Source organism: Tiliqua scincoides, chromosome 2 (assembly GCF_035046505.1).
Source record: "Tiliqua scincoides isolate rTilSci1 chromosome 2, rTilSci1.hap2, whole genome shotgun sequence".
Lineage (NCBI taxonomy): Eukaryota > Metazoa > Chordata > Lepidosauria > Squamata > Scincidae > Tiliqua > Tiliqua scincoides.
The window spans coordinates 63,661,533-63,805,711 of record NC_089822.1 but is presented as its reverse complement, the minus strand read 5'-3'; the positions used below and the strand labels follow the sequence as shown (position 1 = coordinate 63,805,711).

Here is a 144,179-nt window from a genome sequence, read left to right as displayed (position 1 = left end):
TTTCTGGAGGAAGACAAAAGGCATCTTTGGGAAAGAAACTTGGAATTGTTCTTCCCAGAGTTAACACTGCCCTGTTTCCATGCCAACAGAGTTTAAGTCTAAAAACCTAGCACTTTCACTGAATGGGTTTGTTTGCAAAGCTGCAATTATTTCAAGGTAATATTCATTTAAATAAGGTGAGCAGTTACCAACAAGACACTATGAAGCTGGTAAATCTTCCAACTGTTCACATTTGAAGAGTCGCACTGTACTGCATGGGATCACTTTAGAGTAAACCCTTTGAAGACTGCAACCAAAAACAGAGTGTTCCACTCTGTTCCTATTTCATCATCTCTGAGATTTTTTTCCTAGTAGTGTAATATCCAGAAAACGTCATCCATATTCATTCTTTAAAAATCTCTCTTTACTAATTTACACATAAAAATACACAAGCAATAGATACTTAAAACATAGGATCTTTTCACACATTCTATAAAAATACAATGTTTAAGGCAGTTCAAAGAGGCATTTATACAATTCTACAAAGTCCATAAAGTCTTTCAAAACAATAAGGAAGTTAAAAGTTCGATCTATAAAATACACTGTACATATGATCTAGCATTTTGTTTTTCCATGGGAATTACTGTTGCTTGTATCCTTTACATACCAAATGAGATCTGTACCTTTGCAACAAAAGAATAGCAGATGCATTTATCTTGCAGTTGGGGTGCATTTAAATCTTTAATTTCTTAAAAAATAAATTATTCCCAAAGTATACAATTTATAAAATTCTATATACAAGTGAGAGCGACTGGTAATAAATCCCAGTTTTAAATACACTTTATATAAGATTTACCAGAGGTCAGCTCCCCTGATAGGATTAGAGGCAATATAACTTTTCAGGATATTTTTACATACAAGTTTCTGAGTTTAAAAAGTGTCTTGAAGATGGCAGTGCAGAGCTCTTTTAAGACAAAGGTTGCATTGTTCAAAATAGCCAACAGATCTGTGTTTCCCCTAAGTTGAGGCAGAAGAGATATTTGCTGGTGAGTTTTTGTACTGCAATGAGGCTGCAATCCTCTTCACACTTTCCTGGGAGTAAGCTCCATTGACTATAATGGGATTTACTTCTGAGAAGACAGGCATAGGATTGGGCTCTGAGTGTGCAAGGGTCGCTTCAAAGATGACATTAAAAAAACTCATCCTTGTAGGAAAAAGCATGAAAACTGTTGTGTGTATCTACATCAGAGGTAATGATCACACACACATCTATCTCGCTGCTTGTACGCATAGTGGGAAACCATGCCCAACCATGGCTTCCGAGCATATGTGCACCATGCAATTCAATGGAAGCACGTGCAATCACCACACGTGACAAACTCCATGCGGTTTGCATGCTTTATTCTACACAGAAGTATCTCCTGGTAGAAAATACCTCATGACTTGAGAAAAGGTGTTTTAAAACTCCCAAGCCTCTCTTCCACTGCTGCCGCCACTCCACACAGCCAACTGAAACAAATAAAAACTAAGCCCTCTATCAAGCATCAATGTTGACAGAGGAGAAAAGGACCCCATTTGAGTTGCTGACTAGTGTAATAAGGCAGTAGATTCTGGAGGCATTCTAGGGAGGCCCAACTCTTTCTTACCTTTGTGTCAATGGCTTAAAAAAAAAAAAAAACCATCAGCACATTTCCTATTTACATGTTGGTTTGACTATGTGGCAATTAAACCTACAGCAGCATTTTCAAAGGTCTCTTTTAAACTCACGCTTGTTGCTAACAAGCCAAGGGGCAAGCAATTGCATAGTGCACAGCAAGGTCTGCTTTCACACACATTTTCCCTGCATTGGCATACAAAGGCATACCATCAAACCTAGGCACACACCTGACTGCATATACACATGCTACATCTGGCAGTGCTATGCACACACAGGAAAAGCAAACACTGCACTCATAACAAGAGTGTGCAGAAAATTTCTTACACCCATGGAGAGAAAACGTCACATGTGAAGCAGGCCTTAAGGCTGTGATCCAAAGCACATTTATTTGGATATCTATGAGATTTAATTCCAAGTAAATGTGTCTGAAACAGAAGTGTCCCAACAACAGATTCCACAATCCTGGAATTCAATTTAGAAGAGCGGCTAGTACAGTATATAGTAACTAAAAAAAAACAGGTATCCAATACAATGGTACCATCCCTTTAAAATATAATGTTGCGAAGGGAGGAAAAAAACAATGCCCATACAGATATAGTGAAGGGACATAAATATTTGCACAGAAGGAAGGAATGGGTATCCACAGAGCAAAGCAATGTTCCAATGAGGATTCACAAAAAGGGGATATGCACAGCAAACCTCCACTTAAGTAGTCAGGCAAGGCAGAACTGTCCAATGGTCAGAGCAAGGCAGCTCATAAGGCAAAAGAAGTTAGCTGTACGAAAGTGGCAGATCTGGATTAAGGCACAGCTGCTTTCAAATAGGGCTTCATGGTGGGGGGCGAGTACGGTACTTGACTTCATGTGAACCAAGTGGACTGAGGTTGCAATCCTATGCACACTTTCCTGGGAGTAAGATCCATTGACTCTAATGGGGCTTACTTCTGAGTAGACAGGCTTAGGATTGGGCTGTGAGGCTGCAATCCTATTCATACTTTCCTGGGTACAATGAGTACAATGAGCTCCATGGAGTACAATGGGACTTACTTCTGAGTAGACAGGCACAGGCTTGGGCTCTGAGGCTGCAATCCTGCACATACTTTCCTAGAAGTAAGATCCACTGAGTGCACTTACTTCTGAGACAGGCAGAGGATTAGGCCCTGAGGCTGCAATCTTACCCACACTTTCCTGGAAGTAAGGTCCACTGAGTACAACGGGACTTACTTCTGAGTAGACAGGCACAGGATTGGGCTCTAAGGTTGCACTCCTGCACCTACTTTCCTGGGAGTAAGCCCCACTGAGCACAGTGGGTCCTACTTCTGAGTAGCAGGGGACAGTCCCGTGTCATCCAGCACAGGCCGCCAACACCTGCCTGTGCGAGGGGGTCCTCTCGCAGCCCCAGCCCGGGCAGGGAGGCGAGGCCTTCCCCAGCCACGCGGGCACCGGCCCGGCCGGCCGAAGGGAGAGGAGCGGAATGGCTGCTAGGACGACAGCAGCAGCCACAAGATGGAGGCGGCGGCGGCGGCGAGACGAGGCCAGGGCGCGGCGCGGGCAGGGCAGCGGCCGCGGGGAGCGCCGTCGACGGCCTTCACCACGGCCACGGCCGCCTCGTCGAAGTCGGCGCGCTGGCCGGGCTCGTCCTCGTACTCCTCGTCGTAGTAGTCGTCGAGGGCGCCGTCGGAGGCGCCGCTGCTGCCCGCGCCGCCGTGGCCGCCGCCGAAGCAGAGCCGGGCCATGTTCTCCTTGACCGACTCGCAGATGGGCCGCTCGAGGCCGTCGCAGACGCACTCGTTGAGCAGCAGCGCCTTGGGCACGGCCAGCATGTCCTGGATGACGCGGCGGCACTCGTCGGTGCAGCGCAGCCCGTTGAAGAGCTTCCCGCAGTGCGCCATGTACAGGCTCAGCGCGTGGTTGCAGCGGCTGTCCCAGTCGCAGCGCCGCCGCGCCTCCGTGCAGCCGATCACCGCGCCCGCCCCGCCGCCGCCCGCCCCGCCCCCGGGCCCGCTGGTGCGCGGCAGGCAGGGCTCGATGGCGCGCTTGGTGGCGCGGCAGTCCTCGTCCTGGCCGCAGTCGCAGTCCTCCAGCGCCGGGCCGCGCCGCGTGTGGTTGAGCTGGATCAGCGCCGAGATGCAGTGGCTGGGGCACCGCCGCCTGCCGGGCTCCTGCGCCGCCTTCAGCACCGGCGCGCACGCCTCGTAGTACTGGCTGAAGGCGTAGCCGCACTCGGGCTCCTCCTGGCACTGCAGCATCGCCTGCCAGCAGATCAGGCGCCGGCCCTGCGCGCCCGGCCAGGCGGCGCCCAGCAGCAGCAGCAGCAGCCTCAGCAGCGCGCTCCGCCGGCACCCGCCGCCGCCTCCTCGCCCCATGGCGGGCGGCTGCGGGACGATCGCGGGCGGGGGGCGGCGATGGTGGACACGGAGCCGGCGGGCGAGCGGGCCAGAGTCCTGCCAAGCGTGTGCATGGGGAGGCTCTCCCGCATCAATGCATCCCTCCTCGGCACGGCGGCGGCGGCTGGGAGGCGCGGCAGCCTCCTCCTCCCCCTGCTCCCGGGCTGGCTGGCTGGCTGGCTGGAGGGGCCGCGAGACGCTCAGTGGAGCCGGGGGCTGGGGGGCGCCGGGCTCCCCGCTGCGCTCATGGAGCTGCGGCCGCCTCGCTGCTCTGCTCAAGCCCAGCTTCTTCCCTGCGCGGGCAGCATCGCTGCTGCTGCTGCACAAGAGCCCCGCCGCGCCGCCTTCTCCCGGGCTGGGCTGCAGGGATGGCGCGCGAGAGCCTCCTTGGAAGGCAGCCGGCTGCAGGAGCTCCCTTTCTCCTCTGCTTGTCCCCAGCAAGCCTCTCTCTCCGCAGGCTGTGGCTTCTTCTGGGGAGCGGCACCTTCCTCCAGGCTTTAAATGCAGAAGCGCCCAGCGAGCAGCAGCAGCGGCGTGCTCTGATCAGGCCTCATTATGCATGCATGGAAAAGCAAACAAACAAAAAACATTAGCGCCGGCGCCCCCTCCCCTCCCGCGGCTGCAGCTCCGGCTCTCCGGCGGGCTCGCTCTTTCTCCTTTTGCTCCGCTTCTCCTTTCCTCCCTCCCTCCCTCTGCTCGGCCCCTTTCCCCGGCTCTGCCACTTGCCATTGGTCCGGGCTGTGGTTGCAACTCTCTCCCCCCTCCCCTCTTTACGATCTGCTGGAGAAGAAGGGGGGAGGGGGCGGACGGGCAGCTCGCATTGAAAGCTTGAAAGGAAAGGCTTTAGGAGATTGACAGCAGCCCCCTCCCGAGGAGCCCCTCCTCCTATTAAGGAGGCTCCACCGCACAGCGCTTGCTCGCAGCGCCCGGGAGAGCTTTGCAAGCAGCCTTTCCTGGGGGGCTGGTGGGAGGCTGCAGAACTTGGTCCGAGGAAGGAGTGCGCCTCCCAGTCGAACCTGTGGATCGGTCTGAAAAAGGCGCACCCTCAGACTCAATGGGGAGATGGCTCGCAGGAAGGTGGGGTGCTGGCCCATCAAAAAGGAGTGACAATGCAATACTAGGCATGTCTACTCAGAAGTAAGTCCTACTGGGCTCAGTGGTACTTACTCCCAGATAAGTGCATATAGGATTGCAGCCTGAGAGCCCCAGCCTATGCATGTCTACTCAGAAGTAAGTCCCATTAGAGTTAGTGGAGCTTACTCCCAGGAAAGTGTGGAGCCTAACAGCCCAATCCTATCCACTCTTCCCTGGGAGTAATACCCATTGACTCTAATGGGACTTACTTTTGAGTAGATGTGCACAGAATTGGGCTGTCAGGCTGCAATCCAATCCTAGCCTATTATGGTTAATGGACCTTACTCCCAGGAAAGTGTGGAGTGTGCAGCCTAACAGCCTAATATTGTGCATGTCTACTCAGAAGTAAGTCCCATTAGAGTCAATGGGTCTTACTCCCAGGAAAGTGTGGATAGGATTAGGCTGTGAGGCTGCAAACCATCCACACTTTCCTGAGAGTAAGCTTCATTGACTATAATGGAACTTACTTCTGAGTAGACAGGCATAGGCTTAGGCTCTAAGTCTCCTTATGGAGAAGCTTGTAAAAAGCAGAAGGTGAACCCTTAAAGGGTCAGGGGTTCTCCCCTTAATCCTCCTGATAGGGCACTTAGGGCCCAATCCTATCCAACTTTCTACCTCCAGTGTAGCCACAGTGCAGCCCCATGGTAAGGGAACACATGTTCCCATACCTTAAGAAGGCCCCAGTGACTGCCCCTCCACCACAGGATGCAGTGCACACCCCACTGGCACAACTGCACCAGCACTGGAAAATTGGATAGGTTTGGGTCCTTAAACGTTTAAATTCAGGCAAGATCAGGGAATTCCAAGACACAACATCTGTGGGATCATTGGCTTCACACATTCCAAATACTAATTTACATGACGTTTTTGCATCCAACCTGGAATTTGTAGGTCTGGAGGTGGGGGAGAAGAATAAGGAACTGCATCTAGATCAGTGATTGTCAACCTCTTTCATCCCACAGCACACTGACAAGGTACTAAAATTGTCAAGGCACACCATTGGTTTTTGGACCATTATCAAGGCACACCATGCTGTTGGTGGGGGGCTCACATCCCCCAGTGGCCCTACTAATAAATGACCCTTCTCCAAATTCCTGGGGAACAACTGCTGACCATTTGTGGCTTACCAGTGTGCCACAGCACAGTGGTAGAAAATGGCTGATCTAGATTAATTTGAAAGGAGCTGCATTAATAATAACCAGGAAAATGGATCAGTCTTTTTTTTTTTTTTTAAGGAATGAAAAATAATTAATTAATGGTTTCCAGAAATCAATGACATGACTGAGGAAGATTTGGAAAGGAACCCCCTCTCCCAATTTCTTATACTACATTTATCCTATAATAAAAAGACACAAATTAATACAAAAACACACAAAATAATTGAACAGGTGGGTGCTATTGCAAGAAGGCAGTGTATTGTAGAATAGCAGATGGTGCAACAAACTTTTCAGAATTCTAGTGCTACCTTAAGTTTAGTGTTGCTCTGTCTTTTGACCACAAGGGGCATCAGTGTCTGCTGCCTGGCACTTTTACCAGGAGACTTATCAAATCTATCTGTCATAAAAATCAGAATGAAAGCTACTTTCCAGAACCAAAAGAGAGCCTGGGTTTGTGGGATAAACTTCCTAAAATCTCATGTTAGTACAAAAATGTCCTACAAATAGAAGTCAAGTGGACTGATTCAGAGCATTCCAAATAAGCAGACACTTCATTGTGGATCTGTTTTTATGCTCAGGAGGTTATTTGCAGAGAGGCAAGTTTTCCTCATTCATACTATAGGGGAAGGTCTTACACATTGTCAAGTGTTTTGAGACTTGGACCTGGGAGGTTTAATGCTGCTCTGTGCATTATCCTTTTTCTATATAGGAAGTTCTTCTATGTGGGAAATGAAGTAAAATCTACTTTTAGGACACATATTTATATACCATAGCATATAAATAAATAAGTACTGGGCATGCAATCCTTGCGCATGATGATATATGTGCAGTGTTCACTAATTGCATATCTCTTTCAAACTTCTTTCAAGGAGCTCAGGGTGCTACACCTGGGCAATTGCTTCCCCATTTTTGTATCAAGTTGCTGAGAGATAGTGACTGGTCCAAGGTCATGAAATGATCTTCATACCTGATTTAAACCTAGATCTCTCCAGTCCTAGTCTAGCACATCACCCTCAAGCAGGCTTTATTGAAATCTGCTAAACAGCGGGTGGAGGATGAAGACATTCTTGTACACACTCGTGTAGCTGGAACTAAGAAGTGAGGGTGAGCCCCACTTTTTCTTGGCAGATAACTGCAATGGAGAGCTCTGCAGCAGCTGAAACAGACTCCCCATACCAGAGTATGACATTGAATAACACTTTTAGAATTATAGAAGTTCAACAGTGAAATGTGTAAATTTAGGAACATCAGTTGTGATCAGTGATGGGGAAAGGAGCTGGTACACAATCCTCTGTAATACAGCCACTGTGTGTGTGTGTGTGTGTGTGTGTGTGTGTGTGTGTGTGTACCTTTTTATATGCCAAAATGTATGTTCATTATTTCCTAGGTTCATTCTGAACCAAAAGCAGAAAGCACACATAGTGTATTTTAAAGTATGTGTTTTTAACGTAAGGTCATATATATACTCTGGACTAAATGAGTAGCCCAATCCAACTGATGCAGCCAAGCTACCGGAGCACACACTGCAGTCCTGAAGGTCTCCTCTAGCTAAGGAAATATTTGTTCCCTTACCCAGTGGTAACCTCCAACACCAGAACAAGTCTACTCAGATCTCCAGCTTATGCAAGTCCAAGGAAATCTGGAAAGGTTGACTGAGGCCTTGAAAGGGGATAAGATATTGGTGCTGCTGGCTCGGCAGTTACTGCCCCATTCCAGGCCATGATCCACTCCTTTTCTACCCCAGTCTCCTCCCTGTTCCTCCCCCTCCCTGCCCCATTGTGCCCCCTATCCTCCTCCCTAACCCCTGGCTGACTTACTACTGCTGGAGGACGTCCAGGGCCACTGGTTCACCATTTATGGTAGTGGTCTGGCTGCTCCAAACAGTGTGTCACTTTTCACAACAGCAGTTAAGGACCCTATGTTGCCAGAACGCTAGTTCCAGCAGGGTAATGCCTGCTTAGGATTGGGCCCAAAATCTTGCTAGCAGTCAAGCACAAGTCTTGTTCCTTCTGATTTCAACCTACTCCTCCACAAATCCTGGATGACCCTATTGGCAAAAGTACAATATAATCATGCAGCAAGACTCTGTTGTTTTTACTTGCTTTTTAACAATCCCTTTTACAGCATGGAAACTAGGAACTGATTCACATATACAGTGCATGTTCATCACTTAGACCGGGGTGCCCAAACCCTGGCCCTGGGGCCACTGGCAGCCCTTGAGGCCTCTCAATGCGGCCCTCAGGGAGCCCCCAGTCTCCAATGAGCCTCTGGCCCTCCGGAGATTTGTTGGAGCCCGCACTGGCCCAATGCAACTAATCTCAGCGTGAGGGCAACTGTTTGACCTCTCATGTAAGCTGTGGGATGAGGGCTTCCTCCACTGCTTGCTGTTTCTTGTCTGTGATGCAGTAGCGGCAGCAAAGGAAAGGCCAGCCTTGCTTTGTGCAAGGCCTTTTATAGGCCTTGAGCTATTTCACGACCTTCATTCATTCATATAAGTTCATCTTTAATATATTCATTTATGAAAACTTATGTAAATTTATTCAAATTTTAAATGTAAATTAATTCTTTTTTTCTCTGACCCCCGACACAGTGTCAGAGAGAAGATGTGGCCCTCCTGCCGAACACTTTGGACACCCCTGACTTAGACACTTGCAACATCAACGAATGACTTCCATGTGTGAAACCGTCATAACACAGGATAAAGTTGGATATCTTCCATGTACAGCTCTCTTCACTAGAGCAAGTCCAGTCCTTAAATATACAGGTGTGCGCTGCTTAACAACCATTTGCTTAACAACAGATCACATATATGACGGTGGTCAAAGCACAATAAAAATGCTCTTAATGAAGTGATTGCATCTCCCATAGCCTGCAGCAGAGTGTCTGTTTATACAACAGAGAGGCTTTTAATGCAAAAAATCTCCAGTAGCCTGTGCAGCCAGCTAGTGTCTAGCAGGGAGTGTCTGTTGACGCAATGAAGGCAATAGATTGGACTGGATGTTAACTTAATGACCTAATCACATAACAATGGAAATTGGAGAACATAACCCTGACGTTAAGTGTGACACACCTGTACTGAACATGGTACAGTACCTCAAGTGATATACATGCATGTGTGAATCAAACCAGGCCTTGGGCTGTTCACCCACAACTTTTTTTCTATTCCAGTGTCAATAGTAATTTTGGGAGGAAACATACAAATCAGAAGTATCTGTTTTGGAGCAATGCTCACTTCAGAACTGGAAAGGATATTCATGTCCCTATTCATGTACTGTATAGTAGCAATATGACCACCAAATGGTGGAAATGTGGAAGGAATCGCGTGGCTACAGCTGAATGGACAAATGCCAGCCCCCAAATTTCTTCTGTATTCATAGTTGTTATGATGCTACTGTTCTTTCTTTTGGTACTTTTCCTAAATGCAAAGTGCATGCTTTGTGAACTTTTAGTTGAAAAGCAGTATATAAATACTGTTGTTGTTGTTGTTGTTGTTGTTGTTGTTGTTGTTGTTGTTGTTGTTGTTGTTGTTGTTGTTGTTAATAATAATAATAATAATAATAATAATAATAATAATAATAATAATAATGTTACAATTAATATAGGAATGCTACAAAACCAACCAACGAATGCTATCCTCCCCCTTTGGTGCTAGCTACACATGTTCTGTTTTCCTCAAATCCATAGCTATACTTGTTTTCTTAAATGAATGCTCCTGATTCCAAGTCTGCCTTTCTTGGACATTTCAGTTTCAGTTATGGAAGAACATAGTTCCTTGTTGTAGCAGTAGCTCAATGGTAGAACACATGGTTTGCATGCAGAAGGTCCTACTTTGGTCCTATGCATCTCTAGGCGATGTTGGGAAAGGCCCCTGTCTGAATCCCTGGGGAGTTGCTGCCAGTGAGCTAGGTAGACGATTAGTAAGATTTAGCATACATCAAGGTCATAGGAGCCCAGCAGACAAAATAGGTATTTAGGTTTGCCATGGCTCAAATACATATCTGTGCATCATCCTTCCTTTTGGCTTCTTTGACATCATGAAAGTTTCCCCAGTAGACATGGTGGAATGTATCAACAGGTAGGCAAATACTTGAGAAAAGAGCCCTGCTGGACCAGACCAGAGGTACAACCAAGCATCCATATAGCCCAGCATTCTGTTTCCCACAGTGGCTCACTGGGTGAAACCAAGAAGCCCACAAACCTGAATTATGATACCAAGGTTCTAGAAAATCAACATTTAGTTTACCGTGCATGGCAAAGAGTTGTAAACTCAACACGTGACTTTGTTATTAGCAGCTTTGTTAATTCACAGCTCATGAACAGATGGTAAATCAGTACTTTAGAATTTCACAAAATAGGAGACGATTTGACAAAAAAAAATGCCTGGAACATTTCTAAAGGGGGACTTGGACATCTGCTAAAGCTGAGTGAATACGATGCATTTGAACTGTGAACTCGTATATTGTGCTTTTTTTGCATTTCAGCAGGTTTGCTCAGGACCTGGACCCTGAAGTGGCGCACCAAGTACTGCCACCCCATCCAGTGATGCACCCAACACCACTTCTCCTCCTCTTGCTTCCTGGATAAGAAAAGAAAGGGGAACAGAGCAGAAGAGGAAATGTGAAGGAGGGTACTGAAGTTGAGCCTCAGAGATGCTCCAGCTCATCACTGCACCGCACCTCCTCATCTGCTTTGTCCCCTCTTCCCTTCCACATCCAGGAGAAAGACTGGCAAGTGGGCAGGGAGCTGAAGCTGGGTGTTCATATCAGTCCTGATATCAGGAACTACATGATTGATGTACAGAAGAACAAGAGATTCATGGCCCAATCCAATCAGGGCCTTATGCTGGCAGATCTTGTGCTCCATCAGTGTAAAGCTGGGACCATTGGCGCAGCAGCTGCTCTGTCAATCTGTGGCTCATTAACAATAGTGCAGGAGCTGGTAAGCTCTGCATTGGCGGTAGCCTGCTGCAGGACCTCTGCCATAGCTGGTAGGTTGGCAGCAGGGGCAGTCTGGGGTAGGGATCAGGCCAGGTGCAAGACAGAGATAATCCCGGTGGCAGCCACACATATCGGATCTTATCCCTTGTTTCCTGGCCTGGACCCCCCCCCCCCACAGAGGCTCTTCAAACTTGCACCAGCCAAAAAGCTAATGTTGAAAAAATGTAGTGACTTACCTCTCCTCCACTGTCTGGTCCCTGGCTTGCAGTGGAGGCTGCATCAGCAATGCTGCCCACTCTGGGCTTAGGATAGTATTGGGCCCACAAACTATGAAACAATTGGCTAAAGTAGATGCAGTGATCCATCTGGAGAACAGCACTTCGGATTCACTGTAGATGTGATGTATCCGCTACATATTATTCATGTTGGGCGAGTACCTTCAGAAGGCATTAAAGGCAGCTGTCTCACTTCACCTGATTGGCTGCCCTTCCTGCAGAAGTGCAAGAAAGCCTCTTTTCTCCACACTGCCAACCAGGCAGATCTTCTCTGTAAACCTCCACATCCTTAAAAAATAAAAGAAGAAACAACCTTTTCCCACCAGAGAGGAGGATTTATTCTTTCCTTACATTTCTTCATACAGCCTCACGAATACAGAGAACCAAGCGTAACACAAACGGTTCTTCAGGCCCTTCTCAGTCTATAGCTCTTTTGTTGTTCTAATATATCATATTTGCTTGCTTAGCCTCTTTCTAAAAATGAGTTTGTTATTTTTATGAAACATCAGTATTATTCCGGTTATTTACCCCATGTGTATAGTCTAGTAAACACTGTGCTATTGCTCAATTCTTTACTGGACCGCTGCTTTATAAAAAAAAAAAACCTCTCCCAAAGTAAACTGCAAACTAGACCACACATGTTGCTAAAACAAAGCTACAAACAAAATAGAAGTCAGGCGCTGCCCCCTCATTTAAGTGTAACTGTTAAAGGCATAAATATATGATCACCTGCAAAGCTTATCTATAGGGCAGTTTTGCATAACCTAAAATGAGTGTAAGCCACACACATTGTTTAGATATACAAGACAGTTTAAGAATCTTTGTATGAGGGGAGTTACGTCTTCATGTCCAGATATCTCTGCCAATAGCAGTTGGCTAGTTTTTATGCTGTCCTGAATGTCTTGCCAACCTATGGTGTTTTGCAGTGTGAAGGGGCATGCCAAAAGGCTTCTTTTTCCTCCCCTCTCTCTTTTTCTCTGTTAAAACCACACCCCCAGTTCCTTTGTCATTCCAAGTCTCTCCTCTTAGTGAATGAGGAAAAGTTGCGTGGTGCCATTTTGCCTTCCTTTCCCTGCTGACCAGTGACAGAGAACATGTTGGGTAGGCTGCCATGCTTTCTCTGAGAACTGGCCCACACGCTCCTGGCCCAAAGCCTCTTCACCCTGTTACATGGTAAGGCCAGCTCTGTCTGATTTCTAGGTCTTGTTCCCCATTTCCCTAGTTCTCTTTCTTCCTGTTTTTCACATGAGGGGAGCTATTCAGTTTCTAGCTTCAGATAAAAATGCTATACAGTACTTCCACTTGGAAATAACGAAACATGTGGTCCAAAGACCAGAATCATCCACGTTCTATTTCTTGCTGTCTGTTGCCCTGTCTAATGGTCTCAGTTGGCCTCACAACAATCCTTAAAAGTTGAATAGGAAAAGAGATGTTTTTTGCCCCAGGCCACCCAATGACATTCACAAGATTCTCATCTTGAGTCGCTCATGTTCCAACTCAGCATTCCACTTGCTCTATCACACCATACCTTGTTTCTTGGATGCTCAGAACTGCTATTAGACTTCTCAATCTGAATCAGATTTAATGCTAAACCACAACTAGGAGACTCCTAAAGAGGGAGGGAGGGTTCCTATTGTAGTTTTGGCAGTAAACCAGTCCTGGTGTAAATGCCCCTTAAGGTAGCCACAGTAATTAGTCAGCTGCCTGGGATGTTTTCTTTCCAACATCCCAGTGGTGGTAACATTCCATTGATGTAAGTCTTGTTTTCCTCAAAGGGCTTTTACATCAGTGCAGTGATAGAATGCTAACCTGCATTGCACCTTCTTTTTTGCTTCTGGATTTCTGACTCAGATTTTTTTTTCCTTGGGAGAATGAAAGATAGTGAATAGTATCACTAGGGAAAACCATCTGGATTCTGTTTGACTTCCAAAAGAACAACGTCCAGAACCTTCACTTATAAGCAGCAAATATCCAAGTGTAAAAAACGGGGCAATACAAAGGTGCCCTTGGGCCAACGCAAGTCCCTTGCGCTGGCCCAGGAGGGTCACAAATGTGCCATAAGGTACGTTTGCGCCTCCTCGAGAGGAAGCTGGGCCGGTGCTCCGAGAAGCTGACATAAGCCTCCGTGCCAGCTTCCTCTCAGAAACTTGCATCATCCCAGCTGGGCTGATGTAAGGACAAAAGGTAGGCGGGGAGGAGGCAGGAGGGAGGCGTTCCTGGGCAGGGGGAGTGCGGGCGGCCCTGGGGGCAGGTGGGCGGGGAGCGGGAGGTGGGGCTGGGATCCAGTAGTTATGCCGGAATCAACCCGTTCCCAGGGAGAACAGAGCAGCTTTAAGCCGCTCTGATCTCCTTGGACTTGTGCTGCCTCAAGAGGTGGCGCAAGTCCAAGGAGACCCATAGGGGCCAATAGCCCTTACTCAGAGGTAGGGGGAAATGTTTCCCCTTGCCTCTGGCTGAGCTGCTTATGGCTACTATCCTGCGCTGGATACAGCTCAAGCCTCCTGGCTTGCCTGTTCCGGCGCAGGATAGGATTGCACCCACAATGTCATAAATTTATTGCAAATTCCCTTGCAAATTCCCTTGCAAAGTCCCTTGCAAATTCCTGCCTAGATTCATCTAAGTCTGCTTATCAGTGGGTTATGTAAATGATAATCATTTTAATGTGGATTTATTAGACACATTTCTTTAGTCTTTTCCTAGAGTTGTGATAGGGTGCTTAGTCACCTGGGTATAAAGAGTTTAGGAACACAAGCCTATGCACATCTACTCCGAAGTAAGTTTCACTGTGTTCAGTGGGACTTACTCCCATGAAAGTGTATATAGGATTGCAGCCTAGAGCTCTTCTCTGGCTCAGCTGAGGTTTGGTAATTACTTGCTCTAAAAGAGCCAAAATGTCTGCAAAGACAGCATGGTGGAGGAAAGCCTTGGGGGGTTTGGCACTCCCTGTAAGATGGTGAGTATATGAGTTTGGCACATAAAGGGCCCTCTGGCTGCGTAGTGCTTGCAGAAGTTGGAACTCTTGGCGGACAGGTAAGGGTTTGGCTCTGAGAGGAATTCCCTGAAGGGTGTTCTATGCTTATTTTGGAGTGTTGAAAGAAGCAATGTATTTATGAATGAATCTGCACCATTGCAGAAATATATGCACACAAAGCTAATAATAGGAATGTGTTACCCCTGGGAGAGTATGTGAATTCTTCCCACATCTTCCATATTGAAGCCATCTCCCTTAACCCCCCATTATTGCATCAAGATCCTCTGCGGGAATCATCTAGCAGTTACTAAAACTCTTTGCCAGTAAGCTTTACATAAAAATCTTCCCAATTTTATCGGTACCACTTTAGGAATGGACTGTCCTTCACAGATAATGAGTTATTGTTGTCATTACCGAGAGATCTCATATTCCTTAAAATCATTTAGGCATCCGAGGTGAACAGCCCAATGCTTCCCTACTCTCCACGTGCTGATGCAGCTGTGCAAATGAGGCCTGTGCTGCTTCCCACAGGGGAGTTTCAAGCCATGAAGGCTTCCTCCAGGTAAGAGAATATTTGCCCTGGGGTAAGCCCTCACTGCCCCACCAGGTTCCCTTGGATCTGCGTCAGCTGTATAGCTGGCACAAGTCAGAGTGGACTTGGGAAGGTGGACTGAGTCCAGGAAGAGGGATAGGATATCAGTAGTTTTGCTGCCGCCAATGCTGCCCCCTTCCTGGCCTGAATCTGCCCTCCTCCCTGCCCTGATCTCCCTGTTCCTCCTCCTCCCTGCCTCATTATGTCCCCTCCACCTACCATCCACCCCATCGCTGTCTTACCTGCACCAGGACTGCTGGCAGGCCAATCTGGCTTCTGTAAGGCACAATGCATTTTGTGACAGCCATAAAGGACCTTATGCTGACAGAATGCTTGTTCTGGTCACGCAAGGCCCTGTTAGAATCGGGCTGAGCCTGAGGGTATTGTACTCCAATAGTAAGAGACTACCATCTTTGCAGCTATTAAGAGATTAACAGCCACTCCTAAATCTCCCATATTGTTCTGTAAAAATCCAAGCAGTGGCTTGTAGGAACTGATACATTCTATCATCTGTGCAGTGTTATCTAAGTCTCCTCCCTCCCCACCCAGTTTTGCCCCCTTCCAGCCACTTACATATCATATCATCCACTTACACAATATTTTGTGAGAGCCAGGAAGAAGAATGGTCTCAAATGTAGCTGGTATGTAGCTGAGTGCAGTGTATGTTTTGTCCATACGCCTGCGGACTGTTTAAATATACTTGTAAAAATGCTTCGGCTCCAGAGCCAAGTCCCTTTGAAAAGGATATACAATATATTAAACTCCAAGGTGAAATACTTTGAATGGCTGTTTGCTTCATAAAATTGTGCCTAAAGCACTGCTATCTTTAGCCTGTTATATATTTCATCTCATGAGTTGACTTTCAAATTGAAATGTCTGCCATCGTTTTTTGTACCAAAAAACGTCTTGCAGAAATCAAGTTACAAATAATGACTTCTTTAAATGTCAAAGAAACTGAAGAAAGAGTGAGAGGATGGGGGGGGGGGAAGGCTGGAAAAGAAAAGAATGTTGTTTTAAAAAAAAAAATTCAGGAAACCCTGAATATTTATTTACTGATATCATCTTCAGACCCCAAGGGTAATTTAGAGCACAGGCTTCTACAGTTTTTAATAAAAAAAGTTTTCCAAACTTAGTTTCATTTCTTGCATTTCATAAAAAACAGACCACTACCTGCATTGCCCAATTTGTGCCCTTTTATGTGAGTTGTGCATGTCATGGCTTGCCTTCCTTCAAGAAACCTTCTGCTTAGGCCCTGTATTTTAAGAGTAGAACCATTACAAGCTTCATTAGAGGTTCATACATATAACTAAGGGCCAAACCCCTCTCATGATATTAAACCCATTTCTAGGGCTGATGTGCTTGTTTATAACTGTGTAACAGTTGCATTATACCCCATGGTCCCAATCAAGATAAGGCTACCCTCTCTGGCTGCTATCAAACAAAGTGGGGGAAAAAACTCCCATTGGTGCTGATGAAAGTATTTTTCTTTGTTAAGAAAACAAATGTGAAGTCTGATCTGGATTTGGACCACAGTAGAAAGGGCTAAAGCCCTCTCCCTCCCTTGCTGTAGTTCGGATCTGACTGCTAGTCTAGCCCTAAGAGTGGATTTGTGGCCCAGTCCTATCTTGAGCTGGTTCATAGTGTGCAACAGTGATGGCACTGGTTATGCTGCATGCTGTGAGCTAGCCAGGGACAATGGCATGGCAGAGTAAGTAAAATAAATTTTAACCTACCTACGCCACCATGCTGTGATCCTCAGTGGGCCTACTTGGATCAGCACCAGTACTTTGGCACAGTCAAAGTGGCCCAAGTTGAGGCTGGACAAAGGATATCAGCAGAGCTGTTGCACCAATATACACCTCCAACCTGCCCTTGGAACACCCGCAGCCAGCCCAGATCCCTGTCCTGACCGTCTCCCTGAATGCTCCTAAAACAGGCATGCTCCAAGACAGTTTCTGTCAGTGGAAGGCCATGGTAGGGGTGTTTAGATTGACATTAGACTGCAATCCTATGCACATGTAGCTGAAAGCAAGATTCCCAAACTCTCCAGGAGAGAGAGAGGAAGGGACAGTGATGGTGCTCCTACAATTGCGCCCTGAAAAGGGTTTTTAAAAAAAAACTTACTGCAGGTTGCACTGACCCTCCAGTGGGTGCAGATAGCCCATGGACCCTTTTCCAGGTCTCCTCGCAGCTCAGAATTGCTGCTGATAATTATTGTGAACCACTTCCTGTTTTTGGCACAGAATGTGGGGAGAGTAGCAGGAGGGTATGGGAGAGGTGTTCAGGGATGGAGAGAGGGTAGAATGGAGGGAAGGACTGGCCTGGGAGGAGGTGTGACTGGCAGAGGGCTCCCCCACCGAACCCTGTGTAAGGTTCAGAAGCCCAACCTGGGGCTTCTTGAGTCTGCTCCAGCTGGTGCAGACTCAAGAAGCCCCATTGAGCAGACTGGGCATTATCTGGGGTAAGGGGGCAAATGTCCCCTTCTCATGAGAGCTCCAGTCTGCTCCAATCAAGTGGTAGCCTTTAGCACTGCTGCTCCTGTGTTGGATAGGATTGGGTCCTGAATCAGGTTATGGCTTCAGAGAGAGTGTTCCATTCTTTTACAGGCACTCTGGAAGTTTAGAGAGAAGAAACTTTCCCATATTAAGGTCATACATCTACCACAGGGGTGTCCAAAGTTTTTGGCAGGAGGGCCACATCATCTCTTTGACACTGTGTCAGGGGCTGGGGGAAAAAAAGAATTAATTTACTTTTAAAATTTGAATACGTTTACATAAATGAATATATTGGAGATGGAACTTATATGAATGAATGAAGGTCTTGCAATAGCTCAAGGCCTATAAAAGGCCTTGCACAAAGCATCACAGAGGTGAAACAGCAAGCAGTGGAGGAAGCCCTCATCCCACAGCTCATGCGAGAGGTCAAACAGTCGCCCTCATGCTGAGAACAGTTGTGTCGGACCAGTGCAGACTCCAACAAATCTCTGGAGGGCCAGAGGCTCATTGGAGACTGGGGGCTCCCTGAGGGCCGCATTGAGAGGCCTTGAGGGCTGCATGCAGCCCCAGGGCTGGAGTTTGGGCACCCCTGATCTACCATATTGTGAAAGGAACTACTTTAATAATCAGAAAAAAAGATTATGGCCCTGACCTTATTTCAGTTCATTTTACTTCCTTTGGGAGATTGATGTTAATCAAGAACAGTCTTAGAGCCCAATCCTATGCATGTCTTCTCAGGAGTAAGTTTCACTATAGTCAATGGGGCTTACTCCTAGGTAAGTGTGAATAGGATTGCAGCCTTAGGAAGTAGTGCCTCCAGTTTCTGACTGGTCTGTACTTGTGTAGTTTTGTTTCACCTTGCTTATTGTATTTGCACTGAATAGTTTTTTTCTTTGATGTGTTCTCAGTGCCATATCTATAGAATTCTCCTTGTTCATTGATGGTGTTCACAAGCATGTGATTATCCCACTAGGCTGTCCTTCTGGTTGTTGGCTTAAGTTTATTTGTCTGAGGGCGCAATCCTAACCAACTTTCCAGCACCAAGAGCAATGCAGCTCTGAGGTAAGGGAACAAACATTCCCTTACTTTAAGGAGGCCTCTGTGACTGCCACCCAACTGTAGGATGCAGCACATGCCCCATTGTTACAGCTATGTCAGTGCTGGAGGATTTGGGCCTGAGTCATCTTCTACTGAAGTTCACAAGATCATCTTACAAAAGGTGTTTTGTAATGAAGTTATCACAAAATGAATAGGAAAGAACAGCTTAAAAATTCCACAAGCCATGCTAACCAGACCACAGGAACCTGGTGACTTCAGATGCAATAATTATGGTGGTACACTTTTGCAAAATCTTACCTTCACATATTTTGTTTAGCTGTTAACAGTGGTGTACCTAACAGCCCTGGCATCCAGGCAGCAACATCACGTGATGTTTTGATGTCAGATGTTGTGATGTCAGATGACACAGGCAGCAGCCACTTTGTGATCTTGCAGCCCTCCCTCCCCCTCCCCGTTCCTTCACATGTGGAAGTTCCCACTTGAAGGTGGCACCACACAGTATAAGGAACAGGAGGTAGCCAGATCCCAAAGCCACTGAAACACAAGGTGGCATCTTTGTGATCTGGCTGCCTCCATTCCTTCTGTTCAGTGGTGCCCCCCATTCAACGCATGCCCAGAGCAGGCATCCACAGCCATTAACTCTAGCTGTTAATTACAGTAGAGTATCAATTTACTATTTCCCTATTTTCAAAGTTTCTAATCTGCTTTTCTTTAAAAAATACCAAGATGGGAAAAAAAATTAAACTCCAAAATTATTAATTTTAATAAAACTAAAAATTACAATAAAAATAAAAACCAGTATGTAAATAGAGGAACAGTCAGCATACCATTTTTAAAGATAGCATCTAAAAATGTCCATGGACAACAGCACAATACTACCCAATTCCCTCCCCTCTAATGAAGTTGTGTCAACGGAGCATGTGCTATATCCTCGGGAGGGGAGATTGGAAAGGTCTCCTTGGAGTAAGTGAACATTTGCTCACTTACCCAAGGGAAATCCTCTACCACTGCCATGTGACTCCTCTAATCTATGCCTGCTGTTTACAACACAGCAGGTATAAATCTGAGTTGTGTAATAGCAGCAGTAAGGAAAACAGATGGGTTTAGGATATCAGCACATGAGAGCGCTGCAGATACCTTCCCTGGTATTCCTCTCTGTCTACCCCTGTTCCTCCCTCTCCGCCCCGTTCCGCCCCTCTCCCAGTCTCCTTCTGCCCCTGCCACTATTGCACCTAGCTTTGTGGGTTCAGTGGCTGGCCTCCAGTGCTGCCACCCAGTACGGGCCTAGATGCCTTTAAAAGGGGATTGGACAAATTTCTGGAGGAAAAATCCATCACAGGTTACAAGCCATGATGTATATGTGTAACCTCCTGATTTTAGAAATGGGCTATGTCAGATGCAAGGGAGGGCACCAGGATGAGGTCTCTTGTTATGTGGTGTGCTCTCTGGGGCATTTGGTGGGCCGCTGTGAGATACAGGAAGCTGGACTAGATGGGCTTATGGCCTGATCCAGCGGGGCTGTTCTTATGGCAGTGCACCCAAAATGACTGCCACCAGAAGCCATTTTATAGCGGTGGAACTGTGTTCAGCTGTTATAAAGCCCTCCATACGCAGGCCCAATCTATGATAGGATTTTACCCACAGATAAATAAATGCAGATTTTGCCTCTAGCAGAATAATTTTACACATGATTTTCTAAGGACTGACACTGATGTAAGCCCATATATACAATTTCTAAAGGCCAAACTATATGCCTGTTGTGTGATTGGGGTCTGCATGCTTGATTTTTTCTAAAGCACATAGGGAAGAGGGGCAGCCACCTCAGTTAGGACTGAAGGACTGACTTTTTGCTACCTTTCCTTCCAAAAACACACCATGTTTTCAGTCAGTGGTCCTATTAGAACACATACTTGGGCGTTGCTGATTTCTGGTGTTCTAAAGTAGGGCTTGACCACAACATTCCAATTCCATTTGCAGACTTGGCAGATAAAATAGCAGCATAATTTGTGATTCTTGAAAACAAATTCATGAATGCCATAAAATTTCATAATCCATTGTTGAACAGTTGAGACAGAAGCACAGATGGGCTAGGATAAAATGTTCTTATACTTGTCCAGGGCTTATGCTGTCTGTTGCCGTTTCCTGATTTATCCCGTCCTCCTCATCCAAAGACCCCAACTTTAGACAAATCACACATGTGATCCTTTCAGAGCTTTGTAGCCTGTTTTCCTCTGTTGGTGTGCAGAATTTGGGCAGAATTTTCCTGAAGCAGTGTCAGGGCTAAGCTTAAAAAATAATTAGAAATTCAGATACGAATTTCTGAACAAAAGTGGAAAGGCAGTTTATTTTAAAATTCCCTAAAAAAGGAGTAACTGAAAGGGGGAAGGGTTAAGCAGACCCAGAGCCAGTATGACCTGGTGTCCAGCCCTATTCCTCTCTTTGTGGTTCCCAGACACCCCACTGGAGCATGAAGGTTGTTAGTGGGGGTAGTTTGGGCAAGGATCAGGAGTGGTTTAGGGTGGGTACCAGACCAGGAAGGGGATGGGATCTTGGCCGTAGCAACACATACCAAGATCCTAGCCCCCTTTTCCTACCCCAAACAACCTTCTAAGATTCATCAGATCTACACCAGCAAAATAGGACCTCCATAGACTGCAGCACATGATCTATCGCGGTGGTGTGTGCTATGGGATGGCAGAGGATAGGATTGGGCCTATAGTCACATCAGTAGTAGATAAGTGTTTCCTTGGTTATTATTAACTGATTCTCTAACCCAGTTTTTCTTCTTTTTCTATAATCAGGGTGGTAATTCATATTAGCTGAAGTGAGGGGAGATTCCTGGGTAACAATGAACAAGCTTAAAAATGCAGGTATGATTTCACCCTTATCCTCCCAATTTCTGTCTGCTGCTTTTCTACCATTAATATAACACTCCCTACCCCACCATTCCCTTTTTCCCTCATGCAAACCCCTATCCAAAATTCCCTTGGGCCTTGTATTCCCTCAGCATATCATAGCTACTTGCTTACCTCTCGTGTTGTGCTTGTTACCCACAAACGCAGTGGTTCTCACACATTTAGCACTTTTTAGAATGAAAATCTGTCAGGATCCACAAGAAGTGATGTCATGACTGCAAGTGACATCATCAAGCAGGAAAATTTTTAATGCTCCTAGGCTGTAATCCTACCCACACTTACCCAGAAGTAAGTCCCATTTACTATCATTGTTAAAAGAATATACATAGCCTGTTAAAAGTACAGGTCTGTAACACTTCCCCAAATGCAGCCACATACCATGGGAGCATCAAGTCTAATACATTAAAAACAAACAAATAAATAATAAATAAATAAATAAAATATTGAAGTGAATGAGGTCCCACTTGAAATTGGCTCGTGACCCACCTAGTGGGTACCGACTCACAGTTTGAAAAACACTGCACTAATGCTTTCTCCCAAGCTGTGCCCTGTTGCCCTGAAGGCCTGTTGAAACATAGCGTTGGAAGGAGCTATAAACTCATGTCTGTTTCAGGATGACAGATATGCAGAAACAGCTCTAAAGTTGGCTCATCTTCTCTCTGAAACAGATAAGAGCACTGTAGTTTTATCTATAAGTTTTAGCCTTATAGAATCGTTGAATTTATTAAAGTGTTTAGGTGCTACTTGTCCACTTAAATATATGATTGCATACCTTGCATAAATAATCTGTGGCTCTTTGTATCTAATCACACTGTTAATATGTTTTCTTCCTTTTTCTGTCTTCTGTTGCTAAAAATCTTGCCAAGATTTTCTGGAAGATCAGTTATTACACACAAATTAGAGTTGACCAGGAGTTCTTTTTATGGATTTGGGATGCCAGGGATCCCCCACACCAATGGCCCAATCCTATCAAGGGCTAGTGGCAGAGGAACTTGCAATCCACCACCGCAGACATCATTGCAGCAGAAAAGCTGCACCACCATCATGTGTGACAAACCACTGGTGGAAATGGCGTGCCAGACTTGCCTGGATGTTCCGCTGGTCCAGGTAAGGTGACAATGGATGGGCAGTTTGAGGTGAGGAGAGGAGGGCAGGGGGCAGAGAATGGGCTGGACAGGTGGATCTTAGCAGCAAAGGTACAAGCCAGATCCTATCCCTGCTTTTCCAACCTGTTCCACCCCTTTCTCTCCTCAGACTTATACCAGCAAAATAGCTGTCATGGGTCCAAGGACACTCATAGGCAATCAAGTGACCGACCGACACTTCTCATTGTCTGTTTACCACCACCACAGTATACAACACACACTGTGTTGTGACTGCATGCTATACTGTGGCAAAAGATAGGATTGGGCTGCAAGTTAATAAAATCTATACATGTTGGCATCTTTTAAAAAATATTTATGAAAACATAATTTTAATTTCTTGCACATGGAATGTAGGTTTCTGAAAGACTCTTGTGGGGGGGGGTCATAATAATGGGTTGCACTGATGCATGGTGGATCCCTTAGGATTCTATTCTGGGCTAGTATTGAATCCACTTTGGTACAAAAGGTCCATTTCATATTGCAATCCACAAATATGACTTACTTAAATTTAAGCTTTGGATTCTAGTATTATGCCACTTAAGAGCTATGCAAACCAACTCAATAAATTTTTGTACTGAAGACTGCCATTTCTGTTCTGTATGCCATATGTATTACATAAAAATATTCTGTCAAGAATGTTTTAATGAGGCTTAAAAAAAACAACACCTTTTTAACAGGTACAGTTTTTTGTATCTTTTGGCCAGCACAGCCAGGTGCTTTTATGACCACAAGGGAAAACTAATGCTTATACATGTAGAACATGTCTAAAAATAGCCATTAAAACAACATTTTGAGGCATATAAATGTGCTACAGCTTGACATGCAGAGCCTTCCTCTGCCCTATGGAGCAGCTCCCTATGGGGACAGAAACTCCACCTTGCACATGGAGCTCTCTTACCACAGAAGCTTCTCAATACACTTCAGTGGAGTTTACAGATGCTCGTATAAGAGCTTCATGTTTGTATTGGAGCAGCCATTTTCAACCTTTTCATCTCACAGCACAATAACCAGGCGCTAAAATGGTCAAGGCAAACTGTCGGGGTTTTTTTTAGCAATTGACAAGGCAGGCTGTGCTGCTGGTAGGCATACTAATAGATGACCTTCCCCAAACTCCTGTGGCACACTTGTGGACCATCTGCAGCACACTGGTTGAAAATGGTTGTTTTGCAGCATACTTGAGAAGGTTGGGGTCCTGGTCTATGAGCATGAATTTGCTTCTCAGAGCCCCTTCCTGCATTATAATTTTTGTTCACAGCTTTGCACCTGAATGTATGTACACTTCTACTCATATGTCCAACACTGGTATGGTGAGATGCTCCCAGAATATCAGTTATAACTGATGCTTCTAGAGATACACTGCCATGTTAGAAACAGCTGCTTCACCTTGTGTACATGCAGCAGTGGACCACTATTGGCCATGGCTGCCCTGCATGTGCACAACACATGTACATTGTGGCAAAACAGACACATGTAGCCATTTTTTCCTGATTGTTTTTATTTATTACATATACATCAGGTATTCCTTCTAAGGTAGGTGTAATATATAGGTATTCTTAGGCAGTCACTGAGCAGCCCCAGACCTGCTTAGCTTCAGCAAGATGGCAGGATCATGCATGTTCAGACCATGTTCTCCTTTTCTTGAAGTTCAGATTGCAGGGATGAGTCTTCAAGAGCACCTTTCTGACTCATCCCTGTAATCTGAAATTGAAGGGGGCATGGTCACTCTCCCTAAATGACAACTCTATTCTACAAAAGCATTTGCATTGCAACTGGAATAAATTAGGAACTGAATATAAATTCATTCAATTTTTTTTTGTAATTGCATTATTTATTTTTGAAGAATGTTGCCTTTGAGTCTGTTGATGTAGAGTCTTTTTTCCAAGCAAAAAGCTAAGCCAAACAGCTCATCTAGTACAGAATCATAAAATCAGTGTTTAAATATAATATTTTTAAAGCTACCAAGCTTTGTATTATTTTATGGGCAGCCCAATCCTGAGCTGCCTGGAGTTCGGGGCTGCCGCAGGACAAAAATGGTGGCTGCAGCATCCAACGTGCCATGGGCAGCCACCGCCATCTCATCGGGAAAAGGGGATTTTTGTCCCCCCACGTAAGGAAAGCCCCGCAATGGGGCTACTTGATTCTGTGCTTGCTATCAAGCAGGTGCAGAGTTCCATGTTGAGCCGAGAGGTCCCGCCTCTCCCTCCCTGCTCACTCATTCCCACACCTCCTCCCCACCCTCTGCCCGCTTCCCCCCACCCTGAAATGCCTCCTCCCCATCTCCCCCCACACCATCACTTACCTCTCTGCCACCAGGCAGTGCAAGCGAGTGCCGAGCAGCAGACCATTGGCCTCCCACTGGTGCTGGCCCAGCACGAGCCCTGTAAAAGTGCCTTATGGCACGTTTGCAACAGTGGGCTGCTTGTGCAGAGCTCAGGATTGGGCTCTTATTTATTAAATATTTCTTCTCATGCATTCTAAAATTATGTAGTATTTAAATGCAACAGAAATGCTCAGTGTCGAATTTGATGCTTAGCCTTAGCGAATCAGGTGACAATTCAATTGTTGCTCTTTTGCTCAAGTGAATTGAAATATGTTTCTAGGGGTGATTTTGGCTGGAGAAACTTCCTCCTGGGAATGACAAGGTGAGAAGTATTTTGTATTTTGTTTTGATGAAGATCAAAACATTGCATTTTGTTTATGTATTTTGTTTTGATGAAGATCTTCATTTGTGTGAAAACCAATGGTTTTAGAGTTGGCTCCAAGTCAGAATACGTTATCCTTCAAAATCCCATTAATAAACTGCAAAGGAAGAAAATGATAATTTTACGCAAAACCCAAGCGAGTTAAGATAGAGAAACCTGTTTTCAATAAAAACATGAAAACTACTTCAGCCACCAATTAGCTTATTTAGAACCCAATCCTGGGCTCGGTGCTGCGGCTTTAGAGGCATACCAGGGGGAAGGAGGGAGGTGGGTCCGTGGACCTCCGCTCCAATGGATCCTAGGTGTTCATGGAGGGATCGGCACACTACACAAATGCCTTTACTTTACCGCCGACCTTTTGGAGGGCCATTGCAGGGCCACTTCCCTTGCCTGGGAGAAGGGGATGAAAGTGCCGCCTGCAGTAGCCTGAGGCGCACAGGATCCGCCAGCAGCCGTTCTTAGTGCCGCCAAGGCTGGGCATCCCAGGCAGCTCAGGATTGTGCTGCCCGATGGCACAGTTCAATGACTCCCTGAAGTCATCTCTCATGCCAGACACTTCTACCACAACTTCTCAAAGTACCTTCTACCTGCTCCACTCCAGCTAGCCACGGAAGCCCTTCATATCAACCGCAATAGTTACACAGAGCTTCCATGCTCACAGCATAGCTCCAGAGGCTGGGAAAAATGACAGAAGGATACTATGGCCTTCATTCCTTTGTAAGTTTCTCAGAGGTTTCTAATTAAACACTGAAGGAAAATAATCCTGGAATAGATGGAGAATAGTAGCCTGCCTTAGGCCACAAATTGAATATAAGACAAAGGAGGTGACTGAGCTAAAAGCATTGCTTCCCCCCCCCCACTCACACACAATAATTTTCAATTAATTTATAACCAAATATCCATTTCCCACACTAGTACCCCATCTATCCACCTACATGTTTGACCCAATACAGACTAAAAAAAGTGCTAACCAAACACATACTATCTGCCACAAAAGTGCCATAAAACACTTCACAGCAGCACAGAAGGCTGGTCCACTGGTGGGAAGACCAGTGCCTTCCCAAGTGCACTGGCAGAGCAACAGAGCAAGCAATGCCTACTTATCATTGGAGCAGGTGAGCCCTGTGCAGGGGATGGAATGGGGCCGGGATGGGTAGTCAGGGAGGGGGTTCAAAGGGGCAGGGGAAGGCCAAATGGGGAAGAGATGGGGTGGGGTGCGGCTAAATGGGGCCCAGGAGGGGGATTGGTTCAGCTGCCAAATCCAAACCCTTTTCCCAGATCTGATCCAGCTGTACAGATCAATGTGAACTTACACCAGCGATATTACTGGCTTGGGTCCAAGTTGGTCTGTTGTGGCTGATGGGGCTTACCCTTGGGCAAAGGTACAAATGTCCCCTTTTTCTGAGAAGACCTCCAGCTGCCAAAAATCCCCCTTAGGAAGCAGGGCCACTGCATCACTGTGCAGGGATTTAGGTTGGACTGGGCTGCTAACTGAACCCCAAATGTTTAAACCCCACTGAGGTTCTCCCCAGCAAGGTTCACCCAGGATGTTTTTACTTTCCCTCCAAAAATTGGCTTCATTTTTCCTATTTAAACACCCCCCCCCCCATAAAAGATTCCCATTATTCTCATTCATCATCAACCTGGCAGCTCAAGGCAGTTCTGTCTCTGCCTCAGTCATGCAGCCCAGTCCTATGCATGGATGCCACTTCTCTATTCTTCCACTCTCTGATTTTCATTTAAAGAGGCAGGAAAACAAAGGGGCTAAAAATGAAAAACTGGGCAGCTGCCCAAACAGTAAGTAGCCAGCCAAAGTGCCAACTCCCATGACCCACCTCTTCTCCATGCTTGGTATCCCCAAAGCATATGTGCCTTTGCAGCATTTCATTTTTGTTCTGTTAAGGGCCCAGAAGAAAGGAACTCTGGCACCCCTAACTCAGCCACCAGCTTAAATGGGTGAGAGGAAGGACCGTAATTTTTACTGTGTTTTGGTATGAGATGATTTGATACACTGTGCATGCAGTTGATGAGTATTTCACCAGGAGAGTATTCTAGGGAGCCCTAGAATATTTGAAACGAGAAACTGTGCTGCTTTGTTTTATAGATCAAGTAATCATAACTAATTCATGGTTAAACAATCTCCCCATAGTTCCAAGATAGAGTTCCTTCCAAGGATTACTAGGCCTCAGGGAATATCTCTCTCCTTTGCCAGGAATGTATAAGGACTCCTCCCAATCCACAGAAAATTCCCATTATCTTATCACTGACTCTTCATATTGAAAAACACAGATTTTAGACAGGGCTTTAAAATGGATTTGCTTGAACTTATCAGCTAAAGCTTGAACTTAAGGGGCATAGTGTGCAGGCCAATCCGATCTTGCGCTGGAACAGGCAAGCCAGGAACCTTGCGCTGTATCCAGTGCAAGATAGGGGTGCAAAGTGGCTCAGCTGAAGGTAAGGAGAAACCCTTCCCCTTACTTCTGGGTAAACCCTATGGGTTTCCTCAGACTTGCGCCACCTCCTGAAGCTTGAAGCCGGAGACATTGCTTGGGAAACGGGTTGGGATCTGGCATAACTGCTGGGTCCCATCCCTGCCTCCTGCTTCCCACCTGCCTGCCCCTGGGACCGCCCTCCCCCGCCCCAGAACACCTCCCTCCCACCTTCTCCCCATCTACCTCAGAGCCTTGTGTTGGCCGAGCTCGGCTGATGCAAGGCTCAGACCCTCCGTCGCCTCGAAGGTGCACTGGCCTAACTGACTCTCAAGCAGTTGTAAACGTGCCTTATGGCATGTTTGCGACCCTCATGGGTTGACAAAAGCAACTTGCTCCAGCCCAAGGGTGACCTAGAATTGTGCCCTTAATTACTGAAGCTGAAATTGTTTGTTTTAGTCATTTTGACTTTACAGCATTACAAGAATATGGAATTTTAAAAACAGTATTAAAAATAGACTCCTCCTAACGATGCGTGTAAGTTCTTTTTTTATGTCTACATTATCTCACAGTGTGTTCAAATAAACAAAGTCAGATGTATTCAGGCTGCAATTTTGAATTTCATCCATTAATTAATTGATTAAATACTACATGATTAATCAACTAAAAAAAAAAACTTTCAAGGTCTTTTCACCAATTTCCAACGTATATTAATGCTGAAGTCTATATCCTCACCTTCTTGATTGCTTTAGCTAATATTCTTTACAGTGTGAGTCTAGCTTGATTTGCTTTATTTTTTATGATAGTGGGGGTTTATCCTGGCTTTCCTTGCAGAGGGTGCCCAAGGTGGCTTATAATCAAAATAAAAAACAGTCAAATAATAAAATCAACAATAGGCCAACATAATAAAACAGCAGGAAAGCCAATCATGGATATTACTGTTGTCGCTCCAGCTGCTGTTCTTTAAAGGTTCAGAGTTGCCACAGGCGAAAATAGTCCCGTCCCCCCCCAGGGTATGCTACCTAGCAACCAGGTCAGGTAAATAACACCAGATGTTTTTGTCCTTGGGGCTGGGGCACCTCTTCACGTAGGCAGCTGAATAGTCCATGACTCCTGGCTCTTCCTGGTTGCAGTGGATATGCATAGAGGCTGTGGGGAGATGATTTTGTAAGATGTACATTCCCAAGGACTTCAGTGTTACTGGCTTGAATCCAAAGATACGTTTGGGCATAGCCAAGGGCTTGGACGCACCCGGTCAAATTTTTACTTTTCTTCTGAGTGACAGATATCTGCTTTGCAAAATTTGAGAAGAGTTTGAAACACAATTTGTGATATAACGTGGAATCTGTCACTCAAAAAGAAAGAAAAAAGTGCACCAAATCATCTTACAGGCCAACAAAGGTAATGGCTGGATTAGGGCTTTTAGAGTTCCCTCCTTGCCTACCCCTACAGGATTGTTTTCCACAGTAGATAACCAGAAGCCTCTGGAAATACACAAAGATAGAATGAGGGCAAAAGCATTCTTCTGTTGTTTTCTCCAACATCTGGTATTCGAAAGTATGCTGCCTCTAATCATTGAAGCTCCATCACTGATATAGAGAACTTCCATAGCTGAAGTTAGAGTGGAGCAAGCAGGAGGAGCTTTGGGAAGAAGTGGTAGGAGAAGCTAAACAAGCTGGGCAGGACTTGAAGGAACTCCTGTTTTTTGGAAGCAGCTGCTGAAAGGCTACAAGGCTTCAGAAGTGTCCTGTGATGTTAGGAACAGTCTTCTGTTGTTTTATAATGTACTTGCTCAATTGCTAAGACATATTAGCCTAATATCAGAAAAATTACCACAGAATATATGTGAAATGAGGATCTGTCATTTTATTGATCTACATGAAGACTTTTTTCTGTGCAATCACACATTGTGGAGTTCAGGACATGCTCAGAGCCAACTTCAGAAGTTTCCAGAGCTTTCTTGAGTGTTCTTCCCCTGCTCTTAAATGGGGGAAACCTCAGGTGCACCCATGTGCCTGAGCACTGGAAAAATTCCCAGTTCTTTTTCAGTCATCACTGAAACAACATCCTGAGGAACATTTTTCTGTCTACTTCGTCCCTTAGAAAAATAATTCAAAGAATTTAACCTCAGTTTAACCTACCCCACCCCTGCCCCAGAACACCTCCCTCCCACCTCCTCCCTGCTCACTCCAGAGCCTTGCATCAGCCAACCTTGGCCAAAAGTCCCTCTGTTGGGACTTTATTTATCTTTATTCCGTACTTTGTATTCTACCTTGTGTGGTGTGTCAGCCCAGATGACCACTTATAGTTACTGTAGGTAAGCAGCCTGCTCATTTAAGGAGACTGAGGGCAATTCTACCTTGTGTGGTGTGTCAGCCCAGATGACCACTTATAGTTACCGTAGGTAAGCAGCCTGCTCATTTAAGGAGACTGAGGGCAAATACAACAATGTCATCCATTTATTAAGGGAACTAGACATCTTAGCCCTAGATAATGCTTCTGTGGCTGGAGTAGTGCAAAAGAAAAAAAAATAGTGTACCATCTCAGTAACCCGTACATTTGTTATTTCAAATATCAGAACACATTTTACATTCACTCTCTCAGTGCAGAACACTAACCTCATCTAAACTTCTGATTACTTCTGATGACTTAAAGCTATTCAGGTGTTTTCAAAATGTAATGCATGAATTTCCACCTTCTGTTAATCAAAATAATGCACACCACACAGATATAAACTACCACAGCTATAAGGTTAATCAACCCATTTTTCAAATGTCTGATTCCCACCTTTTTAGAGCTATATTATACTTTTCCTTATTTTACAGGGAAAATAGCTTATATTAATCCATCAGCACAGTCTCATGGCTGAGTTTATCTCTCTGTGCTGAAGATTGGTCTAATGGAGTGGCCTGTTTGGGATAAGTATGGGAAATCTCATGTTACAAAGGCATTTCTTGGAAGAACTGTATGTGTGTGAGCAGAGCTCAAAAGAGTTATAATGCACTTTTGTCCTCTCCCTTTCCCTACAACTACATTCAAGACCAGCTGCTCTCTGGCTTCAACAGAGACAAACTCAACGTGTTTTGCCATGAGTATAGACACAACAGTCCTGTTGAACTTTCATTCACATAAACCAGGCCTATACAACGTGTGATCCATTCAAGCATAATACAGCCAATCATGTATGGCAGCCCATCAAATGACAAATGTCCTACTTTTGCTACCTACCTCAGACTGCAAAAACAGAAGGGTTGTGAAGCACTTTGTAAGTCAAAATGCACTGATGGTGGGCTATGTTTGTTTTGTGAGATGGGATCACAAGTTGTGCAGGCCTGATACAAGCATATTCATACTTTACTATGCACTATATACACACACACAGAGAAGATAATAAGTATCAGGGATCATATGTACAGCATAGAGAAACCAGAGTCTGTTTTCTCCCTTGCTGGTATTATGCATAGCAGAGAGCCTTCCTTCTCTGAGAAATTTCCTTTTGGCATTTCATACATACATCACTTCAGAGGGATGGCCAGAACACCAGAGTCTTGTGGCACCTTCAGGACTGACATATTCATTGTAGCATTTGGCTTCATGGTCAGATGATCTGATGAAGCGGATTGCAGACCCTGAAAACTTATGTGACAATAAATGTGTCAGCCTTTAAGGTGCCACAAGGCTCTGTGTTGTATTCATGTTGGCAACCTTCAGTCTCGAAAGACTATGGTATCGCGCTCTGAAAGGTGGTTCTGGAACAGCGTCTAGTGTGGCTGAAAAGGCCAATTCGGGAATGACAATCCCTTCCACACTGGGAGCAAGTGCAGTCTGTCCCTGGTCTGTCTCCCTGGCTATGGGCCTTCCTTCTTTGCCTCTTTGCCTTGGTCTGTTGGCCAAGTGTCTCTTCAAACTGGGAAAGGCCATGCTGCACAGCCTGCCTCCAAGCGGGCCGCTCAGAGGCCAGGGTTTCCCACTTGTTGAGGTCCACTCCTAAGGCCTTCAGATCCCTCTTGCAGATGTCCTTGTATCGCAGCTGTGGTCTACCTGTAGGGTGCTTTCCTTGCACGAGTTCTCCATAGAGGAGATCCTTTGGGATCCGGCCATCATCCATTCTCACGACATGACCGAGCCAATGCAGGCGTCTCTAGATAGTGTATAGAGAAGGACCAGGTTTCTGAGATGAAAAAGAAAAACCATATGTCAGCCCCAACAGCCTGAAGTCAAGCAGGACAGGATCATTTGAATGCTTAGGCTTGTCCAGCCGCAAAGAGCCAGTTCAGACTCAGCAGCTGTAGAGGTTCAGATGAAAATTGATTGGCTCCAAATATCACCTGATCTCAATTGAGCTAGTAGCTGCAATATCACTTCCTGGCTAGTCTTGCTGGTGGAGACAGCACTGAAGCACAGCAGAGAGCAGACCAGCAGTTGCCATTTGCAGCACAAGTCCTTGAACCTCATTGTTCGAATCACTGCTTCAAGATCCCAAGTATCTTATTTGGAATACAAAAAAATATATATTTTTTCCTCACACATGTTATAATAATAGGAGAAGATTTCGCTGATGTAAAATATCAGCGGATGCATATTCTCCTGCAATTTCCAGTTCCTCTTTAGGACTCAAGAGAGAAAGGATGAAATCAGCTCAGGAAAATCAGGATTAGGTCTTCAGCAGTGTTTATTCAGATGCCAAACTACTTGTGATTTAAACCTCATCAGAACTTCCTTTAGATTAAAAGTTGCAGAACATTCAGTCACAAAGATTCCAGAAGATTAAATGAAAGTGGTGAAGGCAAGACAGCCATGGCTGATAAATTACAGTACATTTTTATTAGATTAGCAATGTGTTAGCTTTGACATCAGTGGTAATATGAACCTGTATTGCAAAATGAATTTTTTTTTTTTTTTTAAATCTTGACACATTCACTGTTGTGTTTGGCTTCTTCTGCTGGCATAGCTTTTTACTGAGAGCTGAATGTATATGGTTGGAGGCCAGAATTCTTGGAAAAGTGATACCCTGCAAGCTTGTACTTGAAAGTGCTCTAAGCACAAGAGAGGTTACAGAGATCCTAGAGGGTAGGGGGAAAGTCAGCATACAAAAGGGTTTTGTAGCCTGATCCCCTGGTCTAGAATTTACCTTCTGTCAACCTTTATGGTCTACTCTGAGAACAAGGTACTGGATGTCAGTCATGGATGGGCAAGCTAAGGGCATTGCAGGCCTCCAGACAATGCATTATTTGGCTATGATGGATGTGGAGAAATTTGATCCTTCTACTGTGAGTCAGATGGCACTGTTAGGAGAAAGAATGCAAGCTATTTTTCACTGGAAGAGAATTTTCCATGTTCTTTTATGTATGTGTGAAAAACTTGCATCATCCATCTGTTCCACATTATATATGAAATCTACAGAGCAATGCAAATGAAAGGGGAAAGGAAAGGAAGATGAATGGAGAAAGGAGCAATCGTCAAGGCAAATCGGCACGGTGTGCTTCAGTCACACAAAACGTATTAAAAATCACTTCACAGACCTTTCAAAACATATGCTTTATGGAGCAGAGAGCTGAACATTCATTTCCAAGTTAGGCAAAGATGATACACTAAAGCTGGTTTTGAAGGCTCTGCTATTGTAAACAGATAAATTGAGCGTGCAATATCTTTGCAATAACTGACATTCTGATCTGGCATCACATGGGATAAAGAATCTGGAGGGGAAATGATATTTTACTGAATTTTTTTAGTTTTTCCCCATTTCAGTAATTTCTGTGAGGACAATCTGTGAGTGATTTGACTCTGAGTTGAGTGCCTACACCTTTAACCCATCTTTGTGGATCTCCAAAGACTGGCAAGCAGTATCATTCAATAAATAAAGGAGAAATTCCCAAATATTGTGTGCAAAATTGTTTTAAAAACACAAGGTGGTAAAGCTAGTAAGCCAAAGGGTAGAGATAGAGGAGAGGGGAAAGGGGGAAGTGAAATCAAAATAATAAAAAACAATCCTGTAATTCATTCCGCAATATCTGGTGGCATTTTCCTACAGTTCATGTGAAACCTTATATGTATTTTAAAAGGTCACACAAGAGCTCACCCTCAAAGCCCAAACTGAGATGTATGGCTCCATTTTGGGGGAAACAGCAGACTCTTTCAGATGATACGTCATCATCCTGACTGGCTCCATGCAGTGAAAGACACACATACTCTATAGTGCATGCTCATCTTGGTTCCTTCCTTCACAACTGAGGGGCAGCCCAACCATGCCTACATTCTTGTGCAACAATGACGCTGTGCCAGTGCAAGATACTCTGCATCCAACGTCAGGCGACTTTTGGGTACTAGGGGTCTCCTTTGGGTATACGACTCTGTATAGGGATTGTGTATAGGGGCTATGATGTGTGAATCAGTTTGTTCTGATTCACACATCAACGTGCACGTTGGGGGAAGAATACCAGGCAAATCTCTAACAAAAACCCTTGACTTCCGACGGGCGGACTTCCCTCAAATGAGGAGGCTGGTTAGAAGGAGGTTGAAAGGGAGGGTAAAAAGAGTCCAGTCTCTCCAGAGTGCATGGAGGCTGCTTAAAACAACAGTAATAGAGGCCCAGCAGAGGTGTATACCGCAAAGAAAGAAGGGTTCCACTAAATCCAGGAGAGTGCCCGCATGGCTAACCAGCCAAGTTAGAGAGGCTGTGAAGGGCAAGGAAGCTTCCTTCCGTAAATGGAAGTCTTGCCCTAATGAAGAGAATAAAAAGGAACAAACTGTGGCAAAAGAAATGTAAGAAGGTGATAGGGGAGGCCAAGCGAGACTATGAGGAACGCATGGCCAGCAACATTAAGGGGAATAATAAAAGCTTCTTCAAATATGTTAGAAGCAGGAAACCCGCCAGAGAAGCGGTTGGCCCTCTGGATGGTGAGGGAGGGAAAGGGGAGATAAAAGGAGACTTAGAGATGGCAGAGAAATTAAATGAGTTCTTTGCATCTGTCTTCACGGCAGAAGACCTCGGGCAGATACCGCTGCCCGAACGGCCCCTCCTAACCGAGGAGTTAAGTCAGATAGAGGTTAAAAGAGAAGATGTTTCAGACCTCATTGATAAATTAAAGATCAATAAGTCACCGGGCCCTGATGGCATACACCCAAGGGTTATTAAGGAATTGAAGAATGAAGTTGCAGATCTCTTGACTAAGGTATGCAACTTGTCCCTCAAAACAGCCACGGTACCAGAAGATTGGAGGATAGCAAATGTCACGCCTATTTTTAAAAAGGGAAAGAGGGGGGACCCGGGAAACTATAGGCCGGTCAGCCTAACATCCATACCGGGTAAGATGGTGGAATGCCTCATCAAAGATAGGATCTCAAAACACATAGACGAACAGGCCTTGCTGAGGGAGAGTCAGCATGGCTTCTGTAAGGGTAAGTCTTGCCTCACAAACCTTATAGAATTCTTTGAAAAGGTCAACAGGCATGTGGATGTGGGAGAACCCGTGGACATTATATATCTGGACTTTCAGAAGGCGTTTGACACGGTCCCTCACCAAAGGCTACTGAAAAAACTCCACAGTCAGGGAATTAGAGGACAGGTCCTCTCGTGGATTGAGAACTGGTTGGAGGCCAGGAAGCAGCGAGTGGGTGTCAATGGGCAATTTTCACAATGGAGAGAGGTGAAAAGTGGTGTGCCCCAAGGATCTGTCCTGGGACCGGTGCTTTTCAACCTCTTCATAAATGACCTGGAGACAGGGTTGAGCAGTGAAGTGGCTAAGTTTGCAGACGACACCAAACTTTTCCGAGTGGTAAAGACCAGAAGTGATTGTGAGGAGCTCCAGAAGGATCTCTCCAGACTGGCAGAATGGGCAGCAAAATGGCAGATGCGCTTCAATGTCAGTAAGTGTAAAGTCATGCACATTGGGGCAAAAAATCAAAACTTTAGATATAGGCTGATGGGTTCTGAGCTGTCTGTGACAGATCAGGAGAGAGATCTTGGGGTGGTGGTGGACAGGTCGATGAAAGTGTCGACCCAATGTGCGGCGGCAGTGAAGAAGGCCAATTCTATGCTTGAGATCATTAGGAAGGGTATTGAGAACAAAACGGCTAATATTATAATGCCGTTGTACAAATCGATGGTAAGGCCACACCTGGAGTATTGTGTCCAGTTCTGGTCGCCGCATCTCAAAAAAGACATAGTGGAAATGGAAAAGGTGCAAAAGAGAGCGACTAAGCTGATTACGGGGCTGGGGCACCTTCCTTATGAGGAAAGGCTACGGCGTTTGGGCCTCTTCAGCCTAGAAAAGAGACGCTTGAGGGGGGACATGATTGAGACATACAAAATTATGCAGGGGATGGACAGAGTGGATAGGGAGATGCTCTTTACACTCTCACATAATACCAGAACCAGGGGACATCCACTAAAATTGAGTGTTGGGCGGGTTAGGACAGACAAAAGAAAATATTTCTTTACTCAGCGCGTGGTCAGTCTGTGGAACTCCTTGCCACAGGATGTGGTGCTGGCGTCTAGCCTAGACGCCTTTAAAAGGGGATTGGACAAGTTTCTGGAAGAAAAATCCATTATGGGGTACAAGCCATGATGTGTATGCGCAACCTCCTGATTTTAGGAATGGGTTAAGTCAGAATGCCAGATGTAGGGGAGAGCACCAGGACGAGGTCTCTTGTTATCTGGTGTGCTCCCTGGGGCATTTGGTGGGCCGCTGTGAGATACAGGAAGCTGGACTAGATGGGCCTATGGCCTGATCCAGTGGGGCTATTCTTATGTTCTTATGTTCTTATGTTCTGTTAGAGCCTAGCAGATTCTCATGTTGTTATATTCTACTTATCCAAACTCAATTTTGTCCCCATCTCTGCTGGTCATAACTATGAATGAGTGGATTTCTGTTTTCTTATTTTACTTATTCATCCTGCTGGGGCACAAATGGGAAAAAATAATTTAAAATTAAAGTACAAAGTCCCATGTCTGCAAGTAAGCTAGTCTATACCTTAACAACAGAATTCTGTGCAAATGCAGAATTGCATGTCTTTTTTTTTTTTTAGTCTAGCTTACTACCAGCCCAATCCTATCCACACTTTCCTGGGAGTAAGCCTCATTGACACTAATGGGACTTACTTCTGACTAGACATGCATAGGATTGGGCTGTACCTCATTTACCTCCTCATCACTAATGGTTGCGTTGGTTAGGGCTTCTTTCACTTTCATAGACTCATTTACTTCCAATGTGGGAGAGTCTCTATTTTCATGTTTGCTTACATTTTGTGCAGCATTCCAGAAATATATGTCTACAAGTATGGAAAAACACTTATATTGATTGGTTCCACACTGGTAATCATTTTAAGTATTTGGGGATAAATTGTGCATGGGTGCATTTCTTAAGCATTCCTATCATAATCCTCTTGATTATGTGGAAGGGAATAATTGTTTTTGTTTAAAATGCAACACCGACCTCTCCTCTTCTTCCTTGTACATCCCTGTATATTTTCCTTTCCTGTTGATTTTTTTCTTGTTCATGCTCAAGAATTATATGGAAGTAGCAGCTCCTCCTACCCACTTCCCATCTCCCCTTCCAACACCAACACCTACAAGGGGACATAGATCAGTGGTAGAGTACATGCTTTCCCTGAACTGGTTACCAGTTTGGTTCCAGGCAATTCAAGGGGCTTGTTATTACCTTTAAAAGCCCTACACAGTTTTGGGCCATGAAGGGCCACACTCCTCCATAGGAATCTACCTTTCCATTAAGATCAGAGAGGCTCTCTTGCATATCCCACTGATCTCTGAAGTGCAGGTGGCACTGACTTGCAAGATGGTCTTTTCCTCAGTGGTAGCCCCTAAAATGCTGTATGTCTTTCCTTCTACTGTGCAGATGTGTTCCTCTTTGGTGGTTTTCCATTGGCCTTTTTGTTCCTCATTGTGATTTTGCATGAATAGCTGCTGGCTGCTGTTTTATTGTATGTTTCTATGGAGAATTTTTTTTAATTGATGTCTCCTAAAGGGAGAAAGAAGAGATAGAATATTTAAAAGTAAGTATTTTTCAAAATTTATTTTTAAACATTATGTATTTCTCACCTTTCCTATGTATTGAAAGGACCCAAGGCAGCTCACAACATATAAAAAACAACCAATACAATATAACGATAACAGAATAAAATAACAGCAGCACCAAATCAATAATGAAGAGGAGCTAAGTAACAAGCTAAAGGGAGAAACCAAGGGCAAAAAAAAAGAAAAAAAAGAAACCTTTTTAGCCCCTACTGGAGGAATGACAGGGACTGCACAGTTCTTAATTCAACGAGGGAGTTCCAAAGTTGTAGCACTGAAACAGAGAAGGACCCAGTGCTGTAGCAGATCCTGCTGGCTACCAGGGCTGGGTGACTCAGTGATGCAGAAAAATCACCCCTCTCTATATTATCTTTTCTCCCCCGCCTGAACTTCACCCACCCTCTGCTTCTGGAATGGCTGCATTTCAGTTCACAGCCAAGGGATGATTTGCAGGTCCAATTTTTGGCTCTTGCCACTTCTAGCAATGAGTGCTGCACTAGTGCCCCTCCCCTGCAACAAGCCCAGGAAATATCCCAGAAGCACAGCTGAAGGGGAGCACCAATTGCCCCCTCGCACACACCACCAACACCATGACACCCCCCCCTTGGTGGCCTGGGCCTGGGACCTAGGGCCAACTTCCCCCCTGGCCATCCACTTTGTCCACCACCAGAAAGACTCCCTTGTTGCCACAACCTAACCTCAGCCAATGGCAGTGCACATAGGAGGAACCTCCAGATAACCTCAGGGGATGAGTAACCTCATAAAAGAGAAGACTGTCTCTCAGATACTATACAATCTTGTGTGTACAGGATTGTACCCTTCATATAAGGGAGCTTTCTGTGTACGCCCTGCCATTTTTTACCTGCCTCTATCTTTGCTCTCCCTCCTTTAATTAGCAATTTGACATCCTAATTGTAGGACTGCATTTTATTTACCAGAAGTTATTCACAGTAATGATGTTGCTTGACAAACACACATGCCAGCTGATTTGAAAATTACAGAGGTGGATGCAGGCATCCTAATCTTTTTATACCACAACTTGTTCTAGATAATGAGCTTTAAATGCATGATGACAAAATTGTAGAAGAAAACCTGATTACCTGTAATCTTCGGGGTTTATTCTCTCTTTGTGTGTACATTATAGTTTAAGCAATAGTTATGTGGAAGACCTGAGGGGAAATCAAGTCTTAGCTTTGAGCACAATAAACCTGTACATTGAGTTAAATGATGGTTAGTTGCATATGTGGTTATGGTATATAAAGAGATTATATTTTCACAATGATGTTTTCTATATTACCCTCTTTATATTATTTTAGTTCTCTTTCAGGTTGCTTCACTGACATTTTCATTCATCAAATTTGCTGCTAAGCTGCTGCCCCTTCATGCCACAAATGCTGATAATCACCTTGCCAATTCACCTGAGTCCTCACTGAAATGTATTTATCTTTTTGTGAATGTATGTGTTTTTTTTTTACTTGCTGCTATAGAGATCTAGAGAAGCTTCCTGAGAAATCTCCCATTTTACAGACATGTGAAACAGGGAGTGGGACTAGATGACCTCCAAGATCCCTTCCAACTCTAAAATTCAATGAATCTATGACACCTCTTGAAAATTCTCAGATGTTTTGGCTTGGGCAGAATCCAGAAATTTTCTTTAAATTACATTTTATGTGAAATTTCAGTGCTGACTGAAGGGATATGTAGAAATTCCTAGGGATATTTCACTTGTCTTTATTAAAACTCATTTGGTTTTCCTTGAATACTCCCAGATGTTTTTTCTCAGGATGAACTATGTAATTTATTTTAAAATTTACTTGTTGAAATTTTAGTGCCCCCTCATATCCAGATACATGGGGTGCTTTAGCTGATAGTGCTTATTAACTGGGCAATCCCTATGGCTGTGTTGTAGCACTGCCTGCATGGGTGTCCCGGCGCAACAGATATGACCTGTAGACCCAGTGTGCCAGAAGCCTCCAGAAACTGGAAGAAACCAGGAACTGGATCGCATCTCTAAGGAGACTGGACACAATTACAATTCAAACCAACTGAACATATAAACCCTCATTTTAAGATTTGATAAAATTTCATAGTTTAAACACATATAATCATGTGTGGTTGTTCCAGTAACATAGCAAAGCAGGGCCCAGGTAACAACCATAAGAGGATGCTAATGCAGGCAGCTCTTCTCCTGCTTTTTACTTCCCACTCACAGTACTTTATACTTATTGTACATAGTATTTTACTCCCTTCACACAGTAAAATATACAGGGCTGTGCATGCTGCTTGTCTGTTAGTCCTTCTTTCATTGAAGGAATTCATTGAAGGAAGGACCAACAGGCAAGTGACATGGGTAGTCCCTCTTCCAGTAAAATATATAGATACAACAGCAGCCTGATCCTGCCTCCCCCATCTGTGGGTAGGGTATTGTATAGAGGAGGGGGTGTTAAAAATGTTGTCAAATAGAAGAGGTAATGACACCTGCCCCAGGTATCAAATGCACAAGCTATAATAATAATAATAATAATAATAATAATAATAATAATAATAATAATAATAATAATAATAATAATGTATTATTTATATACCGCCTTTCTGGTCATCGGAACTCCTCTGACTTTATTCAAGGCGGTTTACATAGGCAGGCATTTCTAAATCCCTCAAGGGGATTTTTACAATCATAGAGGTTCTCTCTTTCAAGAACCAACAACATTTCAGAATGGATCTTTCTGGTTTGGTCTCACTTCTGGCCTCCAGTTCTCTCGCGCAGGTTGACAAGCAGCTCCATCTCTCACATGGAGGGCAGCCAAGACGCTTCTTGCTCACACCAAGAGCAGGTGGAATCACTCAGCTCAGCTTGTCAGCTGCTTCAAGGTCTCGCCATTCTCAGCCGTTCAGGGAGCTGCCGGTGTCCTCGAATTGGGGACCTTCTGATGTTATCTTCGGGCTAACGGAGGCTCTACCCTCTAGACCAGACCTCCTGCCCTGGCCCTCCTGCTTTGCCACTGGGATGCTCTTAATGAAATCCACAAACTCTATATTTCCAGACTCCTCCCAATTTTGGCCACATCTGACTCCATCCTGTAGTTTAAAAAAAAAACAAAAAAACAGTAGCTGAGGGCCATCTCAAAAGGTAATGGGTAGGTCCCTTTTATTCCCCCCTCCCCAATAATGTGAGCATTGGAACAGCCTGTAATTTTCTGCTTTCAAGAATATATTACCTGGGGGATAGGAAGAATTTAAGGGGGGGGGATATTTAGCACAGTAGCTTTAGAGTCAGCAAATATAAGCTGGACCTACTCCAATCCACTTTAACCCCTGGACATAATGTTTACTCACTAGACAGTGAAACACCAGCTGTTATAACACACATAGGCTCTTTTCCAGTGCGCACAGTAAGAAGGTATGTTTATACAGGCCTGAATGGTGACTTACAGACAAATAGCATACATGCAATGATGCTAATAGACAGTTAAGTGAAGCAGAAGTTCAGTAATGATCCATGAGCTCCAATATTAAACCTGAAGGCAAATATTTAATGCCACAGCACCATGTAGATCCAGATTTTCAACATGGCACCACACTTTGAAGGTGGCGTGGTGATTAGTTAATACTATGCTAATAAAGAGTCATTAAATAAGAAAATGTTATTTCATGTCATAAGCAGATGAAAAAGGCAATTTTTTTTCTTTTTTCTTTTTGGGGACTGTAATACATTTCCCAGAGAAATTCTAGCTTTCTTGAATTTGCTTCTCCAGCCTCACCAATCCACCAGATTTCTGACTTGGATCCAGCAAATGGGCCGGCCAAAGATAGGATTGGGCTGATAGTCAACAAAACCGTAACCCTTCTGCTGCATATGATTTATTGTTTTGTTACTTTGTCTTAAGGCGCGGCTATGATTGTTTTAACTTCTGTTCTGAACTTTGGAATTAACTTTGATGCTTTCCTGAACCTAGTCAAACGGCAGCATAGACATGTTGTCCATCAACAGATGTGGTGGGGTCGGACTCTTGGGGATTCTGATAAGTACTTCTGCAAAGTACTGCATAAGAACTGGTGCAAAGAGAAGACAACTGTTCTGGGGTTCTCACATAACCCACTTCCCCTAAGTCAGAAACAGGCCTGCTTTGCGGAAGAAGCTTCCCACTAGGAAAAAGTCCCCTTGGAGCCAGGCCTCTGTTTTCCAGCTCCTCTCTGTCCCTTAAGCCTCTTTTTCAGTGAACTCCCATTTTCCCTGTGCTTCCATTTGTCACTCAAACATCTCTCCCCTCTGCTGTGCCTCCCCAAACCTGCCGTCGCTTGCCACATTCTTTCTTAGGGTCCTACTTCTTCAGCGCTGGCACTTTTGGAAGGCTTTATGATTTATGACTGCATGTAATGAGTTTACAGCAATAGGCTGCACTCCGTCTTGAAAGGAGACTGCCTCACCAAGCCTCCCTTCAAAAGGTGACTAATCTCACAACTATGTATTCTTCTCTGTCATGCCTAATTTAGTTATTTAAGTTGCACTTTACTCAGTTTTCCCATTAAGTATGCTTTCTCCCCCTCCCCCTTGAAAAGGGCAGTTTAATTCTCTGAACACGTGGAACGAAACTGCATAAAGCTGTCTGGCAAACAGATGGTATTTAGGTTATAGTACTGGAAAACATCCCAAGATCATTCCAGTTACTTCTGACCTAGAGATAATGATTTCAGGATGATCACTGCATTCCCTCTTAAGGAGAGGACTTGAAAACTCAACTGATATGAACAGCATTTCTCTAGCTTGCAAATTCAATTTGAACATTGTTTCTCTTGGATCAATGATGCCATGTTAACCTTCACTGACGATGTGATACATGCACCATATCGTTCATGCTTATCATGCTCATCGGTCAATGCAAATGGAAGGAATATACATTTCCCTGATGTGTGCACAAAATATAGATATCACCATGGTGTGGGGTGAGGAGATTAAGGGCGCAATCCTAACCAACTTTCCAGGACTGACATAGCTGTGCCAATATGGCATGCTCTACATCCTGCAGTGGAGAGACAGTCAAGGGGGCCTCCTCAAGGCAAGGGCATGTTTGTTACCTTACTTTGGGTCTGCATTGCAGCTAAGTCAGTGCTGGGAAATTGGTTAGGATTGTGCCCTAATGTACTGCAAAATTAATCCAGAAAAAAACAAAAACACAGAAATGTGCCAAGTCAGTGGTAATGCAGCTTAGGAAATACAACTTGGTTGTAAAATGGTTTCCAGTGGTGTGCATTTCCAGCAGCCATCTTGCATGCACTGCCACAATTGGCAGCAGCACACGAGACTCACTGCTAGATCCACAAAGACAGGTGCAACAGCTGGGAGCAGGGAGGGAGATGAATTCCCAGGTCAGAATTCCTGGGTATTCCTGGGAGAAAGACTGGAGGTGGTATCAGCAGTGGTTGCATGCATCAGTATCCTATCAATATCCAATATCCTCATCCTTTTCCCTTACTTCTGCTGTTACGTGCCTGACTTACGCCTGTTAGACTGCAGGCACATATCTGAAGAGTCCCAGGCTGGCCCAGGATGACAGTGGAGGCTTTCCCCAGGGTAAGTGAATAACAGTTCACTTACGCCAAGGAGACCTATCTAACTGACCCCCCTTCCACAGATATAGCACACAATACATTGTAAGCACGTCTGCATCAGCGGTGGGGGGAGGATTTGGGTAGAATCGAGCTGCGCAATACTGAAAGGACTCGTTCCTCTCATACAATTCTGTATCTCCTTAAGATTAAAAGAAGTGGTTTCCTTGCACATCCATCATTTATTTAACGTGTGTTTGTTGAGAACACAAGAGAAGACCCTTTCTCTACTGGTGGCCAAGTTATGGATCTGTCTGTCCCAGTTGTGTCTCCTTACAAACTGCTTTTCAATTGCCTTCTTAAAACTTTTTGATGTCTGGATTTTGGCTGGCTATATGCTTTCTTTTTACATTGTTTTTTGATTGCTTTTAAGGTTCTGATTTAACCCTTATTGTTGGCTATCTTGGGTGGGATACGGATTCCCTTATAAACAGGGACATCTTTACAGTGTCAGGCTTCTAATGTCATTCCTTTTGTTGAATAGCCAAATTAGCATCTAGACTGGGACAACATGATTGCCTCATGATGCTCTTTTTCTCACTTCTGGTGGTATTTAATAAGAAAATGTGCCTAAGCTCAGAAATTGTGCCTGGGACTACTGCTGCTGAGTAGTAGGTCTTCCAGAATGAAAGAAGTCTCTGTTCCTGCCTCCCACTGACACAGCATGCTATGGCTGTATGCCAGGTATGAGGAGCCCTGGGACATATTCTTTCCCCAGGGCTACCAATAGGTCAACGGTATATAAGGGTGAGTGGGAAGGAGGTGGGCAGACTGGTGGTGGAAAGATATATAGGTTCACCAGTACCAGTGACATTATCAGGGATGCAACAGGGTCCAGACTGGGCTAATTGAGCTTGGAACAACCTGAGCTATTTTCTGAATTTTGAAAATTGTTTGTTTTTCCAAAGCCCAATTTGAGCCCAACAGGGAAGTTCTCCCCACACTGCTGCTAAATACACTGCTTCAACAGTGCTGACTCACCATGGCTGTAATGCTACATTGCCCTTTTCAGCTGAGAACACTGGAGCAACAGTCGATTTGTTAACCTATTTTTCATGGTTTCAAAAATAATCAGCAGCCTTTAAGAACCCATCTTTCTACCTCTCCCCTCTTTGCATAAAACCAAACAATTAAGAGAGGGGAAAATACAGAGAATAAGCACATTTATTTGGTTTCAGTATGTTTTCATAAGAAAAATCTAGTTTAATGTGCAAAAGAAACTCAGAGGGAGGGAAAAAATCTTTTTGAATGAGGAACAATTATAAAATAATCAGTCTGGTGCCCAAATGCTTTGTTAGCACTGGCCATCAGCCATAACTCAGCTAGATTTGGCCAAAATATACAGGGCACAATCTAGTACAGAATTATGCGTGCTTAAGATCCATTGATTTCAATGGGATTCTTTAAGAGTGCATAGTGCTCCTTGGATGATTGCCACAGAAGTATGGCAGTTTGTCAGAATGTAGTCCTATTGAAAGATTCCACTTAATAGATGGAATAATGTAAATTGTACTGAAATGTCAAGAAATGAAACGGGACAACTTCAAAACTCTCAGCAATGCTGTAGAACATTAAGGGCACAATCCAAACCTTGAGTTTGGCTATAAAGCACGTTTGTGCCATTGTGGTAGGAAGCCAGGCCGGTGCTCCCAGAAGCGCCAGCCCGACGGAGGCCTCCACGCTGGCTTCCTCCCGGCTCCTTGTGTTGGCTCGGATGAGCTGACTCAAGGGTGACAGGTAGGCGTGGGGGAGGTTGGGAGGTGGAGGGAGGGAGGGAGGTGTTCCTGGGTGGGAGGAGGGAGGGCGATGGGCAGCCCCAGGGGCGGGTCCACAGGGAGCTAGAGGCGGGGCTGGGATCCAGCAGTAATGCCGGATCCCAGCCCCCGTCCCAAGAGAGAAAGGAGCAGCTTCAAGCCACTCCATTCTCCTCAGACTTGTGCCACCTCAGGAGGTGGAGCAAGTCTGAGGAGACACATTGGGGCCAGCAGCCCTTACCCAGGGGTAAGGGGAAGAGTTTCCCCTTGCCTCTGGCTAAGCCGCTGCTGGCCACAATCCTTTGCTAGATACAGTGCAAGCCTCCTGGCTTGCCTGTTCCAGTGCAAGTTAGGATTGCGCCCCAAGTCAAAAAGGCAGGCCCACAAGAAAGACATGAGAGGACCACAGACTGTAGGTCTTCAGAATTCATCATCCCAAAGCCAGCACTTGCTTTTGCGGGCCTTAGAATCAGCCAGTGACACAATGATTTTCGTTTAAGGAAACAAGGAGGGATAGTGGCCTGTGAAGGCTCTCTTCAAAAGCTCCAAAGCCAATCTGATCAACTGCCTAGAGGCCCAGACACTGCCCTCTATGCTGGCTGGCAGGAAGGAGATGTTATCAGTCTTCTGCTGAGGCCTCCCATAATTGCATCTCATTTTTGATTTCTAGGAAATAATGAATGTGTCCTCCCTGCAGTTTGCAGAACACGTGAGGAGGAAATGGGAGGGCTGCAAGTGAACTGGCAGAGAAATTCTAACCAGATGATGGGGAAAATGCTTTGTGGAACTGAGATCACATTGACTCTCTCTGTCTGCGTGCCTGCGTGTGCGTATTCTCATGTGTGCATGGGTGTGTGTGCATTGCAGAGAGGACAAAGAACGAAAGTGTGGCGTTCTCTGGAACTGACTTACCCTATTGTGACTTGGTATTTGGATTCTCTCTTGCCCTGGAAAAAAAATTAACAGATTCCAGGGTATAATATTTCCTCATTCTTGGCAGAACTATAAAGTCCTTTTCTTTACTTAAAGTAAGAAAGAAAGAAAAGCAATTAATGATAGTATTGAAAAAAAAATCCTCATAAAATAGCATTATGTTCTCCACTTTATGAAACGAGAAAAGGAGAGATTAAAATATTCCTATAAACCTAATATTTGTTTTGTGATGGTTTTCCTTGGAATCGTGCAGTTTTCTCTCCTGATCTCTTCGTAGTTTGCTTTTCTTAGATGTGACCTAGCTGACACTGTACTTTTATGAAATCTCACCCAATTTTTAAAAGTGTTGCTTCCCAAGTCAACCTCAAAACAGTCCTTGGGGTGGGCATTTCTAGAATCAAGGCTTTCAGTCTCATTAAAATACACTTATTTTCAAAGAGAAGGTTGTATTTACCAACAGTAACCATTCTAGCCAACCTAAATACGTTTCAGTAAGGAAATTATGTGGGTTTAGGAAGGTCCTTCAAAGGTTGTAGATAAATATACTAACTTTGATGTCTAACAATCTGAGATATGAGCCCACACTGCATATTATCCCCCAAGAGCTCCTGTGCCTGAGTAAGACAGGCTGGCAAGCCCTGCCTCTGCCAACAATGCACATGTGAATCAGTGATTATCTGAATACACCTTCCCTATGATTACCATCCTGGAATGTTCCCTGAAGGCAGGGGGCAGGGTTTCACTCAAGCCATTGGGTTGGGAGGGCAGCATTTTGTACACACAACATCAGCAGAGGTGGAGCTTGCCCCCATGCTTGTCCACTGACCCCCTCCCCCCACATGTGCTTCCTGAAGTTCCCTGGCCTGCAACATCCGCCATGCTGCAAATCAGCATGTGGCTTATTTTCCCCTGGCCTTTGTCAAGCAGACAATTTCAAGGGACAAGGTAGAGTAAGAGGGTTCATGAATAAGAAGAAATTGTTTCAAGCCATCAGTAGATGAAGTCAGCTGTAAGAATGGAGCAACTGGCATGAAGCTCTGCTAATTTTGTTTGTTTGATGGCATTCACTGATGAGTTTGAGACTAGCCTGCATTGGTGGGGCATTGGCATTCGTGACAGAATACCTCAGATGGGACCTAAAGGTGCTTTCTGATGTCACTGTCACAAGCGTCTTCAGAGTTTTAGGGCTGCCCATTGCTCTGCTTCAGACTGCTGCTATCTACTGCGAACCCCATATTATTATCATCTGCTGTCTGTGGGGAGCAGTTAACTGGAACGAACTGAAGCTCAGGAATGTGTTCTTTACGAGTTCTTTGCAAATTCTCCCCAGCCCATGTGACTGGTAAAGCCCACTCTTCCTTTTGTCAAACACTGCACAAAGGGTACACAAGGACAGATTTTATTCTGAAAAGTGGAGCAGCTAGTTTCACAATAGTGTCAGGCTTCAACATGTTTGCATCTGAAGCAGAAAGTCAAAACTCAGTGCAAAACTGTACTAGTTTTTTTAGATACTTTGGCTGCACACTTACTGGAAGGAAGTTTCATTGAACAGACTGGACAGACAACTGACTGAGTAAACATACATTAGATTGAACTGTTGGGGGAAGTACTGTAGATCTCTTTTGTACACATGTTCATTGCTTAAAGTCACCCCATGATTTATGGATAAATCATTTCTTCAGGTTTCTGCAGCTCTTTAATGAGTACTTGAAAAATTTAAAGCTAGGTGCTAGCAGCATGGCTATCACTATTGAAATAATCTGCAGATTTCTTAGCTTCTACTGGGTAGTGTCCATAATATCACTGGTGATCTCTGAATACGTACATACCTAGTGTTCACAATTCTGCCATTAAAAAAAAATAGTGTTCTTCATCTCTCTTTTTATAGCCAAACCCACCTCCCCAGTATAACTCAGGACAGTTTTTTAAGTTTTAAATTCAAACACGTGATAAAAGAACACGTGCCGTGCATATTCACCATTTATCATGCATGTTCTTGTAACATGACAGTAAGGCTATTTGGTTCCACATAGCAATGCCTCACCATTTCAAAAAAAATAATTCATAATTTTTGAATCAATTTTCCTTTAACAGTATGCACTCCTTGCATTTAAAGCTAAATACATTTTCTTTCTTCTGATGGAAACTGACTAGGCCACAAGTTCCTTCTCCGCAATCCCATTTATGTGCGATCCTATTGAGATTCCCACACCGCAATGTAGTGGCACTGAAACAGCCTCCGCTGTATCCAGTGCAGGAATAGAGGCTCCTGAAGGACTCCCTGAGGTAAGGGGACTTTTCTGCCCTTGCCCTAGGGATTTTCAACCTTTTTCATCTCATGGCACACTGACAAGGTACTAAAATTTTCAAGGCACACTATTGGTTTTTGGACAATCAGCAGGGCACACCATGCTGTTGGTGGGGGGCTCATATCCCCCAATGGTTCTATCAATAAATGACCCTCTACCAAACTCCCACGGCACACCTGGGGACCATTTGTGGCACGCCAGCGTGCCACAGCACAGTGGTTGAAAATGGCTGCCCTAGGGTTAGCCCCAGCAGCCTTTATTGGGCTACTCAGGTTCACGCCAGCAAAATCACCAGCGCAAATCCAAGCAGCCTTGTGTCACTGGTTAAGGCCTGGGAGGGGGGATAGGATATGGCAGAAGCTAAATATGCTACATATAAGAGATTGAGCTAACTTCTTTGGCTAGTTGGGAGCATGAATACATAATACATGGAGTATTGCGTCCAGTTCTGGTCACCACATCTCAAAAAGGTCATAGTGGAAATGGAAAAGGTGCAAAAGAGAATGACTAAGATGATTACTGGGCTGGGGCACCTTCCTTATGAGGAAAGGCTACAGCATTTGGGCCTCTTCAGCCTAGAAAAAAGGCGCCTGAAGGGAGACATGATTGAGACATACAAAATTATGCACGGGAAGGATAGAGTGAATAGAGCAATGCTCTTTACAGTCTTACATAACACCAGACAGAACCAGGGGACATCCTCTAAAATTGAGTGTTGGGAGAGTTAGGACAGACAAAAGAAAATTTTGTTACTCCTTTTGTGGAACTCCTTGCCACAGGATTTGGTGATGACATCTGGCCTAGATGCCTTTAAAAGGGGACTGGACAGATTTCTGGAGGAAAAAAGCAATCACGGGTTACAAGCCATGTGCAACCTCCTGATTTTAGAAATGGGTTATGTCAGAATGCCAGATGCAAGGGAGGGCACCAGGATGCAGGTCTCTTGTTATCTGGTGTGCTCCCTGGGGCATTTGGTGGGCCACTGTGAGATACAGGAAGCTGGACTAGATGGGCCTATGGCCTGATCCAGTGGGGCTGTTCTTATGTTCTTAATATTATAAATTTGTCCTACTGTGTGTGTGTGAAAGCAGTATGACATCCTGTTCTTGTGTGTTCTTTTAATACTTTACATTTCCTCAAAGCTTTTATGTTTGTTTTTCTTTGATTTTTATTATTAAAGCCAGGTTTGTTTCCATTTAGCCTGTTGCCAAAGGGGATTTTAGCACCTTTTTCCATCTTGTATTCTTTGTGTCACAGTTTTGCTTTGTGTTTGATCAATCGCTCATTAAGACTCTCTTTGATTGATACAAGTAATTTGAATGGGTTGAGCCCCTTCTAGAAAGGAAGAACCAATTCATTAAGGACATCTTTTAGGAAGCAGTGCATTGCTGCCCCTAGAATTGTTATCTGGAGAGGTATTAGAACTGCTCAGGGCATTCATTGGAACAAAGCAGGCCAGGATCCTGGAAGGTCAGAAGGAGCCAGTGATGTCCCCTTATGATTTCCACTTCAGAGTGTCATGGAAAGTTCAGATAGCATTGGTTCAGATATTCACCAATGATTTTTTTAAAAGATAATTGAATATGGATGGGTTTCAAATAGCAAAAAGAGCACCGCTGCCCTGTAGGGCTAAACTGTAGACAAAGAGTCCATATTGGCACAGTCATAAGACTGCCAACCCTTGATAAATGGGGGCAGGTGAAACTCGTAGTGAGATGGGGCCCAGCAGTCAAGAGGTTGGAGCAAAAAATGGCCTGAGATCAATCTTTGCTGCATGTATCAATTAGAAAAAAAATTAAAAGCTGGAGAAAGGTTTTGGTTTTGTTTTTTTCCTGCAAAATAGCAACCTTACTTGGCAGCAGTGTGACTGTCAGCTTGAGGCCTGTCATGAATCTGATCACTTGGTCACAAAACGTAATAAAATACTAATTTAATGAACTGCTTAGACTTCAAATAATGTCCTCGTCAGCAGGGAGGAAGAGGTCCTCTTTCTGCCTTCTGTCAGTCCAAAGGGAGGCATCCAGGCAGAGCCTGATTATGTTGCAATCATAAAGGAAAGCCTTGGAAGGTCAAGACCCCCTTTTCAATATTGTTTTGGATAAACATTCTAACTGAAGCCTCAGAAGGGAAATGAAAAAAATATTTTCCTACGGTTAGCCATGCATTTGTACTTGGAATGGGAAAGAGGCTTATTGAAAGGCTAATATTTGCTTTTAAGCATTTTTTCTTTTCTTTCTGTTTTTTGCCAGGACAAACGTGATCAAGTTAGTCCAAGAATTCTTATCCTGTTTTTCTCCCTTTAAAAAGTCCTCTGCACTGGACTGTTGCATACAGCTATCACTAAGAAATTTATAGTCAAAATTATTTCCATTTGTCCTGGGGTATAATCTCCAATTTCACATGGGGTACATTGCTCTCTGAAGAGACACAGGAAACCTAGGGAGGTATAGTCTGATTTCAAGAAATCTACAGAATCACAGTTCTTTTGGTGTTACTTTCTGAGGTGCATGAGACTTCCCATGTAGTCTGGTTTCAAGATCCGGATCCATTGATCAGTGCACATAATGATCTCATGCCAGCAGAAATGGCTAAAGCTTTGTATTCTTAAAAGCCCTTGAAGTATCATGTGGAAGTCCCATAAGAACACTACATGTCTCTGTTTCTTGAGACTGTTGCCACAGAGGAAGGCAGTCATTATGGAGAGTACAAGGAACTCGAGTGAGTACTGTATTTAAACATTTTTAGTTGCTGACCTCCACCATGACTCATCACCCAGTAACATCTTATACACATTCCTAGTGTCTTTCCAAGCCCCACAAGACTGACAAATGTGCTTCTTCTGCATGTAAACAGTGGAGCCCCTTTTTCCACTCCCCTTAAAAACCCAATGGGATTTAGCCCTCAGTGCTGGAATGCGGTACAAAAATCAAATTCTCAGTAAAATTAGATCTGGCAGGCACCACAACATTCTTCTCTGTGACAATAATACAGGCTTGATTGACATTTACTGTCCCATCCCAGCATGTTCTGCTAGTTAAAGGCACAGAGGCCTTCCTTCCCCTTCGTGCCTTCTCAGAAAGGCTGAGCCGCTTATAAATGAGGCCAGAGAACTGACTGAATATGAATGATTTATCACTCCCATTGCCAAGGGCTAGAGAGGTAATTATTATTAGGAAATTGCTTGCTATGTTTCTTGTCTAAATAAATGTCTGCTTTGTTAAATAGCCCAACTGAAAAGCAACAACCCTGCAGCATGGCACATTTGCAAGCAGTATTGAATTAACAACCTGATACCACTGCTAAAATGAGATCTTTTCCACCTAACAGAAAGCCCCATCATTCATAACCTTTGTGGATTCCAATTCTATTCTGGATTCCAAACCTCTTCACTTCTTTATTTGCCTTTACCAGGAGCATATTTACATTAAGTCTCTATTCATGTCTTAATATTTAATACCATGCCAGATTGTCTGGAAATGGTGGGATACTGCTGTAATTTCTAACACCATGATAGAGAGAAGTTGGTTAGTGACTGGCCAGCAGGAGGTGATGTGAAGTACTGGTTCTGTTACTCCTCATGCCCTCAAAAGATGTTGATCAATGAAATGTGTGTGCGCACGTGTGTGTGTGTGTGTGTGTGTGTGTGTGTGTGTCGGGGGGGGGTGATGATGATTCCATGATTCCATTAGGCACACTGTTTGATCTGCAAGAGAATATGTCATTAGTGCCAACAGTTTCCTTTCCATGGTAAATAACTGCAGAGGTGCCAGTCCAGATCCAGATTGTGAAAAGGAAAAAGAACAAAAGCCCCTCTCACTGCTACTGCGGTCTCAGTTCTAAATGGGTACCCTTTTATGGCTGCTGTTAGAAAGAAAGAAAGAAAGAAAGAAAGAAAGAAAGAAAGAAAGAAAGAAAGAAAGAAAGAAAGAAAGAAAGAAAGAGATGTAATTAATATCATGTCTGTTTTCTCCTAAGGAAAGTGTAGATAGGATTGCAGTCCTTATTTGTGAAGGGTTGGCCTCACCAATAATTGGCCACTCTGATGGAAAGCAGAAGATCTGAGAATATCTCATGACCCCAGGCAGCTAGTCTGGCCTGACTTTCCAGGTCAAGAGGATTATGTTCTGCCTGTAGTTCCCTCCACTGTGGAATGAGAAAGGAGCCAATATCTTATCCTAGAGATACCACTATCCTTAACCAAGCAGCTACACCCATATACAGGGTGACCCAAAAAAAACAGAACCCACAAATCTTTGAATAAAACTGTTAATTTTAATTTTTCTTCTTTTTTCTTTCAGGGTATACAAGTCGACTTTGTGCATGAAATATTGGAACAATAATCTTCCTCAAACTCAATAAGTTTGAGTCCAGTAAGTTTCTTGAAATTTACTGGACCTTTGTAGGATTTAATAAAATTTTTACGGGTTCTGTTATTTTTGGGTCACCCTGTACAACACTCTTGGGTACTGAGAAAAGGTTTCATGTGAATATGAAAGTCATTGTTGTACTCTAGAATTGCCTAAACAGCTCACAATACTTGTGAGCTATGCATTATCCTCTCAAAGCGACATGTGGAAACAACCTTCTGAATACATACAGTACAAAGTCTGGTACCTTTCCTGCTAATTATTTATTATTAACAGTATTTATTTACCGCTTTTCAACTAAAAGTTCACAAAGCGGTTTACAGAGAAAAATCAAATAATCCAGCATCTGAAATTTGCCACCTGCTTAAGATCACAATTTTTATTTTCACATCATTTTTCTCTACATCACATCACTTTTCTCTAATAGAACCAAACCAAAAAATAATAAAACCTACTAGGGACTTAACCTGGGACCTTCTGCATGAAAAGCACATGCTGTATGACTGAGCTATGGCCCCTTCCCTCAGCCTTATGCTCATCATGGAGTGTAGGCTGCCCTTGTTTGCCTGTAATTGGGAACATGGTCAGTACTATTCTTTCTAGTAAGGAAGGAATGGTCTTCATTTTCTGAGTGGCAGAGAATTTTAAGGGACTCAGCAGAAAGAACAGGATAGGTACATACTTTATGCATTTATGCTCTCAGGGGGAAAAAATTAGGAGGAAAAATGGACAGCCCTAGTTTGGCTACGGCTCTATTTCATGCTTAGCATAAAGATTACTGCAGCCATGATGAAAACCAAATCATTTTCAAGATGTATATAAGCAGTGCTTTTTTTGTAAAAGAAAAGGTGCAGGAACTCACAACTTGTTAATCTTTTATTTATTTATTTATTTATTTATTTATTTATTTATTTATTTATTTATTTTTAAGCCATTTTTTAAATTGGAAAAATAAAATATTTTTTGTGTGCTTCCCCCCTAAAGATGAACTTACTTCTGAGTAGACATGCATAGGACTGGGCTGTCAATCTCCACATCCCCTTCCCCCTAGCTACTTTTTCTACACATGGGGAAAAATACTGTACAGGTGCACTTGTAGCGTGTAGTATGTAATAATAATAATAACAGTATTTATATACTGCTTTTCAACTAAATGTTCACAAAGCGGTTTACAGAGAAAAATCAAATAACTAAATGTAGTGTGGCACTACTTTGAGGAGAGGAAGCAGTGAATGGATTCTGAAAAATGGCTTACATGAGTTCCATGTAGTAAAATTACTCTAAGCAACTATGGGAGTAAGAATAAAAAAGGAATTCTTACACGAGAGGGGTCCTTAGGTGCACATAGAAACAGCTACGTTTGCAAACAAGGAATTAAATATGGTCTAATTCAGGTATCAGAATACTCTGTGTCTTTGGGAAGGCGCTTGGCATGCAATTGTATGTTCTCTGCTGCCCTGAGCAGCTGCTGTGCATTGCTGGAGAACAGCTGCAAACGCTGGCTGGCAGAGGGCATGCTTGTAGGGCAAGGATGAGGAGGATCTCTGGCAAGGCTGGACAGCACGTTGTACACACGTAGAATCCCTTTTCACCTGCCCTTAGCATGTGAAAACGGGTGCAGATATATATCTCTGCCAGGATTAAGAGCCCAATCCTAGGTATGTCTACTCTGAAGTCAGTCTTGTTCTAGTCAATGGAACTTACTCCCAGGAAAGTGCCTAGGATTGCAGCCTAAGAGCCCAATCCTATGCATGTCTACTCAGAAGTCCACTTTAGTGAATGGGGCTTACTGTGGATAGGATGGCAGCCTTAGAGTCCAATCCTGTGCATGTCTACTCAGAAGTAAGTTCCATTATAGTGAATGGGGCTTACTGTGGATAGGATGGCAGCCTCAGGGTCCAATCCTGTGCCTGTCTACTCAGAAGTCAGTCCCATTAGAGGCAGTGGGGCTTCCTCCCAGGAAGGTGTGGAGAGGACTGCAGCCTCAGAGCCCCTCCTCTGCCTGTCTACTCAGGCTGCAAGGCTATGACACTTTCCCAGGAGTAAACCCCATTGAACACAATGGAACTTACTTCTGAGTAGACATGCATAGGCTTCGGCTCTCAGGCTGCAAGGCTATGCACCCTTTCCCAGGAGCAAGCCCCATTGAGCACAATGAGACTTACTTCTGAGTAGACACACCTAGGCTCGTGCTGCAGATTGACATGGGGGGCTACACCAGCCAGCTTCCTTCCCCTCCTCCTCTGCCAAGCCAGTACCTGGGCGTTCCGTGGGTGCCACAGCCCGTCTCCCTGGCTGGCTGGCTGGCTGTCCGTCCTCCTCCTCCTCGGTGTCGGCGCATGTCCCCCACGCCCTCCACCAGCTTGGAAGCTGCACGGGGAAGCAGAGCGTGGGGGGGAAGGGAGGCGGGCTGGGCTCAGGCGAGAGCTTGGAGATGGGGGGAGGAGGGGGTCGTTGTGCAGTCAGGCAGGGGCCAGGCACCCGCCCACCCTGCACCCCCCAGCACCCACCCAGCGAATGCCTCTGTTTTGCTCCCCCCCTCATGGAATGCTTCCGAAGGGGAGGGGCCCCTGCAAAAAGGTGCCGGAACTCCGTCCCCCCGCGTTCCATTAGAAAAAAAGCCCTGTATATAAGGATATGCACTAAGGTACTATGATCTTTCTTGTCTGATGCAATCTGAGTGAGAGAGCAGTAATGGGAAGGAATATGTAGCTCAGTATAAGAGCGCTAATGTTTTTTGTAGTTTTCATGCCCTGAATATTCTGCCCTAATGAGAGAAAAAGTCGTAGCTGGAAGAAGTTGTAGCTGAGATCAGCCAGTCTGGAGCCAGTCTCATTATTATTATTTGACATTCAAATCTTTCTAGCTATTACACCCACATGGATTAAAGGTTTTAAGAACTATTGCAATGATGTTGGGAAATGTAGCAGTAGGATAATGTCCACTAGGCCCAGCAGGACTTAAAAGTAATTATCCAACGATCACGTCATGTTAGTTTCCAGAACAGTTCGTGAAATTGAAATCTCTGCCTTTAACAGGGCTGCTTTGCTAGAGGGGTTCTTTCAATGTTTCTTGTTTAGAAAAAAGCAGACAGATTTGGGGACCTTCCAGACACTCTTGTTCTGGATGACCCATTGGGCATTGATGAGATCAGCCAAATAATATTTATTTATTTATTACAGTAACTTTCTCATAGACTCAAGGCAGTTTATATTGGCAGTCTTGACCATAAACCCTATTTTTCAAATGGGGTTTTTACAAGTATTATTCTATGAGAGAACTCATACACTTGCCATTTCTCCAGGTGTTTCCCTTCATAGCACAGTCACTGTCATGGCTGCACAGCCCTCAGGCTTTCCAAGCTTCCACAGGCAGCTGCAAATCACATTATAGGTTGGTTCTCAAGATGCATTCCTGCCAACGGACTCCTCCACATTCCATACTCGCCAGTGGATTCTGGTCACCCATCCAAGGCAAGAACCTGATCCTGCTTAGCTTTTCAGGCAAGGCAACAGCTCACCACCAAGACCACACCTCCAGCACTAAACATAATAAACCAACAAATGTTCCTGTTTGGAGAGCTTTGCCATTTAACTACTAATTTTCCTCTGTATTGCTGATGAACAACAGTTCTTCCTACTGCACTTCTTGAAGGTCTGTATAGAAAGAGGCTATGCTAGTGTCCTGAGCCAAGCACTTTTGGAGCAGTGGACCTCATGTCATTGCATAATTCCCTTTTCCTACCTATCATTTTACACCTTCTGCCTTTGTCCCTAAATAATTTCCTGCCCTTTTAACCTTTTGGCTTGAAGGTAGTGTGGTCTTTTGGTCCAGAACTGGTGTGTATGCATAACAAAATCTACATAAAAGCAAGGACTCTAGCCCCAAGAGAAGTTATCCCACAGAAACACTGCTGACACATTCTCCCATTCTTAGGGGATGGGGTACCTGATATACACTGATGGGTTCTTGTATTCTTATGGCAGTGGTTCTTGAACTTTTCCGGCTCGCGCCTCCCCTGATCCTTGTAGCCAATGGCCACGGCTCCCCATTACAACACCTCACCCCCAAAATGGGGATGAAGGTGTTATAATTATACACTAGAAACAAGGCTGCCAGCACTCTGAGGCTGCAATCCTAACCACACTTACCTGAGAGTAAGCCCCACTGAACGAAATAGGTCTTATTTCTGAGTAGACCTGGTTAGGATTGTGCCCTGAGTTTATTAGCAGCACAACTGGAGGGTTTTGGAAAGGGGAGGGAGCAAGTGATGAATTTGCTGGGGGAGGGGAAGACTTTGTTTTGTGTGTATCTGCTAATTGCAAACTGATGCAAACTGAGACCTAGAGACTGTTTGGTTGGAATCCTAACCCCACTTTCCTGTGAGTAAGTTCCATTGAACACAGTAGGACTTACTTCTGAGTAGACCTAGCTAGGATTGTGCCTTTTGTCTTACAATAGCAGCCAACAGAGTACCCCCCCCACCCCAAAAGGAGGCAGGAGGAAAAAGGGGAATGGCTAAAAAGGAATGGGGATTTTTATTTTTAATCAATTATTGGAGACAAAGTCATCAAGAGTGGCTTTTTTTCTTTTTTGAAGGGGGAGGAAAAAGAGAAAGGTGAGGATCCTGGGTTAAGCTGACACAGACGCCAAGCCTATGTAGGTCTACTCAGAAGTAAACCCCATTTGAGTCAATGGGGCTTACTCCCAGGAAAGTGTGGAAAGGATTGCAGCCACACCCAGCAAGATGACAACTCACCCCAAAGTAGATGGGGGCGGCTCACAAACACACACCCAACATGCAGATGCCACCCCTGTTCCCCCCAGGCAAGTAGGAGGGATGCAAGCTGGGCATTTGAACACCCCCCCTACTAGGAGCAGGCTGGCTCCTTCCTTCCCAAGCAGCCTTGACCAATCCCAGGATGCCCAGGGCGAGGGGCACACTGGGAAATGTAGTCCTTGGGGCAAGGTTGCACATGGAGAGAGCTCCATGATGAGATGCGGCACCTGCCTGCCCAGCAAGCCTTCTCTCCCACCTCCCCCCACCATGTTTCACACGCCCTCCCAGCCTCACGTTGCCCCGTTCACATCTGCAGAAAAGCAGCAAGTCAGGAGGCTGCACGTGCAGCTGAGCAGAGCAGCCTTGCCTCTCTCCCAGATATGCCTGGCGCCGCCCCTGGAGGCCAGGCATGCCTCACTAGGGAGGCGGGACACACAGATTGAATACCTCAGGCTTATGGATTTATATATGCTGGTTGGTTCTGAGCTGCCTGTGAAGGATCAGATCATGTTGGACAGTTCAATGAACGGGTTGACATGGTGTTTTGAAGCTAAGAAGAACGCCAATTTCACAGTTGAAATAATTAAAAAAGGGATTGAGAATAAAGCACCAATATTATTATGCCATCCTACAAATCAATGGTAAGGCCGTGTCTAGTATTATGGTGGCCACATTTCAAAAAGGATACGTGGAACTGGAAAAGGTGCAGAAAAGAGTGACCAATATGACCAATATGGGTTGGGGCACTCCCTTATGAGAAAAACCTAAACATTTGGGGCTCTACAGAAAGAAGGAACCCGAGGAGGGGACATGATTGATAGCCCAGGTGAGCTTTAGTGCTTGCAGAACAAGTGTTTCGCAGTGCTAACTTCTAGAAGAGCACTGCAAAAAAAAATTTTTTACTTCTAACTCCCCAATGCATATCAGCTGCTAAAGAGAATGAAATACGTTGCGGGGTGTTTGTGCTCCAGTTGCTTCCATGGCATTATTGGTTTTGATTTTCCCCCCTTTTCATTGTGAGGAAAATAGAACTAACAGAAGACGCCATGGCAGGAACCCAAAACCCTTGCACAGCTTCCAGTGAGAAATGCTGATCAGTGAATGGTATTTTTTTCTTCTGGAACTTTATACATCCAGAAAGAAGAGCGTCCCAGGCCTTGGATAATGCAGATCATTCTGTGGCAGTTCAAGCCAATCCCAGATGCCTGGCAAACCTAATGAAAAGCTAAGCTATTAACCTACACAAATATGTTAACCAGAGTCTGTCACAAAACCTGCAAGTTGTGTTGGTGCTGGAACTAGCAAACTCCCCCCTCCCCCCGTTTGCATCCAACTGGCTTGGCAATAAGGCAAGCTTCTTTCCAAACACTGGGAAATAGCTCCATTTACTTCTGAGTCTGTATTGATGAGGAGACAGACACACACCCTTTGCATCATGCTTCCCATTCATTCTTGAGTTTCTCAAGGAGAGATTGAGGACACAGTATGGATGACAGTTGGTCACGGCTGCCATTGCTGAATCCCGGTCTGATAGTTTTGCTGTCATTGGAGATGGATTTGAGGCTCCACCTCCAGGCTGTGGGTGGCATATTGATGCAGGAATCCCTTTGCACTGAAACCTGTTGCCAGAGGAAAGGAAGGGGTGCCAACTGATCTAGCTGCTTCTTGCCCCTTTGCCCTTCTACATACATTTCAAGCCCTTGTAGTGATTGGCCCAAGCCATCTATCAGCAAGTGAGGAAGCTAAACAGATTTTAGTTCATGTCTTTTATCAGACAGGCAGGATGCTTTTAAACATAAGAAGTTTGCTGAACTAAAAAGGACAAAGCAGAAAATAGTGAAAATAACGAGTTGTGGTAAGAGGCAGTACAAAAGAATCCAAAAGGAGTTTCTAACTACACACCCGTTGAACTAAGGTATACACTTACAAAGACTGAAATTGCATTTCTCTTCCATCTTAGATGGAGGGATATTTTGGTTTAAGTAGCTGATCTTTCTTTTCTAACAAGTGCACCATCTTCCAACCAACTCTCCCTTTTTATGGGGTGTTAGTGAATTGGATTTCAGTCTTTCTCGTTGGTTTGCCCTGAGGCGGGAAAAGTTGGCCCATTCCCTTAGCTTTCACCTCAGTCTGGTCAGGTGGGTGGATATGACCAGTGGGCAGGTACAATGAGATTCCAGTAGGGTGTCTATGGTGTCATTCTGGCCCATTGTTCCATGTGGTTTTGGAGTTAGGTAGTGATTTCCCTGCCTGTTTTCCTGCTGGATAATCTAAAAGTGTTATCATGTGGCCTGAACACAAATATGTTTGCAGTAACAAAGTCAGAATGATGGCTGGATGAGACACACTTGGGCAAGGTCAAATCCATTTTGGATAAAAAAAAAATTTTCCCCCAAGAGTGAAGCATATCCATTCACCACAGACCAAATCAAAATTGCTTCTTCCACTCCAAAACCCTTTTACCCACTTATCCAGCCCTTTCACCACACCTCCTTCCCTCCCACCCTACCCAGAAAACTTCAGAGAGAAGGGGAGATCTCTTCCCCTCTCGAATGCATAGCAGCCTCTAAAAATGTAGGCAGAGAGAGGGTTTGGGAGCTGGTTGGGTGGAGGATGAGACCTCTATGCCTGCATATTTTTACTGATAACACAAATAGCAGTTTCAGGATAGCAATTCTCATGGGGAAAACAATGCAAGGGGAGAGAGAGGGTTAAACCTCCTCCTCTTCTTGCAGTGCAGTCCCAAAATGGATTGGCCCCCAGCTGCAATTTGCAACAATCCAAAAAAAGACAGAGATGCATTCATGCGTTTCTATCATAACATGTAGTTGGGCGTTTATTTTGGGTGAGCACTATGAGCTGATGAGAATTGTATTTCCAACATGGAATTATGAGTCTTGAACAGTGGCAGACCTGCCATTAACTAAAAGGGGCAAATGCCCCAGGCGTGGAGCTTCACACACCCCTAGGACCACATGGAAGCCTCTCTGGGGCTCTCAACGCGATCAGAAACTGTGCTTCCGGTTTGCCAGAAGTTTAAGAGTGTGGGGAAACCTCGGGAGGCTTCCCTGGTGCGTCCTGGAGTTACGTGAGGCTCCATTTTGCTTCAGGTGAGTGTGAGGGGTGGATCTGCATGCGGGGGGCGGTGGTATCCCATGGGGAGGGCGCCTTCGCGGACCTTTGCCCTGGGGCACAGGACTGGGGAGGACTGCCACTGGAGTCTTGGCAATATCGCTAGTTGGAACAATGCAGGAAATGAGACTTTCTTTCTCCTCATGAACAATGACATTGCAACATACGTAGTCCACTCCAAAGATTTATGGTTTTGAATCTCCATTTGACATTTGCGTTGTATTGGAGTATGCCATAGGTTCCGTGCAGGTTCCATATATTTTTATAGACTTTGCTATAGAAAGAGCAGTCACTGTGTATGTAGAAGAGAATTATGATGTATGGTTAATTTTACCTGGATAACTGAAAGAAGATGGATACTTTCTAGTGTACTTTTGTCATTTGAATGATAGTGGCTGGAGACTATTTTTATGAGAGCTGCATCTGAAAGACACATCACTGTCCATATTGTACACATACTGTTGCTGGTACAGTATAGATTTGTTAAATATAGGATTTTGTTTTAAATTCCCCCAATTTAGTTTAATTCTGGGCTGAGCAATCCCAGGCCAGAGATTGTGTGTTTGTAGTAGTAGACCTGTGTGTGTGCCTAAGAGCAATGTTGGCAACCACATTTCATATAGACCTTTATTCAGCAACAATAACAAGATCAGAACATGGACACTGCATACTGTGCTTTTACAGTATCAAGGGGTTGAACAAAAAAAAAAGGGAAGCTAATTATGAGTACATGGTTTTTGAGAATCATATACTTAATTTAGCTCCATGAATCTGTCCAAGTGAAACCCACAATCTATCTCTGAAGCATTGTCTAGCATTAAACTGTTAATTGTTTGTGGCACTTTTCTGGTACAAGATGGGGGGGGGAGGGAAGTGTGATATGTTGGTCTCATTGCTCAAGAAGTGGCTTGAAAGTAAACCAGGGAAGTCTCTTCCCCCCCCCCACTTCACAGGAGGTGTTTCGGCCTGAGCTATTGCTAAAACAACCAAAAAAAAGTCTCTTGGAGTCTCACACAGAGGCCTCTGTACTGGAGTGTTTTCAGCAGCGCAATTTATATGGTGTCTAGTTTCAGCCCCAAATACCAAGGTCATAATTTTCAGCCATAGATGGTTCTCCCAGATGTCTTTGGTCAAGTTAATCACAGTTTGCCTGAAGGTTATGCTTTCAGGTAATCCGTCAAAGCATCATTGTAAATCAAGGCGTCCTCACAGCCCAAGAGGCACATAGTAAAGAAAGCAAAAAAGTTTTTAAAAATTAAACTGGGTCAGATTAACAAGCCATTTGCCTTATTCTTTAGACCAATCAGTTTCTGCGTTTCACTTGATTTGTGTGGCTTAATTTTTTTTTAAGCAATACTTTACCAACTGTTGTGCTCTCTTCTGCTCCAAAGGGCTGCTGCACTGCTAGGGTTGCCAGCCTTCCAGCATCCATCTCCAGGTGACTACTGAAAGCAATCCTGGAGGTTTAAACAGGGCCTCCAGGACTTTCAAGCATGATGGAAAACTTTTGGGAGAAAAAAGTGGCTTCAGTTAGTTGCCGACCCTGCAAGTTTTTTTTTTCTGCTAGGCATCCATTTCTAAAAGGTGTACACTGGTAGCCTGATGCATCAAGCAACACCTGATGACATGTGCGATTGGGAGCCACACATGTAGACCAGAAGATTTTGATGCAAAACATCCAGTGTGATCTCCATCAATACTGTGTGGATGGGAATCTTTGAGTACTTCCACATCAAACAGGTGGTTGGTGCTTCGCTCGAAAGGTGGATAATCAAATAACAAGAGGTGGGAAGTTGAATTTTAAAAGGGTTGCCAAAAAAATTATTGAGACTATTACTGATATCACTGGTGGGTAGTGCAATACTTAGAAAGCCACAGACCCTTAGAAATGAGCATGGCAGTCTGTCTGCTAAAACACACAAACTTTAACATTCTGTTTCTTTCCTTGTATACAGCAATAAAGAGACTAGTCTTCCTTCCAGAACTTTCCTTGCCTTTCCAGGTCAGTTGAATTCCTGGGATGAACTAGCCTGTGCATTAGCCAGGGCAGTCAAAAATACAGGCCTGCATGAACTCCTGTGAGATTCAGTAGGAAGAAAAGAGAAAGGAACTGATGAAGAACCATGCAGTTTGTTTCAATAAATAGCTACAGTGCAGGCATTTTTCACCCCTCTCTGCCATACCAAGTCCTGAATGCCTAAGATTAAAGAGGAAGGATTTTTTTAAATCCCAAAAACAACCTGGGTGATTCAAAAAATGCAAACTTTGAATAACCTTTTTTTTTCAGCTAATAACTGCCAGTGTTTGCTGAATCTCAATGTGCCATCTTGCACTGTAGGAGTACTGCTCTTTCATAGAATGGTAGGATAGAAAACACATTCCGTAGCCAAAAAATCTTGCCCAAATCCCTGGTAATAACTCCTGTTCTCTCCAATCTTTGTTTTGGTCCTGGTGCTCATGGTAACAGTAACAGCTGTCAGATTTGGCTTTGGGCTGTCTGACTCCCTTGGGAGAATTTATGTGTTTTCGACTTCCTTTCTTTATTAGGAGGCAGGAATCCACGACACCTATTAGAACCAGTATGCATAAAGTGTAATGACTCTGCAATTTATTAGGGGCCTGTTCTTCTTCAAGCGAGGCATCAGATGTAAGCCCACAGTCTCCGCCAATGGCTGTGTCCAAGTAAGCTGCCACAATGCAGCAGGTGAGTATAAAAAGAAGGCTCAGAGAGGGTTGCTAAGTTCTGCTTTCAAAAATGCTGGCACCTGAAATGGAGTGCCTCTGACCATGTGCAGAAGTAGTGCCTCTGAGCATGCGGCTTCCCCCCACCAAAGGAAGCAAAATAAATGAATAATAGGCTCTAATGGTAAAGCACTTATTAGCACATGCGCAGAATGCTTTCTTTTATGAAAGAATGCCTTTCTGAAATGAAGGGAACCTCCTATTTTCAAAAATGGATCAAGAAGATAGCGCATTGGAGCATGGGTAGCACACATTTGCTCTTTGTTCAGAAGCAGCTTTTGACAGTTACTGACAAAAGGGAATGTGCCTCTAAGCATGTGCTCAGTTACCCCCAAGAACACAATCTTTGGAGAAATGTAGACGATTTAAGGGTGGAACCATCTATGAGAAGTTGTATGGATGCTGCCTCAGAACTGGACAAAATGGATTAAATGTGTTCCGACTCCTTTTTTCCACCAAGTTTACTGGTCTGATGCTTGCTAAAGTCTACAGGTTCTTAGATGGCTTTGTTAAGTTTGTTTTCCAGTGTTAGGATCTCAGTTCTGTTTACAATTCACAAGTGAAGCTGTTGCCTTTAAAACCTCTGAACAGTTGATGAAATTCACATTATAAGACTGCAGAAGAACAGTCAGTTAAACCTGACATCCTGCACTCCTTTATTTATTCTGAAGGTAAATTAGCAAAGATACTCAAAAGTTATATGAGCACAAATGAACAAAAGAGGTTGGTTCTTTGGTCCTGTTCCTAAAATTATCTTCCTTCCTTGGAATCTGTGCTCTGACATGACTCTACGGTCAAGACTGCTGCCTCAGCATTCTAAAATTAGCTTTGCAGTCCCATAGTCCTCTGGAGACTGACCACAATTCATTTTGCTGTTTCTTCAGCTTCCATCCTGAGGCAATAATGTAAACAAAGTTTCCAAATAAAATATCGCTTGCCTGACTCACCCAGTCATCACATCACGGCAGAGCACATCTGGCCTATCATGTAGAGATAGGTGGTGGTGAGACAAACCCCTCTAAGAAAATATCACATCTCCCATTTTCATTTTCAAAAAAATAAAATAAAATACATAGAGGTTATGATAATGTATGAAAAACAATGCATTAATTGTCTTGAGTTGAACTGTGGGTTATCTTTTCCTAAGAAGAGAACCTCACCAATCACTGCAAGGTCTTAGAAGACCTTGGAGTACAGTGCATTCCCCTTTCAGGTTGTTTTTCTATGTATGATACAAATGACAGGAGTGACAGCTTAATACCCCCCCCCCCAAAGGGTAAAAATCCAAAGATGCTGCAAGCTGATAAGATCTTTCCGGAATGAAGTCACTCAAGGCACCATTGTGACAACCATCAAAACAGAAATTCCTGCTCATCCACAATAGCTGGTTCAACCCCTGGTGTTTGGAGAACCATGTAATGTTGTCTTTGCTGTTGTGGGAAATGGAAAGATATTCATCTCAGAAGCAACAAGTACCATATCATCTCATGGAGAAAAACACTGATGACAGATTTTATTGGTCATGCTTAGCATTTCAGAACAGGTCACCCCAAAGCAGGTATTCAGTGTCTCTCCAGGATTAAACTTGTATATCAGAAAAACAGAACTTCTGGATGGCTGATTCGACGGGCCCAGCAATGACTGAAAACTACAGTGTTACATCTTGCTACATCAAGGAAAGAAACCCTTAGCACTATTGTGTGTGCCACTACTTCCTTCTTGGACTCCAAGCTCAGGTGTCTTTGTTTTGTGCACTAAAGTGCCAGAACTTGCTACAGTTTCTCTTTGTACTCACACACTAAAATTAGCTCTCCATTAACACTTCTGGTGCTCCAGAAACGCACCCTCAGTAATGCAAAGATGTAGCCCAAACCCTTTTAATAACACAGACCAGCACACATTTTGCTGTCGTAAAAGTTAGATCTATTCCTGGATATATCTGGGATGCTGATTACAAAAATGGCATCGTTTTTTGCTTTCTCACATCTAGTTTTGGAGATACGGCCTAGCCTTGTTAGTGAATGGTTCAGGCAGCTGCCTTGTGAGGAAGCCTATGCCATGGTTTCTTCATGAGGGTTGCTTGACAGCCCAATCCTGAGCTGCCCAGTGCACAGGGCTGCAGCGGCACCAAAAATGGCTGCCACTGTATCCAGCACACCCCAGGTAGTTGTCACTGCCTCCTTGGGAGAAGAGGACTTTCGTCCCCTTCCCCTGGGTAAAGCGAGTAGCCCCACAATGGTTCTGTTTGATTTCATGACGAACCAACAGTCAGCGTAGAATTTAGAGCCTCCATGTTGAGTGAAAGGCCCGACACGGCAGCTCAGGATCGCTCCACTGGTCCAGCCTCCCTCCTGCCCTGCTCTCTTCCCCAGCACTCCTCCTCCAAGCCCTTCCTCCCCCCTACCCCGGAACACCTCTCCCCACCTCCGCCATGCTCCCACCTACCTCTCTGCTGCCCAGCAGTTCCCACGACTGCTGAGTAGCGGAGTTCCAGTGCTCCACCAGCGCTAGCCCAGCACCGGCCATTAAGAGTGAAAAATCTGCTAAAATCCAAGTGTGCTGATTTTTCTTTATATGAAGCCTATCTTACAAAATGAAGGCTGAACTCCTATGCACACTTGCCTGGGAGTAAAGCCCACTGAGAAATAAGACATATTTCTGAGTTGGCATGTACAACATTGGACTGTGAATTGGTACTCCTGTCTTATAATACCTTTGACATGCATAATAGATAAGAAAGAGTGAATGTGCATGTATATAACATGATATATTGTACAGAACTATTTACAGTCAGGCACACACAACTGTAATCTAAACTGAACACACATGCATTATACAAAATATCACACATTGATATGACTTAAGGGATTGTACTAGCAAGCTCGCATTTTTTGGCTAGCAGATAGAAAGGGAAGGGTTACATAGAGAAGGAGTAAAAGTTGCTTTGATGGGAGGAATGAACAATTGAGAATGGTCATGAGGGTAGGAAGAGAAGAGGTAAGAATCAGGGCTCTGTTGGGAGAGTCGGGAGGGGGGGAGAATACAGTACTAACATAAGAGTGTAAGAAAAGACCTGCTGTATCCAACCAAAGGCCCATCTCCCAAACATTCCGTTTCCCACAGTGGCCAACCAGCTGCCCTGGGAAGCCCCAAAGCTGTAGAAAATGATATACTTCTCTCCCACTGTTGCTCCCATCCAAATGCTATTTCAAGCCATACAGCCACTGAACCTGGAGGCAGCACGTAGCCACCATGACTAGTAGCCACTGACAGAACTGTTTGTTGCCCCTAAATCCGCTTTTAAAACCATCTAAGCTAGTGGTCATCACCACATATCATGGCAGTGAATTCCACAGTGGGAAAGGCTTGGGAGATGCATGTGAGCATATCAGAGGAGCAGATAGGGTGGATATGAGAGAGTACATGGGCCATATGAGAGGACCAGAAGAGAAAGAGAGGCAGTAGGACTGATGTGCATGGGAACTCAGGAGGGGAATGAACTACAACGTCAGAGTGATAAAATGGGACTTGAGATGTGCGTGGATCAGAGAGAAAATGCAGCCCAGTAAGTGGGTTCATATGTTAGAAAAAGAAAGCAAAAACACCTTTCTGTAGCATATATGAACCAGCCACCACCGAATAAAGGGCAGGAGTTACAAATTTTAGTTAGCTAAAATATTACTGCATCCAATTGAGAATGGAGATGACATGCCCAATTAGGCGAAGGTCTGCTTATTCCAAAAGCTGATTGCATAATTGAGAATCATTATTTCTTGTGGCATTTCCTTTTTCTTGTTGACCTGCATGGCAGACGTCTAGGATATCCTATGCCCCATCCTGTCCTCAGCTTAGTACAGGAATTCAGCGAGCTCATAGAATAATGGGCCTCAGTCAAAAGAGGTTTCTTTACAGAGTGTGTGCATGTGTGCATACAAAGGAGTTGGGAGAGAGTCTTAGAAAATGTTTTCCATTGACATTTAACATCACTACATCAGGTTTTTCACTTGCGGTGGGTGTGGGGAAAGAATGGACTTGGGTGGGGAGGGTGACATTGTGGTGGAAGAGGCTCTGTGCCCAGTCTCTGTGCATTTGTTTCATCCTGTGAAGCAAACACTCGCAGAGCCCATCTCCTTCACACCTGCCTCTTTCTTCGTTTTTATGAGCACCTGAAGAGGCCTAGTCTTGACATAGCTTCATTTTCCTCTTCCAGTCTATTCACATCTCCCTGTAATTAAACATGTTCATAGCTCATTTGGCAGCTTTTGCAGGAGACAGAAGGGTTCCTCACTCCTGCCTCAAGGAGTGACAGGCTGGTGCTGCGAGCCAAAGCACAGAGTAATTTGAGAGGTCTCCTCACTTTCATGTACCCTTGTTATATGCTGCAAAAATGGATCAGGTGAAGGAAGAGCGAGATCCTCACAATTCCCCAGCTGCTTGTCACATTTCATGTCTACTTGATAACTGAGCAGCTGCTCATTATGAGATTTAGAAATGGGTTATGTCAGAATGCCAGATGCAAGGGAGGGCACCAGGATGAGGTCTCTTGTTATCTGGTGTGCTCCCTGGGGCATTTGGTGGGCCGCTGTGAGATACAGGAAGCTGGACTAGATGGGCCTATGGCCTGATCCAGTGGGGCTGTTCTTATGTTCTTATGTTCTTAGATAACAGTTCCGTTACCCAGCACTCCACCTCACTGCCCTTTTGGCAGCAACCCATTCAGTCATGAACAGTGCTAGAAGGAGACTAGGAAGGGGGCAAGTGCACCCCTCCTCCCCCACAAAGTAGTTCCCCCACATACTGGACATACATCTCTGGACTTGTTGGTGAATTGCAAGCTGGAAATTAAAATGGGGCTGCAATCCTAAACGTGCTTACCTGAACATTAACTCCATCAAAACCAACCAGACCTGCTTCACATAAAATATGGTTAAAAATGGGAATTCAAAATATTCATCTTTTGGAAATTAAACATTTAACAAAACTCACCCCCGCAATGCACTATGTCCCTTCTGTGCCTCCTAATAATTATTTTTTTGGGGGTGGGGGGATTGCTACCACTGCATTCAGGAAAGGAAAATATGAGAAGCGCTGTATGCACATTCTCCACACAATGCATAATTTCAAAGCCCTCTTAGCCTTCTGTTTTCTAAAAATAAAAAAGTCCCAAACTTAATTTAATGTTGCAAGTCTTTATGAGGAAAGACTGCAACATTTGGGCCATTTCAGTTTAGAAAAAAAGCAGCCAGGAAGTGGGGAACATGCCTGAGGTTTTAAAATTAGTGTGGTGTGGCACAAGAGAAGTTTTACACCTTTCCTGTTTGAGAGTTCCATTGACAGTTGTCCTTGAAATGTATCATATTACCCTGAAAATGCACACCAACATTCAGTCCCCAAGGTCTCAGTACATATCTCAATACATATCTCATCCAATGGCAGGGCCGAGTTGCTAGGAGCCCTGAGTCAAAGTCCTGCATTGGGTCCTTCATGGCACACCCCACCCAACCCTGATGATGCAAGGAAGGCTACCACTGTCACTGGTACCAACAGTAGAGGTCAGCCCAGCTAAGTAGGCCTCCTATTTGATTGGAACCCCTGACATGGCTGAACCTAACCAACCCCAATCACATTGCATGTTGCACTTTTCTTGAAATCCCAGTTGTGCGGCTCTGAAAATGCATGCCAATTTTCATTGCAACAGCTCAGTGTTCAGCTGACCACATCACACCAACCAACCCTAGTCAATGGAATGTTGACTAGGCCAGTTCAACCAAAGTCCTCACTTTGTGGGAAAGGCTGGCTTTAATATGCTCCTCTGGGTCCTCGAGTTGCATAGAGAGCCTTGCCTGTTGCACTCAGTAGGAACACCGTTTATGGCTAAGTGTTTTTGAAAATCCCTAATTTAACTTCGAAGACATTCTTTAGGCTGCTTAAAAATTAAGCAACCACAGAGGGCAGTTAACCATATTGATACCACATTTACGTGTGGTATGGTAATTCTCATCTTTTGTAGAATATTCAATGAGGTAAGGCATATTCTGGCACAACGTACAGCACATTCTGAAACATTCATCACTTTTAAAGTCACTGCAGTGCTGGAATGGGATTCTTTTGTTTTTGTTCTAGATTTAAGAAGCAGAACTGGCAACACTCAAAAAAAGTAATTTTCCTGCAAAGATTTAATCTTAAATACTTCTAATGGGACACTGCCAAATTGCTTTTAGTGCTCACAGACTAGATTGGCATAACTGTGAAGAAGTTGGACCATGGAAGTTATGCTTGGAAACAAACAAAATGTTTACCCTTTAGCAGCACTGCCAGGAAAATGCTATCTAAAGCACTGAACATAAGAACAACCCCACAGGATCAGGCCATAGGCCCATCTAGTCCAGCTTCCTGTATCTCACAGCGGCCCACCAAATGCTCCAGGGAGCACACCAGATAACAAGAGACCTCATCCTGGTGCCCTCCCTTGCATCTGGCATTCTGACATAGCCCATTTCTAAAATCAGGAGGTTGCGCATACACATCATGGCTTGTACCCCATAATGGATTTTTCCTCCAGAAACTTGTCCAATCCCCTTTTAAAGGCGTCCAGGCTAGACGCCATCACCACATCCTGTGGCAAGGAGTTCCACAGACCGACCACACGCTGAGTAAAGAAATATTTTCTTTTGTCTGTTCTATCTCTCCCAACACTCAATTTTAGTGGATGTCCCCTGGTTCTGGTGTGATGTGAGAGAGTAAAGAGCATCTCCCTATCTACTCTGTCCATCCCCTGCATAATTTTGTATGTCTCAATCATGTCCCCCGTCAGGCATCTCTTTTCTAGGCTGAAGAGGCCCAAACGCCGTAGCCTTTCCTCATAAGGAAGGTGCCCCAGCCCCGTAATCATCTTAGTCGCTCTCTTTTGCACCTTTTCCATTTCCACTATGTCTTTTTTGCGATGCGGCAACCAGAACTGGACACAATACTCCAGGTGTGGCCTTAACCATAGATTTGTACAACGGCATTATAATATTAGCTGTTTTGTTCTCAATACCCTTCCTAATGATCCCAAGCATAGAATTAGCCTTCTTCACTGCCGCCGCACATTGGGTCAACACTTTCATCGACCTGTCCACCACCACCCCAAGATCTCTCTCCTGTTCTGTCACAGACAGCTCAGAACCCATCAGCCTATATCTAAAGTTTTGATTTTTTGCCCCAATGTGCATGACTTTACACTTACTGACATTGAAGCGCATCTGCCATTTTGCTGCCCATTCTGCCAGTCAGGAGAGATCCTTCTGGAGCTCCTCACAATCACTTCTGGTCTTCACCACTCAGAAAAGTTTGGTGTCGTCCACAAACTTTGCAACCTCACTGCTCACCCCTGTCTCCAGGTCATTTATGAAGAGGTTGAAAAGCACCGGTCCTAGGACAGATCCTTGGGGCACACCGCTTTTCACCTCTCTCCATTGTGAAAATTGCCCATTAACACCCACTCTCTGTTTCCTGGCCTCCAACCAGTTCTCAATCCATGAGAGGACCTGTCCTCTAATTCCCTGACTGTGAAGTTTTTTCAGTAGCCTTTGGTGAAGGACCGTGTCAAACGCCTTCTGAAAGTCCAGATATATAATGTCCACGGGTTCTCCCGCATCCACATGCCTGTTGACCTTTTCAAAGAATTCTATAAGGTTCATGAGGCAAGACTTACCCTTACAGAAGCCATGCTGACTCTCCCTCAGCAAGGCCTGTTCGTCTATGTGTTTTGAGATCCTATCTTTGATGAGGCATTCCACCATCTTACCCGGTATAGATGTTAGGCTGACTGGCCTATAGTTTCCCAGGTCCCCCCTCTTTCCCTTTTTAAAGATAGGCTTGACATTTGCTATCCTCCAATCTTCTGGCACCGTGGCCGTTTTGAGGGACAAGTTGCATATCTTAGTCAAGAGATCAGCAACTTCATTCTTCAATTCCTTAATAACTCTTGGGTGGATGCCATCAGGGCCCGGTGACTTATTGATCTTTATCAATGAGGTCTGAAACATCTTCTCTTTTAACCTCTATCTGATTTAACTCCTCGGTTAGGAGGGGCTATTCGGGCAGCGGTATCTGCCTGAGGTCTTCTGCCGTGAAGACAGATGCAAAGAACTCATTTAATTTCTCTGCCATCTCTTAAGTCTCCTTTTATCTCCCCTTTCCCTCCCTCACCATCCAGAGGGCCAACTGCTTCTCTGGCGGGTTTCCTGCTTCTAACATATTTGAAGAAGCTTTTATTATTCCCCTTAATGTTGCTGGCCATGCGTTCCTCATAGTCTCGCTTGGCCTCCAATATCACCTTCTTACATTTCTTTTGCCACAATTTATGTTCCTTTTTATTCTTCTCACTAGGGCAAGACTTCCATTTACAGAAGGAAGCTTCCTTGCCCTTCACAGCCTCTCTAACTTGACTCGTTAGCCATGCGGGCACCCTCCTGGATTTAGTGGAACCCTTCTTTCTTTGCGGTATACACTTCTGCTGGGCCTCTATTACTGTTGTTTTAAGCAGCCTCCATGCACTCTGGAGAGATTGGACTCCTTTTACCCTCCCTTTCAACCTCCTTCTAACCAGCCTCCTCATTTGAAGGAAGTCCACCCGTCGGACTTTTTAAACTGCACTGCATTATAACCTTGACTTTTTAAACCGCACTGCATTTTAAACTGTTCGTTAACAATACCTTTCAACAGAATTTCAAACTTTTTTCAAAGTACCCTAAAAAGAGGTCACATATGTAGGTTATAAAATTCCTGTTCAGAATCTATGCTTCAGAGACTTCCCTGGAAGGCTCCTGTGCAACCCAACAAGTGCAGCCCCCCCACCCCCCGCAATTGTGGCCATATATTGGTCATGAAAGTCCAGGGCTACATTTAAGCAGCAATTCCCAAACTCTCCAGGAGTTTGAGTATCATTCTTAGTACTTGCAGAGACAGGCAGAAGCAGCTACATGATTGCTATGCTCTCACTGCTGCTAAGGACAAAATAGTTTTAAAAAAAACAAAAACTTACCCCTGGTAGTGCCACCCATCAGAGGGCATGGGGAGCAGTTGAGGAGGTTAACCTGTTTCTGGCGTTATGCTACTTCAGGGTACAGGTGGAGATTCACATGATGGACCACTCCTTCATACACATTCAGAAACACACATTCCCTTCACAAAGAAATGTAGTATGGCAGGACAAGCCTGGCCCAAGTCAGACCAGTGCCTGAAGTCACATTGGAATTCTGTCCCCTCCCCTTTGTTCATTGATACTTGTGATGCTTCATGCCTGTTGCCGCTGCCACCACCACATTGTCCTCCTCTGAACTGGCTGGAACTTTTCTACACTGTAAATTTCAAGGAACTGGTGGATGGGGGGAGTGGAGGTGGCAGCCATAGTGTTTGGCAGCAGGAAGGTGGTAGAAACTCCTCAACAATGGAGGCAGCCTCCTTTTTTAAAAGTGGGGTGGTGCTTTCCCTGGTTGCCTTGTTCTAGAGCAGGCATCTAACCCATTTCATATAGTGGGCCAAGTAGCATTCATAGCGCCTGCTGATGGCCGGAAATGACATCATTAAGCAGGAAATGAGTCATTAAGCAGACGATGGCCAGAAATGAGCATTTTGTTCTCTCATAGGTACTCATTAGCTGGAAATAACAGAAGAAAAAATATGCAAATCTTGATCAAATCTTCAAGATATGGAAGAGCTCAATTAACATGCAGACCACCCTTTCAGCAGCATTGCTTCTGCCGCAGCTTCTGTGAAGTGGTCTACATGATAATTGGGTTCTCCCAGCACCTTGGCAGCATGTCTTTCTCTCACCTCTCTTGGTTTGCCCCTTACCCCATAGCATTCCTTGCTTTCTGAGGGCTTTTTCTGTCTCTCCCTCTCAGAGCCTCGGCAGAAGCAGCACTGCTGAAAAAGGCAACACAGGGAGAATTCAATTATCACAGGCAGCAGATAAAGAGCTTCCAGGGGCAGCATCTGGCCTGCAGGCCATATGTTTGAAATGTTCATTGTCCCATTGAACAAGGGAACAATGAAACCCTTGTTCTAGAACACCCATTTCCAACCACTGTGCCATGGCACATTAGTGTGCCGCTAATGGTCCGCAGGTGTGCCGCAAGAATTTGAGAGAGGGTCATTTATTAGTAGGACCATTGAGGGATATGAGCTGCCCTCCCCCCATTGGCAGCACAGTGTGCCTTTTCAATTGGCAAAAAGCTGATGGTGTGCCTTGACTATTCTAGTGCCTTGCCAGTGTACTCTGAGATGAAAAAGATTGAAAATCTCTGATCTAGAATGTAGCCAGCTTTGCTTTTCTATTTTGAAACAGAGCAACAAAGCAAGGATAGAGGAGGTAAGCAGGGGCAAATGGCAAGGCATCTGTGAAGGTGATCAATGGCCACAGAGTGCCACTTGAGCCCATTTGCCACCCGAGGCAGTTTGCCTCATTTTACCTCTTGGCTGGGCTGACCTGTGCCAGAGAGAAGGCTTAACTAGACTAGATCTCTCCTCCCTGAAATGTTTTCTTTTTTTTAATGTGCAGTGAATTTCTTTTTGCATGAAAGCCCATTCAATCACGTGAGCCTTCCCCTGTAGTCTGGACAATCAAGAAACTGGTTTTCCTCCTCATCTATGAGAACTAGGCCTTAAAGTCTTTTTTTTTTTTCATACAAGGAAAGATCACCATAGAGGTGGAATCATTTTTTTAAGTCTGCCCAAATTGATTGCAGTCCTCCCCACAACTGACATTAAGCTTACAAAAACAAATTAAATGTAGCAATGAAAACTATTTGTCAGTTTAAGTATTCTTTCAGAATTGCTTATGATTACTATGAAAATGAATTAAGAGCATTTAATCTATATGTTAATATCAATGAGGGAAGTATCTGTAGTTATCTCAGCAGTACACATGCATTCGTTTCGCTAGACACGAGACCCAAAGATCAAGAGGCTTCATGGAATGCATTTTGTACTGCTGATAAGACTTGCAAATACCTTCCTGTTTCTACTCCCAGAAACCCATGAGATGTTTTTGTAGCATTCATAGAGCTCAGATAAACTGGAATGCCCAAAATGATCTGGAGGAATTTATCAGTTAGCCAAGACCTTGGATAGAGATAAAGGAAAATCTCAGACTCAAACACATCAATCACTTTCCATCTTTTTTTCTTCTTCTTACGTTTCTGTGAGTAAAACCAGATAACATTTTTTTCAAGAACATTCCTGAAGAAATATATGCTTGATAAAAAGAAAGATTCATAACTGTGGACAGTACTGTGCAGAGATTAGCTACAGCTAAGGTTTCAGCACTCACTGCAAAATACCAACCATATTTTGAAGGTTCAAAAGGACCCTGTAATAAGACCTAATTAGGGTCCTGACTGCAGCTTTACCGGCATCTTTCATGATCAGAATCAGATCTATGTTTCCCTATCTTTCCAATAACTAAAAGGTGCTGGACCCATAGAAGTTCTACCACTTGCCTTCTGGAGCAAATGTCTGGTTTACCTACAGCCAATCCACCCTTCCATATACTTGATAGATACACAAATTCTTCTTGCTGCAATGCTTTGTAATTTTGACAATGTTGTCGAGAAATTAACCTTTTCACACAGTTTAGTGAAATGGGATGCAAGAAATGTATCCTGCAGAGAAGAGCTGAAGCTCTTTTTAAAAAATAAATACGTTCAATGTACATTGTGCTGCTTTTGTCAGTACTGCAAGCCAACGATTCACTTTGGTGCTTTCCCCCATATATGAATACAAAAATGCAATAAGGTTTTTATTTGCCCTGATCATCTTTTTCTTTTCCACTCCTTAAAAAAAATAAATAATGTCCCCATTGTTTGTATGAGGAGCAGAAAGGCTTCATTTCCCCATAATAACACAGGGCAGGAAAGATCCCAAAGCCTCCATTGATTATTCACAAAGGGACTCTTCTTATACTACTTTTCATGGCAGTTAAGTAAGTCGGCTATTAACCAGCGTGATGAAAGGGCCAAAGATGGGAAACAGGGAACCTGCACTATTGTGAATAAGACCCGTCACAGTTAGGAAACTCAGATCATCACAGCTGTAATCACCAAGAAACAGTCCAAACTGTCAGAAGCTAAAATATTTAAATTTTAATGACAGGCAAGATATAAGCTGGCTGAGGGAACATTTCAAGCTCCTGTCAAGTGCAGGCTCTTTTGCTTTAGGGATGAAATGATTTGGGTGGGTGGAGGAGGAGAGGATGTGTCATTTTTAGCTATTCATTATGGCTCATTGACACAGACTTTGGGCCCCTTATGGACAGAGAAATAAAACAGGCTCTTTTGAAATATATCTTCAGAGTGAGTGTTGTCCCTGTGCCTGCATTTGGCTAACCTGAGAACTCAAGGTTTGTTTTTTTTTACCCCTTTCCTTTCTCTAGTTCCACTGTCTGATCTAATAAAAACACTTAAGATGTTAGAACTTACAATAATTAAATTCTAATACACTTGCCAATAGGCATAGTCAGGTTGAGAATATAGTATAATTTGGCAAAGGAAAAGACAAATTAATATTCCAATAGTGAGCATAGCATCAGCATGTGGCACCCTTGGGCAAATGCTGAAGGCCTGGTGCCTCAGGGGAACCAGCACTGCTAATGCCTTTGCCTGCTGAGCCCTCCATACAGACACCTTTTAAATTCCCTCGCCCCCAGTGTAATGTTGTAGGGGGAATTAAGATGGTGATGCATCAGTGCTGCTGCTGTATGCCACCTGGAAAGCCTGCTAGAACAAGCCCATCCATGATGGAGACAGCAAAATGGGCACCATCCCTGCTACTGAATAAGCGCACCAGGCAGGGGCAGCATGACCTGGACTGGTGTCTGATGCTGTCTTGGGTTTGCAGCTACTTCATGAAAACAAAAGCCCTATTCAGTGCAGAACTTCCAGGTTTCACTGTGCACAGAAAGGAGCAGAATAATCTGCTTTGCACTTGAGTGAGTGCAAAGCAGATCAGTGGGGGCTGGATTGGCAACTGATTGGAGGGAGTGAAAGGTACCCCAAATCTACTGACCTCTCAGACCCCTCACTGTCACTGTCACTGTCACTGAAGCAATCCGCTTCATGTGGTTGCATGGATGGACTGGTATTGCCACTAGAGCCTATATATTGTGGCTAGAGCAGTGTTTCTCAAACTGTGGGTCTGGACCCACTAGGTGGGTTGCGAGTCAATTTCAGATGGGTCCCCATTTGTTTCAATATTTTATTTTTAATAGACTTTATGCTACCATGGCATGTGACTGTATTGGGGAAATGTTACAGATCTGTACTTTTAACAGGCTACCCTGTATATAGTAGCAATGACAGTAAATGGAACTTACTCTTGGGAAAGTGTGCATAAGATTGCAGCACAGGATTGTTAATTTTCCTGCTTGATAAATAATAATAATAATAATAATAATAATAATAATAATAATAATAATAATAATAATAATAATAATAATAATACAAGTATTTACATACCGCCTTTCTTGGTCATCAGATTTCTCCTCAGATTTTAATTCAAGGCAGTTTACATAGGCAGGCTGTTCTAAATCCCTGTAAGGATTTTCACAATTGAAGAAAGATTCTATCTTTCAAGAATCGCACAACATTTCAGATGAATCTTTTTCAATTCTAGTATCACATTCTGGCCTCCAGTTTCCTCCCATGCAGGTTGACAAGCAGCTCCTTCATCTCTCACTTGAAGGGCAGCCAAGACGCTTCTTCGCTCACACCAAAGAGCAGGTGGAGTAACTTGGCTTGGCTAGTCAGCTGCTTCAAGGTCTCACCATTCACGGTGGCCTCGAACTGGCGACCTTCGGATGTTATCTTCAGGCAAACAGAGACTCTACCCTCTAGACCAGACCTCCTGCCAATACTGGAAAGTGATGGTGTCACTTCTGGTCATGACATCACTTCTGGTGGGTCCTGACAGACTCTCATTCTAAAAAGTGGGTCTCACTGCCAAAAGTGTGAGAACCACTGGGCTAGAGGGTGGTACTTTGATCAGGATCCTCAGATTGGAAGACTGGATCAGGTCCAGCTAATGAACAGTCCCCCGTTATCATTATTCCCAATTTAGCACTGGTCCTCAAAAGCTACACCAATGAAAAAAATCTTCCATTTTTGCCATAAGAGTCATAGACCAGACTGAAACATCAAAGTATGTTGTGTTTGCTACGCAAAATATTACCATGCAGCAAATGCTTCATAGATTCTTCAGCAGTGATCTATCTGTGTCAACCAGATGTGACAATGGGACAATGACAACTCCCCCATTGGTGCGACAGCTGGTGGGACAACTGGGGAAAAGGGGGGTTGTATTAGGGAATCCAGAGGCCCTCTCTCAATCCAGATTCCCTCCAACTAGGTGTCTCAGTACAGGCCAGAGTGGGGAAGGGGTTGTCCCATTCATCCTTGCCCTCCTCTCCCCTTTCCCAGCATTCTCTCTTTCTATATGCCACCCATCACCCCAGGCTGAAAGAGCCCTCAGTTGTCTGCTTTTCTTCCTCATCAGCATCAGGAACTAGGCCTTTAAAACTGTTGTGGCAATGCACCTCCCCTCCCTGCCTTTGGAAAAAGACCTGGCTGGAGTGACTCTGTTGCTCTGGCATGTGGACCTCCTTCTCATAGTGATTGGATCCTTGGATTTCCAATATCCCAAAATGTTTTTGGGTATTTTCCAGTTGATCTTCTCTCCCTGCAGGAGAGTGGGCATTGTGGGATGCCCTAGAGCAGAAGTGTCAAATGTAAGGCCCACAGGCTGAATGTGGCCCCTGGAAGCAATTTATCTGTTATAATTGGGCTTCCCTAGCTTGATAATTGGGCTGTCTCATATCTTGAAAATATGAACACGATTTGCACATTTTCTCTTCTTTTATTTGCAGCTAATGAGTTTCTATGTGAGAACAAAGTGCTTATTTCTGACCATCATCTGCTAAGTGAAGTCACTTTCTGCTTAATGATGTCACTTCCAGCTCTCAGCAGGCACCATGAATGCTAACTTCAGCCCTCGGTATGAAACGAGTTTGGCAACCCTGCTCTAGAGAAACTAGCAACCCAACAGTGATAAGTCACAGTGCCGCCTCTGTATTCTCCCGGAATCTAGTGGCACTGACCTAGAAACTTAGCATGCAGTCTAGTCAGCATACACGTGAAAGTGTTTTCGGACATGATAGCTGTGGTATCAAGCCTTCACCATGTTGAGTAATTTTTCGACCACTGTGCTTATAAATGTTTGAATGAGGCTTAACAAAGCTAATCAGGGTGAATCCCTTGCAGAAGGAAGGTGGCCATCAGGAATGCATCTGTAAGGCCACAGGACTGGGTCTCCTAAGATAAAGTTCCCAGTTATGTAACCCATAAAAAGTAAGTAAAAGGATGTGGGGTGAGGGTGCCTCTCCTCCCCCTCCCTAGCCATGTGCTTGCTGCTTCCCCCCCACCCCACCCCCTGCTTGTTTCCTTGCTGGCCTGCCTGCCCTCCCCCTCATCCATGGAAGCAGGAAAAACTTAGGGGGATTCTGATGGCGGGGGGACGACGACGACGACACACCACAGGTTCCCACAGAGTGTTATCCAAGTTTACAATGATGCAATTAACAACTTAGTTCTAAAATTATTCTAAAAATAGTTCTAAAACCATTTTCAACTGAATTTACCTTTAAGCAAGGCTGCACAGTTATCTTGAAGGAAATTCCACTGAACACAGTAAGGTTTACTCCCAAGTAAACAAGTACAGGATTCAAGGGCAGGAGGTCTGGCTCAGTTGGTAGAGCTGCTGCCTTGTATGCCTGAAGATCTGAGGCTGCCAGTTCAAAACAACCGGAAGTACCCGAGAACTGACGACATGCTGATATACTGATGAGCAGACCTTCAGTGGCAAAGAGGAGTTGCCGTCAAGTGGAGCATGGGAGGCGAAGGGACAGAGAGAGGCCAGACCCAGAAGGAATCCGGCTGGAAGGAGGAGTTCTATGAAAGACTAGAACTATTCAATTGTAAAAATCCCTACAGTTTAGAACAGCCTGCCTATGTAAACCGGCTTGGATTAAAGTCTGACGAGAAATTTGACGACCAAAGAAAGACGGTATATAAATACCTGTATAAATTTAAATAAATAAATAAATAAGTGTAACGGGGTTACCTAAAGATATTTCTTCCAAAGTAAGTTCTACAGAACTATGGGAAATTGTAGGACAAGTTCTACAGGAAGCCTATAGGACTTCTTACTTAAGTGTACAAAGGACTGCAACTTAAATAGGTTCAGGGTCAAAGTTCAACAGCGCTGAAGCATATGTCATTGAGTTCAATGGAATTTACCTATTCCTAAGGACATGTGGACAGGATTGCAATCTTTGTGCAAAATCTGGACATCTGGGACTGTTCCATAGGCTCCCTCTGTTTTCTTGCTCATAATCTTCTCTGATGCATGCCAGATTCTCAAGAATCCTTTGCTTTTTGACATTATCTCTAGTCATTTGTCAGCCCTTACCAAGAATGTTCCTTAATCACAGGGCTGTCATATTAAAGACTCTCCGTGATCTCAGTGATCTTTGGAATATCTTTCATTGCCCTTCACTTTCTAGAATGTAAATCACAGGAAAGGCAGTGACATGAAGTCAGTAGCAAAAACCTATTATTCACTTACACTGGCTGTTCTGCAGAAGAATAGTGAGAAGAACCTGATGAGGTAATTATTTGACAGGCCTCAATAGCAAACTCAATCATTTTTGAGGAGAAGGGTCAGATTGTCCAGCAGGGTCAGCAAGACCAGAAGAAAATAATATGTATTAAACATTTATACAGCACTTGCTGAATGTAGGAGCTTCACATGTATTATTCTTGATGTTGTCCTTCCAACAACTCCATAAGGTAATCATTGTTATCCACAGATTACAGCAATGGCTGAGAGGGACCAGCTTGCCTAAAACCACCAAGTCAGAATCCATGGCAGAGGCAAAATTCTTAGAGAAATTGTGATTTGCAGCTCCCGTCTCTTAACCGCTATGCTACACGAGTCCATTTGTCTGACAAGTAGCATCACTTTTTTGCTTTCCCTTAATCTTTCTTTGTTCTGCCAATTTATCATATACATGCAAACATGCTTGAGGGATGCCCAGTGGTGTCGCTAGGGGAGTGCGGGCCACACCGGGTGACACGCACAGGGGAGTGACGCGCACTGGGGGCGTGACATGCTAAAATCGCAGTGATTAGTAGTAACCCCATCATATTATACACCATTGGGTGCGGAATTTCCAGCAGAATGCAATGCAAGAAACCTGAGTGAAATATCTCCTTTCTATCAAAAGTTATGGCCAAAAAACCGGAGAACAAAAAATGCATGGAGCCCTATAGAAAGTGAAACTGAGCATTATCGCACATTTACTCACAAGTAGGCAAACTTGCCTTAATCCTTCAGCTGAGAGGAATCCAACGACACCAGAATGGTCCTGATCCAATGAATGCAGTCCCCAAAAACACCTGCGAAGGTAGTCCCTCCCTCCAAGAAGATAATTGTATTGAGCCCTATGGAAAGCGAAACTAAGCATCACGGTCGCATTTACTCATGAGTAAGCAAACGTGCCTTGGCTGGTGGTCAGGCCGGGCAAAGGGGAATGTGAAGCCAAAAGAATGGTCCTCATCTGTTGGAATTGGAGCTCAAGAAATGCTCCTGAAGGCAGCCTCCCCCCCCCCCCACTCAAAAGGATCAAAACAGAGGCTTCAGCTGATAAGGTGTACTTTTTTGAGACTTGCAAAGCCAGGTGGATCCTGACAGTGATCTGGTTTAAACAGAAGTTCTTAAATTGAACTGGGCACTGGGTAGGGCTGAAAACCTTACTGATTTTGGAGGGGGGTGTTATTGCAGGCAGGCTATAGAGGAAATTCACTTGGTGGAACAGGGCTGGCTTCTGCTTATTTAATCATTTGTTTTACTTTAATTATTTATACTTATTTATTTTAATTTGCCTGATGATGTCACTTCTACCAGGACATCACTTCTGGTGGGTCTTGGACAGATTGTCATTCTAAAAAGTGGGTCCCATGCTGAAAGTTTGAGAACTGCTGCAGTTAGTAAGCTGACACCCTGGGGGTGTGTGACACCACTAGTGACCAAAATCACTAAAATCATAGTTAGGAGGAATAATACCAGCATGCTATATATCAATCAATGCGTCATTTCATGCAGAATGTGTTCTATCTTTGTTCTATCAAAAGGTACAGCCAAAAAACCAGTAGGGGCAGAGTGATGGTACATCACCACGCCCATCACCTGGGGTGCTGCCTCACCCACTGTATGGGGGGGTGACGCGCTGGCATCCTGCACCACGTGACGCAAACCCTTGTGACACCACTGGGGGTGCCTTGATTTGCTACTCCTGGACCCCAATATTCCTTAAGCTTTTCAGGGAACTTACAGACCCCAGTTTACTCCTAGTCCAGCTTTCTGATTGGCTTGGTCGCTGCATCAATCTACTCTTCTCTTATCTCTCACTTAAGGAAAATTCTTCCATCCCACCAAATCATCCTCTAGTTCAGGATATGGCTATTTATCAGAAGCAGCACTTCTGCTGAAGTTCTGGGAGGAAGAGATGGAAAGAGGCCTCAGAAGACTAGGGATGCTGTATAGGAGGAGGCAAGAGGACTGAGAGGGAGACGCTGCCAAGGTGCTGGAAGAGCCCAGTTATCACACTGGCCAGCCTTTCAGCTGTGCCACTTCTGCCAAGGCATCACTTTGCAGAGCGCTTCTCATCTGCTCAGCTGCAAAGTGATGCCTCTGCAGAAGTGGCATACGTGAAAGAGCAGCGTATTTTCTGTCATTTGTGACTAATGAGTTCCTACATGAGAACAAAGTGCTTATTTTGGACCATCATCAGAATGATGTCACTTCCGGCTATTAGCAGGTGCCATGTATGCTATTTGGCCCAATGCATGAAATGAGTTTGACACTCCTGCTGTAGTTCCTTGATGATGGGCAGTGGCTGTTCTTTTTATCAACCACTCCTTTACTGTTGCCATCCACACTCCCTCCCTTCACTCACATTCTCTTTTCTGCTAAGGAGATGGTATCTATCATCCCCTAGCCCCCTTTCTCTTTCCTTAATCATTTTACCGCCCTGTTCTGTTCCAGGAACATATTCCGTTTTTCTGTTCTGATCCTCTCCAATTGTCTCACCATGTGATAGCATTTCTGAACAGACGTGAGTAGTTAAAACTTAATAGCCAAAGGCACAGGCTTTTTCTTAGTCGCCTGCTAAGAAATGTACTTGTTTATATGGGGGGAAAAAAATTTTTGTTGATTTATAACCCATCTGTTGGATGTAATTATGCAAAGTAATTATATATACATAGGATGCATGACAGAAGAAAAAATTAATATCCCACTGGCTAACAACCAAATAGTCTGTCACACTTGATCCCTGAACTGAATATAATACTGTATTATGTCACAAATTGATATTTAGTCAGGGAAGAGCAACTGTCCCTCTTCACCCCTGCAGTGGCATACCTAAGAGAGGTCCATGGGTGCAAGTGCAGCACTACTGGGGGGCAGCGCCCCCACAGCCATGCCATCTGTGCCTGTTGCCTCCCCATCCAAAGAAGTCCTGAGGACTAGAGAGATTCATACATGGCCGCCCCAACCCCCAGAAGGCCTTCTAAGACCTCTGGAGGGCCTAAAAACATCACTTCCTGTTTTTGGGGGGGAACTAGAAATGATGTTTTAGAAGGCCTTAGAAGATCAGGTTTTTTGAATAAAAGCTTCAATGTTTTAAGGTCCTCCAGAGGCCTTAGAAGGCGGAGGGGCTGCAGCTGCAGGCTTGCCCCATGTGGCAGTGGCCAGACTACCCAACCTACTGTCTTTTCTAGTGGCTGCAGTGTTTACTGATGTTTCTGTTGCATCTTGTTTCCTGTTGGTACACAGAAACATCCATTTATTTATTTTTCTATGTAAACCATTTTGGTATTTTATACATTGAAAAGCTGTATACAAATGTTTTTAGCAGCAGTACTATTCTGTCCTACAGTATATTAATATAATATATATTTTAAAATATAAAAATAATAAATTGAACATGTTTGGCAACCTTCAGTCTCGAAAGACTATGGTATAAGCCTACGGGAACCTGGTATTCCCAGGTGGTCTCCCATCCAAGTACCAACCTGGCCTGACCCTGCTTAGCTTCCAAGATCAGACAAAACATATAAAATAATAAATAAAGAAGTTATAAAATAAAACGAATTCTCAGATAGTCATTCCCTCAGGTTTGGAACTTCCTCCCTGAGGGGTGTCCCCTCTCACGTCCTTCCAATCCCTCCTGAAAACCGATCTATCCCATGAAGTCTTTTTAGCACTATCCCCAGTCCCGCTATGACAATTTAGCCTAAGTACACATACAGGAAATAATTTCATATTCTTCCCCAGGTTAGCTGGCACCGTTCCCTTCTCCATCCTCTATGGTCTCTCTTGTGTCGATTTTAGATTCCTATCTGCCTCTTCTGTTGTAACAAGCAAGGCACATTGACAAACACACACACATTATGATACTAATTAATAATAAAGCCAGCATAAATAGAATACTTTTTAAGAGACCAAATGGGATGAAAGAGAGAGAGATGAAGTTATGACAAGATAATGTCACATTGTTGTCTTCACCCCTATAGCATTTCTTAATCTTTAACTGCAAAGCCCTCTTGTGTGACACAAGCCTTCTGACTAGACTCATTGTTACTAGGGGGATTCAACCCTGCCAATTTTTCTTTCCCTTTATCTGCATCAATGGTTTGTGGGGGCAGAGAGTGCTGAATACAGAAAGGTGATCCCTGTCAGCTCTCTTGTTGTCCTCCTCTCAGGAAATATCTGCTTCTGTAAGACAGGATGCAGACAAAGCTGCAAACAAAACAGCCTTTGTTAGAAAAGTGGGAAGCTCACAGCGGCTGCGGATCTGTCCTTCCCCAGGTAGCTGGAAGTGGCACGTAGCTCTTACAAATTAGGGTACATAATACATACCGAGAGAGGGCAGGAGACCAACAAATCAACACAGAATATTGTAAAGCTTTGTTTGCAATTCAGTGAAATGGGCAACATAAGAAAAGCCCTGCTGAATCAGGCCAATCTAGCCCAGCATCCTGTTTCCCACAATGACCTACCAACTCATGAGCAGTGACGACCACAAGGGCTCACAAGCAGGAGAAAGGCTCTATTCCACCATTGCTCCCCTGCAACTGGTAAACAGAGTATACTCAGAAGCTTACTGCCACCGAATCCAGAGGTAGCACACAGTCATCTTGTTTAGTAGCCATAGTCCTGAATTTGTCCAATTTCTTTTTAAAGCCATTTACAGTCAAAATAACATTTTTGTTACAGGTGAGAGGCTGGTAATGCGTGTCTCACTTCTAAGTAATGAACTGGGGACACCCTCTTCGGGAAAAATGACCCCAAACTACAAATTCCACCATCGATATACCTGTTATGGAATTCTTAGAATGTTCTGAAACTTATATAAAGCCAATGTGGGCTCAGCAACACTTGTGAAAACTTCAGTATAGCCAAGGTGTGCCTGAAATCAGATCTTGTCCTGTTCTTGCAATTGTCTGTTCTTCCAGCTGTTTCTTATCCTTTCAGGTTCAGTTGAGGAACCCAATTGTTATTCAGGAAGCAATGTTATTCAGGTTGCTGCCTAATCCTATTGCCCACTATTGGTGCCAATGCAACTGCCCTGATGGAGCCAACTATGCTGGCACATGTGGCCTGGCCTCTGCAACTGGTCAGCTGCTGGGTCCATTTTGTGATGGATTGGGGACAACTGTTGGAGCAGGTAAAGCTGCACAAGGGGTGGAATGAAGTTGGGGGAGGACGGGGTAGGCGGGAGGAGAAGGGGATGAGGAGGAGAGCAGATCAAGGCCCAAGAGGGGGGCAGGTTCAGCAACAGCAGCGCCTACAGAATCCTAACCTCTTTCCTGGACCCAACCCATCAGCACAGGTCAACTCAGACCTCTGCCAGCCTCAGAGCTGGAGAAGGTCCAAGTTAACCCATAGCAGCTGCTGGGGCTTACCCTGGGACAAGGGAACAAATGTGCACTTGCCTCAAGGAGGCCACCAGAGGCCATAATTCTCTCATGGGATACAGCAGTAGCTGCGTTGGCGTCACTGCATTGCCACACAGAGAGTTAGGGCCTACTCCTATCCAACCTTCCAGTGCTGATGAAGCCGTGCCAATGGGGGTACGCTGATCCTGCAGTGGGGGGCAGTAACGGAGGCTTATTCAAGGTAGGGGAATGTTTCTTCCTTACCTTGGGGCTGAATTGAAGTTGCGTCAGTGCTGGAAAGTTGGATAGGATTGGGCCCTTAGTTAGAACTGGAATGCCTATTCCTTGATTTTCTCTATAAACCACTTTGCGAATTGGGGGGGGCATATCTGTGGTTTCAGTTAACTGCAGATCGGAACCGCGGCCACCCACACCCCCCTGCGCACCAGGCTCCCCTTGCATCCAGAGGGTCTTCTGAGGCCTGCAGAGATGACATGCCACCACCCATAGCTGCTATGGGCCTTAAAATGGCCTAAAAGGTAAAAAAAAAACCTATTTCCAGTACTTCCAGGTAAAACTGGAAGTGACATTTTTAATGCCTTATAACACACTAAGAAGCCCAGGGAAGCTCTCTGGTCTTTTTTGGTGCTTTCAGCCATTCTGAGGCCCACAGCAATTGCAGGCAGTAGTGCATGGCCTCTAAGGGCCTTTGAAAGCCTCCAGAAGTAAGGGGTGCTGGGTTCCCTGGCCTCCCCAGGTATCTGCGGTTTCAATTAACTGTGGGAGTTTCTGTAACGGAAGCCCCACAGATACTGGGACATGCCTGTGTTTTATTGAAAAGTAGTATATAAATATTCTTAATAATGATAATAATAAATATATGGTTAAGGTGATCATTAAATTCAGTACTGATGAAGAAATTTTGGCTGAGCTCAAGAGCCACTCCGTGAAACTAAACAGTCCCACAAACTTTGCTGTCTTCTGATGATTCAGAAATCATAATTTTATCCAAGTTTCCCCTGGAATTTTTACTGGTTTAACAAAAAGAAGTATGACTTGTACAGCAAGATTTCCATGAAATCTACCCTAAACTTATAGTGAGCTCAAACCTACATATTAAATCCACCCACAGAGAACTTAAATTTGCTTTAAATGGAAATTTTCTATATCATGTTAACTATACAAGAAAGGAAATGCACTTGTGGTCTTTTTGCTGAGAGTCAGAAAATGCTTGTCCCCAGTGACTCATAGGATGTGCAGATGTCCATGCCCCAGTCTCTAATCTTTAAGTATTTTGCAAGTCACCATGTAAAAGATATTGGAGCAGAAAGGAAAACATATGCTCAGCATTATTGTTATGTAATTGTTTCCTTAGTGCTTGCTAGAGGACTGTTGGCACAATAAACTTTAGAGTTACTTCATTCCCTTCATTACAAGTATGCAGATTCATCTACTTTCAGTAATCATTATTAAAACAATTATTACCAACAACGTTCACCATTTAATGGAAAGCCATGAACAGTGTTTAGGTTTGAAGGAAAAAGTTTGCATGACTGATGGAACATGTCCCTGGAATGTCCGTAAGAATGGACATTTCATTGTTGAATCAGGAACAGGATTAACTCTGATGTTATGTATGTAGAATATTGTGTCTCTGGCCCCTGATGATTGTGGCCTGTAGCTTCTACTATAGACGATCTCAAGATCACAAGAAGACTTGTCTCCAGGCTGGCACAAAGATGAGCAACCATGTAGACTGTGCAGAGCTCTTCTTTCTTGGTCATATGCCCTCTGCCCAGTGTAACTTAAATACAGTTACAGTGTAACTTAAGCACAGTTTAAAGCCTCAAGGAAGCCTCAAGAAGCTTTCTGAGGTAGCCTGTGGTCACATGAGGCTCCTTGACTTGCGTGCACGGGGGGGCAGTGACAACCCACAGGGGGTGCCATCGCAGACCTTTGCCCCAAGGCATGGAGCTGGGGAAGTCCGCCACTGTTTTGAGATAGACCAGAGATGGACCTCAATATAAGGCAGCTTCCAATAAGACCTCAATTAGGTCACTGTCACTTGAGGGTGTAACCAGAAATGCATTCTTCTGCCAACAGGTTGTTAACTTCTTGACAGCAGGTTGAGCTTCATGACTGAAGAAGGGAGCAGGGATAATCAAGACAGTGTGTTGATGATGTGATCGGTTTTATACTCAGAATCTAGGGTTTCTTCATAAATTGAATAAACAGATTAAAAAATAAAAGTAACTACAGGTTTGCACTGCTTAACAACCTTCCTCTTAACAATGGACTACATATAAGACTGTGGTCAAAGCACAACAAAGAGGCTCTTAATGAGGCAGTCAGGTCTCCCATAGCCTGCAACAGAGTGTATGTTTACACAAGAAAAATGACCTTAGTGCAAAGAAGAGGCAATCTATCTCTTACAGCATGTGCAAGGAGTGTCTGTTCACACAACAAAGGCACTAGATTGGGCTGAATGTTCACTTAACAACCTAATCACATAATAACAGGGATAGGAAAACGTATCCCCTGCATATGAATATGCAAGCATGCACGAGTGTGTATGCACTCTCTCTCTCTCTCTCTCTCTCTCTCTTTCTCAGACACACACACACAACACTTTTCTGAAGCATATTTTCCAATACAGTACAATGTGCAGTACAGTACAAGTCACGTTAAATGTTCTTGGGCCCTAATTTCACAAGGATTTCCATCAAGAAGTGAATGGAGTTGTCTTGCTTGGGAGAAAAATGATATGAATCCATCCTATGAGATATTTCTCAGTGGCTGTACTACTTCCCAGTTTTGCTCCACTTCATTTGGAAGGCACACTCTCAATCCAGGATGAAAGATGGAGCACAGAGGGAAGGCATTATTGCAAAACAAAAAAAGGTGCCAACAGCTTAGGAGAAGGACGCTGTACTGCCTGAGCGCTAAGAGGATACACGTGTCTAAGAGACCCTTGTCTTACCTTATGTGGTGGGCTGCAGCTAAGAAAAAAAGAAATGAAATAACACCATATGAAGGAATCATCTGGGGAAAAAGTAATTGCTCTTACAGTGTACAGACAGTTCATAGCTGTCGTACTTGTCTATGTATATGGGGGAGTATGTCTCTAGTGTGTGACTGCTCAGACAATAAAGGTGTACCTTGGGACATATGTCAACAGTCTAGAGCTGATATCTCTGAGGCATTGACATTTGTACTTCTTGCCTATCCTGATGTAATTCTTAACAAAATCCAGAATTTAAAAAAAAAATCCAGAGAGATAAATGGTAACTTGCAAGAGTATTAACTAATGTAAAGCAAACTCTCAACTTGATAACACTTAACCAGCAAACTCTAACATATAAGAAATAATGTTTCTTACAAATGTTGATGTTTTTGCTTAGCTGGGTAAAATCAGTTGAAAAACTACATAACCCCCAAAGTCATTTATGGTAATTCAATTTTCTCCATCCTCAAAGCGTAGGTTGATCTGTTTTTTGGATGTATAGTTTCTGTACTCTCTAACATTTTCCTGGAACTGATTTCACATTATGATTGCTAAATCATCTTTTTTTTTTTTTGTTCTGAACCCATGAACTGGTGACCTATAAACAAACTTGCAAATTTGAAGTAGCACATTATTAATCATAAACACTTACATTTAATACTGCACATTACCTAAATGATGTAGGCAGAGATACAAAATATACAGTTCTTGCCCTGAAGCCATGCTGACACATATGATAGTTATCTACACTGGATCCAGCCTGCTCTAATTATGCACTGCAGTCCATTGCATGCACATTGTATATAAAATACGTAGGTGTAAAAGCACTTGGACCCCATGGTCTGAAGGAAAAATAATTTGTTAGGATAATTCTACATGACTTACTTGAAATGTATTACACATATGGACACATATCGGTAAATACTCTCATTTTCAGACTTTTCTTTCTCCCTTGAAACCTGGAACATGAACCTCATCATATCAACTTTTATTCCATGAGAAGGAGCATGGAAAGATGACTTCTACTGAAGAGACCATTGGTTCAACTAGCTCTTTGTGTTGTGCACCGACTGAAAGTGGATCTCCATGGTTTCAGGACCTGATCCAGAACATCGGCCCTGCGCTGGTGCTGGGTGTTGCAAGCATGCTGTAAAGCACATTGCGATGCTTACCACTGGCTCAGCATGAGCACCAGCTCAGCACGTGTCCACACTGAGCCAGTGCTGGGCAGTGGAGTGACAACTGCTGCCTGGAGCTCTGGGCAAGCACTGGGTGCCAAACAGGTAAGTTGGGGCACAGGAAGGCATTCCAGGGTGGAGGGAGGGTGGGGAAAGGTGTGATGGGAGGATGGGGGGGGGCCCAAGACCGGCAGAGCAGAGCTCTACTGGATCCATAGCCTTGTGTTGGGCCGGGAGATCTTTGCAGGGCTTCTTACCTTACCTTGTAGTCCCAGCAGGGCTTCTTACCTTACTTAGGGGCTGGGGACAAATGTCCCCTTCCCCCAGTGAGATGTTGGGAGCTGCTGGCAGCTGCCCAATGTCCATAGGATGCAGCAGCAGCCATTTTGGAGCAGCTGCAGCCCTGGGCGATGGGCTGTTCAGAACTGGGCTTTCAGCCAGGGTCTTTTCCTGTCTTACCTGGAGATGCCAAGGATTGAATGTGGGGCTTTCTGCATGAGTAGTTCATGGTCTACCACTGAAGTATGGTCTCTCTCAGGACATATGAAGGAGTTCATTCCCATTACTCTGACTTGCGCCACAGCCAGCCACAGCCCTGCACTGGATATGGGGCAGCCTGCTGGCCTGCCTGTTCCAGCATGGGTTAAGATCAGGCTGTGCATTGTTAACAAGTGACCTTTTTATTAGGAACATCATAAAGGTGGGAGAAAAAATATTGTTAAAGTGAGAAAATGCTGATCTGTAGGCAACTTATTATTCAGTCATCTTTTCTCTTTTAATATGTCGTAATCACTGGCCAACATTAAAAGCAGCACTCTGTGGTTTCCAAAACATCTTTGCTTAATGCTTGCTTAGTTTGGAAATGGATTATGTTTGCTAAAATGAATATGTCTCTGTGGCTTTGATGGATACTCCCTTTGCTGCTCTCATCCAACATAAATTTCCATTATGTACAGTGTAATTTCTACAGCACTAGACACATCCAGGCTTAGACTTTTGAACTGTAAGCAGAATTTAGCTAGGGCCTAGTTTGCATTGTAAAGAGAAAACACATTCTTGAAAACATGCCAGCTTAATAGATGGACACATATGGAGTTTCTCCAGGGATGATTTCATATGCATAAAAGCAGTTATTCAATACATAAGAAACGGGGGTGCGGGGGGAATAACAAAAAAATTAAAAATGCATAAGTTTAACACACACACACACAACAATGAATAAACATGGTTTTGCAAAGGGCTCTGAGAAAATGTCTGGCTTGTATGCTAAATAATTATAACTGCTTTGCTTTCTTTGCAATAATTGCTGTGACTTTTTGATAACCTGAATGTGCGAAAACTGCTGTCATGGATAAACGTAACATTCATCGCTATTGATTTATCAAGTGCAGCTATTCACTATTAAGAGGAGTTGAGCTGTGAACTGATATCAACCAGACTATAAGAATTGCAAAACTGCTTTATCCTGGTATCCTGTCGCTGATAGAGTCCTACAGAAAAATGAGGACCCTGACCAAAGCATCCGCTTCCAGACTAATTTGAATTAATCAGTCTTTACTATAAAAATAGCCTTGACCCAGGTTCTAAACCAGGGCTCTCCAGACTGCGGCCTGTGGGCCAGATCTGGTGACCTGCATAACCCCCATGCATTAATGGCACTTATCATTCCGTGGGGGAGCCTCAAGGTCACGGGCCAACAGAGCACATTCTTCATGCTAGGGTGGTGGTGGTGTGTGATCAAACAGCCTGCAGGAGGTATTTTTTACTTACTTCCTGGTAGGCTGCCCAATAATCTAGGACAGTATTTCTCAACCAGTGTTACGGGTACCACCAGCGGTACTTGAGGCAATGTCTGGTGGTACTCATGGGGCTCCAGACACCTGCCACCTGTCAGAGAGACCTCACAGAATATGACACTACAAACAGCAGTAGGAGGCTCAGCTCAGCAGGCAGAACTCCAAAGCATGCTTTTCCATGCTCAAAAAAGACTTCATCTTGGGCCTCTTGCTGGTGTTTGTCACATCACATCTGGCCTTCCAACCCAGAAGTAACTGGCTATGATGTTATCAGAAGTTACTTCTGGTGGTACTTCAAATAGGTGGACCATATGAAGTGGTACAGTGGGGGACAAATGTTGAGAAACACTGATCTAAGGATCTCTTCTCATATACCAGCCATTTTGCTGGCACGTCTGAGGAAAGCTGGGGGCATGTTGGGTTGGAAAATGGGAGAATCTACTAATAGTTGCTGCTGCAGGATCCACCCTGCCCTCAACATGTCCCCTAGTTCCTTCCCCTTCCTGCCCTTGAACCACCCTCTCTGCCAGCCTACCTACCCTGGTGCCATCTGGCAGTAGTAGGAATCTGCTACCTCTGCCACCTTATAGCAGTGGCTTCAAATGGGCTGGCAGCAACACAATTTTTGTGCCATCTCAGGGCTTTTTATGCCGGCAGGATGCTAGTCCTGCTCTCATAAAAGACCTATAAGATTGGGCTGTGGTCACCTATTTTTTATCACTCTGAGATCGGATGTGTAAGGTGGAAAATTGGCAGAGGGTTGCTCCACACCCCAAAGCCCTCCCTTGACCTGTAATCTGTCTTGTATTCTGCCTCGCTACTCCTGCTCCACTGCATTGATATAATCATCATACAGTCCTTTACAACCTTCACAGAGTTTCAGTAGGTGATGTAATCTATACCAACATCACTGTAAAAATAATACTTTGGTTTATGCAACATTTGCAGCACATATTTAGCAACTATTTAAAAAAATCTTTAAAAGAGTATCAAAATTCAATGAAATTGCACTTTAATTTTTCTATATTAGAAAAATGCTTTCTGTATGACAGTGGCATGGAGCTGTAGCCTGCAAGCACAGCATGAAAAGCAAGGACCTCTGAATGCCACATAAGTTCGAACTTGATATTCCAACAATATGTAATTACAACACCCCCCCCCATGCCAGAGAATTGCTTCGATTAGTTCTGGTTTACAAATCAACGTCCACATCTCCTGTTTCCATGGAATAAATGGCTCACATGAAGGAAAAAAGAATCCTCTTACTGTGAAATAAGTAGTTCTGAAACTTGCTTTGCTAACACATATATTTAAAAAAAAAACATAAACAGATCATTTTGGTAATGTAATGTGCAGTTTCTTCTCCTTCAGAGTTCAGTGGAAATATCCTTGTTGACAGCAATAATAATAAGACGGGCAGGGACATTTTTTTTAAACTTGCAAACTGTTATTAAAATAACATTATAATATTTGATTCATAGATATCATCCATCTTTGTCTCACTGTGCACTGTAAACCTACTATAATAATAATTATAAAAATTATATGTATATGTATTATAAAATTGTTATATGTATTATATATGTATATATTATAACCATATAACTTATAAATATTATAAGTGTATATGTATTATAAGTGTACTGTAAAATGAATTTTGTGTTTTAATGTTGCACGTCACCTCGCAGACAGGTGCGGAGTAAATACTCTAAATACTAGATACTCTAAATACTAGTAGATAAATACTCTAAAAAGTAGAGCTCAGGGTAGTATACATAGTTCCTCCCCTCATTTTGTAGTCACAACAACCCTGCGAGGTACGTGAGGCTGAGAGATAGTGACTGGCCCCAAACCACCCAGGAAACTTTGTAGATGAGAGGGGATTTGAACTTTAGTCTTCCAAGTCTAAATCCAACTCCCAAACCACTACTATATATAGTTATAGATATGTAGTGGGAGGAGTCATTCCAGACATGTGAGCAAGAGAAGATTAATGGAATTCACCTTTGTGTCCTGCCATCTGCAAACAGCGAAGAAACTGCAGTAAACAAGACAAAGAGTAACTCCTAAGTTAAACTAGTTAGTGGACACTGAGCAAAGCCAGAAATCAAGCCAGTGAACTTTCTTAATAAAATGTATTTGATTTCACGTCTGCATTAAATGACAAAGGTTTTAAGAGTAGCTAACCCTCATTGCTCACTCTGGCCAGCCTTACAGCCCAATCATGAGTTGCCCAGTGACCAGAGGAGCAGAGGCACCTAAACTGCTGCCACTGCATCCTATGCATGCTGGGCAGCCGCCAGTGTCTCCTTCCCCTGGGAAAGGCTCAAGCCTCACAATGGGGCTACTCAAGTCTGCGCTGGCTATTTTGCATAGAGTTGAGAAGCCAAGAGGTCTGACGCAGGGTTTGGATCTGGCAGAGCAGAGCTCCCCTCCCGCCCTGCTCCCTCCACCACCCTTCCTTCCCCCACCCTGTAACACCTCCCCCTGCCCCAGTTAAACTCTGCCGCTTGCAGCTTGTCCCTTGCTCCGGGCAGCGTGCAGCGGACCTCCGGTTGGCGCTGGCTCAGTGCAGACTGGCGCTGATCCAGTGCCAATACTGACCCAGCACTGAGTGTCACAGGAGTGCCTTACAGCACGTTTATGACACTCAGCACTCGTGTAGGTTCAGCGCACTCAGCTCAGGATTGACAGAATACATAATAAAAGATGAACACAGAATCTTCTGCTTATGCAAATTTCTACATTCATGTCACACAGGTTTGGGGGAATGTACTCTATCATGGTAGCCTACACAGTATTAGTTAGCCTGCATCTTATTCATGGTGGACTTGCACAAATTCAAGAATATGCACTCAGCACCCCACCCCAAAAACAAGAAAAATAAACAAATACTACAGGTGATTCCATCTGCCATTCAACTTAGGGCACAATCCTAAGCAGGTCTACCGAGAAGTAAGTCCTATTGTGTTCAATGGGACTTACTCTCAGGAAAGTTGCTGTTCCTTTAGCTGTCAGCTTTGCTCCCATGTGTCTCTCATTCAATATCCCTTTTAGTGCTGAAAGGGATAGTACATATTTGTGAGGTATTGTATAAGGGAATTTCAAATTTCAAAGCCCAATTTGATTTGGGCTTTATGCACCAACCTAGGAACATAACCCTTGTGTAAGATGTAGGCTGACTATATTAAGCAGCATAAAGGGAACTCCATCCAAAAAAATGTGCCAATCAGGCAATGAGCCTATGGGGATTACTTGTTGGCACTAGGCTACAAACATTACTTTTCCAGTACGCCATCTTTCCACAGATTCCCACTGAGAATTTGCTCATGATTTTATATCCCAACCACAAAATTGCTCTTGCCTTAACACACTCTTGAAAAGGAGTCCAAGGAACACTGTGGAAAAGCACTTGATCACATCGAAATCATGCCACCATTTCCACTCATTCACCACATACATTATCCATATAACCTTTCTCCTACTTTAGGGCTGCACTTACCTGGAAGTAAGCACTACTGAACAGAATGGGACTTACTTCTGAGTAATCATGCATAGGATTGTACTGTAAAGGAAGTAAAACAGGTAAATCAGTGGTTCTCACACATTTAGCATCGGGACCCACTTTTTAGAAAAAGAATCTTGTCGGGACCCACTGGAAGTGATGTCATGACCAGAAGTGACATCATGGAGCAGGGAAATTTTTAACAATCCTAGGCTGCAATTCTACCTACATTTACCCATGAGTAAGTCCTATTTACTATCATTGTTAAAAGCATATACATAGTAGTCTGTTAAAAGTACAGGTCTTTAACATTTCCCCAAATGCAGTCAGATGCCATGGTAGCATCAAGTCTAATATATTAAAAATAAAATATTGAAATGAATGGGGACCCACCTGAAATTGGCTCATGACCCACCTAGTGGGTCCCAACCCACAGTGTGAAAAACACTGAGGTAGATCATAAAACTGCATCTCTGTTGTATCTGAAGAATTGTTTTACTCCTCTCGGGTGTCCCACTCTCTTAAACAAGAGAATGATCTACTGCAAATGCAGAAGTTCGCAGGTAGTGTCTTCATTTTCTAAATCAAATGGATGGAACCCAGATGGCGCTACGTCGTACATATTTTTGGTTCATGTTCCTTGTTAATTTTTAATCTAACTCCTGCCTCTAAGCTATGCATTCTTCAGGAGGCCTCCCTATAAGGATATCAATCTTCAGATAACTCACATATGAGTAATTCTCATAAAAAGTCATGATGTTTAGATTTGAAAAGTAATAAAAGTAATTTTTATATAATAAAAGCATTTTTATTTTAGTTTGGTTTTGGAATACAAGAATGGCTTTGTTGACACAAAGGCATTTAAGACTGCATTCCTTCTGGGAAACTATAACTACAAGCTTCTTTTCTTCTTCTTCTGCTTTGTGGTAATGAAAAAATAAATTCTCTTGGCTTTAACCTGAGAGTTGGTAACCCTGAAAGACTATGGATGGTGCAGAGATGGATTTTTATCATTGTAATAATGTTCATCATAAATATAATGTTTGTCATAAAAGTTATGATAAAGAAAATATTAAACCAGAGGAGTCTAAAGGAGTCTTGCAGCCAAGACTCTTCTACTCAGAAGAAAGCCTCACTGAATTCAGTGGCAGTTACTTTCTGGTAAGTGTGTACAGTTGTGCCTCAGTATCTGTGGGGGTTCCATTCCCGGAACCCCTGTGGATGCTGAAACTTGTGGATGCTGTGGATGCGGATAAACAAACCCATGGGTCAGGGCATGCCAGACCTCTGAACATGACTAGAGCTGTATGTCTGGCCTCCCCAGGCCTCAAAACGCACTCCGGACATGACTGGAGCATAGTTCTGGTCATGTTCAGAGGATACAAGTCCAGCCTCAACACAGTTTGGGGGACCTGCGTTGAATCAAATTTGCAGGTGTAAATCCGTGGATGACAAGGTCCAACTTGCATAGAACTGCAGCCTTAGGTGGTTTAAACTGCAGTCCTAGAACACATCAGGGCTGGCCTACTGATGAGGCTGACTGAAAGACTTGCTTTGACTGGTGAGTTGGGGGTAGTGGTGAACTGACAAGGGGTGTCCCACTCTTCAGTCAGCTCTCCAGTCCACTTTATTTACAGATTTATATGCCACTTTATCTTCCAAGTGAGCATTCAAAGCAGCTAAGAGCAAGCGGAAAGAGAATCAGGTTAGAGGCTGCCCACTTCTTCCTACAGCACCACTTAGGAAAACACTGCTTAGAAAAACAGACAAGTGGACAAGGAAAAGCAAAGTGCAGTGAACTAGAGCTCACCTCCTTACCTTACCTTCCTCTCCTGATCCCTGGATACTCAGCTATTTCTGTTTATTTTAAACAGAACAGCCACAGAGCCAGGAGGCAGGAAGTGGGGATCCAGAGCTCAAGGTAATGGGGTATTGCCACGCTTTCCTTTCCTTGCTCACTTTCAGTTGTTTTCTTGCACAGCCACGTGTGGGCAATGAGGCCAAGGCAGGTGGTAGTGGTGGTGGTAGGAAGGGTGTCCATGACAAGTTTGGAGTGCGGAATTTGCATGCTGTCTCAGGTGGCACTTTGGCTTGGAGTGAGCCTGGACTTACCTGTGAATAAGTTGCACTCAACGCAGAGAACAATTCCAAATACACCAGCATATAATTGGACTTAATGGTAACCAAACAGTTTCACAATTAAAAATTATCATCTCATAAAAACAAACAAAACAATTTATCATCTGACATAAAAAAAAATTACTCAAGTTTAGCTGCATTCAGGAAGTAGATTTAGAGCAATACGGGATGGAGTGTCACATATTGTTCAGACACTCTTTATGGGTGGTTCACATGCAATGCTAACATCCAACCATTGTCCCCCTGTTCTTTCCCCACCATTGTTAATCTGTCACGTTCATCAACAGGCAAAATGGATTAATGAATGTGCCAGTTGGACCACAGAGATACCACATGCGCAACAGATGTATGATTATGTTGTGTGAACCACCTGTAAAGTGCGCATGAACAATGCATGACAATCCCAGACTAAACACATTGTCTGTTGGCAAGACCAATGGAAAACTTGAACAGGCAGGAACTTGCAATAACAAATAACATGGTGAGGCTTTTGAGCAAAAGTATGGTGGAACACTTGACTCTCACCACCTTTTTCCATTGGTGGAAGTAACTGAGCACAAAAAGACATTGGGGTGGCTTTTCAAGGCCAGTTTTATTTGGGGAGTTATGTCACAGAAAGTATTTTTTCCCTGTGAATCGCTAGGGCTTGAATATTGTATCAAAGTTCAGTGGAAAATTACATGTTACATGAAAGCCCCCTATAATGAAGTTTCAGCAGTTCTGCCTGTGTTGCAAAGTGTGGTTTTCATTGAAAGGAGTTGAAAGGAGGGAAAGGCAGGGCTCAAACCTTCTTCTTCACATTGCATCCTCAGAACCCAATCATTCTCCACCTCTGTACCTTCTTCTTCCTCTGCCATTTCTTTACTCCACCACTCTCTCCTGAAGGTGCCTTGCAATGGTGAAAGGCCTATGAATCACTTGTTCCACAGAATGAATGTTTCCTCTAAAGCCTTGACCAAAGCATTCCATGAAGCATCAGTCACCAAAATCTCCCTTTGTCCTTTTTTCACCTCCACTGTCACCTCCTTGCCACTGCATTGGGCCTTGTATTTCTGTAAACTGTAATTTATGAAAACTGGGACCAACAGAACTCATTTCAGTGTTAGTCAACCATCTTGTGATCAACTTTTCATGTATCACTGACTGGGCTGAGCTTAACTATTCATGAGTTGGCCATATGTTCTTGTCCCAGCTAAGAATAAACAATACACTAATAGCCTTTATTAAATACAAGCACTAATCTCATAAAACTCTGTCCATAAACTAAAATTGAACGATGTAGGTGCTGACTCATACAGGGCTGTATTTTATAGCTTTGTTTCAGAAATCTTAAAGACCATGGCAAAAAAAAAAAGAAAAAGTGGGGTGAGCTACTGTTTGATGTTTAATAGCCTGACCATTATTACAGTGCCTGTAAAACCTCATTCCTACTGTTATGTGGGTTCTTCTGCAACTATAAAATCAGCACATTCTGGCTACAAAATATTTTCCTCACAGAAGAAGACATAATCAAGAAAGAATATTAAAAAGAAATTGAAGGAAGGTCTTTGTTTACAGATACACAGTAGTGTCATACCAGCCATCAAATTCTTTTTATTGGGGTCTGTTAGTCTGCCTACCTGTGGTGAAACATAACATCTAAAGAAGTACAAGACCCCTCAGCAGACATTTCCTTTCAAGTCAATAAATATAGTGATAGTTCAACCTCCCCCCCATCATGCAAAACACCAAATGAAGAAATATGTATTGTTTGTTTACATGCACATGTGTCTGTGTGTGGGTTAGCTAGTCTGTCCTCTACTTTTTTATATGGCCAAATTGTCATATGGTCTAACCATGAAGTTCTGAACATGGTTACAAGGAATAAGCCCCACTGGACACAGTGGCATAGTCTAGAAGGCAGTGGTTCTCAGATATTTAGCACTTTTAAAGAATGAGAATCTGTCAGGATCCACCGGAAGTTATCTCATAACTGGAAGTGACATCATCAAGCAGGATAACTTTTAACAATACAATCCTAACCACACTTACCCAGGAGTAAGTTCCATTTACTGTCATTGTTAAAAGCATATACATAAGCCTGTTAAAAGTGCAAAACTGTAACATTTCCCCAGATGCAGTCACATACCACGGTAGCATCAAGTCTGCTATATTAAAAATAAAATATTGAAATGAATGGGAACCCACCTGAAATTGGCTCACAACCCACCTAGTGGGTCCCAACCCATAGTTTGAGAAACACTGCTGTAAGTGTTGAGTATCTTCACACCATGTGAGCTTGCACTGAGTTTTGTTTGCATTGTTGCTCGTAACATAGACTTCTAATGCGCCTGTGCTATACAAATCCTCTTTGTATAGGTGTTTTCTCTAATTCCCATCAGATGAACAAGACGCTAAACAAACCTAATGTTACAAAACATAACAACACATATGCTAGCGATTTCGCTGTCGCAGGTCCCAATAGACTTTTTGGGCCAGCATGGGGCCTTCCTGGGGCAAGAGAATGAATGTTCCCTTACTCCAGGAGGTCTCAACATGACAAAGGTCCCTCAAGGGATTCCACAAACGCCACATTGGTGATGCTGCATCACGGTGTGGGGAATTGTGGTGGATTGGGCTTTAGGATCAGGCTTGGACCAGAAGAAAGCACTGGCTGCACTGATTCAGGGTCCTCTAGGCCCAGGAGAGTGACTTCTCCCCACCAGTGCTATACTGAGACTTCAAGTGTAATTACTGAATATATTGGTAATATATCTGCCCTGTGTTTGGTGTGTCTGATTGCTGGCCTCAACCTCTAGGGCCTCATGGTTCTTCTAATGGCAGTGCTCCCCGTGACCCAGTGTCAAAATGATCTATGGACCAGTTTTGTTGTCTCCAATACTCCTCCATAAAACTGAGGTCATTTTTGCTTTTGCCTTTCTTTGCAACCTATCTGTTGTCACAGAGGTACTTCTGGGCTGTGCCCTTCACACTTGTGATAGCAACAACAGTCATTTATTTTCCCTCAAACCACGAGAATAAGCTTTTTTGCCTTATTTAGAAATAATATTTATATCGGAAATTGCTTGATTTGTTAAACAAAGGAAGAGATGGAAGGTGGGTTTGGAATGAGGGATTTTCTTTATTTGTATATGAATTTAAAATAGTTTAAAGGCAGAAACAAAATAAGATCAGAATATTAAACATTGCAAAAACAGTATACAAAGTCAGATTAGAGAATTAAACATGCCGGTTTTCTCTCTTTTCAAAATAAAAGCGTTGCCACTGGTTCTTGAGAAAGCAGCTGAAATGCCACTGGAAATCCTATAAGACTTTGTGTAGCAAAATGGAGCCGGGGCTTGTTTGCACAGAGAGTTTTTATGTTACTGCAGATTTGGGGCATCTGTTGTACAACTCTAACTTACCAAATGAATCTATATAGTAGTGTAATGTGGCTGCCCTTCTAATTCCTAGTAGCATTCACGCATGAGAATTGGCAGGCTGGCAAAGTATGGGTGAGACATGGAGGATTCGGTGGGGGAATGGCACCTCCTATCCATTTTTTTAAAAAAGGATTTTGTGGGATGACTGCAGTGTCATGGTTAGCAGTAAGGGAGGGGACTTGGAACCTGCTCAGTCTCAGAAGTGGAGCTGGGGGGGGCGGAGTGGTAAGTACAGCTTGCTCCACAATGTGCCACATAATGGCCCCTCCCCCTTGGCATCAGAGCCATTCAGAACAGTAACAGCAAAGTACCATTGCTGTCCTATGCTGAGGGGGAGGGGTGCTTACACACAGGGCCTAAGAGAGGGGGTAAAGGGGGTAATTTGTACCCAGGCCCAGGTCAGAAAGGGCGCCCAGGATCCAAAGGAGGGGGCCCAGAAAGTTCCTGGGACCTGACATTTTCCTATCTCACCTGAACTTGCTGCCAGCGCATAATGTTGGGGCACAACCATGTGCATGCAGCGTTAACTGCAGCTGCAAGCCATACACACCAGACCCAGGAAAGTATACATAACCCTCTTTAACACCGTGTCAAATCTGGGAGGAAACCGACCTGCTACAATAGCTCTTTGGTTTGTGGATCCCATTACCATGAAGGAGTGTATAGAAGCTCTGGGACCCAGCTGTGGGGCTACAGCTGCTGCAGAAGTTCATTTTGATCCATTCTAGTGTGAGCCTAAATACAATGATGCTAATTTTTAGCAATCCATTTTCTATATTTCAAAAATTTTAGAGAGACTCAGGAGTGTCTTTGGTTTTCCATATTACTTTATCTAGCTGCCAATGCCACCTGGATGGGTAGACCTGGGCTCTGCATCAAGAAGCCTAGTAGACCTGAGCTCCAAAGAGTATTGTGGCTGTCAGCACCCTCCCCCGTCCTATTTTGCCCCCCATTCTACCTGTCCCCATTGCTCCCCTTCCTCTTTGGGAAGGGGCCCAAAAGAAACTTTGTACCCCCTGCTAAAATTCCTCTCATAGACCCTGCTTACACAGCACATTGTGGAGACTGCCATACTTACCACTCGCCCCCCCCAGCTCCGCTTCTGCTCAGTCTATCTGGGTATGAAGGCAGCCCTTTGATATTGTGGGGGGGGGGAGGAGTATAAATTATGTCCTGGACTGAAAAAATCCTTTAGAACTAAAGATATATGGACCTTTAGTAATACTGGGTTGAAGTGAGAGAAATTCTACTACTTCCATTTACATTACTAGAAGACTGGAATTTGGATGGATACATTGAGAAAAGAATATCTGGGCTGTGGGTTGTCTATTTCCCATCCTTCCAAAAAAGATGTTTGCAGGTTTACTTACTCATGATAAGAGCTTGCGTAAATGCTGTCTGATGTAGTTCTGCGATGAGAAATGTGCAGCGCAGCCCTCTTCTATGTGTTTATTTGTACTCTACATGTTCGGGTGTACTTGATGGGGCTTTCTCCCCAGGCAAGTGTGTTTAGGAAGCAGTGTTCCAATATTAAAGTAGCAGGTGAATAGTGGTTTCTCCCTTTCTCTTGACTTACACAGCATTGCAGTCTGCTGTTATATTTCCATAAGAAATAAAGGAAGACTAGAGAAATGTACAGCTGTGAAATTTCCCCACATGATCAAAAGAACCTACAGAGGGAATGGCACAGGAAGACATCCCAAGCCAACTGCCCTACACTAATCCAATTGATTGTTGGCACTGGATGTAATTCCAGCTGAGGAGCAGGTGGCCAGATGAATGCCTCTTCAGCTGATCATCCAACCAATCTGGGTGAAGAGCAAACAAGCAAATCTACCAGCAAATTCCCTGGCCTGCCAGATGTGCCCCTACAAAGCACATCAGTCGACAGAGCTGACTCCTGAAATAAAAACACTGCAATTTGAAGCTCATCTTTGAGACACAGTATGTAGCAGTTATTACCATAGATAAAACACCAGTTATGGATAGCAGGCAGGGATATTTCAGATCAAGTTTTTCCTCCCAGACAAATAGGTTTTTTTTAAGCCCCTTGAAAAAGTAGGTCCAGACATTGGAAGAGATTGGAAATTGACTTATAATGGACTCAGGAAACCTTCCCATTCTAAAATTTGCCACATCAGCATCTAGGACGGTTTAAAAAAAAACACATTAAATTTAAGACTTTGAGATCTATTATGGTGATGGTGGTTACCAGAGCAGGATACCCCAGATCCCAGTGAGCCTTGGGCCTGGTAGTTAAACTATGTGTTCTACTGAGCTATAGCATGTTATAGCATGAGCTATAGCTTTTGCACCCTGCTTTTGTAAATCCCTAGGTATAAAAAAAGGAAAGAAAGCTAAAGTTGGCACAAGCACAGTTCCCAAAATGGATTGGTTTTCACAAAAGTGAACTATTACATTCCTTGCCTACCCTAGAAGGTGGTGGTGAGTGAATCAGTTGTGACCACAACTACGTTCATGGCAAGTCCCTTCTATAGACCCCAGGTATAGCGAAAGATAAAAGCAAATCCAGAGAGTGATCTGACACTTTAAGAACCCCAACTGATTGCCTGTGTAAAGAATTGTAACACAAAGATAAAACCACTTCTGACTGCGAATGTTGACTGCTATTTATGTCTAATTAATCATCTTGAAGACTAGAGCAGACCACAGCTATGAAGAAAGCTGGTATATTGTCTTTTCCACTTCAAGGGTCACCTTCGTAATAATTGCAGGGATTTGGCCTGAAGCTATGTTTGTTTAATGAAAAAGCAAGAATACAATGCCCTCTTTGTTGGGTACCATACCTTAATACTCCATTGTCTTTAATACTACTGAAAAGTTAGAAAACATACAATGCAATTCTGTATGCATTACATAAGAACATAAGAACAGCCCCACTGGATCAGGCCATAGGCCCATCTAGTCCAGCTTCCTGTATCTCACAGCGGCCCACCAAATGCCCCAGGGAGCACACCAGATAACAAGAGACCTCATCCTGGTGCCCTCCCCTACATCTGGCATTCTGACTTAACCCATTCCTAAAATCAGGAGGTTGCGCATACACATCATGGCTTGTACCCCATAATGGATTTTTCCTCCAGAAACTTGTCCAATCCCCTTTTAAAGGCATCTAGGCTAGACGCCAGCACCACATCCTGTGGTAAGTAGTTCCACAGACCAACCACGCGCTGAGTAAAGAAATATTTTCTTTTGTCTGTCCTAACCCGCCCAACACTCAATTTTAGTGGATGTCCCCTGGTTCTGGTATTATGTGAGAGTGTAAAGAGCATCTCCCTATCCACTCTGTCCATCCCCTGCATAATTTTGTATGTCTCAATCATGTCCCCCCTCAAGCGTCTCTTTTCTAGGCTGAAGAGGCCCAAACGCCGTAGCCTTTCCTCATAAGGAAGGTGCCCCAGCCCCGTAATCATCTTAGTCGCTCTCTTTTGCACCTTTTCCATTTCCACTATGTCTTTTTTGAGATGCGGCGACCAGAACTGGACACAATACTCCAGGTGTGGCCTTACCATCGATTTGTACAACGGCATTATAATACCAGCCGTTTTGTTCTCAGTACCCTTCCTAATGATCCCAAGCATAGAATTGGCCTTCTTCACTGCCGCCGCACATTGGGTCGATATTTTCATCAACCTGTCCACCACCACCCCAAGATCTCTCTCCTGATTTGTCACAGACAGCTCAGAACCCATCAGCCTATATCTAAAGTTTTGATTTTTTGCCCCAATGTGCATGACTTTACACTTACTGACATTGAAGCGCATCTGCCATTTTGCTGCCCATTCTGCCATTCTGGAGACATCCTTCTGGAGCTCCTCACAATCACTTCTGGTCTTTACCACTCGGAAAAGTTTGGTGTCGTCTGCAAACTTAGCCACTTCACTGCTCAACCCTGTCTCCAGGTCATTTATGAAGAGGTTGAAAAGCACTGGTCCCAGGACAGATCCTTGGGGCACACCACTTTTCACCTCTCTCCATTGTGAAAATTGCCCATTGACACCCACTCTCTGCTTCCTGGCCTCCAACCAGTTCTCAATCCACGAGAGGACCTGTCCTCTAATGCCCTGATTGTGGAGTTTTTTCAGTAGCCTTTGGTGAGGGACCGTGTCAAACGCCTTCTGAAAGTCCAGATATATAATGTCCACGGGTTCTCCCGCATCCACATGCCTGTTGACCTTTTCAAAGAATTCTATAAGGTTCGTGAGGCAAGACTTACCCTTACAGAAGCCATGCTTATTCTCCCTCAGTAAGGCCTGTTCGTCTATGTGTTTTGAGATCCTATCTTTGATGAGGCATTCCACCATCTTACCCGGTATGGATGTTAGGCTGACTGGCCTATAGTTTCCCGGGTCCCCCCTCTTTCCCTTTTTAAAAATAGGTGTGACATTTGCTATCCTCCAATCTTCTGGCACCGTGGCCGTTTTGAGGGACAAGTTGCATACCTTAGTCAAGAGATCTGCAACTTCATTCTTCAATTCCTTAATAACCCTTGGGTGGATGCCATCAGGGCCCGGTGACTTATTGATCTTTAATTTATCAATGAGGTCTGAAACATCTTCTCTTTTAACCTCTATCTGACTTAACTCCTCGGTTAGGAGGGGCTGTTCGGGCAGCGGTATCTGCCCGAGGTCTTCTGCCATGAAGACAGATGCAAAGAACTCATTTAATTTCTCTGCCATCTCTAAGTCTCCTTTTATCTCCCCTTTCCCTCCCTCACCATCCAGAGGGCCAACCGCTTCTCTGGTGGGTTTCCTGCTTCTAACATATTTGAAGAAGCTTTTATTATTCCCCTTAATGTTGCTGGCCATGCGTTCCTCATAGTCTCTCTTGGCGTCCCATATCACCTTCTTACATTTCTTTTGCCACAGTTTATGTTCCTTTTTATTCTCCTCATTAGGGCAAGACTTCCATTTACGGAAGGAAGCTTCCTTGCCCTTCACAGCCTCTCTAACTTGGCTGGTTAGCCATGCGGGCACCCTCCTGGATTTAGTGGAACCCTTCTTTCTTTGCAGTATACACCTCTGCTGGGCCTCTATTACTGTTGTTTTAAGCAGCCTCCATGCACTCTGGAGAGATTGGACTCTTTTTACCCTCCCTTTCAACCTCCTTCTAACCAGCCTCCTCATTTGAGGGAAGTCCGCCCGTCGGAAGTCAAGGGTTTTTGTTAGAGATTTGCCTGGTATTCTTCCCCCAACGTGCACGTCAAAACGGATCGCAGCATGATCACTGTTCCCCAATGGCTCAGTAACGTTTACATCTCTAACCAGGTCCTGCGTACCGCACAAAATTAAATCCAGAGTCACCTGTCCTCTGGTGGGCTCCATGACTAGCTGATCTAAGCCACAGTCATTTAGCACGTCAAGAAATCTGGTTTCCTTATCGTGACCAGAACACAAATTGACCCAGTCAATATGAGGATAATTGAAGTCCCCCATGATTACAACCCTGTCCCTCCTTGTCACCTCCCTGATCTGTTTCCTCATTTCAAGGTCCCCATCCGATTTCTAGTCTGGAGGACGATAGCACGCCCCCAGTATTACATCGCTGCACAAGCCTGGTAATTTAACCCACAGAGATTCTACGGTGGAGTCGGACCCACCTTCAATCTCTACTTTGCTGGATTCTATAAAGGCCACATAAAGGGCCTTAACATAAAGGGCCACCCCACCTCCAACACGCCCCTGCCTGTCCCTCCTGTAGAGTTTATAGCCCGGGATTGCGGTGTCCCACTGATTCTCCGCATTCCACCAGGTTTCCGTTATGCCCACTATGTCAATATTTTCCCTTGTCACCAGACATTCCAGTTCTCCCACCTTTGCTCGTAGACTTCAGGCATTCGCATAAAAGCATTTATACATGGAATGCCCCAGGATGGGCTGCTTATTTGCTCCTTTGTCCCCGCATCCTCTCAGTGTGCCAAACCGTCTATCACATCCCATCACCCTACCTTTCCCAATTTCTTCTCCTACCCTGCCTTTGTCTTGTTGTTCTCTAACCTCCCCATCCTCATCCCATAGGGATGAGGAGTCCCGAACCGGATGCCCCTCAGCTCCTGTCGGCCTTGCCCCAGGGATCAGTTTAAAAGCTGCTCTGCCACCTTTTTAATGTTATGCGCCAGCAGTCTGGTTCCATTCTGGTTCAAATGGAGCCCGTCCCTCTTGTACAGGCCCCGCTTGTCCCAAAACGTTCCCCAGTGCCTAACGAATCTAAACCCCTCCTCCCTACACCACCGTCTCATTCACGCATTGAGACCCCTGATCTCCGCCTGCCTAGCTGGCCCTGCGCGTGGAACAGGTAGCACTTCAGAGAACGCTACCTTTGAGGTCCTGGCTTTCAGCTTCCTGCCTAAAAGCCTAAATTTGGCCTCCAGGACCTCCCAGCTACACTTGCCCATGTCGTTGGTGCCGACATGCACCACAGCCGCTACCTCTCTCCCAGCACTGTCTACTAGCCTGTCTAGACGAGAAGTGATGTCCGCAACCTTCGCACCAGGCAGGCAAGTCACCATGCGGTCCTCACATCCATCGCAAACCCCCCTCTCTATGTTTCTAATAATCGAATCCCCCACTACAAGAAGCCCCCGACCCCCCTCCCGCCGAGGAGTATCCCGAGTGCGCTCGGATACGGGTCCATCCCCTGGAGAAGGGATCCCCCCTAGGGGATTGTTTCCCTCCTCTCCAGGATGACGTCCTCCAGTCCCGAGACTTCCCACCCGGGCAGCTGAGGAGCTGCACGCCTGAGGTTGGGACGAAGCCTGATCGTCCCCGGAAGTCTCCCCACGGTCCTCCTCTGGCTGCCTGCGCTTCTCCAGGTCGGCCACCAAGGCTTCAAGGGAGTGGACGCGTTCCCTGAGACCCTGGAGCTCCTTGCACCGAGGACACACCCATGACTTATGCCCCAGAGGCATATAATCATACATGTGGCACTTGATGCAGAACACTGGATAGCCCCCACCCTGCTGCTGGCTGTCTGACTGCATAGCTTTTTTGTTGTTGTTGTTGTTGTTGTTGTTTTATTTAGGGGTCCTTTTAAAAACCGTACACTGGATAGCAGCCCTTTTCTCAAGGGAAGAGGAAGGGCAGTGTATGGGGCCCTGGCCTCCTCGCCCTGCTGCTGAAGTCGCCCAGATGCTAAACTCTCGTGCCTTACCTGGCACTTAGTTCCCGAGGCACTGGGTTCCCAGAGGCCACACGCGTCTGCAGAGAGCCTCACATTGTTTACTTGGAAGTAAGTACCACTGAGTGTAGCCTTCTGAACTTGCAAGTGAATGTGTGTAGGAATGCAGTCTAAGGGCCCAATCCAGAACGGCCCGCGCCAGCCCAGCACTGGCATGCAGTGCCTCAAACATGCTATAAGGCATGCCTGTGACACTTACTGCTGGGCCAGCACTGGTGCTGGCTCAGCATGAGCCCACACTGAGCCAGTGTCAGATAGAAGACCTACAAATGCCGCCCAGAGCTCCAGGTATGCGTCGGGCTTGACTGGTATGTTGGGGCAGGGGGGAGCCATTCCGGGGTGGGAGGAAGGCAGATTGGGGGAGGAAGCAGGGCGGGAAGGGGTGGATATGGCAGCAGACCCTGCCACCATATCCTAACCCACGGCCTGGCCCAGGAGACCCAACATGGGTGTCCTTGAATTTACACCCGCTCAATAGCGGGCACAGATCAGAGCAGACACATCAGGAGGTGTTTTAGCATTGCACAAGAATTAAATAGGGCTGGTGCTTTGTCACTCAGTTATCTGAATGACGAACACTCTGATTGTACCCTTATAAATAGGGACAATCAGAGTGTTGTGCGTGCACTGCACATTTCCCTTTCTTTTAAAATTGTTTGTCGATTCTTGTTCATGACTTCCAAACTTAAAGTGCCAGCCTTTGTGTTCTTTTTACCTTGTGTTTTATTCTATACTATTCTGGTGGTTTCTTTCTTTACACAGCAAGCATTCATAGAAGCAGTTCGCATCTCCATCCCCCGCCTGGGCCAGGCAGAGTCGCACACTGTAAAAGTGATCACTTTCCGTGTGAAACAGGAGTGTGTTGCATTTCCCTAATTGAGAGAGCAGCATCCCAGTCCTTTCCCTCCCTTCCTGCTTCCTGCAGCTCGTGCTTTCACAAGGTCACACATATTGTTCTCCCTCTGCATTTCACAGCTGCCAGAGTCTTTAACTTGCGGCTGATATAAACCTTACAGCTGGACGTCCCCATTGTTTGCTTCTGGGAAGGGTTTGGGCAAAGCTTGGAAATCCGAACTGAATAATCAGTCAACAGAGTGATCAAAAATATAGGACTCAACTACAAACGTGCCAGTTTCTCTTAATTCCTCCAATCCCAGTAAAAGTAAAGCCCAATGGCTTATCTTTATTGACTTCAGAGAATCTCTTTGAAAATTCAAGCCAAGGTTAAATTAATTGATGGTGTTTGGGAATTTGGGTTTACCTCAGAAATCTAGACAAAGCCTTTATTCTAGGGGGAGGGGATTATTTTAGCAGTCTTCTAGTGACTCATTGTGAGTAATAATCATAAGATTGCATTCCCTGTTACTTCTGTTTGTAATATTAAATAAAAGTTTATCATACATAAAAGCCTTTCATAAAATCTTTGAGCTTGACCTCCTGCCCTAAGCAAATAATTAAACAGATCTAATTATTGAGATTATCACTGCAGCAGTCTGTAGCTCCTGTGCAGAGAGCAGAAGCTAGCAGCACTCCCTCTCATCTCAGGAAAGGGTGCCCCTCATTTTATATTTTGTCCCATGTTGGTAAGTTGGAAGGCACCCAAACATATCTGGGTTCCCACACTAAAGGTCCAATCCTATTTGGACACTGCACTAATGTCGCATGGAAAGTTGCATCAAAAGTCAAATGTCACATCAAAATACATGAAAGGATGGGTGTGGATTTTCCAGCTACATGTCCTCTCATCAGGTAGGAATGGAGAGACAGAACACAAAGGAAGTAAGGCCTGAGAATTTCATTCTGGGTAATAACCAAACAGTATGCATTACCCAAGGATAGAAGCCAGAGGCTTCGTTTGTTTTTCAGCTAGCAAACTCAGTAGTGTTCAAGAGGTGTATGTTCTTCTATGCACTAGGGCAGGGGTCTCCAGATGTGGCCCACAGCGAGCCTCTATCTGGTTCGCAGCTTGCCTCTGATCTCCTGAGAGCCTCCTGCCCAGATGACCAAACACAATCAGAGTTGTGCTTGTGGGGTGGGGGAATGGGAGTCCATTGAAGAGTGTGCTTTATTTCTTGGGCTGTGTTGTTGCCTGGAGAAATCCTTGACATTTGAGCCCATTCATTTATTCATTCATCTAAGTTCCATTTCTAATGTATTTATTTAAATTTTATATTTAGTTTTTTTTCCGGCCCTTGACACTGTGCCAAATATTTAATGTGGCCCTTCGGCCAAAAAGTGTAGAGACCCCTGCACTAGGGTCACATATGTTTTTCAGCTTCTAGCCATGTTTGCAATGTTTCCTTCGAGCTCAAAGCTATTAGTCTCCATGCATAACGTGATCACTTGCTCTGTTTGGAGGAAACAATTGGTGCAGCCATCTTGTATGGCAAATAGGGGAGTTGGTAGAGGAAAGGTTTTTGAACTTGGATAAAATGAGCCATCCATTCTCAAGATTTTAAAAGCATCCTACAGAAGTTAATAACTGTCAGGCACCTTTAATAACTACAAGGCAATGATCTGACATCGCAAAATCACTGTAAAGTTCGACGCCATCTTCATTGCCATTTTTTTTAAATCAAGCTAGAAGCATGCTAGAGGCATGCTGGTGATGTCCCTTCCTGCTAGTTTCTAGTTGAAAAACACACACAGATAGAGAATACCTTGTCCCTGTTACCTTGTCTTACTGCCCCCTACTGGTCCAGATGCAAAAGTACTACATAGCTCCATACTCCAACATCCTTTATGTCATCTCAAGTAGTGGCAGTTTCTAATAGCTTCAGCTGAATGGGAAAATGGTACAATTCTGTATCTGGTTTGATTTCTTACTAGGACTTCACTGCATAGGACTTCTAGGTTCACCCAGAAAACATGTGACTTTCAAGTACTATAACACCAACTAATATTCACCCTCCATTTTTTCTTTCTACAATCAAAAAATACTGTAAGTCAAGTAGAGGTTTCCACCACAGATTTTCTGCACTTTTAAGATACAATCCACATACCATTGAATAAAGTGGTGCTGGATTACAACCTTAGGTTATAAAGATGTATGCTTGGACATAGTAGGCTTTAGATAAGACTAAATGTAACTTGGAGAGATCTGAGGAGTATCTAACTAGGGACATAAATAAGTTGCTTGAAAAACCCATAGATGGTAATTGCCAAACAGAGACAATTGGTATATTTGTGACATGTGAAAACCCACAATTTTGGTTGATCTCAGCATTCCCAGAAATGACAGTTAATTCCACAAGGGATATAGAGTGGGGCTTTTAATGCCGAACAAAAAGCCAGCTTCATTCCAGTGATTATTGATAATCAGTGCTGCCATTTAGTCATAATCATATAAAATGAATATCTTTTTTTGCCTGGAATCATTAACTGCACAGTTTCAAGAAACCACTAGTAATTTTGCATCCTGGGCCACAAAGCTTTCTTTTGTTGCATTTAAGTGAAATGAATGAAAGCCTCAGGCTAACCCTGCCAACGTATTCATATGATGTCACTTCCTGGAAAGAAAGCACATAAAGCAGGAGCTATAGGAATTGGACTCAATAAGATGGCCTCCAGAAACATGAGAAATGTAAACCTCAGAATTCCACTAGAGCAGTCTCTCCCATACCTGAAGCCCCAGGATTTGTCTTGAAAGGAATGCTTTGGAAGACGTGTTTCATTTTGAAGGTTGACATTTTAACACTGGAGGACATTAAGTTAAAAATTGACTTTTGCAGACACCAATAAAACTTGGTCACATTTCTTGCTTGAAACTTTCAGGTTTGGGTATTCATTCTGGGCACACACATAGGGCCAGTTTGGGAGAGAGAGCTGAGCTAGGGATGTAAGCGCACATCTCCCATTCCCATTGCATTATTTCCTTTCTCATAATTGAGGGGGGCCAAGGTATGTCCAAATAATACAATAGAAGCCCAATCCTATCCCCTGCCAGCCTGCACGATGCAGCGGCACCAATGGAGCATGCACTACATACTTTGGGGGGGGGGGCAGAGGAACCAGACAGCCTTGAGAGGTAACTAAAAATCTTTTTTACTTACTTGCCCATAGGCTGCCTGGCCTCCTGAATGGGTCTCCTCAGCTCTTTTGCTGGTGTAAGTCTGAGAAAAGTCCTGGGGGTGGGTCTGGACCACAAAGGGGAGTATAGAATCTTGGCATGTGATATTGCTACTGAGATCCTCCCCCTCCCACCCCCGAACCTTCCCTCACTCGGCCTGCTCCCCACCCCAAATCACCCACAATCCTCCCCCATTCAACCTCTCTCCTGCCTTACCAACAGCAGTGCTGGATGGATGAGGTTCTGTGGGCTGCAGTTGCTACACATGGCCTCTGGTCTTTTGCTCTGCTGGTCATGGCCCACAGGACAACAGAGAAACTTTAGCACCATCATTCCAGGGCTTACGCTAACATATTGTAAAATCCATCAGTGTAAAACCTGGATAGGATTGGGCTGCACACTGTTATTTAACTACATACTACCTTAAAGGAATATTTAGATTGTTCATGAGGAGACATTTCAGATAATTCCCCCCCCCCCCATTATAAAAACAAGAAATGCTCACTGCCAAAGAAAACAGCAGAGAAGAATAGCCCCAATGGATCAGGCCATAGGCCCATCTAGTCCAGCTTCCTGTATCTCACAGCGGTGTCCTATATCTCACAGCACACCAGATAACAAGAGACCTGCATCCTGGTGCCCTCCCTTGCATCTGGCATTCTGACATAACCCATTTCTAAAATCAAGAGGTTACACATACACTTCATGGCTTGTAACCCGTAATGGATTTTCCCTCCAGAAACTTGTCCAATCCCCTTTTAAAGGCATCCAGGCCAGATGCCGTCACCACATCCTGTGGCAAGGAGTTCCACAGACCAATCACACGCTGAGTAAAGAAATATTTTCTTTTGTATGTCTTAACTCTCCCAACATTCAATTTTAGTGGATGTCCCCTGGTTCTGGTGTGATGTGAGAGCGTAAAGAACATCTCTTTATCCACTTTATCCTTCCCATGCATAATTTTGTATGTCTCAATCATGTCCCCCCTCAGACGCCTCTTTTCTAGGCTGAAGAGGCCCAAACGCCGTAGCCTTTCCTCATAAGGAAGGCTAGTCCAGTAATCATCAGTCCAGTCCAGTCCAGTAATTATCTTAGTCGCTCTCTTTTGCACCTTTTCCATTTCTACTATGTCCTTTTTGAGATGTGGCAACCAGAACTGGACGTAATACTCCAGATGTGGCCTTACCATCCATTTGTACAATGGCATTATAATATTATTTTCTAATGTTCCCAAGCATAGAATCGGCCTTCTTCACTGCCGCCGCACATTGGGTCGACACTTTCATCAACCTGTCCACCACCCCCCAAGATCTTTCTCCTGATCTGTCACAGACAGCTCAGTAAACCATTTAGCCTATATGTGAAGTTTTGATTTTTTGCCCCAATGTGCATGACTTTACACTTATTCTCAATGTGTGTGTATTGAGTGTGTATGTAAACAGGCATGCTTATGTTCCTAATCACATTTTGGCTGAGAAATTTTATCCAAACTGATCAGCTTAGACCAATTAAACGACTTCCCCATGAGCCACTATTCAATAATGGAGATGCAACTTACCCACCTCCATATACAACACATACACACACATTGAGAATAAGGTGGTGAATTTCTCACCCAAAGAGTTCCAATGCCAATATATCTGTCTCACAGAGAAAGGTATGGCCTGTGTTCCTTTTCCCATCATCACATTTTCATGTGCCATTGCTATCATTCCCTTAACACCAACTCTTACATTCCTCAGTTTCACAAGGAAAGGCATTTATCTGAAGGTGCTTATCTGAAGTCTGTATTATAAAACATGCAGTGCAAGGGAGCACACCACTTCTGAAATAGACCACACCACTTTTGAAACACTGATGACAGTTTGAATATGCATCTGTTGTAGCATAGGCTGCTGTGGAACAGAGCACACGTAAAAGCTTGCGCTGCAATAAATTTGGCAGTCTTTAATGACCCTGAGGTGTTTTTTTTGTTGTTGCAGCAGGCTAACACAACGATTCTTCTGGAAGCTGCACTGTAGCAGTACTGAGCACAGAGCCTGTGCTTTTATCAGCTGCACAATATCAGAAAGTCAACAGATGGGGATTCAATAGATGTTTTCCCTATCACCACAGTTCTTTGCCTAAAGAGCTGCATCTGTTGAATTTCCACAAAATATGCAGTTGTTATATAGGTACATGCACACTGACTCAATGCTATCAGTACAGTTAGTCCCCAGTGTACATACTGGTCCCATTCTGGAGTTTGACCCAGAAGTTGGAATGTACAGCATGTAGGTTGAAATAGGGTGCTTTTGCTGGCCCAGACTTTTCGCACCTGTGCAGAAGCACTACAATGGATGACCTGCACCTGTGCAAATGTACTCACAGCTGTCTGTAGCTCAGATGCCCATAATTCAGGGTCCCAGCACATCCAAAAACTGGCAGGTAATTATAGGGCCTCAAAACAGGTTGTAATGGCATAAGCAATTGTAGTTGTCAATGTTCTTGATTCTTAAACTAGGGCCAAATGACATGTTCTGGTTGCACTCCTCCCTTGCCATTTGCAGTCTGGAAAAAACAAAGTCAATTGAAAGGCAATGGATGCTTTTAAAGAATCATAATAACAACCCAATCCTATCTAGCACTGGTTCAGGAGGGCCTCATGGCCCATGCTGTATCCAGCGCTGGGTTTGAGCAGGCTGGAATTCTCCTTGGGGTTAAGTGTACATCACTGACATATAAATCAGAGAAGGGCTTTCAGGCCCAGGACAGGGGTTCGGATCTGGTAGAAGCCTCCTCCACTGACTCCAACCCCTCCCGTGTCCACCCTCCCCCTGCACTGTTATACTCCCTCCTTACATCATTCTCCCCTCCCCTGCACCACTCAGATGACTCACCAGTGCTAGCAGCCATTCTTCCAGATTCAGTGCTGCCAGATTCAGTGCGTGCAGACTTTCCTGCCAACACTGCCTACTCCTGCATCATCGCAAACATGCTTCATGGCACGTTTGTGACACCTAGAGTCGTTGCAGCCACCACTGCTCCAGCACTATCAACCCTTAGGATTGGGCTGTCACTAGGATAGGAACCATATCAGGGGCTAAATACTGAGGCCATCCTACTCCCCATCACAATTTCATCCCCTTCACATGCTTCCGACCCACCCAGCCCCCACTTTTGAAAACAAGAAAATGAGCCAAGCTCCAACACATTTTTCAAGATGTGTAGTGTGAGGATAAAAACCATTAAAAGCTACCATTTCCTATGACGTTGCACCTTGTTTACTGAGGCTCTGACAGTTTCAGAATGCCAGAAGCATTAAGTGTTTAATCAAGAGATTGAAACGTGTCTTTTTAATCATCAAAAACTAATATAAATTTTACTTTTTGTGACCTATTATAGATGAATGGACATCTGCCAAGGTTTGGGATATTTATGTTTTGTTGAGAATTGTTTGAAAAATATAGAAATACTGTAAAATGTTGTATCTGCCTCCCCCCACCCTCAAAAAAGAGAAACAGGCCTTTTCTTTATCTTTTAAAAGGACAAAAAAAAATAGTTTGAAGTACTGGATTTCTAAAATACACTGTAATGTAAATGCAATGGTTTCCTTGATCTCTTGCAAGGCCAGTTGTGTCTTTGCACTTTGGTTGTAGAGTCTTGGCACAAGCCTTGGGCCATTTAATGCACCATCTGATCCACAATTCTTAACATCTTCTTTAACCAGAATAGCAGAAGGTTGAGCATGGGATCAGGGCAGAGAATGAGCAGCCACTAGAAAGCTGGGTTGGAATGCCTGAGAAGACCACAAACTGGCCCCCAGCCCTTGTGTTTCTCATTATGATCGCAGCAGTAATGCTAGTTTGTAGCATTCCAGTGGCGATTCAGACCTGTATTAAATTAAACACACACACAAATCCCCCTATATTTAAATTTCATTTAAAGAGTTAAAATGAAAGAAAGGCGGGGGGGGGGGAGAAAACAGGACATGCAAAGTTAAGGCAGATGCACTGTTCTTTGTACACTCAAGAAGAAAAATACCTACAGCAACACATTCTTTAGGGTTGGAGAATGCATTACTGGCATTCTTGGCATGTGAAGAATCACACCACTAATTTCATCTCCATGAGCCCAGCTAGTGCTATTTTAACCCATCAAAATAACTTTTGCTTTGCCCCTGAGAGACGCTTACTGTTGACATTTGCCTTTCGGAATGGATGGAGGTGGAATCTGAGGTGAAAGTGATGACCACAAAATTGACTGTGATCTCTTTAACACAACTAAGAGCAAAAATCCTACCACAATCTTGCACCAGCCCAGGAGTGTTGTGTACATCCATAAAGAATGTTGATGCCTCTTTTCGAGTCAGATGGACCAGCACAAGGACATGCACAAGCCCATGGAGCCTGAATCTAGCATCTGTGGCACCCAACACAGGTATGGTTGTGCTGGCTGAGGGAGATCAATCCAGGGGTTTGGGGAGAGTGGAATGGGGGCTTTTTGGGGTGGGGGAGGGCAGCAGTGGGCAGACCAGGCCCGGGAGGGAGTGGAATTGGCCTACGGCACTTAGGCCAGATCTTAACCCCCCTCCTGAGCAGCCTGGCATTACTGTGGGCTGCTCAGATCCATACCAGAGATTTAGCTAGCAAATATCTGAGTAGCCCCATTGCAGTGGCTGAGGCATTACTCAGGATAAGGGGACATGTCCACTTACTCTGAGTTACACTCCATCCACCTCCAACAGGCAGCCTGCCTGCTCTAACATAGGTTAGGATTGGGCTTCCCATGTTACGTTAAGCACGTGCTTAAAGCTGAAACGCTTGTTTCCTTTAAGCAAAATGACAATAAGCTTGGACTCAATGTAGATCAGGACCATAGATGTGATGGGATTTGAACCCTAAACCTGGCATGGCTTCTCCCCTTCTCCAATGTTCTAGCTCAGGGGTCTCTAAACTTTTCAGCCAAAGGAGCGCGTCAAATATCTGGCACAGTGTCAAGGGCTGGGGAAAAAAATTAAATATAAAATTTAAATAAATAAATTAGAGATGGATTTAGACGAATGAATGAATGAATGAGCGAGCTCAAATGTCCAAGATTTTTCCAAGCACCAACACAACCCAAGAAATAAAGCACACACTTAAATGGATCTCCATTCCCCCACCCCACAAACACAACTCTGGTTGTGTTTGGTCAACTGGGCCAGAGCCTCTCAGGAGATCAGAGGCTGGCCACGGTCTGAATAGAGACTCGCCACGGGCCTCATCTGGCTCCCGAGCCGAGGTTTGGAGACCCCTGTACTAGCTCAACACTCCCCTTCACATTTCCTCTTCCACTCTGTCCCCCTCTTCTTTTTCCAATCCAGGAAGTGGAAGGATAAGGAGGAGCAATGGAGGCAAGTAGGCAGACAAAGATGAGTGCCACCTACCAATCTGCATTTTGTCACATTTAAAATACACTGTGCTCTCTGCCTGAGCAACAGAGGTTAAGGTAAAATATAAACTGAAATGATCGAACTAACATCTTATCTGCCTTCAATTTTTTGATCCATGGAGTTCTGTGTCTGGAGAAAAAATAATCTTATGCAATTTATCTCTACAGAGAAGGGTTTACTTTCAAATCTCATTTAACTCATGATAAAACCCATCCATTATTGTTATAGAGAGGGCCCAAAGACGGTTTTATAACACTCTGGAGCATACAGGAAACCACCAATGAATCATCAGACCCTCCCATTCTTTCTGCAATTCACATGCAAGCTTCAAAGTGCTGGAAAGTTCTCTAAGATAAAGTATTACAAACATAAAATGTATGGTTTGATGCCAGTATTCTTAGAAGTACACAACATCTTATATGTACAGGCACACATCGCTTAACAACCTTCCACAATGACAGACCACATATACAACAGTGGTCAAAGCACAGTGAGGAGGCTCATAATGAGGCAATTAGGTCCCCCATAGCCTGCAGCAGTCTATTTACACAACAAAGAACAACAACAACACAACAAAAAGGCTCTTGATGCAAAGAATTGGTAATCAGCCTCCAGTAGCCTGTGCAGCCAACCAGTGTCTGGCAAAGAGTGTCTGCTTACTTACACAATACAGGCACTAGACTGGGCAGAATGTTCACTTAACAACCTAATCGCATAACAATGGAGATAGGAGAACATATCCCCGTTGTTAAGCAATGCACATCTGTATACTAGAAATTACAGTTAGCCTACTGACAGTGCAATTCTATCCATTAGTTACACACAGAGAAGTATAAGGTACAAGGACAAGTATAATGCCACATGCACTAGGAAAACCACGTGTATTTACACTAGAGTAGTGATATCCTTGAGCCAATTGGAGGCTAATGCTGGTGGAAACTTTACGCTGTCAAGAGACCAACAGTAAAATGGCAAAACAGAAACAGGGTTGAATGAGGTCACGGCAGTGGAAAAGCGGGGCTTATCTAGAATTCCATACCTGTTCAGAAGTTAAGAAGGCGCTATGGTCTATTTGTGCCTCCCTGGTTGAATACTGTGTGTTTAATAGGGTGATGTCACCAACCAATTTGGCTGTCAGTACATGTTTTGGTATCTTATATGAAAGCAAGGTTATCACAGCAAGCAATCATGTGACTGATGGTTGGCAATGGAGTTTTCAGGGATATTGTTTGTGTGTGTTGTGTTGTTAAATTAGTACTTGTTCTGTAATTATGTATTTTTGTGCGCCTGCTTTTGCTGTTGCAAGTGCATTGGATCATGACCTTATCACAATGCCATTAGTCCTCACACTGTGGTCACCAGAGTTCCAGGGGTTGTCCGTTCCGCTACACATAAATGCCAATTTGATATGCCCCAAAAGGTGGCAAAATTTTTCTATAAAAAACAGGGCCTTCTTTTGATCTTTCAGGAAGTAAAAAAAAAAACAACTGAACAAATTGCTTTGCTAAGTAGCAGCACACAAACAGAACTGTTCTGTTGGAAGTGCAAAAGTCCCTGTTTTATTCAGCCATCTTTGCATTGCTTTGCATGCCAACTGGAAAACAAACAAACAAAATCCTAGCTTTTTTCTCTCTCATTTACATTTCAGAAAAGGAGAGTGGTGGGAGAGCCAGTTCATTCATGGTGGATGTACTGCTGTGGCTCCTTCTCTAAAACATCTGCATGCCAGATATCCATGGCTTCATGTTAATTACACCCAGCGCTATTAAAGAACTTAACTAATGCCCCTTTGGATGATTTAAACATAAGAACATGAGAAGAACCCTGCTGGATCAGGCCAAAGACCCATCTACTCCAGCATCCTGTTTCCTACAGTGGCCCACTGGAAACTCCTGGGAAGCTTGCAAGCAGGAGAGAAAGGAAGCAGTCCTCTCCCACCAGTGGCCCCTGCAATCGGTACTGCCTTTGAACCTGGATGTAGCAGCCATGGACAGCTGTGTGTCACTGGAGGTAGCAGCTTGTCTTCCATCAGTTTGTCCAATTCTCTTTTACAGTTTCCTAAACTAGTGGCCTTCTAAACATCATTTTGTGGTGATTTCAGATGGAGAATCTGAAAACCAAAGTTCCTGAATATTTTACTTTTTGTATACCCTGCTTTGAAGCCAACTTAGTTTTCTTCCAAAGTGGCTTACAATTAGAATGTTAAATTAAAATTCCCCCTCCTACCCCCTGCCCAACCTGTTCCCCCCTGGACATCCCATGGTCCTCCCCCAAATCACCTCCTCCACTGACATATGCTTCTGGGAGCCACCATTGTGTTGCAGGACCTCCAGCTGTTTGTGCCATTGGCTCAGAAGTGCACAACGGTGGTGTGGCTTTCGTACCACCAGCCCAGATTGTGAAATCTGCTACCATAAGCCCTGGATAGGATTGGACTGTTAGTTTATTCACAAACCAAAGGAGAAATACAGCTCTTTCCAGTTTTTGATATCTTTGAATGGACTTCACTTTTCATAATGGCAAGTGACAGGCAGCTGAAGTACATGTGATGGTCTCCATAAAACTGTGGCTGAAACTGACTTCCTGTGGTGACTTAATCCCTATGCTGGCCGTAACATTTGAAAATATCATGTAACTTGTCCCATCACATTTAGATTCTCCATGGGAATGTGGAACAGGGGTACGGAGGCTCCTAACACAATGGTCATGTGATCAGTAATTTGCCACTGAGAGGGCTGTTTTTGCCAGTATTCCCTTGGCAACCATAACATGTGTTCTGGCCTTGAGTCTTCACGTGGGAAAAAAGAGCAAAACCTACTGAAGATTCTGTAAAAAGAAGGTGATGGAATTATTTTCAGCTCGACTTCAGAGAGCTATACATCTGGCATCCAAAGCCTCCATCTCTTCATCACCCTTTCAAGTTGCCTGGGCTGCGGTCCAGTATGTCTCTGCCTGTCACTTAACAAACTCAAGCTGTGGTTTTCAAGCTGATAAAATTTATGCTAATTAACAGGTTGAGGGAAAATGTGATGTTATTGCTGTGGAATGTTCTGAGAAGCTGGAAACACTTAACTGCAAAAACTACATGTGGTGAAATAACCAATAATTTGCTTAAGAAACCCACATCTGTTTTTGCCTGTTACAAACAGGGGTTAATAGTCTGTCGAGGGGCAGGCAGTGGCAGTGAGTAGCCCTAGGATAAACAAAAAAGCCTTAACAGCAGGAAATAGGCTTGTTCTCGTAGTGTAAGCATTTACATTGGCTGCTGACCAGCAAAAGACGTAAAGGGAGGTTGGTTTACACTTTGTTTTCAAATATGGACAGGAAGAAACAAATAGGTTTGTGGGGTTTTTTTTTTTTGCATTTTGTATAATTGTGGGGGGGGGGGAATCCTAAAATCCACTCAAAATGTACAAAAACAAAACCCATTCTCTCAGCTTCCCCAGCCTACACTGATCATTATTTTAATAAAGTGGAATCGGGAGTATTTAGCTACACTTGTAATAACCATGAACGAATTGTATGGATACTGTTCCTCGCCATGTTGCATCAAACTCAAGGAAAGTGTGAAAAACAGGTGGTGATGGGCTATAATCAATTTCTGCTTTACGATTGGTGGTTAAAGAAGGGCTCCTAAGTCAGTGAGTAGACAACATTTCAAGATGGGACTATGGATGAGCGCACGTGCATACAGTGTGTACATACACAAACACACAACCTGAAACTCTAATTAAACGCTTTGAATTACAAAAAGGTGAGACATTTGCTTTAGGTCACGCACATTGATTCTAAAGGTATTAACTTGGATATAAAGGCATGGTATAACCAAACGCAAGCACTTTAAACTCTAATATGATTTTAGTTGGAGAGAGTGAAGCACACACTTTAGCACTCTCAAGAATCAATATGACTTTAACCTGTGCATGTTTACTCACTGATCTCTGACTGGCTGAGATTACCTGTATCCCAGCCAATTACCTGAGTGATGGAGGCAAGAGAAAAAATCACACTTACTTACTTAGGCTACAGTCCTAACCACGCTTTCCTGACAGTAAGCCCCATTTAACGAACTAGGACTTACTTCTGAGTAGAACTGGTTAGGATTGTGCCCTTAGGTGACCAGTTCCTTCCTCTGTGCAGGACCCAACATTTCTTCCATTCTTCGTGGCATCGTGCTTCCGTCAACTAAAAGTCATAACCAAAGAAAAACAGATGTCAAGTAGCAGGAAAAACAATGCCATGGGAGAGAATTGCAAATGAATAATACTATCATCATTAAAGTATTTTTTTTCCCCAAGAATCGCTCCACCTGCCAAAATAACTAACTTTTGCCCAAAATTCTACACAGGAGAACATTTGGCACTGATTCTGGTCCACGATAAAATATTATTTTTATGATAACTGTTGAAATAAAGGTAGAAGTTGCATTTTAGAGGGCCAATTAAATGCATGATGTCCTCATTTGATAGCTTTTCAAAAGAAGCACTCTGTGTGTGGCAAAGGGAATCCTGTATTTATAGTAATTAAAGAAACATACAAAGACAGTTTGGATATACTAAAGGACGTGACTAATACTTTGTTAGTTCCCAATTCTCATTTTAAATAAACTGAGGTTGATATACCCGAATCCCTGGAAATGGAACAACACACACTGTGCAGTGTTTGCTAGAAAGTCTCCTGGGTGTTTCTCACGTTAGCCAATGGGAACGGGTGCTGTTTGATTCCACACTCAGCCATCTGACATGCCAGGGTACCGTTTTGCTTTGCTCAAGCTCAGTGCCTGCTGTGCATTACTTTCCCTCCTAAATTTAGTTCTTCTGATCCTAAGCAAAACTCTGGGAGCCATCACATCATTTGTCTCCTTCTTCTGGCAGTCACATTTGTTTATCTGAATGTATTGTTAAAGCAGTGGCTGCCAAAATTCTGAATCTGGAGCCCTCTGTTTTGCCTTTGTTCCCAGACTCAGCTCCGAGCCTAAAGTCCAAAAGATAGCCTTTTAGAACCTCACACTTTGATTTATAACTGTGTTACGTACTACTGTTGGATTGTCATGCGCCTATGATGACCAGCCTGCTTTTAGCAAAGCTTACAGAGCCATTCTCTGGCTCAGCAAAGCACGTATCATTCCAGGCCAGTGTCAAGCTTCATGAACACAGCTCTGAATGGAAGATGTAATGATCCAGCTGCAGAAGCCATGTGCACAGCATCCCATTTCACACGTCCCTCCTAATCCAGCAGGTAATGAGCACCCCAGAACAGTCTTGCGCATATATATGCATTGGCCTTGCTGACTCAGGGGAAAATTTACTGTATGTACATGTATGAAATAAATAGAATTTTATCTGCAGTGATGCGCTATCCATGCTTATTGACAATGGTCAATAAGCTGAATCAAAATTAAGTTTGTGCTTTCTGAACCAAAGCAAGACTCGCATGTTTGATTCCTAGGATGGTACTCACATAAGCATTGCACATGTGGAGAGCTGGAGAATTCCAGTCTGCTAAGCTTTCTGCGATTCTGAATTAACCAACCCTGGATCTGGAAAACAGGCATCATCCATCACCCACAATTTTGTTGATCTAGTTGCAGTCACCAGACCTCTGTCCAGAGCCAAATTAAGGAGCTACATAAATTGCAGGAACGTTTTATAATACATTAAGTACTACTTCTGTTTGAAGGTATTCTCCAGGTGAGTAAATCATCTTTATCTCTGCAAGAATTTAGGAACCTGGTAAATTTCTACTATTTGGCTTATTTTTTAATAAACTCAACTCAAATCTGACTAGATTGGTGCATAATCCAGCCAAAGGTAAACATTTCTAAGGCTTCATTCCTTGGCACAATGGCGTAGCTGAGAGGGTGCAGGGGGAATACATTGCCCCAGGTACCTAGCCTTGAGGGGAGTGCCAACCCACAACCCCAACAGTAAATCCAGGAAGAGGAGGCCTGGTCTAGAGGGTAGAGCCTCCGTTAGCCCAAAGATAACATCAGAAGGTCACCAGTTCGAGGACACTGGCAGCTCTCTGAACGGCTGAGAATGGCGAGACCTTGAAGCAGCTGACAAGCAGAGCTGAGTGATTCCATCTGCTCTTGGTGTGAGCAAGAAGCGTCTTGGCTGCCCTGCATGTGAGAGATGGAGCTGCTTGTCAGCCTGCGTGGGAGAACTGGAGGCCAGAAGTGAGGCCAAACCAGGAAGATCCATTCAGAAATGTTGTTGGTTCTTCAAAGAGAAAACCTTTATGATTGTAAAAATCCCCTTGAGGGATTTAGAAACACCTGCCTATGTAAACCGCCTTGAATAAAGTCAGAGGAGTAATCCGATGACCAGAAAGGCAGTATATAAATACCAAGTTATTTATTATTATTATTATTACTATTATTATCCAGAGTCAGAGCTGGAAGTGGCCTACCCACCACGTCTCCCTGCCTGAGGTGCCTTCTCCTGTACCTTCTCCTGCACATCAGGGCACCACAACCCCCTAACACAGGCAGGAAACAGGCACTGCCACAGATTCACTGGGAGAAAGGAGCCAGGTGGGGGGGGCAGTTACTCGGGAGTAAGACGAGCCAAAAGTACTGGGACTTACCTCTGAATAAATACGTATAGGATTGTGCTGTAAGTACATGCCTTGCATTTCCCCCATAGTGCTTACTGGGATTTTAAAATGATTGACTTTGGTGAGATGCGCTAGCAGATGCACTGATTTACAACCCAATCCTGAAAATTGGTTTGTAAAGTAAATATCTTTACTAACAAGATATACATAAAATAATTGTATATTTCCCCCCCCCCTTCACTGGGACCATGCCCCTCCCCTTCCTCTGCATTCTCCATTGGATTTATCTTAGATTAGGAATTCCTTGAGACAGGGACCTGATGACACTATATAAAATGAAACAATAATAACATAAACCTTATAAACCCAGCTAATGAAGGGCAAAGTTCTAAGCTAGCCCTTCTCCCCGACCTGCCAGTTTCAATTGAATAGGGAGTAATTTTTTTTTTAACGCATGAGGACATTTCTTGGTCTTCTTTATTTCTTGTGGCACCAAAACAGTTTACTAACCAGTACAACAAAATCTGGAACTATTTCCCAGAGCTTGTTTGTTTATTTTTCTGTCATTCTTAAACTAGTTCCCTTTGGGCAGGATGCCCAGGTCTCAACTGTGATACTCTTCATGGTAGCAAAGAGTTGTATCCGCCTCTATAAAATGTGCTAGATCTCTTTTCATCTTATTATTTTCCATTTTACAATAATTTCATTTTTCTTGACAGGAGCTCTGAAATATATTTGGGTAACACACACAGGGAGAGAGAGAGAGAAATGTAATCGGTTTATGTAGCTAGCATCCCTGCAAACTAATGAGGAAGCGAGAATAATAATGTAGTTTGTAAAGTGTTTTTTGAATGTCCACAGCAAGTTCACATGAAGTATTCTGATGTAACCGATACAACGACGCTGAAAGGTAAAGAAAGATTTTTGTCTCCAGAAGCAGCTGAAGCTTACCTAACGTTGCCTAGTAAATTCATAGGAGGGGTGAGAGTTGAATTGGGCAAGTCTTACTTCTTAGCCATTCCACTACACTAGCACTCATAGCAGCTCATTGCCTTTGAACTGGGATTTGAAAAGAGGCCACTCTCCAAGAAGAGACTAAACATTCTTTATACACCAAATTGAGAGTGAGTTCCACTGACATTAGTAAAGCCTATTTCTAAATAAGTATGTGTGAGATTGGGTGGCAAGAGCTCACTAACAGCCCAATCCTATTCAGGACTGGATTGTCAGGCGGAGGGATTTACAACAGCAAAAGAGTCTTCTGCTGTCAGAAAATAGCTGCTGATGGCGTGTGCGGTGCTGTGACCATGGCCATTCCGTGAGCGCTGCCACAAGAGGTGAAAGCGCTGTAGCTATGTCACCAGACTCCACCACTCCCACTCGACTCAGTAAGCCAGCATGGTGGCAGGATGAGCAGGGAAGGAGACAATTGGGGATGTAATTGGGCAGGAAGGCAGGAGGGACCGGAAGCAGGGAGGAGACAAGAGGGGATGGATCCAGCAGCAATGGTGTATGCCGGATCTTATCTCCTTCATTTCAAACCTCCCTGCCCCTTTTTCCTCCTTGGACATATGACAAGAAAAGAGATGGACTATGTCCACCCATAGGTGGCCCCGGGCTTACATAAATGTTTTGTACTTATCTCCTGTTTGCCCTTGGGTCACTCTCCCATTTTTGGAGCAGTTGCATTGGAGCTGCTGGTGGGGGGTAGGATTGGGTCCTTAATTTGTTTCCATGTTTATTCCTTTACCAAGTCAGCTGTGAAAGAGGTGCATTTTCCATTCCGTTTGCACCCACACCTCCTAGTATTAATATCAGTGTCATGAAAGGGTAGGAAACCATCTCCCTGAAATGCATTTGAAGTTCAAATAGCATACACAAAGAGCTGTTTAATGAAAGCTGATGTTACCATGTTGTATGTTTTTCACATTTTCTGGTTTGTATAGGCCAATTTCAGGGAAACCAGGCCATGTCATACAATATGTTTCAAATCGTATCCATATTTACCTGGAAGTAAGCTCCATTGACTATAATGGGACTTACTTCTGAGTAGACATGGATAGGACTGGGCTCAATCTTGCTGGTAAAACAGATTCCTCACCTGTTTAAATTGTGGGGAGAAGTACTTCTAAAAATAATATATGTCTGTGTTGCATATTTCTACCCAAAAGTCTGATCATAAAAACATAACGTAAGCTATATGATGTAAGCCTATTAAATGCTGAAGCCTGTTTGAGTTAATGTAGTGCTCGTGAAAAAAGCCAGCTATTCAGCCAAGCTGCGGGCAACCTGACTCCCGTCTGAGATTGACATCCCGTCCACACATTACACCAAATGAGCTGGGAGAATTCTGAACAGGACCACATCAGACTGCAGGCAGGGTGTTGTTTTTTTTAATGCTCCCCATGGAGCAAAGTGTTAAAACAAAGAAAAGACTGAGCTAAAACATTTTACTACAGGCAACAATCTTTTGACTTTGGGGAGGATCACAACCAGTCCAGCCATAAAGTGACCTGATGCTTTTCTGTCATCAGCAGCAGAGGGTGGGGCAAGTGTGCAGCAGATTCAAGATGCCTTCACCCTGAACCTGCCACCTCTCTCCAGCCTGCCACAAACACAAGCCTGATTGATCCCCTTCCCGCTCACTCAAGAGAGTGACCTGTGTCCTTACAGTGCTATGTTGCATAGTATTTTATTTACAGGGACTATGCAAACAAAGAACAAGCTCCTTTGTTCTTGTAGTCCCTTTATTGAAAATCAGAAGTTATGCACTTCCAGGTTTGCAAAAATGATGCAATGTGAGGGCTTTCCTTTGTCAGTGCATCACGGCAGAGACAGCCGTGACAGACCCAGAGGCAGCATCAGGAAGTGGACCTGATTGTGCTGCCCCTGGAGACGGTTAAAAAAACAAAACAACACCACATCAATACCCCACCTGCAATCTGAAGTGGTAACACCCCAAATTCTACCACTTCAGTCTCCCACCTAATCTGGATAAGAAACAATCAAAAATACAGAACTCAATCAACAAAATGTTTTAATTGCCAAAAGATTTTCTTTACACATCTTTTAAATGCTGCACGTGTTCCATCCATTGCATTTGTGCACTGGATGGAAAGGCAGCCTTGCTAAAGAGAGACGTACCTGTGGTGCAGGGAACAATTAGATTTGATAATGAGGATGGATGGATTCTCCAGCACTGGCTTTGCATAGAATGAAATGCATAGTTAGTAAGGAAATAAAAGAACTAGAATAATTGTACAACTAAAGGTTTCTGAAATTGCTTCTTTCTGTGCTTTGAACTTTCTCTTTTAAAAAAAGTCACCAAACATCCACTCCAGTGCTTGAACTGCAGGGTGGAGCAGCTTAAAATCACTAAAAGTATTACATTTTTTTTAAAGTGCACAAAATGTCATGGGAAGGGGAGTTGTCTTCGTTATTGTTAATGATATAACAGCCAGTGATTTGAATTTCTTCACAATGATCAGAATAACAGTGGATGTCCAAGTATCTAGTGTCAGGATGAGGGTCATGGGTGGAGTGGAGAATTGTCCAGTTACAAAATATAGTGTGATGAGGAAAATTGCTCTCTCAAGAGATGTTTCGACTATGCACAGTGAACGTGTTAACAGCTGTGGCATTTATTGTCCTATAAACCAATCACATGACAAGACTTGAGGACTAGTTCAGATACCACATGGAACCATTATTTACAGTAATCATGGCTGAGCAATCATGGCCTTTGGGTGCCTAAAGGTCCAATCCTCTTCTCAAGATATGCAGGCATAGTTCCATGCACAACAGCTCAACAACAGGCCCCCTGGCACAGAAGTCCACCTGCACAATGAACACCAGTACGACATCAGAGAATGCTAAGAACATAAGAACATAAGAACAGCCCCACTGGATCAGGCCATAGGCCCATCTAGTCCAGCTTCCTGTATCTCACAGTGGCCCACCAAATGCCCCAGGGAGCACACCAGATAACAAGAGACCTCATCCTGGTGCCCTCCCTTGCATCTGGCATTCTGACATAACCCATTTCTAAAATCAGGAGGTTACGCATACACATCATGGCTTGTACCCCATAATGGATTTTTCCTCCAGAAACTTGTCCAATCCTCTTTTAAAGGCGTCTAGGCTAGACGCCAGCACCACATCCTGTGGCAAAGAGTTCCACAGACCGACCACACGCTGAGTAAAGAAATATTTTCTTTTGTCTGTCCTAACCCGCCCAACACTCAATTTTAGTGGATGTCCCCTGGTTCTGGTATTATGTGAGAGTGTAAAGAGCATCTCCCTATCCACTCTGTCCATCCCCTGCATAATTTTGTTTGTCTCAATCATGTTCCCCCTCAGGCGTCTCTTTTCTAGGCTGAAGAGGCCCAAACGCCGTAGCCTATCCTCATAAGGAAGGTGCCCCAGCCCCGTAATCATCATAGTCGCTCTCTTTTGCACCTTTTCCATTTCCACTATGTCTTTTTTGAGATGCGGCGACCAGAACTGGACACAATACTCCAGGTGCGGCCTTACCATAGATTTGTACAACGGCATTATAATACTAGCCGTTTTGTTCTCAATACCCTTCCTAATAATCCCAAGCATAGAATTGGCTTTTTCACTGCCGCCGCACATTGGGTCGATACTTTCATCGACCTGTCCACCACCACCCCAAGATCTCTCTCCTGATCTGTCACAGACAGCTCAGAACCCATCAGCCTATATCTAAAGTTTTGATTTTTTGCCCCAATGTGCATGACTTTACACTTACTGACATTGAAGCGCATCTGCCATTTTGCTGCCCATTCTGCCAGTCTGGAGAGATCCTTCTGGAGCTCCTCACAATCACTTCTGGTCTTCACCACTCGGAAAAGTTTGGTGTCGTCTGCAAACTTAGCCACTTTACTGCTCAACCCTGTCTCCAGGTCATTTATGAAGAGGTTGAAAAGCACCGGTCCCAGGACAGATGCTTGGGGCACACCGCTTTTCACCTCTCTCTGTTGTGAAAATTGCCCATTGACACCCACTCTCTGCTTCCTGGCCTCCAACCAGTTCTCAGTCCACGAGAGGACCTGTCCTCTAATTCCCTGACTGTGGAGTTTTTTCAGTAGCCTTTGCTGCACCAACCAAAATTTGGTTGGTGCACCAACCAAAATGCTGCGCCAACATAGCTCAGATATCACTTGGACGCCAGTGAAACTCCACTGGCAGAAAGAGAGAGCAAAACATGGAGGTGTGATGTGGGAAGAACTTAAGAGGAATGTGGGAGAGATGAGGAGAAGTATCCTAAACCCCATCACACAATAGCAGGAAAGAAATAGGTAGGTAGGAGTAAAACCACAAGGCAGTGGCACACCTCCTAGCTCCATGTCTGAGGCAAAGGTCTGTGATGGCGTCCCTCACGGGCTGTCGCTGCCTCCCCTGTGGGAAACTCCCCCTCACCTGAGGCTCACGAACCCTCGCGCAACCTGAGCCTATGTCAGGGAAACTTCTCTGAGATTCCCCAATGTTATAACTGGGGATTCCAGAAGCACAGTTTCCGATTCAATCAGGAGCTTCAGAGAGACTTCCGCAGGGTGCTAGAGGCTTGTGTCTGGGGCATTTGCCCCATAGACGTCTATGGTAGGTCCGTAACTGCCATAAGGGAAAATGGGGAAGGGGAAAACAGCACCTCCTGCCACCTACTGCCTCACCCACTTTCTGAGACTACATTTGGCAACCAATCACAATACACCAACCCCAGTACTAAAGCTCCTGCCAGGGAGACAACAGATCAGCTGACCGGGTGGGTGGTACGCGATTATTCCTCTCCGGTATCTCAAAGGGGAACTTTGTTGATGGGAACCATGGTGAAATCGGACAGTGCACAACAGAAGCATTTCGCACAAACAACCTATTTTCCCTCACAACATAAATGGCAAGTTAGTGTGTTAACTCTTTCCTTCTCAGAAATATTGTTGCAGGTTTTCTGCCCCACGAGGACTCCACACCAGAAGCGGACAACAGTGGAATCACTAGGATTTGTGTCACCTGGAGTGGGAGGTTAGCGTGCCACCCCGATGATGGTCCTCCTCCCATGTAGTGGGTGGGGCAATGCCCTGGGCAGTGGGTGTGGTGATGCACCATCATCCCGTTCCCTGCTGGTTTTTTGGCTATAAATTTTGATTGACTAGAGATACCTCAACATGGTTTGTTCCATTACATTCTGCATGAAAATACACATTGAATGATATATAACATGATGGCATTATTCAAAAATGCCAAGATTTAAAAAAATTTGGCCAGTAGTGGTGTCACCCCCCCCCATGTGCATCACCTCGTGTGGCCCACATCCCCCTAGCAGTGCCACTGGCAGACAAAGAAGGTGGCTGCGGAGGGGGGCCCTAGGTGTCAGGCCACTGGGGGGTGGAAACACTCCCACTCCATGGTGCTCCAGGTGTTTCCCAGGCTCACTGCAGGGGAGTTAACAGCGTTTCTCATTTGGGATATCTCCCCATATTAGGGGTGCTGCCTATTGCTATATTGTTTATTCCTAGTGGCTGGCAGTGGGCTGTTCCCCCAGCATTAGCCGTTCATTAGCCCTGCACCTGCCCTCACTACCTGCTCTGTTTGTCCTGGTGGTGCTTCTCTAGCAGGGCAGATTGGATGCAGTTATCTTCTCACTAGCCAAGCAACATATGACTGTACGACAACATGGTCATAACACATGGATGTCACATCAGTGACGTTTCCATCAAGACATAGCTCCAAGGACAACAGGCTGTGTCAGTGTTTGCACTGACAGTGGGGTGTTACTGGGAACAGCTGCGCCAGAATAGCCAAAGGTCCTTGTTGCAGGAAGGGCTTAGGGTATTGCACCAGTGTCTGTGCAATGTCAGCATGGTGCTCAAATAGGATTGGGCCATTAATCCACCAAATCCTTACTTACTTCAGCCAGTGCTCTATGAACAAACAAGTGTAGTAAACTGGCATTCCTACATACTTCCAGCTGGGATTTATGGGGTTCAAACATCACAGTATACCCGAGTGTTTTAAACCAGGAGCAGATGCTTAAGGCTTCCTTCCTTTCAGGAGAGAGGGGAAAGTATGTGAATCCAAGGCTCATGAATGTCAGGCAGAATCATGATTCAACTATGGTTTTGCATGACATCTGAACTGCACAATTTTAGGAAAGGACATTCACAATCAAGAGCTGATGTTGGGCAAGGGGAATTGGTGGGTGCTTCAAAGAGTGAAAGGTAGAGACATTTAATAGAAGGGGCAAAGTACTGAATGGCAAAGTGCCATCCAGAGGAGATTTTAAAAGTTTCCCATGCTGCAACAGTAATGAAGGCTTTTCTGTACTCTGTATCATTGGTAATGGAGTTTTCCCTTTTATGGAACCCAAAACTGGCTAGTGTCCCAAGGTAGACATTTTACATCTGCCTTTTGAAGGTTACTCTGCACTCCATTCATAGGCCATAAATCATTTGTATTTTGGCTCTGCTTTCTTAATGCATTCCTTCTTTCATTCCAGGGACAAGGCCTATCCACAGACATCTGACATGTTATACAGCAGGATCTGTTTTTCCTTGGTAGATCCTGTGCCTTACACAATTTCCCGGCCATCTGCCTGCTTCCATCTTTACTGCAATTGGATGTGCCATAAAAGAACAACACAGCCCTTCCTCCTTAAAGTCCTTTCCTCCCCTATGGAATCTGACCCCATGAAAAGTACTGATGCATTTTTCCTACAATTTTTGTTCTGTCCTAATCTCTCTCCTTAGCTCCTCAAAGCCTATGATGATGGCAGCTGTTGGAGAAGGCAACTGTCTTTTTGCAGATGAAATTGTATATTAGCATATACCAGTTTCTATGGGCAAGGGACTAATTAAATATACTCTGATTCCACTCTGTGCATATGCTTAGGGGACAAACAAAATTAAAATATACTGTATGGAATTTCCAAGCACCAAGGTCAAATTTAATGCCTTATTTCTTGGAAGCTATAACCAAATTTTTAACAAACAGAAGCAATATACAGAAGTTGTTTGAGAGATTTTGAGCGCTCAAGATTGCGCTGTATCAACTGGCGCAAATCTCTTGTGTCACAAACGTGCTGTAAGGCATGTATGTGCCTCCTTTCAAATCAGGGAAGCTAGCGCAAGGATGTGCGCCGGCCTCCCCACGTCAATTTTCAGACTTCAGCCAATAAGAAAGTGCTAGGCAAGGGCGGTCAGCACAGGGGTTTGGGGAGGGTCTTTCAGGGGCATTCCAGCGCAGTGGGAGGGTGATTAGCAGACAGGCCAGTGGGTTGGGCTGGCTCAGCAGGTGGGTGGGACCAAACTCTGGCACTTAGGCCAGATCTTAACCCCCCCTCCCCTCCTGAGCAGCCTGGACTTACACCAGGTTGCTTGGATCTGCATCAACAATTGGGGGCCCAATCCTATTCAACTTTCCAGCACCAGTGCAGCTGCAATGCAGCCCTGAGGTAAGGAAACAAATGTTCCTATACCTTGAGGAGGCCTCTGTGACTGCCTCCCCACCACATGATGCAGTGCATGCCCCATTAGCACAGCTGCACCGGCACTGAAAAATTGGATAGGATTTGGTCCTTAGCTGGCACAGATCCAAGTAGCCCCATTGGCTGGGACATTACTCAGGGTAATATTACTCAGGGACATAAATCCCTTTACTTCAAGCTGCGCCAGTTTCCCCTCCAACCTGCACTGGATACAGTACAGGCCAGCTGTCCAGCGCAGGTTAGGACAGGGCTGCCTGATGCTTTTAATGCTGATGGTAATCAATACGCCTTTTGACTGGCACATCAATTCATCAGTTGAACGAAATTGTTTGATACCCATATTGTACAGGACAGTTATCGTGTTACGTGTTAATTTGTTTTCTTTTTTCTTGTGCATTGGTATGTTTTTGTTTAATGATGATAGTGATTATTAATTTTAGGATTATTATTATTATTATTATTGCACAATTTGCAAAAACAAAACTGGATCATGCTACACATTTGTCACAATCTGTAGTTTGGCTGGAAGAATTTGGGTATAAAGAGAAATATCCTGTGTCAGGAAGAAGGCATGTCCAAATGGTGATGAAACTTCTTAAAACTGCAACATTCTTTTTGGAATGTAATCTTTTAGCTGCCTAAAGGGATTTTAGAGAAATTTGCCTGCTTTGTCCAAAACCTGAAAATGTGAATGAATTTTAATTCCATCATAGGAATCTGTGGTTGCTGTCAGACATAAAGAAGAGGATTAGAGGAGCCAAAGGATGTCACTCAGGAAACCAAACTTCCCAGTCAGTTCTATTCTGACATTAAATCTCTGTTTACTTAATGTATTAGATGTAATATGTTTGTCAAACTAGCACCTTCTTCCTAGAGGTTCGGTTAAATCTGCTTTAAACTTATTTGGCTCAGAAACTGCATTCACAAAAGCTGTAAGAGCTTCCCAGGGTGTTGCACGCTATCCACTTTTATGGCTGGCTTTGAAAAGTACTGTCAGCACAGCAGCAGCTGTTTCGGTTGTCTACACTGAATGACCACCGAAAAACCCACTGGAAAATGCTTGTGTGAATATTAATAGAAATGATCATTATTGTTTAAGAACCTGTTGGCAGCAGGTGTGCAAGCTGTTGACTAAGGCGATACCTTGAGTTTTATAAAAGCAAAGTCATTGGCATTAAGACACGGTGTATCTGCTGTATTCAGCAGATGTGTGAAGGGGCAAATGAGAAAGAGTTGGCTAGCTATGTCCCTCACATTGATGTGTTCACTGACCATCTCCCTGGGCTTCTGTGCATTCAGTGCTTGTCCTCAAAGGTACCTTTATGACATGGAGGAAACCTCCCTGACATTGGTGCTGTGGTTTTGGGACATTTTCCAAATGCACGGAGGTCCAGGGTAATGGCGAGCTAGTGTATCAACACAAGGTGTGGTTAGTGGATGTCATGTGTTGGGCTGTACACGGCATCATAGGGCTACTTTGGGTCCACTCAGGGGGAGAAAGGTAGTATAGAAATATTGTAAGTATGTAAGCAGGTAAGTCCACACAGGGGATTGGCAGGAAGCTAGGAGGCGGTTGGATGGGAGAGGGCAGAATGGGGCAGGGAGGCAGGCAGATCACAACAAAATCCCAAGTCACTTCCTGGGCCTGAGCTGCCTTCTCGGATCAATGCAGAATTGCGCCAGTGATTGAGCTGGTGCAGCACAGGCCTGAGTTGCCCCACAACTGGACTGCTGGGGTTTAACCCGGGGCAAGAAGGAAAAATGTCCCCTTACCCAGGGAGACCTTGAGCAGCCACAGATATAACATCACATGACACAGCGTGAAGGGTTTTCGGGGGGGATTGGGTATAAAGTCACCCACAGAAGATTCCCTAGCAGAGGTAGTTGAAAACAGATTAGGTAGGACCTCAAATTCTGAAGGAATTTGTGACTCTCTAGAAGTGGACAGTTTAGTGGCAGCGTGCCCAGGAGAAACCAAAGTAGCATCTCCTAAAGGAGAATCTGATCCAGTCCGATACCCTGAGTTATGCCCAAACTCACCAAATTTGGAATCATTTATACAGCATACACATAAGCACATGACCTGTCCTGGATTTTCATCTTGTAAAACTTACATACATAGTTGGCAACCTTCAGTCTCGAAAGACTATGGTATCGCGCTCTGAAAGGTGGTTCTGGAACAGCGTCTAGTGTGGCTGAAAAGGCCGATTCAGGAGTGACAATCCCTTCCACACCGGGAGCAAGTGCAGTCTGTCCCTGGTCTGTCTCCCTGGCTATGGGCCTTCCTTCTTTGCCTCTTAGCCTCAGACTGTTGGCCAAGTGTCTCTTCAAACTGGGAAAGGCCATGTTGCACAGCCTGCCTCCAAGCGGGCCGCTCAGAGGCCAGGGTTTCCCACTTGTTGAGGTCCACTCCTAAGGCCTTCAGATCCCTCTTGCAGATGTCCTTGTATCGCAGCTGTGGTCTACCTGTAGGGCACTTTCCTTGCACGAGTTCTCCATAGAGGAGATCCTTTGGGATCTGGCCATCATCCATTCTCACGACATGACCGAGCCAACGCAGGCGTCTCTGTTTCAGTAGTGCATACATGCTAGGGATTCCAGCACGTTCCAGGACTGTGTTGTTTGGAACTTTGTCCTGCCAGGTGATGCCGAGAATACGTCGGAGGCAGCGCATGTGGAAAGCATTCAGTTTCCTCTCCTGTTGTGAGTGAAGAGTCCATGACTCGCTGCAGTACAGAAGTGTACTCAGGACGCAAGCTCTGTAGACCTGGATCTTGGTATGTTCCGTCAGCTTCTTGTTGGACCAGACTCTCTTTGTGAGTCTGGAAAACGTGGTAGCAGCTTTACTGATGCGTTTGTTTAGCTCGGTATCGAGAGAAAGAGTGTCGGAGATCGTTGAGCCAAGGTACACAAAGTCATGGACAACCTCCAGTTCATGCGCAGGGATTGTAATGCAGGGAGGTGAGTCCACATCCTGAACCATGACCTGTGTTTTCTTGTTGTAAAACTCAGTGCATCATTAAGCAGGAACTAACCTTCCCTCTGGAGGAAAAATGGCAGTCTCTCTCCTCTTAGCCATCATCTAGCCAGGCCTGGCATCTATTTTAGTTCCTGAATATTCTGCCTTTTAATTTTGGGATAGAGTCTGTTCACTTTGTCTATCAAAGCAGATTGTACAGTGGCTTGTCATTGAGGTGCTTCATTTTCAGCAATAGTACTTCTCTGAAGCCATTAGTCCCATATATTCACCACAGATATCATGTCACATCAAACAGTGTGAACAGCTGTCTTTCATGAACACTATGAATGACAAGTGTCTTACAAAGAAAGATAACAGCAGAGCTTAGGTCTGCACACATCCTGTTGAAGAAACCTTTATGTTAGAGATAACTTGAGAAAAGGTGAAAGGCATACCTTAAAATACAACCCAGATTTCATCTTCAAATATTGCAGCTGCACTGCGTCAGTAGGTAAAGTTCGGAGATTAGACTTTAAAGTGCAGGGGGAGGGTGTGTAGTACACAAGGACAGCCTACCCCTGAAGCCAGCTGAAATGGTCACTCCAGGCAGCAGGTTGATGTCTATCTTTGTGTGTCCACCTTTGTCCACCTACTTGCCCACTTTGCTCCTCCTTGTCCTTCCTGGATTTCAGGAACAGAGAGGAGGAGAAAATGTGGCAGGGAGAAAACTGCCTGGTTAGAACTTTGGGAGAGGGGGAGAATCGTAGGCTGGCACATCATTGAGTAAGGGGCGGGGGAAGCATTTGGCATGCTGCCTCAAGGATCAGGAGGTCTTGGGCTAGCCCTGATGTTACAGTGCATACAGAATTAAGCTTGATGCAGAGGCTTGGGTTCAGAATCTCCTTGTTCAGTCATTAATCTCACTGGGCAGCAATGGAGTAACCTACCTCACAGTGTTGTCATGAGAATAGAGGTGATATGAATAATCAAATGTTTTGTGAATTGAAAAATGTTCTAGAAATGCTTCAACATTAAGATGTTTTCTCTATATGCCTTCTCACCACGGCTCATAGTATGAATTTGTGAACAGATTTTTTTTTGCATACAAAAATCCTAGGCGAAAAGATAGCTTGGCAGGTCCTTGGCTCATGCAAGTGAGCCACAATAGTGGCTGGTTCCAAAGAGCCTACAGAACAGAAGGCTTGTGAGTACAGACTCTGAATCTCTTTGCCACCTTCCTATCTTTTCATCAATGGGATTTATTGTATGAAATGTGAAATCCCTTTGGAGCTTGGCTATACCTTACAGCTGCTCATGTTTCAAATCCAGACCCTGCCCCTTCCATCACTATCATGTCAGGCAGGGAAGGGTAGAATGTCTTCAAGCATGATGTGACCCTCACTTTCCCTGCCCCCTCCCAGGAAGCAGAAGCTCTGGGCAAACAAAGGAGTGGGAAAGACCTCCTTGCCTGATGGATGGAGTCCCAATGTCATCCTGCCGCTGCCTACTTTTGCATATTGTTCCAGTGTTTATCTGAGGAAGAGCAATTTATTCTCCAATTGCACAAGTTCTCTCCTCCACTCTCAGAAGATGTGAAAAATCTGAGCTTGCAGTTAGATAAGGATCAGCTTCTTCCACAAACAAGAAATGAGTCCCTACTCCAGGGATTCAGCCCTGAGTGTTTCTTTCTCTTTCCTAGGAGGCCAAGACAAGGTGAGGCACCCAGGTTGTGCTTCAACACAGCCACTCCTGCCTACTCAGATTGCTGTGAGAAGGAGATCTTTGGGATACTAAAAAGTCAGCCCCCCCATGAGCAATTGCAATGGAAAAAAGCACTAACTGCAGTGAAGTACTACACACTCAATATTTTGCGTTCCATGCCAGAGTTTCTCATAGTTACAGTATTTTTCCTGTTACATATGAATAAAGTAATACGAGAGGGAACAAATAATGAAGGGTCCTTTTAATGGTGCACAAGGTAAACTTTGCAATGTTAGTGGCCACAGCCTTCCTTGGATCAAGAGAGAAGTAACTGACGATAAGACAGAAGTTTAAAGCTGCCCTTGGTGATCCATAGACATGCGTCTTCATATATTTTCTCTGCATTCTTGATTCTCTGAAAATATCTCATGCCAGATCTAATCTGTAGAGTTGCTAAAAAATGCAGGAAACAGTTCCCCATGCAAGTTCAACTGACCCAAGATCCTCATTCAGTAATGGGGTACTTGTTGAGTTCTGCAGCCTGTCCTTTACACGTGACCACAGGGGATCCCAGAGAATTCTGGACAACCCCACAATGGTGCCCTGAATGGTTCCATTTTCATTCAGGTGGAAAGCAAAAACAGATATCTATCTAAACCAGCTATTGTCAACCTTTTTCATCTCATGGCACACTAATAAGGCACAAAAATTGTCAAGGTACACCATCAGGTTTTTGACAATTGACAAGGCACACCAGTCTGCCAGTGGGGGATCACATCCTCCATTGACCCTACTAATAAATGACCTTCTCCAAATTCCTGTGGCACACCTGTAGACCACTTGTGGCACACCAGTGTGCCACGGCACAGCTGTTGAAAATGGCTGATCTAAACTTTGGCAGCAGTTTTAAGATGATGTGTGAAGCTGAAATTGGTATAATGATTTCGTACTGCTTAACACATTTACTCAAGGGATGCTGTCCAGATCAGAAACTTAATTGAAAAAGAAAAAGCATTTCCAAGAGCCAAGTTTGGTAAGTGTTGTTCAGTGGTTCTTATTCTCATAAACATGTTGGAGGTCAAAGTTGACCTGCTAGCAGCAAGTTAAAGCATGCACTAATGAAAGCAGACAGGAATTTGCTGCCGTGGAGTAGCAAGAAAAGGATGTCACCAAACCCTGTTGGAGAACTCTGAAAAAGGAAAAAGTGATCATCGTTTTTGACCATTCAAGAGTGCTTCCTGTCTTCCAATATCTCCTTCCCCACAACCCCAGGATATCCCCAACTATACTCTGCCAAAATAAACAGCATCAAATAATAAAGTCTGCCACAAAAGTCACAAACACTTTCACTTATAGTCGTACACTCATTATCTGGCCATCTGAGGCAGCCAACAATGAGACAGGGGAGATGGTACTGAGTTCTGTCTGCCTGTTTTGCACAGTTTCTTCAAGCAAAGAATGAATTCCAGATGTGGAAGGGCTATAAATGTGTTGCTAGCCTGTAGCCTGACCTACTATCACGCTGGACAATGCGGCCATTGCAGGGAGCAGAACTGGCTGGAAGAGACATATAAACACACCCTTGTGGTTTTCATAGATTTTAGTGGAATGAGACCAAGCGTCTCTGGGGGAAGCCCGTTACAGGAATGCCCTATTGGTCTTGTAGGGGGAAAATGGTTACTAAAAGATAAATAACCCCCACCTTCAACTTATGATCAAGCTTACATCTAGTAAAGTCAATTACAATACATTCAGAATTAAGTATCCCACATTTATTCTGTGTTGCTGGCAACTTTTCCTGCTTTTCATTTTTTGCCCCCTTTCTTACTCCTTTCTTTTTTATTCTTTTATTGTTTTTCCCTTGCCATTATTTGGTTTCTGTACTAAAAAAACACATGCATGAACACACGTGCACACGCACACCATACTTCTGAAAAATTGCTGGAAAAGAGGCCATTTTTTCTAGTTTGTGGTCTAGCAATTCTTCAGAGAAGCCTAAAGGAAGGGCACTGACGGTAACAAATTCAGGGTGAGGAAAATGCCTCTTTAGGAAGCATTAATTTAAAAAATATTGTACTATAATTTACATTAAACAAACAAGTAATCCCCAGTTAGTAAAAAACTAGTAGACAGTTGAGAACAGAACCAGCTATAGCAAGAAACTCGTCATCCCTAGTTGTAAGGAACGTGCCTGATAGCACAAACCTTACCTGTAGATGGGTCAGTGCAAGTCCCTTGCACTGGCCCAGAGGTGCCACAAAAGTGCCATAAGGTAGTTTTGTACCACTGTACAAGAAGGGAGGCTGGTGTGAGCCCTGTGGTGCCAGCAGAATGGTAAGGCTGTGCCGGATGAGTCAAGCCAGGAGGGCAAGAAGGCGGTGTTCCAGGGTGGGGGTGGGGTGGGACCAGAACCCAGGCAACCCAAAGCAGCTCCAGCCTGTTCAAATATGTGCCACCTCTTTAGGTGGCACAGATCCGAGCAGCCTCATTGGGGCTGCTGTGGCATTATCTGGGGTAAGGGCAATGCATTCCCCTTGCCCTGAGCTGACCTACAGGTAGCCCCAACCCCACTCTGGATATGGGGCAGGCCAGTTGGCCTCCCCTTTCCTGTGCATGTTAAGATTGGGCTGCCCGAGTCATATGCATCCATCTGTAAGGGTTATAGGTTGAAACAATTTGCTTGGTCTGACTAGGAATTGGTGGCAGATATTTAGGAAAATCTACCATCAACATCCTTTCTGAAACCACCTGTACAGCTTGTTGGCTTTGGCAGTCATTGCAGCCATTTTAGGTTCCTTAGAACGGCTCTGATTAGCAGTCTTGGCTGTGCTTAGTAGTAAGATGGGGGTGAGAGATGAGTTATGCTTAGGAATGAACTTTGGGTCACCTTAGACATTGGAAAACTTATTTTTCCCCGAAGGTGGAGTACAAGGCCACCAAATCTAACACGCACCTGCTCTGAAAACACTTTTGGCATCTATAGTAGGAAGTGATACTCCATTATGGCTCCAGAGGGACCAGGAGTAACTCCCAAAACATGGCTATAAACCGTGAAAGGACTGACATCACTAAGCCAATATAAAAACTGATTTGCTTTTTGGGCTGTAAGTTGTTGATGATTGTGGATGCAGCTGCTACAAACAGAGACAAATTCGTCTGAATTGGGGCAGTTTGGTCAATTTTGTGCCCAGTGTGATGTGACTGTTAGAGTGTTGGACTAGGACTGGGAATACTGAGGTTTGAATCTCCATACACACATGAAGCTCACTAGGTGACTTTTCAAATTCACTCAGTCTTACCTTACAAGATTATTGTAGAGATAAGGGGAAAGAAAGCAACAGATATGGTATCCTGAACTCCTTGAAGGGGCTGGTTTGCACTCTGAATCATCAGTTTGTGTTTTAGGTTTATAAAGATTGATCAGTGCAAAAGCTAGCCAGTTGCTCTTGGACAATCCCATGCAAATCTACTCAGAAGTCAGTCTTAGTGAGGTCAAGGGCATTTAAGACCAAGTAGGATTGCAGTATAGAAGCTGTAGCCTATGCACGTTTACTCAGACATAAGCCTCACTGTGTTCAGTAGGACTTACTCCCATGTAAGGATTGTATCATTAATGTAATATTACCTGCCTGCTGTCTCTCAGGCAGACCTAGTGAAAGGTAATGACCTAGAGCAGTGGTTCTCAAACTGGTGGGTCGTGACCCACCAGCTGAAGAACCACTGCCCCTTTCCCTTGGGGGGGGTCAGAGGGAAGGCAGCAACTCAATCCTCAGGACTGCACCACTGCAGAAGAGGGGGCTTTTTGAAACATGCCTTAACCACTGCCAGGGTCCAGGAGGTGCCAAGAGCCCCGCAGAGCCCTCTGCAGCGCTCCCTGCAGCTTGTAGAAAGTTTTAAAAAAGCAATTGTGACCCACTTAAGGTTTTGCAACTGCAACTCAGAAACGGGTCACAATTGTTTTTTTTTACTTTCTACAAGCTGTGGGAAGCCCCGCAGAGGGCTGTGCGGGTCTCCCCACAACCTCCAGACCTCAGCAGCAGGTAAGGCATGTTTAAAAACTCCCTCTTTGCCCACAGCAGCACAATCCTGCCATTTTCCCCACCCCTTCAAAGACTTTCCTTGGGCTCAAGCTCCAAGAGAATTTGAGAACTAATGGCCACTAGAGACATTAGCACATGCTCCTAGGCAAGTGTCAGTTTGCTCCTGCTGAGCCTCAGGCTCCTTCTTGGCTAAGGTCTTGTTTAAAGGGAGCACCCGAACACTCCTGCTGGGGATATCACTACTCCTGCTGTAGAAGGCCTGGGGTGCCATCTGCCATCCCCTACTGACAGCATAATGTGCAGAAAATTCAGCATTAATCTCGTCAATCGAAAACCACTCTTAATGTCATCTTGGTATTTTAACTGCTTGTATGTCCATGGTGGGATCTGCCCTCCCCCCCCCGGGGGGGGGCTCTAAAGAGGATCTAAAACAGGGCCCAAACAGCAGTAGACTTACCCCATTTTGGTATAGACCACAATGAGCGCTGGCTGTTTTGATAGATGCAGGTTATTCTCATCAGGTGCTTGACACTCATCAGGCTCTCATTACACCACAGGACCTGATGGGTAAGGGTTAGTCCATCCCTCCAGAATCCATGCCACTCTTTACCCTAAGAGTCCATAAGCCTTGGCTCCTGCCAGGTTCCTCTACTTAAAGTCCACACACCCAGAGTTCCAAGAGTCTCTACCAACACAAGCTCCAGCACTGCCACCCAGGGTACAGTTGGTATTTCAAGGTCTGTGGTGGGAGCCTGCTGCTGGTGGATGGTGCCAGGAGGCCCCATACCCAGTTGTCCATCACCAGCCAGCTGGGTAGAGGGTTTCTGGGATTATCCCTGGGTTTCCCAGTGAGTCCAGCCTCCCTTCAGCAAGAGGGTGCCTCCTTACCAAGGCCAGAAGGGCAGCTCTTGCCCTCCCCCAGCCATGCCTCAAGCTTCTGAGGAGAGGGTTAAGGTCATGCCTCCTTTCCAGGAGGCCAAGCCCCAGGAAGAGCCTCCTTACCTTCTGGTTGCTGGGCTCCTTATGAACCCAGCAGCCAACCCCAAGGGCTCCACCCCTTCCAGCCATGTGACCCTCCTCCGCTCTTGAGAGCTATCAGGCCCTATACACTCTGTGACCACTTGCCTGGGGGGCTTGATCCAGGACGTATTTATCTTTTCCCCCTACTTTTGAGGAGCCTCTTGCTCCTGAGGGCACCTGCGTCACTGGGGCCGGGTCCTGCGGACACTGCTATTTACTAATTGTTGTAAAACATTGATTGGAATTGTTTAGGCATAGATTTGTTGATTTAAGTTTAGATTACTATATTCTTAGAAGTCTTACATTTATATTCCTTTTGGATGAGACTGATCCTCTTCACCTTTTTCAGTTTGTTTTTTGATCTATAAATATTAGCAGTCCCTTTAAAAATTCAAGAACAGTAGTTTGGGAACAGTGACTGTCTTAGTCACCCTTTAATGCTCTAAATCAGGGGTGTCAAACATAAAGCCCGGGGCAGATGTGGCCCACGGAAGCTTTTCATCTGGCCCTTAGACTCTCAGCTGCTGAAAAGTGCTGAGGTGTTATTGCTGAAAGGGCAGCCCACATGAAAATTGGGCTCTCCCATATCTTGAAAGATTATCAAGATTTGTGTATTTTCTCTTCTGTCATTTGCAACTAATGAGTTCCTAAGTGAGAAAAAGTGGTGCATATTTTTGGTTATGACCAGTTTAATGGCATCACCTCTTGCCTAATGACATCACTTCCAGTCCTCAGAAGGCATCATGAATGCTATTCAGCCCTCTGTATGAAACCTGTTTGACACCCCTGCTCGGAATAATCTAGGTCTGTCTGCGAAAGGTAAAAAATAATGGCACCAACACTAGCAACTTCAAGATGAGTGCTTGGGGAAGTCGGGAGCATGCGGAACAATATCAAGATAGCCAAAATTATTCCAAAATGCTGAGAAGATGACACATAATCGAGCAGGGTGTTAGTGGTGGGCCATTAGACATGTGCAACCACTTAATGAGCTCTCTTTAGACCACAAGCATGCTTTCCTCCATGTAAGGATCACCACTTAGGCCTCTTATTTATTTATATATATTTATACAGGTATTTATATACCGCCTTTCTTTGGTTGTCAGATTTCTTCTCAGACTTTAATCCAAGGCGGTTTACATAGACAGGCTGTTCTAAACCCCCATAGGGATTTTTACAATTGAATAGTTCCAGTCTTTCATAGAACTCCTCGTTCCAGCTGGATTCCTTCTGGGTCTGGCCTCTCTCTGTCCCTTCGCCTCCCACGCTCCACTTGACGGCAACTCCTCTCTGCCACCAAGGGTCAGCTCATCAGAATATCAACGTGTCGTCAGTTCTCAGGTACTTCCGGTTACTTCCGGTTGTTTCGAACTGGCAGCCTCAGATCTTCAGCCATACAAGGCGGCAGCTCTACCAACTGAGCCAGAGCAATTGCAGAGCTGTGAGAACAGCATACAATCTCTTGATTGTACATAGACTGTGAAATTCTTTTAGTTATTATTCTATTCATATGGTAGAAGGCAAGAGTGAGCCAGAACTTAAAATTTGCTCTGAATTTGCTGAGGTCTATGAGCTACATCAGTACCTGCAATTGATATAACAGTTGTAATAAAACAGTTTAATTTCCTTACTTTTTTTGAAACTTGAAGTACATTTCCTGAACACACACACACACACACACACACACACACAGGGAAAGGATAATATGTTTAAAAAAAAATTCATGGAGATTATGATGGAGCATTGAGGAGCAAAAAAATAGAAAATGAGAATTTTCCACAGGTCCCCATTTATCCAGGAGTCTTTATTATCTGAATTTCATACCTGTCATTCTGTCCCCTCTCCCCACAAGGTCACCAGTTGCCTCAGGTCATTGCAACATTTCTAAGATACCCATGATCACTGCACAAAATTATCCATCGCACAGCACCAGCCTAGGCAAAGTGCCCTCTGGTGGACTCAGCAGGAGCCAACATTTTAATTCCATCACAACACCTACAATGTAGCTGTCAAGCTGTGGGGAAAACAAACTCACAATAGTTACACATAAAAGTGTTTTATATAAGGTACATAGTGCAAAATAAGAAAAAGAGAAGCAAATTATCATGGCCAGTCAGCCAGGTTAACATAATATAACACAGGAAAACA

General features: G+C 44.3%; 1 protein-coding gene and 2 long non-coding RNA genes across 3 annotated transcripts; 1 reads left to right on the top strand and 2 right to left on the bottom strand.

Annotated features, from left to right (window-relative positions):
• Nucleotides 1–3,031: 3,031 nt before the first annotated feature.
• On the bottom strand, nucleotides 3,032–4,805 carry GAS1 (growth arrest specific 1). The gene has a single exon (XM_066617669.1). It carries the CDS (start codon nucleotides 3,999–4,001, stop codon nucleotides 3,117–3,119), a length of 885 nt encoding a protein of 294 aa, XP_066473766.1. The 5' UTR covers nucleotides 4,002–4,805; the 3' UTR covers nucleotides 3,032–3,116.
• Nucleotides 4,806–36,631: 31,826 nt separating this feature from the next.
• LOC136641690 (uncharacterized) lies at nucleotides 36,632–122,158 on the bottom strand. The gene is made up of 4 exons (XR_010793905.1): nucleotides 121,873–122,158; nucleotides 121,332–121,435; nucleotides 40,605–40,941; nucleotides 36,632–37,810 (listed from the first exon to the last, which is right to left on the bottom strand). It is a non-coding gene; the product is annotated as an uncharacterized lncRNA (long non-coding RNA).
• Nucleotides 116,025–131,512, top strand: LOC136641689 (uncharacterized). The gene is made up of 3 exons (XR_010793904.1): nucleotides 116,025–116,256; nucleotides 118,899–122,488; nucleotides 131,325–131,512. It is a non-coding gene; the product is annotated as an uncharacterized lncRNA (long non-coding RNA).
• The last annotated feature ends 12,667 nt before the right edge of the window (nucleotides 131,513–144,179 follow it).

What these genes read in the sequence shown, in the direction of transcription:
- GAS1 (XM_066617669.1), bottom strand. Translation starts at nt 4,001, where the DNA reads ATGGGGCGAGGAGGCGGCGGCGGGTGCCGGCGGAGCGCGCTGCTGAGG.